We start from the raw sequence: 144,179 nt of genomic DNA on the forward strand, positions 1-144,179 counted from the left end.
CCGGGCAGGATCATCTGTGTAAAGACCAAAGGTCCAAAGCCTATAGACTGAAGTGCACAGCCAGGAATAACCTGCCACAAGAGGGGTTCTCCAGCAGATAACTGTAAAGACTAGATGAAAATGCTCATATTCTGAAATAAAAATTCAATTAGGACCCTAACAAAAGACAAAGTCCCGTATAGGGTACGGCACAGCACCTAGAAGTTCACGCAGCTGCGCAGCGTACAAAGGGCACGAACTCCTGCAGAGCAGAGAGCAGAGCTTTCCAGCCACCCTGCTAGCAACGGCATCCTCTGCCAAGTTAAAGTATCTAATGCATTTTTCAGACTGACCTTATAACATTCATCGGAGCGCTGTGGCTTTGAGGAAAAACACAGGCGAATCACAAGGCTTTCAGTTAAACCGTGAGAATAGAGAGCAGCAACCATTCGAAGAACCCCGGCAGAAATACAGGCTGGGAGGACGCTTGAAAACAGTTTCAGTCTGAATCTATGCACTCTCAGCCAGGGCGTACAGCTGTGGACGTGGAAAAACTACAAATAGTACGAGTGACCTGCCCGTAACACTCTCTATTTTTGGTATTCCAATTACATGGGGCATCTAAGTAGTAAAATTAAGGGAAAACATTTGGTACAGCTTGCAAGGGATTGTCAACGTAAGTCAGTTCAGCTGGCGCAGATATTCTGCCTTAAAAGTAAGTGTGGCAGAGGTGACCGTAAGCAGGCTGAAGGTCTCTGTAAAGTGTGCAGGGCCAGAACAGCCAGCCAAAATAAATCTGGCCTCTCTCTGCAAGTATTCTTCCTCAAATACCTTCCTTTAGAGTAACCTTTTATTTTAAGCAAAATACATAAACAAAAGAAAATAACGTCCGTGTTTTACTATTGTATGCATGAATACAAAGTACCCGTTACAATCATCACCAAAATAAATTAGTGTACCGGTTTGAAACGGTGGGAAACTCCAGTTTTCCTTTCATTCAGATGGAGAACATTTTACAGTATGACATTCCTCTGGGATAATATACATTTTCATGGATTCAGATAAAAGTTACCATATATTTTTTCACATCAAGGTTGCATGCATTAAACTTAGTACCATGGGAAACAGAAAAAGAGCCTGATGAAACGAACAACGCCATTTCCAATGGCTCTTGCAAGAGCCCCTTAAAACAAGACCTTTCCACAGGCTTCTGAAAACAAAATAGCAGATATTTGTGCAAAGAATCTATTTTCATATTTGAATGACCGTAGCCTCTTTAGGCTAGCAACTGTGCAGCATTTTCCCAGTGAGCAGTTTACAGCTGAATTAGAAGACAGAGAACCCAGCTAAGAAAACACTCCCCTGTCCCCCTTTTTCCTCTTTTTTTTTCTTTTTTTTCTTTTTTTTTCTTTTCTTTTCTTTTTTTTTTTTTTTAACCACAGAGCAAAGTAAAAGAAGTTTTGTTTAACAGACTGGAGCAATCTGAAAAATCAGAGCTCAGGTTGCGTACGTGTCAGCTTTTCCATCGCCGATACTGTTTCCTTCAGCTATTCTGCATTTATTTTTAAAAGGTCATTAAGCAAGATACAAAAGGTGAAGTGCAATGTTACAGATTTATAACCCGCCTGAGCACTTGTTAGACAAAGGGTCAATGCTGCCTTGAACACAAAAGCTTAGGTAAAGTAGGCGTCTGCTTTCTACCCTGAAACATCAAAGCCCAGCAGTCAAAGGAAGCAAGACCAAACCCAGCTAAGAGTGAAATATATTAGGAGGGAATATTCACATCTGTGTCCTATCGCTCACCTTCCTTTAATCAGCTCTTAATGTATTTTATTTATTCACTTGAACTCTACCCTTCTTCACACTCAACCTGCCTGTTGCTGTGTTGGACTGCCTGCCACTCACATGAAAGAGAAGGCAGCTTTAAAATATAGCTAGCATTTTTGTCCCAGTTAAATCCAATCAGTTAAACAACACTCCAAGCTGCTTATCCCTACGGATTTGGTGAATCATTCTTCAGGTCACTCTTAATTCTTGCTACTTCAAACTGCTGCTAGTTTGCCTCGTGTCTCGTTAGCAGTCAAATCTCTGGATTATGCTAAAAGCAACGTTTAATGACCTCTTTCATTGAGTCACCATTTGAAAATATCATATACAGTGAAGGCAATCATATTCTAGCTTATATATCATTCATAATCATTTAAAGAACCATAATTAGAGGGAAAGGTAAGAAATTTAAACACCCATGTGACATCTTTGTTCACATCTCATGGTCAAATCGGTCCTCTGATATCCTGCCAACTTGTTATCAAAGCGCTTCCACTAAAATTCTCTTTGTTACAAGTTAAATGCTGGGGCTGCCTATGCTCAAAGAGGCTGCGGGCCCAAAGATTTATTCCCTTGCGTGTGTCTTTTAAACAGGAACATTTTTATAATCAAAGCTGAAGATAAAAAGGCAAGACCACACGGCAAGCAAACATTTACAATTCACTTGCTCGTGAGCAAGGTCATAAACATGAGCGTGCGCTAACGGTCAGCGTGCATCATTTGGGTCTTCCTGTGTGGAATCCTTTCCTGCCCCTTGAAGAAGCAGGCTGATACAATGTGAACGGTTTTGATTGAAATGCCTCCAAAGAGTTTTATTCCATATCAAAAGGAAAACATCATCTAACAAAAATTTATCTAACTTTCTGTTCTGTTTGCCGGTGGATCACAAACGAAAACCTCCAGCATCTAGGTGAAGCAATGAGCCATGATTTAAATTGCTGCACGGACATCCGAACATCAGAGCTTGAAAACGCAGCCAGTTCTACCCTTGTGCGTTTGGAAACGAGCTCAAATCATCGGAGAGTTCAGGCTGGAAGGGCCCTCAGAGGTCTCAGAGCAGGGTCGGGGTGCAGTCAGCCCAGAGAGATGAGGGTTTTATCCAGGACGGTCTTGGAAACCTCCAGGGACAGAAACCAGCAGCTGCTGTGTCAGCCTGTCCCGCTGCTGCACCGCCCTCTTGGTGAGCAAGTTTCTCCTTGCCTCAGGTCAGAACCGCTCTTCCTTAACTGGCCGTTGCCCCCGTCCCCCCGCTTGCAGCGCCGAGGAGGCTGGCTGCGTCTTTGCAGTTACCTCCTCGCCTGCCTTGACCTGGAGGGGCCGGGGCAGCGGCCGCTGTGCTCTAGATGTGGCCCGAGGGGTGCTGAGCAGAGGGATAATCACTTCCCTCAATCTACCGGTTCAGCTCATGCTAACGAGGCTCCGGGTGCTCTGCACCTTCCTTGCTGGCAGGACACGCTGCCGGCCCCTGCCAAGCTTGCTGTCCTCATCTTTAGTTTACTTTGAGGTTGCATCGCGTCGGTACGTGGCCATCCGGTCCCCGTTGCTGAGCTCTTCCTCCCTACCCGGAGCAAGCCTTCACGCACAAACCTGGGTGTTTGTCCTCCCCGTGGTACGCTCCTGCGCGGCACTGGGACCGAGCGCGGTGCGCGGGGACAATTGTCAAAATGTCCGTGGAGAGCTTTGGAGGAGGGATCTGCCTGACGATGTAAGGGCCAGATCTCTGTAATCACACTGTTCCTTGCATTGTCTCGTTACTCCAAACATCGTAATACAAACATCATTTGTAAGGCTTTCTTAATTTGCCACTGGTGGTGTTGGATCCTGTTTCTGGCTCTGAAGCAGCAGCTTTCCTTTGTTGTTACCCAGTTCGTAACTAACGTGCACTCTTCGGTTTTCCTGCAGTTTCTCGTTGGGAGGCCAAGGTTTATTTATTATACGTATAAATATTTTCTCCATCAAAATGCTGCATTAAGTGAAGAGATAATTCTTAAGTCGCAAACCATCTCAGCCATTGTATGCTAAACATAAAGAAGGTTTAGGTGAATACTGTGCTTTCTATATCATATTTCCGCAAATTTTAAACAAGATTACCCACGTACCCAGAGGTACCGAAATACGTGGCCAAACTGCTCTCTGTGTTAAGACTGAGTTAAGCCTCTTGCTTCAAACTATTTCTTTGACACCAAATGTAGCCAGCACATAATCCACCACCTTTCCAATTTATTTGTCAGTTTAGTTCCTTTCCCCTACCGCAGTGTGACCAAAAACCTCTCAAACGGATGGTGTAAAGACAGTATCAGTTACAAGATGTATTGAGGAAATCAAAAGCTATAGTAGAGTCAATATGAAGCAGATACGTACGTGCAGACAAGATCTGAAAGTCCAGGTAAGATGACCTGGCTATGACAAATACTGACAAACCAAACTAATAAGAAGGTATTTCAGAAAAGAAAACATCTTCATTTAATTTTTTTTTTTTTTTTTTTTTAAAAATCAACTGTATCTGCAAGCATTAGGGCATGCCCAAGGTCAGTGACGACACTGCTTGGAGCAGAAGGCTGGACTGCATCAATTCTTGAAGTTCTTTCCAACCTGAATTATTTTATGATTGAATAGTTCTATGCAAAATTATACCCATGCTATTATTTCATTTGTATTAAGCCTACATTACACTCTGTGGAAAAGGCAGATGGTGTAAAACAATCCCGATCCCTTCAGTTTGAGCAAGAGGGAAATGTACCTGTGTCGTTCACGGGAGAAAATGCAATCTGCCTTGGTAAGGGCCCCACCAGCCGCCCGTGCTTCCCGCTTTCTGGAAAAGGGAGAAGAGCGTTATTTCAGCACATTACACAGAACTGAGGAACAGCTTACTGAGAAACGCTGAGAGCAGATTGGATATACCATTTCCAAAATCGGGAAAACACAGTTGTCATGCACAAGAGCTCTATGAGCTAACTCATTTGTACTTTGCACCCAATAAAAACCTAATGCTGAAAAAAATTTCAGCAGTACTTACGATAAATAATATTGCTGAACCGAGTACAAGGCGTCCGATATTTTCAGCGATCAGACAAACACTTTAACAAAGGCTGTGAGGCATCTGCCGCTATATTTATTTTTTTTGCAGGAGACGGAGCTACGTGAACTCCGATAAACAAAAGCAGCATGCGACCCACCTAGGGACATCTGTTTGCTCTGCTGTCGTGACTTTTAAATACAGCGTTAAAAGCTAGAAGGCGAGGTTCAGTAAGTCAGGTAACGTGGGACAGGAGGTTCAGCTGCCTCAGCTCTGTTTTTAGAATTTTATATTGACGTGACTGGCTGGAACCAGCACCGAGGTGATGGTTTGTATCCAAAGACTGAGGAGAACATCAGAATCCAAGTTTTCTCGACAACTGCTCTTAGGGATCACACGCGGCGCTGCTAGCTGGACAAAAAACACACGTCGTTCCTTGAAACCGTGTGATCCCTTCGTCTGGCCGCGAACGCTGACAGCAAAGTAACGGCTTCGGTGGAAGCCTACGCGGTGGAAATCAGGCTGGAAACATGCAGTAGGATGGCAGCTTCAAATCCACCCAAAGGAAGCATTTAACTGTTGGAGATCTGTCTGGAATGAGCCTAAATACCAATTAAAGTTGTATTTTGCCATTATTTTTCCTCGTTTGTTTTCTGCGCTGTTGCAGTTCAGCCCCAGCAGCTGAGCACCGTGCGGCCGCTCGCTCGCTCCTGGTGGGATGGGGAGGAGAATGGGAAGAAAAAGGTAAATCTGGTGGGTTGGGGTAAGGACGGTTTACGGGGGCAGCGAAGGGAGAGGGAAATAACAACAGGACGAATAACAGAACACACAAAGCGGGTGATACACCATGCAATTTGCTCACTGCCCACAGCCCCATGCCCAGCCTGTCCCCAAGCAGCGACCCCCTCCCCGGCCAGCCCCCGCTTTATGTACTGAGCATGACGTCACACGGGATGGAATAGCGCTTTGGCTGGTTTGGGTCAGCTGCCCTGGCTGGGTCTCGCCCAGCTCCTTGTGAAAATTAACTCTATGCCAGCCGAAAACCAGGACATACGTTAACAACTAACGGTGAGAGCCTGCTGGATGTGCTTTGGGACAGACGGATGTTCTTTTCATACTTGTCTATTTACCTTTTTTTAGTCTTAAAATGAGTATCCACACATGCTTTTGTCGTCTCTGCACTTCTCACAGACTTGAATAAACACAGGAAAGCAGCTCAGGTTGGTTTTATCCCCGATGCGTGTTCCGGGGGCACCACCGCCGCGCCGCCACGCGAGGTGCAAATGGTGCCGGCAAGCGAGCGCACTAAAGCACAGCGATGGATGGCAGGCCAACAAATTACTAGAAATCTGCCCGGTGGTTTTCAGTCTTGAAGTCACTTTTTGTGAAACGTAAATAAAAGACTAAACTCGATCTTTCAACTACGCCTCTAGCTGAACGATAGCGAGCGGATGACATGTCCTACGGCCACCGCCGCGTCCTGCTCAGTCATCTTTCCTCAGAGCCTCCTGGTTTTGTTTGCCCAGACAAAAGGACTAAACGGCAAAAACTAGGAAAACGGATAAAGCTTGTCTCAATGACAAACATTATTCAAACCCCAAATAACCGGGATCCTGAGCTTGCGAGTCTATGTGATAAAACAGGAGGATGACACCCGTCTGGTTTAGTGTCTTTATGAGCTACTGAGACTCGTGAAGTGAGCAACCACCAGCGAGAGCAGCATTGCTAGATCCTACAAATACACTCAGGGAATTTTGATTCTATTAAATCCATAGGCATCCTTAATATATTTTCTAGTTTGTGGCTGATTTTGCTAAAGGGACCTTATCAAACATTGCTTTTAATTTTCACAGACAGGAAATCTTTTACAAATGAACAAGGAAGTTGGAGGCTTGTCCCAAACAAAAGGCACAATCTTCCAAGCTTCTGTCAGGTTTTTATTTTCCTGAAACGATAAATCAGCAAGCATGGATGACTGCATTTTACTAACTTCTTGCTTCAATTTACTGGACCTACGGGGAAAAAACGTAACAAAAGCTGCAATTAATACATACGCTGCTCCTCCGGGCCCTCGGCCAGCTGGGGCAGCTGTGACCGCAGTCCGTGCACTTTCTCAGGACACTTAGTGGCCCCCATCGGTAGATGACCGATAAATCTATGGTATAGAGAAAAGCAGCGACACAGTCTCCTGTGCCAGCCACGGGGAGTGCAGGGAACAGAAGAATACCCTGCGGGCAAAACCAGCAACTCCAGAACAGATGCAAGCAACAGGATGAAGATGAAAAATCCTTTTGGAGTTGGACCGTGAAGATTTAAGGGGAAGCAGCGGTGGTCAACTCCTTTTGGTAGCAGGGCATTTGCAGGAGTTGATGCGTCCGTGCTTCCCGTCACGCTGGGGGAAGTAAGGTTTTTGCATAAGAAGGTACTTTCCCTGCTGTGTCTTTCCCTCTGCCAGGAAAAAGACCAAAAGCCATTCAGTTGATGGACTTTACTCAAGGTTTACGAGGAAGGCCACCTCACCACCTTCAAGGGTAGGCCATGTATTTTTAGCGCTTCAGACGCACACAGGGGTACGTGGGCAAAATCCCAGCACAGCTCATCTCAGAACGGCTCCCATCTGAGCAAACGGGCTCTGCTCATCCCAGACAGCCCTCGTCTGAGGTTTGTACGGTTTTGATCGGGGCAGTAAAAGGCATTGAGCAGCAGAAAATGGCTGCACTTCTTTGGCAGCGATATGATCCCTTCATTTATTTAATAGCCCTTGCTGCGCTTCTGAATCGGTAAAAGCTTTACTACTGAAAACAGCACGTATGAACATCTTTGGTAATTAGAATTTTTAATTTTTTTAAATGGCGCTTTCAATACCAAAAAGCCTTAACAGAGGAAATTCATGATAGGAACAACTATATATCATAGTCTTTGATTCAAATTAAATTTTCAGTATTAAAAATGCACAAATGGTTCAAACCACACCGTGGAATTACCACACTTGTGAAGAACGGCCACATGCTCTTGAAATTTATCTTGTGAATGCTCTTGAAATTTATCCCCAAGCAGTAAAGACGACTGCATCGAGCAAGTGTCATCATTTAATGCTGCACAAATGCTCCAATTGCAGCTGATAAATATAGCAAGAGATGGCTTCATCTCCAGTGACACCAGCTTCTCTGGCATCATCCTTGGTGATACTGATGCGTGCAAATCCTTGGTTAAATATCCATTTAGTGTCTTCAAGGGCCATAAAATAAGAACAATAGTTCATTTCCAGCTAAATGTAATCACGGTGTTTTTGGAAACATTCAAAACCAAACAACCCCAAACGATACACGACTCCTGATAGACCGGCTTACTGTGGACTTTGGTCCAGTTGCCAACTCAACCAGATTTACTTCCTTTTTGGAAAACAGCGTGATTGTAATTGTAGTCTCATATAGTCAGTGTCTGCTCAGAGGAAATGTCTCAACCCTATATACAATCAAGAAGAAAATACGTGAGCAAACACCCATAGATGTAGAAGCAGCAGCAGGAACATACCAGTATACCAGGACTGTACAGAACGTACCTTCAGGTCCTCATTTCAAAGGCACTGCTTCCGAGAGCAAAACCTGCACGTACGTAAGGGAGCATTTCACTTTTGAAATGGATTATTTTCTAAAAAAAAGTGGCATTACTATTAACAGCAATCCTGAACAAGGGATTCAACTGAGAAAATGTCAGACTAAATAACAGAAGACTTTCAGATGAAAGCATAGTTCAGGTACGCTCTGCTTATCAGAGCTATTGGCGTTAATGAACCAACCACCAGATTCACCTTCTGAAGCTTTACTTTACTTCTAAACAGCTATCTATCTGAAAGCACACGTGCCCAAGCAATAGCAAGATCAATTTTGACCTCCTAACTCCTGCGTTTGTCTCAGAGCTGTTACCCCTCCAGTGACTAAGTGAAAGATTTTTGCCTCTGACTTTCCGCTGTGTTTGCCTTAAGTCTTGCATCAACTAAAACCTAGCCGTAGGATACATCTAAAATACCCCGGCAAACACTAAAGCAATATCAGTAAGTGTGTGTGTCATGAATGGAAAAGATTCTAGAAGAAATCTCATACTCAACTCTGAGGAAAAAGCCCAGTATTTTCTCAAATATTCTTTCTTCCCTTTCTTTTTAAATTCCGGTGTTATGATCTGACACACGCAGGGAGAGCTTCCTCTAGCAGTAACATTGCAAATGAGCCACATCTCCAGTGGAATTTACCTTGCTAAACTCAGTTTGCATACTGTGCAAAATTTTCCCAAGGACTTTTTGCCATTAGCATTAACCTCACAGTTATTTGGATTCACAACGAAGCGTATCTTCCTAAAAACCACCATTGTTAGCCTCTGTTTATATGAAACTCCATCTTATTTCTGCGGCCGGTACCAGAAAGTGGGCTTAAAATAGCTTCAAGTTTTTCTTCTTAAAGAAAAGAAACTTACTGGCACATTTGCCACAACTTGTAAAGGAAAATAAAGTGTATGAACGCATCACCCTCTGCATTGACCGCAGCCGTAATACAGGGAGCTGTTACAATACGTGAACCGAGACATACTTCCAACATTTAGGTGGAGCAGATGACCTCCTTTTTTCCAGCCCAAGATACTCTGTGATTTTACAGACTTAGCAGGTTACAAAACAACATCCGAGGAAACGATGACCGCCTGAGCTACAGCGTGTGACTCTTCCTTTAGCTACAAAGGAAAGAATTTCCTTTGCTGCAAAATGCAGCAGTTTCATTCTCCACCTATGCAAGCTGCTATCTGGAGACAACCAGGCACCTACGCTGAAGCAGTACAGACATATTATTTCTTAGCTTGTTATTATAAGCTATATTTATTTTTTAACTTGCATCTTTCCTTTTGCTTCTCTGTCTTTTGTATGAATCATATGTTGAGAGCGCTGTTTCTAGCTGATGGAAACAGGTCATTCTGCTTGACTTAAAATACCTATTTTAAGTGTCTATAATATATTGATTATACCAGAACAATTAAACAAACGCTTGTGTGCAGAATTACTAAGTGTCATTTACGACAGCTTCTATTAGAACATGAAAAAAATTTAACTTCAGAAATTGTTCCACCTGGCAAGGCGAACCCCTGCACTAACAAGCGATATGCAGGAGATGCCCACTGCAGATCAACTTTGGTTTATTCTCTCATTTTAACAGGTTAAAAATAAGGTTTTTTTCGTGAGATCGCATTATGAAGTGCAAATTCAGGCTTCTGCTGGCAGAATGGACAAGGCGGGCAGCGCTGCCGCCGCCTGGCTGTGAGCACCATTGCACTGCCCCAGCTCCAGCTGAAAGCAAAAATTCAGCACATGCCATGAAAAGATTTGTCTCATAACTTCCTATATCAAACCCTCCAATGATGGAAATCGTTGCATGATTTTCCTATAATCCCCTTCTTTGTGGAACATTTTGAAGTAAATCCTTTTTTTACCTATTCTTCTGTTAAACTCAAAATGAGTCTGATTTACCACAGCATGAGAACCTGGAAACAAATTATTACATCTCAAATTTTAATTTTCCAAGTACACATACAAAAATTAAGCAATTAAATATTTAAAAAGTTTAAATTTTTTCCTCACTTTAATAACCTGAAGAAGGATCCTCGAGGGCAGGTAAGAAGGATCCCATGTGCAACCACTCTGCTAAGTCATCACTGATCTCATGTCAGATCTCTCAAAACAACACCACGGAAAACCGTGAGAACCGCTGAATTCATGTGGTTCAGTGCACCAGCTCTTCAGATTTATTTGTAAGAAGGAAAAGTCCCACTCTCTCTCATGTACACAGGCACACATTTTAAATAGGATTAAATGGACTAATTCTAAAAAACGGAACAGAATGTTCTTAAAAGGAAAATTTAAATAACTTAAAACCAAAAAAACTTACAAGAGCTGAAATCTCTCGGTGCTTAGAACTAAGTGCTGGACAGACTGCAAAGACTTGCTGTATGTTTACTCACACCTTCCCACCTTTTGGGTTGACAAATCCATTTAAGCTTAATGAAAACAGTACAGAAACTTCAAAGTAGGAAAACATTAAAAATTATCTGACAAGAAGTGACACTTCATCTGCATCCACAGTATTTAATTTGTTTGAATAATATAGTAACAGATAAACAGGTTCACTCCATATACAATTACCGATACCTTTGTTTTTTAATACAGCTCATATTCCAGTACATCAATACTATTTTATTTACAAGGTATTTATGTACATTAACATCTTTCTAAAGTCAGTGCATTGTCAATAAGTTTTATACAATAATTTACAAAGTGAACATAGTTAACAGTTAACTTAATAAATTTACTACTAATTCATGAATTAATTTAATTTAAAAAATTAATTACAACCAATGTAACAAACACAGAAGATCAAATAACATTAGTAGATTGTGCTACCTGCTTAAATAAAACATTTTAAAGTAAATCAGTTGAAAATCTTTCACTTTTCATGGAGTTTGCGTAGGGAGGAGTAGACAAGTGAGTATTGAAAAAGCTTCTAACCTAGAAAGTCACAAGTCATGTTTGCTTTTCTTCAGTCTCAATGTTTAGACACTTTAAAGATAAAAGACCATATAGGATAGGGAGCAACACTTTACAAGTAAGACAGTACTTGTTTTGGAGCCGATCTGCTGTCCTCAGAGAGGCACGGCCTCCAACAACGGCAGGGAGGCTTTTGCCCAAGTAAAGACAGCAAGCCCAGCTGACAGAATTTCTTAAATGGATAAAACAGATCTTTCTGGAAATTATAAACTTACTGGTAGGTTTGGCATTCTTGTAAAACACATTAAAGTGAATCCAAACATTTATTTCAGAGATCAATCATGTAAGCATTGATTTTGTTAGTGAAGCTACAAAATCTAGAGAATTTGGAAGATGACATATGACAAATGACAAAATTAGTAAGCTCAGACTCAGCTGAAAAACAAAAGGCCAAAAGAGTGAAACTTTTATCTTCATTCAGATATGCAAACAATTTAACACCGAAAATGTTTAAAGAAATGCCAACTCAAAAAATAACCATCTTTTTTTCCAGTCTCTGCTAAGACTCAGTTATGCTTTCCTTCATGCAATAAGCCCGTTGACTTAAAAGAGCATGTTGCAAGGGCACGGAAAGCAATTCTGGCTTAATTGCAAGTATATGCATAACCTGTTGCAAAAAAAAAAAAAAAAAATTTAAAAAGGCAACCAAATTTTGAAAAAAAGATACTCCATTAAATTATGAAACCGGTTAAAAAAAAAAACCATCCATGAATGCTACGATAGCTACCTGACAGCCACAGCTTCTTATTTGTTTGAAATACACAGTGGATAATTCACAGCCATTCACTCCAGAGCCCTTACAACAACAAAAACAAACTATGTTTTTGAATTTAATTATATGATTTTTTTAAAAGTGCAAATTTAAAAAGCAACACCTGTCATGAAACATAAGCTCAAGCATCTTTCCTTCCAAAAGCTGGGAACATTTTGTGCAATGTGCACATTCTAAGACACCATGCGTGTAATCACAACCGCTCTCTTCAACCTGAAGTTTCTTCTTGAGGCACCTCAAAAGTTTGAGATAGCACTCTTCAGGCAGAAAAGCCATTCCTGAAACATGTTGATCTGCACAGCCAACACGTGGAGAAAACACAATTATAATAAACCAGTCAAGTGTAGAAATTAATCTCTTCTCGAATTATGATTTGGTTGTGCTCCCAACATACAGAAAGAAAGCAACTGACACACATTAGTGGTGGCAAAACTGGAAACTTCTTCTACTCTTGATGATAATTCTTTAAATTTGTGCACTTTTCATTCTCTTGCTTTCCCTGTTTTGCCAATAAAATGCAATACAACTGCAGGAAAAAGGAGGTAGCAATATCATGTTGTCCAAAGACAACACTACAATTTTTTTTCCCCATTATCTTAAACCTAAAGAGAGCCTTAGGGGTTTGTTAGAACAGTTGGTAAACACTACACTACTTTGTTTAGCTCTTATTTGGACTATTTAATTTAGCTCTTATTTGGTCCTAGTCGGCTTTTCTCAAACCATTTTATTTAAAGGCCAATGGCAGTCTCAGCCTGATGTCTAACACCAGAAATGTTTAGAGCATGTAGTGAGATAACAGAACAAAACAATACTATCTTTATATTAACTGCTATTTAATTAGGGTTTTCTTTTTGTGCTTTCAGATCACAGGATACAATAACTACACTTAAGTTATCTGTTTCAATAACGTTTTTGCCAAATGTACGTTTCAGGACGTTATCCCTCACATTCTCAAAACGTGGAAGATATCTGCTTACTGTAAAACACAGTACTTCTTATAATCTGACTCAAAATCTTCATCCATGCTGCTTGTGTCTGCCATCTTTTTGCCGTCTATCTTTGGCAGAAATTGTGCATAGTCTACCCCCTGCTGCTCGTAGAAAAGAATGTAGGCAGAGTCGGTATCGATTTCATCAGGATGCAATTCCTGCAAAAGCAAAAAACGTCATCTGAAACATGCAGTGAGACAATGGTCTTACTCTCACTGAACTCGAAATACACACAATTGCCCTACAAACAGTATTTTTAACTGGCTGTTTAGAAGAATCCCATTTTCTGTCTCCCTTACTATAGTTATCAAGCTCCATTACTTACTTGGAAAGTATGACAAATTTTGTAGTGATAAATGCAAATACTTAGAAATGTCAGAACTTAATTATTCAGTAATTGAATACAAAACTGCTAGCATCATGAAAAAATATTCTTAGACTTCCATTTTTAGTCATTTTTCCATCTTTGTACAAAATAAGCGTCTTTCCTTAACCATGGTAGCAGCTGATGAACAGATGTTAAATTGAAAAAACAATACGTCTGGTACAATTTCAGTTAGCAGCTTTAATATTTATCTAATGCAACTTTTAAGATTCTCATGATTTCAAAGAACAGTACTCACAAGATGTAAGTTTCTTGGGCTTTAGGTAACCAAGACAAAAATTATTTGCTACAAAAATAAATGATTTACCTTACAGCTACTGTCGTTGTAGCAGTACCACTTGTTGTTCGGGTTTTTGGCATAAGTGACATAATGACCCCCTCCCATAATTCCTGAATGGCACTGAAGAACACAAAGAAGAAAATAAATTCTGGATCAAACATCAAATCTCAGAATTCATAGAATAAATGATTCACAAATTCACGATCTTTAAGTGAGTGACAATGGTTCACAACAATCTATATATCTGGAGCTGACTAAGCTCACGTACTCAAGCAGAAAAAACATTATGCAGATATACTTTTCAGTTGTACTCAGTTTTATGGCAAATCTATTTTGCTGACAATGGCTCTACTTGGTTCTCCTTCTCAACAGATCCCTACTTTTTGTAATGAAAACAATAGAGTAAATGCATTTAGTCAAGACAATGCCACGTAAAGATAGTTTACTTGCACAAAATGTCAACTTACCGAAATTGCATATAGATTGTAAATAGGGTTAACACACACTTCTTCTCTTTGGTCATCTGTAATATCGTCCTCACTGTGGTTATCAATTTGACCGTTGATAGTGCCATTACTATATGCATTCTGCTCACAGATGTATCCGTTGGCTAGAGTCATCTCATTGTCCTGAGCAGTATATAGTTCACTCTGGCTCCCACCCAAAATTTGCCCTCTAGTAAGAGCATCACCTTGATCAGAAGTAAATCTCTGTTCCTGGTCAGTACCGTTCTCTTTACTTGCATCCAAATTTTCTTTGCTACTTGACAGCTTGTTTTTACCCAGTTGTGGTAGCCGCAGACGCCCTTTACCTCTTCCTAAAGTCCTCGGGCTACTGTTGGGGCTACTGTTTTTACTTGAGGGACAGCTGGTTCCACTTTTCCTCCCCAAAGATGGAGATGCTAAAACAGAAAGTGTGGACTACTAAGATAAGTAAACACACAGTCTAGATTTATTTTTTTTTAAAGTGGTTTTTTTTAATAACCAAACATTAAACCCCACTGTTTCACTGCAACTAATGAGTAGTATATATAAGTAAAACTAACTTTGTGCACACATGTACACCTATAAGCCGAAATTTAATTCTTTTATGCAGGAGCACATTCCTCACTCTTAATCCATCCCACGTACACCAGCACCCAGTGCCAATATCTGTTGTCACCTAGTAACATTTTTTCTTTTTATAGTACAGCTTCACTAAGCTTACCAGGGCAAACAACATCAGAAACAAGTGTTTCAAAGCAAATGTAGTGCTTTGGCCAAAGAAACATTAAAATTTTGTTCCTAATATAATTTTTCCCCCCTCCAAATATCAGTATTGACTGGCATTTTCCATAATTATTACCTACCTTTGATATTATTCAAGACAGTAGTGTTAAGGGAGGATGGACTTCTGTTCAGTACGTCTCCTTCTCCTGGTGTGGAAGTGATCTGCTGATCTATTTTTCTAGACTCCCCTTGGAGAGTCCGTGGCTCCGGAAGGCTGTCGACCTGAAGCGTTAGCTGCTTTCTTTGAAAATGACTTGGATCCCTTTGTACCAAAAAGGCACTTGGGTCAAAATTTTCTCTGGGAAATTTAACAATTTTCTGAGATTTAATCCAGCGGCCATTTACAAACTGAAATCTTTTCAAGTGAATGATCTAAGAAGAAACATGTTAGAGAAAATTAAAGGAGGACAATTACATTGCAGTGAGTAATTTCACTGTTTAAAAATAATTTTCCCCAAAACATATACATTTTATCATATGCTAATAAAAACCAGTAACAATGCTGTAATGTGACAATTTGGATTTTGGGATCAAGCTGGTAAAATATGGAACTAATATTTTCATGGGGAAATGATGGAAAAGGTTGCTTAGATTCAGTGATCAGCACTGTGTGTTTTGAATAACCAGCCAAATTCAAAAAGGAACAAACGCAGGTGTTATACAACTAGACAAAAGATCTGTTATTGGAAAGACTGCCTAAGCGTGAATTCTATGTCAGAACAGATAACACCGAATACAAAACGCCACCATTTCCTGCAATGTATCAGGTAAAAAGATTCAAAAAAAGGATTTGAGGTTTGTTTTGTTTGTCTGCATTACAGAAATGCATTGAACAAACTAGGTAAATGCCCCTCCTGAGACTGCGAACAAAAGCAAATCTTATTCAGAACAAGGAGACATACCTAGCAATTCAAATTTGTGATCAATGTACTTTGGTTTTGTTGCTGTAGAGGAAAATTACACAAGATCATACCAAAATAGGGGGAAGTCTCCAAAGATCCAGTTTTTTGGTGGCCAAACAATGGGTCTTGCATTTGGAACAGTAGTACATCTCATCCTCCCCCAGTTCTTCCTCACTGGTGAAGGCTCTAAGACAACTATCCAGATTGATGGGCTCTGCTTGAGCTCGTCGGCTTTGTTCAACACTTTCATGTTCTTCTACAATCTAAAGCAAGATAAAACTGTATCTAACTTGGAAACATATACAAACTGCTCAGAGGAAGGCTCTATTCACAGTATCATACAAATACCATACAGTTTAGGATTAAAGATAAAAACTAGGTATACTAAATTTTAGCAGATAATTTTTTTCAATTATGAAGAGGCAGACATATAATAATGCACTGTCCTTATTCTTGGGTTCTGCTCTCAAAATTATCCATAAAGTGCAAGTTTATAGATTCAACTTACAAGTTGGAACAGCTATTCTACATTAACTTGGCTATAGTCTTACCTTTAGATGTGTATTGTTGACCCAATGAGGAAACAGATTTACCCACATGCATAACTGTTTATAGCACTGATGTGCTTAGAGAAATGTATCAAATTAACATATTTTGTAATATTTCTGGAGGCCAGATCAAAAGCAACTCACAACAGACAGAAAATACACTGCTGTGGTTTCTTAAAAGCTTCCCATCCATGGTATGGTCACGTAAGAGTCTAACATGAAGATACGAATTTATCCAGAACATCCTGTTCAATGGTTGCTGACTTTATTTTAAGGTTACATAGACAAAATAAGCATCAATTGAAAAAAAAAAATAAAAATTGGTGAAATGGGTTGCGCTTCAGAGCTATTAACAAACACCAAAGGGTTTGCATTGAAACTTTACCCGTTCTTGCGATGTCTGATAGCGCAGATGAAGTGCTGTTGGATCCCAGTCTACAGCAATGTAAGCATTCCCAACACAAGCTCTATCTTCTGTGCACTCAATTTTACAGCCACGGCAAAATCTAAATCAGTAAGTTAGATGTGGTAAGTAAACTGTCCAATAACTAAGTTTTACATTACTTCACACTCCAATTCTGCTCCTTATTTTGTAACATATACACCCCCAAAATTTCTGTCCTTGCCTTTCAGTGTAAAGGAGAGGCATTTTTATAAAACAATAATGAGTGTCAGTTTGCTATTTTACTGCAAAACTTTAATAGAGATGAGAAATTGAAGCAGTTGGGTGAGCTCGACTATCTATAATAGCATATAATGCTGACCAAGCCTACCTACAACACCAAAAAACTACAATACGCTGTGTCCACAAGTATTTTACAACATGATAGCTAATGTAGTTTATTTATCTAGCTGTAAGAGACTTTTTTTTTTTTTTTTTTTTTTTAAATGAATATAAGGTCTGAATACCTTCCAGCAAGTTTGAAATTTTCATTAGCATTTGTTTAGGGAAAATTCCAAGCGTGCTTCCAGGGTGAATTTCTTATTGCCCATTTTAGTTCTTACTCTTCAAATGGCACAGGAACTACCCAGGGTAGATGACGTATATCTAGAAGTTTGGTTTTGTATGAAACCCCCACAAATCATCCAAATATGTACACGTCTGTGTCTGCATATAGACACACATATACACTGAATACTGTAAGGGGCTAAGAGGTTTTTGATATTGTCGTGTCTGTCTCCTAATTTAAAGTTTCCATGTCAGCAGAGCTTTCAGCTCTCCAAGTCATAAAAGATACCCTACAATGAAAATCTTCCATGTGAGGGCTTTGGTTAAATTAAGATTCTAGATTCTTATTGTTTGATATTACCTCTGAAGTCTTAAACTTATGAAAGCCCCATTACCATAAATTACACTTTTGCTGGAGCAATTCCTTTCCTTAAATCTAAAAAAGGAGAAGTTACCTGTACCATGGACACCAAGCACAAGAATTTCCATCCTTCTGAACTACCCTTAGGGTGAATGGATACTGATATCCCATGCTATCATCACTGAAACAGAAGAGAACACAACATGAAACATAAGCACTTGTTCAGACTGCCAATTACTTTCCGTCACTATACTGGCCATGTTTACTTTAAAAAACCCCACCCACCTCCCCTTCAAAATTACTATCTTGATCTAATCTAAATTATAAAACAAGACTGGCCTTTACATCGCCTAAATTTGTCAGATATAATGAATTATCAATCACCGGATGAGAACAAACCAACCAATTTGCGTAAAGTCAACCTTTAAGTGCAGCTAGAAGATATACTACGTTTAAGTGTATTAAAAAGGATTAAAATTATTTTTAATTATCAACATTATTAAATTGCAGGACCCAAAATGACTTACTGTGAAATAACCCACTAAAGGGACTCTGCAGGCAAAAAGCATCTGGGGTAAAAGCGCACACAATTGTTCCTAAAGTTGTCGACATTTAAAGCTTAATTATACATTAAAAAGCGTATGTTCATTCAGCAGAGGTATTATGAGAAGTCAAAGCTGATAAAGGTGAAGAATGAATTTAGTTTTAAATCTTGTGAGTCTACACCACTGTATTACGTAATTCAAGCCAAAGATTGAGATGGCAAACTCACCAGTCTTGTGCATGATTACTAGCTTCCTGAGGCGGGAGAGGGCTAGCGAGCCTGGAAACCTGAATCCACACTGCATCATACAGGTCTTTTTTCCGGGTATGAACTGTACAAGGAACAATTAGTGGCATTCCAAAGAGACTAGGACGATTCTTCTGAGATGAAAGAAAATATAATTCTGTCCGCATCTGTGTATGTGAAATAAAAGAATGACTCAGATGTAAGTATGCATTAACTCACATTATTATAATTACTAGGATGCTGACCTTGTAACTTATTTCAGGCTTTAGCAAGCAAAATAAACTATTACTTCTGTTTAAAGTACTCCATTTCTGCAATTTTTTCCAATATGGAATATTGTAAATTTTGAACATCGATTTGAAAGTGCCTGAAAACTTTTCTGTATTTTATGATATTATGGCACTGTTATTTAGGCATTAGACCACATCAACACAAATCCGTATTTTAACTACGTACAATATTTTATATTTCATACGATGCGTATTTCTTTCTTCTCCCACCACATGGTAATATTGTAATGCAGACATGCACCTAATGATGGTAATGATAATGTCCCAAAATGACCCCTACACTAGGCAAGCTCATGTTTGCTAGAGAAAGAAAACCTTTACATCTAAAGGAGGCACTACAGACTCATACACAACTTATTCTAAGCAGACAAACTAACCTTCAGGCTACATCTCCCATTTATAAGAAAGATTTAACACATTGACTTAATGACACTGGTTTTATACAATTAACCCTTTCCATCAATAAGATTGCTGATAATGCCAACTGTGGATTCCTGGAATTGCTTCCACAAACAACCTTTACTGGTTTTTAAGCTGTACAACTAGCAGCGTGTAATGGCTCAGAAGCATTATACCAATCACCTACGAGATTCTGGAAAATGTGAATCAAGATAACAGTGGTTAGCGGCCACTACTTGAGGGAGTAAAGCAAAAAAGGCTCATACAACCACACAGTAAAGAGGGAAGTTATATGGCCTCCTGGTCCATACCCACCAGGCTCTAAACATCAACAGACTCTAAAGTATGGACGCAGTGCACACAGAACGGTGGCTCTGAGGTGCTCAGTCGTCCAGCTTTGACATTTAGAGTTCAACTTAACTGCAGATGCTTTTAGGAAGAGTAGTACATGCTAACAGAATGACCCAGGAATGTACTATGTATCTTCACTCTGTTTCCATGTGAGAAATAAGGCTTCTCCTCATAACAGGAAAGAAACGCACTTCTAGTAGCTCTGCTAATTATAATTTTTTCTGCTCAAAGAGGCTGGAACATTTAATCCGAGAGTTAGCGAGTGCCCAAGTATGCATCTCAGCATTAAAGAACTGGGAAGCATGCCAGTACTAAGGAAAGAAAAATACACCAACATTAGACATGTCAATTTAAATTTACGAGAGTTGTGTTCCTGTAGAACTTGGCACTCACTTAAGAGGGAAAGGTATTCATGCTCCCTCTTCTTAAAAAATAAAGATTAATTTATCATATGGACATTAAAAAAATCCTTGCTGACTCTCAAAGTGTGTTACACCAACAATTTGTAACAAATGCAAAATCTACTAACCATTTTTCTGTGGACAGCGATTATATACCCTGTACACGGACTATCAGAAAGCAGGGGCACATGACCGTTGAGAGTCCAGTTGGCAAGGTTACGCTCTGTTCCACATGGCACTACAGTATTTGGCATTCCGTTTGGAATTAGGGTTGGTTTAGGAAGGTCCCCGTTCATCATTATGTTGGGTGTTCCATTAGCTGATGGCCCAGTTGAGACATCTGTAGATAGATAATTATTACATTTTCAATTATCTACCGTAACTAGAACTCTTCACAAGATTTTTATCCTTTCTGTTCTGTTCAATGCATTTCATGAAATACCTTCTACTCTCCTTAAGACCAACATCTGACCTTTTATTTGCCTACAAATTTGCAAGATCAGAGCATGCAAGAGCAAAGAATAAGAGGTGTTTACAACCCACATGTGAAACCACAAACAATAAAATCAAAACTGAACACCAGGCTTCCAATTTTTCACGTGTCCTGTCTTAGACCCAGTCCACAAGTAATAAAATATTTTGCCTGTTTCTTGTGTCTTTAACTAGAATAGCTATATAGTGATCTTCAGACTGCTATCCTGGGCATGATCCTGAGACTGCTCACAGCTTCTTTGTGAATCAGAACTCTAACTTATTTGCCTTTTCTTCAATCCTCACTGTTTACTTCTTACTAAGAAGCAAGGTTTTCTCCCGAATTTCTCCAGTATTTAAGCACTGTGCATTTTAAATGAACAGAAAAATAAATGTTTTCTTTTACCTGTCTGCACAGGACTTGATGCTGATGTAGGGGATCCTGGAATAGGTATTTCAAACGCACACAAAAAGCCACTCACTGATAATCGGACTTTCTGGTTGTCTTGAGGAAAGTTCTTCAGTAAAAAAGGGAAAGTTAGTCAGACACGTATACTTCTATCTGTGACTCTGAACATGTTTTGTTCTCTTGAAAAGTGTATCTACCACCTCATCTCTCCCCTCCCACCTGCTTTCTTACACCTTTCTAGAAGGAAAAAAGGACGCCAACAAGCACACCCCTTTGCATATGTCTGCAGCAAGACCAGAAAGAGTTATCAATGGTTCTCTAAACAGACTGAGAGCACCTAGTTTCAAGCAGTTTTAATCCTATTCAATGACAGGAAAAAAAAATTATATATACACACACACACTATATAGAACTAAGCCAGTCATTACTTATGCCTCCAATGTCTTGACAGCGTTTAAACTCATCACAGCACTCTAACTTGAGATTTATTACGTCAAGATGATTGTATCCTTTTTTTCCTAAAAATATCATTAGTAATCAATTCAATTAAACTTCTACAAGCTTCTACATCACTATTAATTTTGTTTACAAGTGGTTTATTTTGGCTCAGTTTACTTTAAGTCTATTTAAAGCAAGACAAATTACAGTTTAAAAATGAAATAAAAGTTCATATAGAGATATAACTAAGCTGACTTTTTTATCACACTTTTAGTTAAAATTATTTCACAGTTTTGTAAGCAAAGCTTAATGTCAAAAAGAGTGAAGAAGTATTCTGGTATACATAAATAAACAAAACTACCAAAAGTATGTTGTAGCAATGATTAATATTTTTTTCTTCTTACCTTTATATTGGAGCTATGCACTTCCGCAAGTAGAATCTGTTCTGGTTTTAGCCCACAGAGTCCACTTAACTGTATTTTCAAACCTGTGTATTTTTCATCCATGTTCAATCTCAGGCCATACCGAACAGGAGTAGTACCATCTAATTTAATTACTTTAAAGGGGAAAAGAAACACTGGTCAGCAAACCAGAGAAGTTTTAATGAGAATAATACATTAGATCTACTTACTTACTTAGAAAGTATTTTTTCCCCTTACTTTAAGATATAATTATTTTTTTCTTATCAGTCAATTTTCAAGGTCTCCAGACAAATGTCAGAAAACCCCTTGCTACATAGGCAGTAGAAAATGGTTTCCAAATTTGTTTCACTTGTTATCATCTTTCCTTTTGCCTCTTTTCCAACAAATACATGGGTTCTTTGTAGTATAGTTCATGACCCATGAAGTATTTTTTGTTTGTACACTCCCCTCAGTCCTCCTTTTTCACTCCAGGCAGATTTAGAACAACCTCCACCACACAAATTTTCAGTGAACAGAAGGAAAGTTCTCAAAAATCTCCATTTTACACATTTCTGTTTCTCTTTAGTCAAGACTGAAAATGGGACATCTATGCTCAATTTTTAAAGGTTTTATTTTAGTTTAACTCTATTCCAATAAAACTTCTTGTACTCTATTATATTAAAATGGTTATACGATTTTTAAGCGTAAGTGCTAACACAAACAACATTTGGATGTTTTAAAGCTGTTCTACATATACAATTTTTATTTTAGCAATGACAAGTTTATAGGGAGTTAAACACTACTACTCACCTGTAATTTCTAGATGCATGTAGCTATCCATTGGCAAAGGCAAGGATAAAAAATTAAAAGGGTCAAACCTAACACTTATATGTCCGCAAGTTTTACATTTTACTTGTGACTTCAGCTGCCCATGAAATAAATCTACAACAATGGATCTGTTTCTTCTCAGATGGTTTTCCCAGGCCTAAAATAAAGTACAAAAAACCAATAAAAAGTTAGAAAATGAAGACTACTTACTTGAACTACAGGAAGGAGGATATGCTGGAAGACTTCCAAAGTTTCATTGACCTATGGAAGTTAAATTATTTCCATAGAAGTTGTTTACCAATTTCTAACACATAGGAAGTATTTAGTTTCAACACAAGTAAAGAAAAGTTATTTCAAGTAACACAATAATCCAAGTATGGCATCATTTAAAGTACTTCTGAAAGGATCATCAGGTGTCTTGAAAAATTTTGATACTGCATAATTCTGAGGAGCTGTTCAAAATGATTGTGAAGTATCATCTTTATACCTTTATTATAATACTTAAAACTCATTTTCAGTTCAAAGGTGAAATTGACTTCTTAAATCACGGATTTAACAAGTTCCCAAAGATGGTACAGTCCTGAGGGAGTATTGCCACAGTCTCATCAAGAACTTGGCAGCTTAGTACTATAAGGAAAAAACCAACAACAACCACCACCCAGCAAACAAACAAACCCCAAACCCAAAAACTTGAACCCATACCTCTGCTGCTACTTCCCAGTCTGGTCGACCATCACTGTCTTTCAATTCAACATATGGCTTATCATGAACTCTGTTCAAATCCTCATGAAGACCATCCAAAAGAAAAGCCAGAAGCTCCTGTGAGTCTTGCTGTTGAAAGCCATTAAATCTTGGAGCATACTTTGCTATTGTCCACTATAAAAAAAAGTCAGAAATTTATTTAACATCATGTAACAGAAGTCGTAACAATAAATCAAAATATTGTAGCCAAGACGCATGCTGTCAATGAGCACAAATTAATTGCCAAGAGTTAAAGGTAAGCCCCTATGCCTTCAGAAAAAAAGACCATTTACAGGCAAATGCTTAATCTTTTGCCCTACAAGGGCTATAAAAGCCACATCTCATACCACAAACTAATTCATATCAGGTAACTCCTTTGACCTTACAGCCACTGAGCCATGATTATATTCCACAGAGAGCTGCTCAAGTCCTGAGCACCAGGACTGATGCACCCTGGCTGTCTCCAGACGTGCATCCTGCCCCTGGCACAGCCCCTTCCTGAACACCTCCCCTATGTTCCTTACAGACAAGAAAGCTAATTCTGTGATCAGTTTGGAGTAACATACGTGATGACTGACTGCCCAGGATGTGGTCTAATACATGAAATACATGTCCAAGTTTCCTGCCCTTTCTCTAGGGGAGATACTGATTTGAGTTCCAGAATCATTGCAATACAGACAACATCAGGAAAAAGTGCATTAAAACATTCCTGCTATCCAAAGAAATTCTTGCTTTCTACCTTTAAATAGCACCCATCACAGACTTACCCGCAGCTTTAACGGTGCTATATTCTTCTGAGTTCCACTCCACAACTCCTGAACCAAATCCCCATAGCACTTGGCCATGTGGCCTTTCATTCCTATTGGATTCGTCCTAGAAATCATAAAGTAATAAATACCACACTAAACTTTACACAAAGTTCAAGCATGGTGATAAACAAGGAAGCGCAAACGCTTCTTGCGGAACGGTTTTAACTCTCTCGGCAACAAAAGAGGTTATACTTTCACGTATCTAATCTAGGATCTACTTTACAGCTGATGGTTGATAACACTGAACTTAAAAAGATTTATTAATGCTGTCAACTTCTTCTGAAAGCTGAAACTCATTTTAAAGAAACATTACAGCATCTAAAATGCCTATGGTCTCAAATAGGAAATTACCTGTTCAGTTCATAAAGATGTCTTCCTGAGATGAAATACCGTGTTAGAGGTTGTGTATTACTGACACACTGGATACTGGAGTTCATGAAACATGTGTTACCCAGATTGCTTAATCCAGTAGCACCCTTTTCAGTAGGAACTGAGAAAAAGGAAACATAATTATACCAGCTGTGCAGATGTGAAAAATTCAGAATGGTGTATCAGTAAAGTTAAGAATATGACCTTTTCACTGTAACCACTTGAATTTAACCTGCTCCCAATTACGAGATTACAGCTGTCATAGATGCAACAGAGGACCAGTCTGTTCAACATATCTGCTCTCTCTACTTAGGCTAACAGGAAGTGAGCTATTTTGTTGGATCTGATCCACCACGGACATCAGTACAAGCCATACAAACTGTTTTCAAGTAAATAATTACGGTACTGAAATTTTTGGATTCATTTGTCATAAAATCCAGAATTTGCTAGGTACCATTTGCTACTGCTGCATCTGAACCTCTACAAATTTATCTATCTATGCATCGAATCCTCCCACATTTCCAGCCTAGAAACTAGCCTTCCAAGTTACTAGAACAGACAGAACAAGCAAAGCAGCACAGGCATAAAAGACCTCTTTCAATGTTAAGAGCACTTATATTAAAAAGAACTCTTTCAACATAATATAGCCTCTTGGATTTTTCTTCTCATCATAATTCAATTACTATGGTGAAACACTTACCTTTATGTCTGTCTATTTTACTGCTGTTTGCTATAAAAGACATCTCTTCTGGCCAGCTCATGTCTTTGTTTCGAACTAGAGAGAGATACAGTATTAGGATTTATAAAAATTGTCTGTTACTTACTCCGGAGAGCTTATACAGTTGAAGAGGTTTAATTAAAATTTTCTAATATTGAATTGAGATTAGAAAATTGCTTATTTTTAGATATTATTTTTGCTAGTTTTCATTTCAACGTTTCCAACCATTATTGGAAATCATTCTAATACTGGCATCATTCCAACCATGCCAGTAACACCTTTGGGAAGCAGCTTTGAGATTTCTTTCCTGTTGGTTAACAAATTTTACAGTGCTTATTCTAACACTTAATAAGGATCCCCCAGATTTTAACAAATCTGTTCACTTCATGAGCAATCACTAATATTTGTCATTGTTACGAACCAACAAAAGATTCAAGTATATTTCAAAACAGGGACAAATTACATGTGTTTCAAGATAAAGCGGGACAAAAAACTGCAAGCTTTCCTAACCTAGCTTTACCACCACCTCCCCTTGATTAAATATGAGCTGAGCCAAGTGGCAAAAAGGATGAGTCCATCTAGCACATCAATCCAAGGTGCAATATAAAGTATGCTAAATGAAACGGGTACAGCAACAATGCGGGTGCAACACCCAGGTTTCTATATAGCCTCTGTGATGCAAGGACAACAGTAGAGTGGATTAAGTATGTATGCTTCTGTTTCTCATATAAAAAATTAGCCAAAAAGGTCAAACTAGTTGAAAACTCAGCTGATCCATGCACCATGATACCTTTGACAAAGGTTTAGTGTATTTGTGACTGCTTTTGTTCAGTCTCTGGTACTTTTGTTATTACTGTAGGGGCAGTGGCTTATTTGAAGCTTTAGTATTTCTTTCAATGCATACATATATAGAGACCGACATCTATTTACATATGCTCTTCTTTCTCACAAGATTTCCAAAAATAAAATGTTTGGGCAGTAGGCCTATATATTTGCATAGTTTGGGCAATTACAGAAATGGGTACTATACACAATTTATTAACCGTATATATAGTCATATAAAACTATTTGGGTTTAGTGTGTGAACCAATTACAGGCCCTTTTTATACCTTCTATTACTAAATGCTGCTCATCTTGGATTTTAAGATATTCCAATCTGTGATCTTCATCATCCAGCAAAGTAAGATAGTTCTGCAGAGGAAAAAATACTTCATATAGTTATTATTTCTAGATTTGAAATTCTCTGATATTTTAATCTCGAAGTAACGAAATTAAACCAGCATATTTGAAAGAGATCCTGGATGGCTGCTGGCCTGTGCGCCAACAGAAGCCTACAGCATCATGCATGACAATGAAAGAATATATTTTTATTTCCATTCAAAACAGCTTCTATGAAAAATCCTATCAAGCCTTTTAATAGGTCAACCAATTGCCAATTTTTAGATACATCACAGGATAATTTAATGTTTATCAGGCTACTAAGAAAACAGAAGATAAGTTTTCTAGGTCATTAACACCAAAATCTAAATTTCACTGCTTGAAGTGCACAAAAAAACTCTAGAAAATAAGTGGCAAGGGTCTCCCAACCCAGGTGGTTAAATTGCAAAGGAAACTTACATCCACTTTTTCTTTTCCTGTGCACATGTATTTAATAGTTTCTAGAAAAGACTAAGATATACAATATCCAACAGCTGATTAAAAAAAAAAAGGAAAAAAGACCGTCATTACCTCACTGTTGTATAACCAGAGGCGCATATCTTCTTCTTTTATACGTAGCCTCTGGGAGAGATATTCATGTATCTCTTTAATTGTTTGCATTCGACTAAAGCAGCCAGTGTAAGCCAACACTCTTTTTAAAGGAGCATTTGGTGAAGGTACATTCCCTGGATTCATAATCATAAGAAAAGGGTAAAAGACAATGTATATACCCATAGGCCAACCGAAATCAGATCAATAACAACTAATACACTATATATACTATACGCATTATCGTGAAGAAGTAGCACACAGTTCTACTTATGGATAAAATAATGAGTTTGACTGAAAGTTGTTACTAACCCTTTGGGACAACAAATTTGCTATCCCAAAGCAGATAAATTTACCTCCCTTCTTACCAAAATCTATTAGAAAATTGATCCCCTACGATTCTCATAGGAAATAAAAATAGCCCAGTCTTTTAAAACTTATTTTAAAATATTTTTTTAAAGAGTATCAGAGACAATGGTAATTTTCAAAATAAAGGGCTTCAAAATTTCATGAGAATTTTCTTGTTGAGAGAACATTGTAAGTAAAAAATAACATAAAAATATCAGTCTGACTATTCTTGGAAGTAGCATGACTTTGCTTCAGCTCTTCTATGGAGATGAATGCTGATCTGCGAAGATGAAATCAGCCTGGCAGTTTCACAATAATAGTATTCTTAATAACTAAATTCCTCAAAACATATTCTGTGAAGATGCCTAGGATTTTCACCAGAATTTCTCAATCTCATGTTTGCAACACTAATTAATTCCATCAGTTGAGACTGTTGCTTTTTTCTATAATATGAGCTCATCTTTAAATAAAACATTTGCACAAGAGATGAGGCCAACTTCACATGCTTTATTGTTTGAGCTTCTTTAAACTGAGGAAGTTCCCCACTCCTCACAGAGACAGGTCTGTAACGCAGTCATGAAAAGCTTTTATTATTGAGCCAAACCCAACTGGGCAACTGCAGTACTTAACCAGAGAAGTGACATTGTTCTACTTTCCCTGTCAAAAGATTAAAATAAAATAAATAGTACCATATGAAAAGATGCAGTATCACATGCAATTTTACAAGGGAGTAAAACTATACTGTAATCATCTTATAAGTCAGCAAAGCATCAGTTTTGCTTCACTATACCAAGCAAAGTACTCATTTTTTAAAAAAGAAAATGAAAAAGCATTTTCTGAGATTAGGGATCTGAGGATTAGTTGTAAGATTACAGCAAGAAAGCATATTTGAAAACTCAAAAAAGATTAATAACTGATTGGACAAATAAATTAGTGCAGAGCAAAATAATTCCAAATCAAGATCAAATTTGGCACATCAGAAGATTCTCTTTATTTGAATTTGGGCATTTTAGGATGTCCAACAAAGTAGTTTCCATTTTATTAGGTCAAGTAGGAGAAATGAATTTGGGTAGCAGGCAGTTTCTGTAGCGGAACTTGATCAAGCAGGCAGCCACTATCTACATGTTAAGTTTGAGATTCTACCAAAGCAGTGAAACATTGAGCATCTGCATGAGGTTTTTAAATACAGGCTAACACTAGTAAGGCTAAAGGATTTAATTTTCAGTAGTCAGGTGAGCCCATAATCTGAACATATGTTACTGTGGATGCATATGTATATCTGTGTGTATCCAAACGCACATACATGAGACCATCAGGTATTTTTCAAACCTACTGCGCAAGGGGAGTATGTGACTCTGCATACAAATTGGTGACTGAAAACAAATCCTGCAACGCTTTTCAGCTGAAATGTGAATCTGCAACTTAAAGATTATTCTTGTAGCCCATTACTTATACAATCTTTTGGTGAGCATTACCACCACAATTACGGCCCATATATTTTAGTTGATGTTTACAGTTTCTACTGAATTGTCTCTCCGAACTGCATCAAGTAATGGTCTCCATATTCCTTTAATCCAATCCCTTTCTAAAAAGTATTAAATAATTTTGGGCTATAAAGCCTAGCTGCCCAAGTAACTCAGAACCAGTTGAATTTATTATACCACAGTGCTATCAGATACACCCACCCCAACACACAGATGCATGTATTCTATGGCTACAAAATTATCTACCAACAGGATTAATTAGATCTGCCCTTCTTAGCTGTTCCGCTTGTGCAGCGCTCGTTTCTCTCTTCGAACTCACCAATCCATTCGCAGTAACTATGCGACTTAACTGACTCCACTGAAAATGCTCCCTCATGCCTCTTCCTTTCAAAAGAAGATAGGAGGAAAGCCTTTAAATCTTTACCGAATGCTGATTGTGCCTTACAGTTGATTAGCTGGTGTACAAGCACAGTGGCAGCAAGCTTCTACAGCTGCGGGTCTCGCTTTCTTAGAAACTGCACACGTGTATTCTTGCTGCATTCTTAAGTTACCTCTAGGTAAATGCTGAGGAAACATTCTCAGGCTCATCATACCCATATTCACCCAGATGTTTGACTGCTGTGTTCGAGTGGCAGGCTGCTGTCTCAGGAAGAGCAGATAGCGAGGGAATAACTCTAGTTCAGGCACATTTGTTTTGCTGTTTTTGATCACCTGGTAAAGACGTTTAAAACACATTTTAGAGACTATTGTTCCAAACGTGTGGGAAATCCCATTAGGAACAGGAACTAATGATTAAAGCAGATGGTTAAAAAAATAAACTATGTTTTACTAGGAGACAAGAAATCCTCTGAACTTCTTATGGGGCAAATATCCACAGGAATAACAATTTACTGATTTCTAAGCACTTTTGAAGCTTATTAGTTGCAGATTGTCAAAAACAAGCACCTTATTTAGTGGAGCACTGCTTCCTGTACAACACTGTGGAAAGAACATTTTTATAATTCCTGAAATATATGTGAATTTACAATGAACCTCATTAATTCTACTCAGCATATACTTCAATATAAAAGTTTCACAGCTGTTGAAAAAAAGCTCACACATGCTGAATAAGACATTTATTCTGAACTTTTTGAACTATAGGATTGAATTAAAACCTTCATATTGTAAGAACAGACTGAAATTCACTTTTTTTGCATTTCGATATGTTGACAGAAAAAGATGAAATTACCCCAGAACACAACTTGCAGCTTTTCAGTCACCATTTCTACAAAGATTTTGCTACCTAGATCCGCCCAAACATAGACATACATAAACGGCGAGAATGTTCACTATTTTTGTCACCATGTGAGGCAGGAGAAAACACTCAGCTTAAGTTGTGAGAAGCAGTATAATGCACTGAAGTGCCATGGTATTAACCTTCAGTTACAACAAAAACAATGGTGATGACATTTTCTGGAAAGAAACAGCATAATGGTCCCTACTGCGGGGTGGGAGACCGGGACTGTAAGTGCCTGTAACGTGGTTGCAAATAATCAAATGGCCTTCAAGAATTCAAGTGTTCAGATAACTACGTGTCAAAATATTCCTTAATTACGGACTGAAAAGCTGAAGTTTCTAGATACATTATTTCCATTTTTTTGCAGTCAAGATACCCAAACTAAGATTTTATCGCTCTGAACAGAAGTCTTTTCTAATGACCTTACTGCAGTTTGTGCTGTGTATAAAGAGATGTGGCCTTTTCCAGAGCATGAAAGGTGTTTGTTTCCATGGAGAACGTGTGGGAGGAGGGTAACAGAAGCCAGTGATTTTTCACCGTAAAATAATTGCCAGAACTACAGCTAACAGACCAAATTGTCAAAAATCATTGACAGCTAATTCTCTCCCATTTGTGACACCAACCATCTAATCTCTATTGCTATCACAAAAAAAAAAAAAAAAAATAAATCTCCTCACTTCCTTTTTTGAAGTGTAGCTCCTGTAAGAGACTACCTGACACAGAATAAATCAACCGCTATATGGAATAAATATACTCAATAGAAATTAAAGAAAATTTCCAATGCCTCTAAGTGAACAGAGCAAATTACTTCAATTTTTCTTGCCTCTAACATCAGCCTACTTTTTTATAAATTCAATATTAATAATTCAAGGCATGCCAGCTTTAGCTCCAAATGATTATGACCTGTTAATCGTTTTGTAATATTACACACAGAAAAACAGAGAGATAGCTCAATAAATTGTGAGTAAATTATATGATTTAACAATGACTATTGCTATATAATTACTGCCTCTTTTCAGAAATACTGATGCTGTTTTAACTGTAACGAGAAAAAAAAATCTCATTGGGATAACACAGACTAATTATTAGTCCACTTAGTCAACTCCATTTAATATACACCACTTTCACATTTGAAAATTATATTCTGCAATACATTCTGCATTGTGCCCAAAATTAATTAATACAGCTTTAATATAGAAAATACTAGTGTTAGTTACAGAAAGTGAATTTCAGTTCTTCAAGGTTTTTTTTAACAAAACTTTTATGCAAACAAGTACAAATATCACCTTACCTTTGACAGGCTCTTTCTAATGAGCTAATTTCATTACAAGGTTTTAAGTGACTATGGGCAACTAGATAATTGTTGACATAAAACCACAGCATTACCAATTTGCAAATACATTTTTATTACACAATGGAGACACCTTAATTGTTTGTAAAACTATTCCACAATTTTATTGTGATTCATTGGGTTTTCTGCTCACTGTCAAATGTAAGAAATATAAAAATTCACTACATATGAATTATTTGCTGACAAATGAGTATTCTGTAAGTTTGGAGGAACATTACTGATTTTGTGCTGAAGAATGAGAGTGATCATCACTTGCCTCACCAGTAAGATTTTTAGTTACTCATTAGAAAAAATAAAGGCAATTGTCATAATACTAGAAGAAGAATGACACAAAAGAACGTATTTTGAATATGTGATCTGCTCAAAACAACAATCAGTATTCACACAGCCATGAAACATAATACTTAGCATCTACATCTTGAGGAAGTGTTTATGATAAATGCTTTCTAGAAAAACGTTCGACTAGAAGTTGAACAACTTAACCAGTCTGTGCAGTACTCAAACGCTGATATGCTCATAGGCAAATTCTTTTTAGGAATACCTACTCCTGATGCTTTTTAGATCTTCACCAAATCTTGCGCATCGTGTTTTCTATGACACTGAACTTGAAGGACAGCAATTGCTACCTTCCCCTTGCTTCATGGAATTATGAGAGAAGAAATGCATTTTCAAAGCTGCAGGTGTCCCAGTTTTAATTTTATTGGTTTTGCAGACCAGCTGAAAATTTATCTCAGCTTTTAAAGATAAGCGTTTTGATGACAAGTCTTTTAATCTGATCTCAAGTTTACTTTTGTCTGCTTTAACAATCATGATCAGCTGAGTGGCACTTCTGCCCTGTTGCACTATCTCCTGGGGTTTGTGCTGCAAACCTCCTGGTAAATATCCACAACTTTCTATCCATGCCCATTTCTGAGACTTCTTTTTCCCAGCTTGTCATTTAGACTATCCATTTTGAATGAAGTGGGACATGACCATAAAAGATTACCTTGTGCAACTGGTAGAAGCTTGGACACATTAGGCTGTTTATATTATCTCGGTGGTTATGGCAAAGTGTTTATAAATCACAACTTACCGGCCTGGGCAAGGACAGATTTGCTCCATACCAATGGTAAAGTGCTCTCCAAACTGGTTCTGGTACCATTATGTAGTCCTTTCCTTCAATCAACTGTGGAGATCGCTTTAATCTTCCACCCTCCATTGTTAATGATGCAGCCTTTAAAGAAAAAGGGTTTTTGTCAAATCTCAAGTGGAAAAAACCAGTATACAGCTACAACAATTTTAGTTCATGAACACAGAACACTTTAATTATTAAAAAAACTTTCAAGTAGCAATTAGCAACTGCTTTTCATACTGAAAGATGGTATTTAAGTGTAACAATAATTAAGGCTCAAGTTTCACTACTTACTATTTCTCTAAAAGGCTGTTCAATATAAAATTTATATTACATTTCTCTAAGTCACCTACTCCAACAACTTCAGATACTGCATAAAGAAACCCAATCTATACTCATCATTGATGGTCTGTGTTTTACATTTTGCTTGCATGAATACTGGAAAAACCGTTGGGTTTGTTTTACTATTTAATTAACTATTTTCTGGTTTGATTCAATAGCAATAAACTCTTATATTTAGATTGAAAACAGTGAAGAAAAGTGTTTAATTATTAAAATATTTTACAGATAATGCTGAAAGTTGTGTTTGCATAAATGCCTTTTTCATTTGTAAGTTTTGTGAAGCTGTTTAAGAACATTTTGAATATTTCTCTTCTCACAAAACACTTAACACTAGCCTCAGAAACACAACACGATTTCTTCCTCTTGCTATTAAGAAACCTAAACTTTGTTATATGACAAAACAGTCATATAACATATAGAATTCAACCACCAGCTGAAAAAAACCAACACACAAAAAGGTGTGATGAAAATATGCTAAAAAGATACTTTTCCTTTATACACATGACCCAGATGCATTTACCTTCACTGGTTCTTGTGTTACCAGGGGTTGGTTATCAATAGCTCCTGGTTTCTGAGGATTAAGTTGTAGCAAAGTATTCCCATTGGTTCCAAGGAAACACTGGTTATTATTGTCCGAAGTGTTATGCTGCCTAGCAAAACATACATCAGTCCCCGGTGTGCCAGGGTAAAGAGTATCTGTAACAGAATACAAGAAAAAAACCAAACCTCTCTATTTCAGTTCATGAGTCTGTAACATACATAAATCCATTACACTGTTGTATCCTTTTTTTTATTTTAAAAAAGGCTGTTGAAGTTTGCTATCCTTCATATGTCAGAAGAACACGCATCTCTTCCAAACTAGAGTCACAAATACTCTAGTACTCTCAGCAAAGGTAAAGAAGTGGATATATGAGATCCAAATACCAAAGCAGATACTTGCACAAATACTGGTTTGAAAACAGCCTAACTAGGTTTGCGTGAGCAAATGTGTTTGGCATTTGCTCGTTGTCTGGAGGTTTGAATATCAAACTCTTGAAAATCTTACATAAAAAACCTCAACATTTATGAAATAATGCCTTATTTTCTTTTTTCTTCTTGAAACAGCACATATTTTTATTCTTATAGAACCTCCTTTTGTTATGCAGAACACTAAATCTAAATTTCAGGTTAGAAAAAAGAAAGAACCTTTAATTTCAAACTTGTCTCCCCTTCTGCCCTTCCTCCATTCCCCAACCCCCAAAATCACCACAGTACTTTATCTACTTTAAATTGAAGTCACAATTTTAAGATACAGATTTTAAAATACCAGATGCAACATTCAACTGTCTTACAAGGAAAAAAACATCATCTCAAATTCTCACAAGAACTGACTGAAAATCATCACTAAAATCTTTTCTTCCTTCACAAAGAAGGCTCCTAGAATCTGCACAAACTCACTGAAATCACATGCCCTGTAAAACTCTAAGTAGGTTTTTCCTAATTTTTTTCCCACTTCTTTCTTCTTTGTAGTATCTGAGGTCATGTCACTGCAAGACATAGGACAATACCAACTAGGTATGAGCTACAAACAACTTCATGTGAAGGAGAGGGGGGGGAAAAATGCACTCAGAAAATAAACGATAGGACAAAAACTATCTTGGAAACACTTCTGGAAACTAATCATAGCATAAAAGATGAATTGCTGTTTAAACAAGACTGTTTCTTGTTTATCCACCACAGACTAAAACATCCCAGCAATTCACAGACATCCACATGTAGGCCACTTCTGCAATCTAAACTGTGTTATCTTTTTGCCTGGAGGAATCCATGCAGTATCTAGTTTTCTCAAAACCTGTTCTACATTAAACCTCCAAGGAAATAAGTGTTATGCTTACTGCTGCTAGTAGACTCTGAGGCTTCTGATGCAGTAGAAATATTATCTGAAAACTTTTCTTCTGTTGCACTGAAGTAATTAAGACCTCCCATTTTGTCTTCTCCCTGTTCTGAAGTATTGGCTGCAGCAGCTACGAGTGAATTCTTACCTCCACTCAAGACAGATGAAGGCTCTATCACAACAGGGTTTGCATCCTAAAATGGGTAGGCAAGTAGAAAAGTTAATTACAAGCCAATACCAAAGACATTTAGCATCAACCAAATCAAATCACCAACATTCACAGCTGTGTGACCACTTTTGCATATCACAATGAGCTTTATAGAAAAAAACCCATCACTTTCTAGATCTACTGATGAAAAATCTGGTGAAACGAACAGCCAAAAATTGTTAAACCGATCGAATAAACTCTTCTGCACAATATATCAATTGTGAAATACCAGAACTATTTTCTTTATCTAGATACATAAAAAGACAATAATTTTAGACAGCTATAATGACAGACTATAAATATTTGAAGATCTGTCCTGGTTAAATTTCACACGGTTAAATGAGAAGGGCAAACACACCAACAAAAAAAACATTCTTTCCTCAAACCTGCAACATTTTAGTCTTCCCCAGCTTTGTTTTGAAACAAAGGTCCTTTGTTTCCTTTGGAGAAACAGCATTGCAAAGGTAATCTGTCTCACTCTTAGGCAAGATAAAGGTGGGGAAAAAAATTGTCATCCCCCAAAAGCACAACTTGCCAGTCCACTACAGACAAGATGTCAGAAGAATCCTACCCAATTTAGAGCACCAGTCACATTAAGAAACATCAACAAATGAGAAAAGAGAAGAAAAAGGGAATTAACTGAGCCTTAGAGAAGAAAAAGAAAATCCCAACCATGAACGTCACCGTAACAACACTGGAAAAAGTGGTTTACGTTGTCCGCTATTTATCACATCACTAAACATAGTATCTTGTCAAATAACAAAATTGTGCAGTAAAGCTAAAAGTGTAAGACTAAAAAGTATGTTGGAATTACAGTAATCATTTATAGAGTTTCCCAGAAATTCTGAGTGTTCTATTTGCTCAAGAGGTAGACAGGGTGACTAATGGCACTGTGCTGTTATGCAAAGGATTAGGCATGAAATCCTGTGCACATCTGAGTACTTCTACTATAGTAAGGATCACATTTACCAGGATTTCAGGCATTTAAGCCATCATTTGTCCTATTCATTGTGCACAAAGAATAACTGTAATTACATGGTTAATGCATACATTGCAGTTTTCGGAGTATTTTTAGTTACTTGTATTTATAAAACTCCTCAAATACTTGTATGGTTGCTTATCACTATATAGAACTCTTTTGAGAAATAGTTTATTTCACTTGTTTAACCTGCAGAGAATATTTCTCTCCACCTAAATTAAATTTTATTAATTTTATTAAAGATGATTTTTTTTGCAAAATTCATAGCAATGCTTTAACTTGAATATTTTAGTTGGAAGGTATTAGAGAGCACCCTGTAGAGAGCACCCTGTAACTATAAGGTTTTAGCAGGATCCTTTGATCACCATCAGGTACTGGACTACTTTTCATCATTGCCTATAAATCAAATTATACCAATTCCCTCCTTTATTTGTCCAGAAAATGCACAGTGTGTATTTGTGACCCAGGCAAAGTCAAAACCAAACCAGGTAGCTTTATTATCAGATGGATCAAAAGACTTACGAGAAGTACTATTGTGAGAGTATGTTTTTATTAAAAAAATATTTTGACACATAAGAATGATGACACAAAGTACAGAAAGAGGTGACAGTTTAATGAAATTATAGTGAAAAGCTCACCACGCGACAATGATTCAGCAAAACAATTATTTTCCACTAGGAGACAGGAGATGCTTAATTTCAAGCATTATTGGTTAAGCAGTCATTTGCTCCACACTCTCTTTTCATCAACACATTCACTAATACAAAGAAATCACTTATTCAGTATACATTGTTCTTATACTTACGTATTTGACATAGTCTTTCCACTGGTGCCACCACGGCATGGCAATAAGAAACCAGTTGTGCCCTGGCTGAAGGCCATACCTGCTTTCTCTTTCTAACCAGCCTCTGCACATAAAGAATGAACAACATGAAGTATTCACTGAAACAGGAGAAATCACAGTCCTCCTTCTGAAAATATTACAAGGGGATTCTGAAACCCATTTAAGACTCTGAGCAAAAAAACACACCTAATAATCTGTCCTTCCTCTTCCGGAGTGGCAGGTCGTAGCCCCAAAACTATATGACACACCTGGAAAAAGAAAGTAATTCTTAATAAGAACTATACCACTATGAAACAAGCATTAGGTAAATGAAAGGAAAGAACAACTCTAATGGGACTCTTCAGAAAATTCTTTTTAATTATGTAGCAAGGTTACCTAAAATTGAACAAATCACTAAAAAAAGAAGTATTTTGATCGATGAGATTCACAACCTGTTTCCACTGTTAAGATAAAAATACCAAGAATGTCAAATGCCCCAAGACAAATTAAGGTGGACAGAAAATGCATTTTCATTATTTTCTTGTCTGAAGCACACACTATGAAAGTAGCTGACATGGATCGGATATACAAAAAGTTAAGAAGTCTATATGTACTGGAGAGAGGGGATGAGGAATCAGGAGAATGAAAGCTGCTGGAAGAGGATAAGCTAAATATAAAAAAAAACCAAAACAAAAAAACCCAAACCAAACAAATGGCAAGGGGAAAAATGGGGAGAAGTGGTTATATAAGGGACTGAAAGGAGAACAAGCACATGAAGAGACCGAGGAAGAAGTTTAAAGCAGTCTAAACAACCTGTCACCACCAAAAACGCTCTCAAAATTGTAGAACATTCTCTGAATAGCTGATGCCTTTTTTTTTTTTTTTTTTTTTTAAACAAACACAGAAGAAAAAGCCATCATCCCCTAGATGGCTGCTCTGTTTGGGTCGGGTTTGATTCTGAGCACAAGACAGCAGTCTCAGATGGATCATCTTTTACTCCTCTCTTCCCAGTACAACCATCCTGGACTGGGCTGGTTTCCCCCAGGAGCTCCCTCCCTCCTTCCCCAGCCACAGGGCAGTACCAGGGAGTGGATGAGCAGAGGGAACAGGCTGCAGCCTCTTTGTTTCCCCGCGCAGGGAGGAGGGTCAGCTGTCTCCTCTCCCAGACGGTTTTCAAATTGGTTGCTACTCATAACATGATTTATAGTCTTTTCCTTATGTCTCTTTTGAGACTATCAATTTGCATCTCAGCTGGAGACTTCTAATGACTGGTGAGATATCTTATTTAAATTTATATTACAGTGTGAGAGACCATTTCACATTCTGAATAAAACAAAGGCCATTAGCTGCTGGGAAGCAACAGATTTTCCACCACACACAACACAGCTGGCTCTGATGATTCTTTTTAAACTCATGTAACACTGTACTAGAATCAGATTCTTCATATAAACTAAGCCTGCTGCAAACAAACCAATTTGTTGACAAGCTTTCCAAGGCTCTCCACTCAGACTCCTTAGCTTTTCTGTCTGCAGATGAGACACACAAGCTCATGACAGTTCAAATAAATGCCCAGACAAATCAATGGCAGACTCTGTCCTGCACGAGTATGCTGTTGAGCCTGCAGCATGAGATGAGGGCACCTCGTATGATAAAGCTATCAAAGGAAAGAAAAAAAAAATCTAAAATGAAAATGGAGCCACTCTGTCAGGAGAAAAAATATTGTAAACGAGACCTCCAATGAGCAATGTAACAATGGTGATGTGTAATCACCATTAAGACAAATGTATTAAATGGTCATTCATTCTACCTCAATATTGCATAGATATTTGTTAGTTCATCAATATTAAGTTATGAGAGGATAACGGATGCTAGACAGTCCAAAAATAAATACAGCCCTTCTCAAGAAGGTTGCAATGTAAGCAAAACCTGATGCAATTAGAGATAAAAAGAATTTGCAGAACTTTCTGACTTTATTGTTTTCAGCTGTGGTGCAGCTGATGGCCTCAGAGTACTCTCACTCAGCCACCCTGAAGCTCTTGGAAAAGTATAGTTCAAAATACAATTTATAAGGTAGTCTAGGGTCACAAACAGGAGAATCAGTAGTACACTGTTCAAGTAGCCCCTCACAATTATTTAACTTTTTTAAAACCACACAGCTTCTCTCTGATGAAATATTTTTCTGCTACAGTCTGACTCTGTAACTGACTAAGCTTCACTGGTAAGATGAGAACGGAGCCCACTGGTTCTCCCTGGCCCTCCCTGGAAGAAGCGAGACTGTCATCCAGAGCTGGAGGTGAATACTAAATTAGGGCAAATGTTCAAAGTTTCATTAGGATTATTATTTAAACTCAAAGTATCAACCTCAACGGGTATAGAACAAACTGCAGTGAATGAAAATACTCTTAGGGGGTTATTTTCTGCACAAAGTGAGCCAGCACTAAAATATGATTAGTTTAAGGATTTATAAAAATCCAATTCAAGCTCAATTAAAAACAAATTCAGTACACACTTAATCCTCAGCTTCTGCACACAACAGTGATACTGCATCATTGCTTTCAAGGACTGCTTCATTAAGAAAGCAATGAAAGGTTCCTTAGACGGCCTTAAAAGAAAATGTAAAGGGAAAGGGGCTGTAAAGAGTTTGCAATACCTTCTTCTCACTTATTGTGTCCCTTTCTTGGCAAACATTTGCAAGAACAACTGTTTAAGAACACAGCCTTTTTCCAATGGAAAATATAACTGCTGATACACTTGAAGTTTCTTTTCATTTTATAAACAGTACACTACATTCACTTTAACAAATTATGCTTTAGGTATTGCCTTACACTGAAAAGAATAATAATCAAATAGAGAATCATTCCACAAGTGCAAAACCACGTAACTTACTGCAATAGACAAAAATAAACATATTGGCACAAATGCTGATGCTGCGCTTTGTGGCCAATTCAAAAAGCCATGATGAGTTAATTACCATAATTTTCATGTTTAGATTTCCTCTAAACATACCTGAAAAAGTAGATTTAAAAATTCATTTGCAAGTGCACTCTTCACACTCCATATCTGGTAGTCCTCTAGAGTGAGGTGTCCAAGCTTAAATGGAGGAGAAAGAAAAGGGGAGGAAAAAACATCAAACAACTAACCTATTTCTATTAAAATGCTCATTAAATGTGTCACACAAGGAATGACAAAGCCAGTGATTTGATAAAAATTAGCATCTATCACTCTGATAACAAAACTTGATCCAATGAAAGAAGAAAAATCCAGTTTTAGCATAACATATGTAATCTAGAGAACCAAAAAGCTTTGAGAGTACAAAGGACGAACCACGCACAGCACGTAACCTTTGCTACTGCTCTCCATCATGCAGATTTAGTATTCATGCTCAACTGCAGTAGTCATACCTTCTCAAACCATGAAACCAGCAGAAGCAGTATGTGACTGATCAGGGCAATCACTTTGTAGGAAACAAAACACTAAGAGGATCTAAGACTTCGATCCTCCAAATAAGCTCCGCACATATAGATACCTGCATCCATTCAGAAACCTACCACCTTCCTCCGTGGGTTGGAAAAAACTATTCCGGATCATCAAGTCCTTACGATCTTACCTTACAACACAAGTCCTATTAATTCTTAATCACTTGCAAAATTACAGTAGCAAAACACTGACCAATGTCAGAGGACCTTCAGATTTTCAGCAATTCAGGGACAGGATCAATTGGAATGGTTTATATTGTAATATAATTCATAGCCATTTTTACAGCAGTGGCAATTACTCCGCCTCTTCTTACAGACTATTTTCTGCAGAGTTCACACAGGTCAAAGCTAACACACGAAAAGAGGTTAAGTAATTTATGTAATTATTGCACCATCAGCTCTTTCTAGCACTACATTCATGATGCAACTGCAAAAGACATTCTGAAGACTTAGTCTTCTTTTTTAACTCTTTGTGGAAACGAGACTGCTATACAATTGCTTATAAACTACCCTTTTTAAAAAAGCAAACAATAAAAAGCTCAAAGGATAAAAGAAAAAGCTCACTGAAGCCATATTTTCTACTGCTTTGGTAACGATAGAATTATAATGAAATATTTGCCCACCACTTTGCTGGAGTACAAGCAGGCAAGACAAATATTCAAAACAAGTAATTAAGCATTTCTAGACATTCTTTATAGTTTTTCTTAAATTATTTACAGTCTCCACTCTTCCTAATTAGTGAAACAAAGGATGAAATAATGGAAGTAACTTCCCCTGTATTGTTTGCAGATGATAGTGCCTAACTCAAAAAAACAAGAACATAAAAGATTTACACACAGCTAACTATAAAGCACAACATAAACTACTAAGACTTTTTGCTGTGTGTCACGACAGTCATGACAGATGCCTCCATAGTTTCACAGATACTTAGCTCTGAAACAGCATCATCGTATATAGTTCACTGGTTGTGTAAAATATTATTGCAAAGTAGTTTGATAATGATAAATTACTACCAAATTAATACAGTTCTGTTCTAGCAGAGGAGGATAATGTGTCTTTATATAGCATAAAATATAAGATACACTAATGCACTACCCTTTTTTCATAAGATCATTTTTAACACGAAACAAGAAAGCAGTCTCTCTAAAACAAAAGTCAAGCATCAGATTTAAAACTGGTATTAATTATGCATAGCAAAGCCTTGCGAACAGTATATGCTTCAAATTAATTTCATCTGGTTATGTATTTTTGGTTCAGTTTCAAATATAAAAATGGCTTATAAAATTCAAACATGTTCTTTCTCTCACAGAACAATGTGGAAAATTTTAATGGAAAACTGACATTTCTTGAAAGAGATGCTTTTATTGACGCATCTCTGCCTTAAAGAAAGCACAAGATTTTCCTTTCTTTCTTACAAATAAACTGAAGATACTAGGGTATAAAAATGGCAAGGATAGAAAAGCAAATTCCTACCTTTGTGGTATCATGCATATTCAAAATATCTTCTACAATTTCAGACAAATCCATGTCCAGTTCCTTAACAAACAGAAGGATTAGAAACCAGAGTTAAATTCTCACAGCACACTCTGGAGCTGCATGTGTTCAGAATCAAAATATAACTGTATGAAACTCTGATGATACCTCTATGTAATCTGCAACTAAGTGCTTCCAGACAGTTGTACTTTTGTACCTAAGGTTTCTTTCCATGAAACAGCAGCCGTTATAGTCAAATCATTCTGCTTTGGTTAACAGCAGGTCAAAGTTATGCAAGGTAAGTTACATCCAGTTATCAATACCACTCAGCTACGGTAGTTCCAAGAAGCTTGTATTTCACTGAAACCATGTTCAAACAACATTCACATTCCTACTTGTGAAGGATGACTTTAAGAAACAGAAGCAAATGAACAAATATAACTTACAGGTATTTTATCAGTACGGTTATCTTTCCAGACCTCTAAAAGTGCAACCACCATTTCTTTAAGTTCAGTGTGAGACAACACGCCATCCCGGTCAATGTCAAAAACCTTGAAGCAAACTGAGGAAAAAGGAAATTACTTTTCTATGTTAGAACTACTCAACAACTTTTTCTTTTTTCTTGCAGAATGTAAGTCTGCAGAGTCACAAGAACATGATTTAGTGCTGACAGTTTTGATGAGGCAGGATGCATGTGCGGTAGTGAGGAAACGGAGCAGCTGTGTTTAATAAACTGGAATCTAGATTCCTGCAATTCTGTGCTGTGTTTTCTGATGTGACACAGAAAGGAACATATGTGCATCCAGATATTTCCAGTGAATGATGGCTTTTGAGTTGCAGCAATATGGCTTTGGAAAAATATGGAACAAAGGTATTTCAAAACACAAGAACCTTGCAGAGGGCCACCTTAAAATGGGACAGTAAACAAGCCAGAACAAGCTATTTACCACAAGGCAATCAAATAGGACATTCATTTAATGTTATATATAATGAATAAATAAGGGTTCAATTAATTCAAAACAAATAACTTTTTTTTTATCCCATAATTTTTTTTCTTGTAACAATGAGATTTTGAGATATATACTTCTGTATTATAATGCAGAACACTACAAAAAAACTTCTGAAATATATTTTTATTCCAAACACATTGATAATTTATATGAAGCAACGGATAAGTTATAAATTATACAGAACTAGGTTTAATCATCTTTTATAAAAGGAAGCCTTGATATTTAAAATTACTTTCATTTTTTAACTTCTAAAGTCTCTCACCTTTCACGGACACACACCTGTTCAGTGGAAAAAAAATTCTAAAAAGGTCGAAACAACTAAACTTCACTGTTCAAACTGAAAAACTTCTCTAAAATTAATAGTTAACATTTTGCATACTTACACTTCTGTCTTTCTGCCAAGGGTCCCCTGCAACATGCTGAGAGCCCACAGGAAATTTCTTTAAAATCTATGTGATTGTCTCGGTTTTCATCAAAAGCATTAAACAAACCTGCAAACCACAAAAGCATCTCCTGTTACAGCATCTGGCTGAAACAGCTGACAGTCATACTTACCATTTACATGAAGGGTTAATGGTTAACATTTGCAAGGAGAAGTACAAACACTTATAACTAATTCTTCCTAAGTGTAGTGAAGATAATTAAGCACTACTAAGGCCATTTTAAAGGTGAATTAGATCACTCATGTATGGCTGGACAAAGCCGGGGGCAGGGTGGGGAGGGAATCAAGAGTTCATAGAATCATAGAATGGTTTGGGTTGGAAGGGACCTTAAAGATCACCTGGTTCCACCCCCCCCCTGCTGCGGGCAGGGACACTCTCCACTAGACCACATTGCCCAAAGCCCCATCCAACCTGGTCTTAAACACTTCCAGGGATGGGGCCTCCACAACCTCTCTGGGCAACCTGTGCCAGTGCCTCACCACTCTAACAGTAAAGAATTTCTTTCTAACATCTAATCTACATCGACCCTCCTTCAGCTTAAACCCATTCCCCCTTGTCCTGTCACTACACTCCCTGATAAACAGTCCCTCCCCATCTTTCCTGTAGGCCCCTTCAGGTACTGATAAGCCGCAATTAGATCTCCCCAGAGCCGCCTTTTCTCCAGGCTGAACCACCCCAACTCTCTCAGCCTATCCTCAGAGCAGAGGTGCTCCATCCCTCCGATCAGTTCTGACCATCAGCCTTATCGTCACGCCTTCCTTGTAATGACTGATTTATAGAGTGTACATCTAAACCAGTGTGGTCAGGACAAGTCTTTTCACAAAAGCTCAAGGACCAAAAGAGTAGAGGTACTCAGATGCCAAATGCTTTGGCTTTTCCAAAGTGCCTGATGGAAGAAAATCACTGAATACCAAAGTGAGTTAGGAGTTTTAGTTATCAGCCTTCAAAGGATTGAAGAGTTTTACTCATTCAGAACTCTTTTTTATCGCATAAAATTATTTTTTTTTAGCGACGACTCAGTTGCACTATCCACAGAAGACATATAGAATGACCAGAAACCACTCATGTTTCCCCATAGCAGCTGTGTAAATTGATATCACTAAGTAGATAAAACACACTTATGAGCAAAAGGATGTGGGGATATATCCCTACTGAACTGAACATAAGTTCTTGTGTTTTAACCGCTTGCATCCACTGCAGATGAATTTCCCATTTTCTACTTACTGCTGCCACTTGTCAGTAAAGCTGACCATTTGGTGATATAAAATTGTCACTCTAGGACTGCAGACAAAAACTAGCATGCAAGTTGAACGTTACTTAATGCCCTTATACTGTAAATGACAATTAGACAAGTGCAACCTCCAGTTGTTACCAGAGTGGCTTCAACTTGAAAGACCTGCTTGGTTGTTAATCTATCTGCATTGCAATGTACAAATCTCCTGACCAAGTCTTCTGAACAAAATCTTCCTTAACTTACACTATTAGGGACGACCCTTTCACTGACTGCATGATACAACTTCTGACTTGCATGCCGAATTGTCATTTCACAGATGAAACTCACATTTGTCAGTTTAAAAATGGTCTTCTGTTTTACATTGTTCAGGGACAGCAGTATATTTTATCACCACAGAATCTTAAGGAACCCAATGAAAAATCTGAAGCAACTACAGGGCAAATTATACAGTTTGACATATTTCCTGACAACTAGAAGAATGCCACACACTTCCTTCGTCATTTCAGATTTCCCGACAAATAGAGATTTCTCAGGCATCTTTTCTCATTTTCAAACACTCAGAGCTGAGTGGAATGAATCTCTGTAATTTAAGCTTAAAATGCATTTTAAAATAGGCCCACTTTTTAAGCCATAAAATTCGTATGGCAGTAGACCATCAGGTACTCAACACCACAGCAACATCACTTCCTTGCACGTTTGATCGAAGTTCCATACCTTCACTCAGAGATGGATGAATAGGAGGGGAAACTAAAGGGGCAAATGTTTCTAAATCAAAGCGTCCAGTTCTTGATTGAGCTTTTAGCAGCCAGTACCGTTTTTCGAGATCGATGATGTCGGATTCTTCCACTGTATAATCAACAAAAATAAAAGAAAGACCATATTAAAATTCAGCACCAAATAAAAATGCAGCATTATTTTGTCAGAAAGAGAAATGATGTTAACTTTTTTATGCCTGACTCCTGCATATAAAAGTTAAAAATATGAGCAGTAAAGAAATAAAGGTCCGATTTTACCTTCTTTATCTACAGAATCATCTTACCTATTCACCATCTAGGAGTTCAACATCAATAATAGATCATCACCAGTGTTTAGAAATACATACAGAAATAAACTTTTCCCACTGCTGAAGGCTCCAGCAGTCCCTTCATTTTCACATATTTCTTCTTGGTGAATTGAACAGGGAGATAATATGTGCAATATCTTATTCTTCCAAGGTATCGCGTATTTAAATCCTCTAAAAGGATGTGAAGTAGCTTTTGAAAAAAATCCCAGAACTTTTGTGGAAAAAAATAATTTAGTGCTTGACAGCTCTTGAAAAATTCCTATTTTAATTTTTTTTCTTTCTTATACAGTAATAAGAATAACTTTTAATGTGACATTTAAACACTGTATCTCAGCATTAATTTTTTCCAAATATAAAATAGTTTGTTTCACTTTATTATTTATACTGTAGATGCATTTAGAAACCCAGTCAGCATTGGGGAGCAATTATACAAACCTGGAAGACACTTCATATGGAGGAATTTATAAGCTAATTTAAAGAGGAGGAAAAAACCAAAGCCCTGAACCCAAAAATGAGTAAAACAAGGTGCTAGGCAAGGATGAATAAAAATAGCCAGAGGAAGAACTTGTGTTTTCTTTCAAAACACTATACACAAATGCCAATCTCCTTACATTTTATTCTTGAAGTTAAATACATATATGAAAATATTTGGTTTCTGGTCAAAAATACTTTTAACCTTTTTACATATGTAAGTGTGTCACAACACTGCTTTAGGTCAGTGCAAATTAATTGGTTCTCAAATAGATATGTAATGACAAAGCTGTCTATATTAAGAACTACTATGTGTGATCCCATTCCCAGATGGTTCTGAGCCTTTAAATCCATGCCAGCTTTCTAATAGGTTTAACTTGAGCTATTTGGCCTGGTTTAGTCCGCAGAAACAATAATAATCCTGTAAGGCTTAAGAACAGAAGAGACCTCAAAAAAGTTATATGTCAAATTGAAATTGTATTGATTTCTTTTCCCATTTCTATCATTAGGAGTAGCAATTTAATCAGAATAGTAACTTAGGTAACCTACAATAAGCATGAACTAGTTGTAACTACCCAGCAGGCACATCATAATGCATCACTAACTACACAATACCTTACCCTCATTCAGATTAATATATAAAGTAGAGTTACAGGAGTGGAAAGAGTTTGCATCTTCCTGTAAAACATTTTTAGACAGTCTAACTAGAAAAGTAAAATCCGTGAAAACGCATGCTCCTTTTCCTCTGCACATTCAGTACAATCACTAGACAAGACTACATACTGCATGCACAACACCCACGCCAAGGCTGCAGTTCTAACTACGCTAACGTAACTTCAGGCTGAACAGAGAAAGTTTACCTTCCCCCTTAACCCCAGGCACACGCTGCAGCATCCTCACTTGCATCACCTATTGTGCATTTACACTGTAAGTGAGATAAGAGAACTGATCCAGAAGAAAAACTAAACTGATTTCCTTTCTCCTCTCCCCCTCCTTCCTAAATGGATCAATTCCCTTATCTGGCTTACCATGCCCTGGCTCTTGGTGGTGGTGTAATCAGAGAATCACAGAACGGTTTGGGTGGGAAGGGACCTTTACAGCTCATCTGGTCCAACCTCCTGCACTGAGCAGGGACATCTTCAACTAGATCAGGTTGACCAGAACCCCCTCCAACCTGACTTTGAATGTTTCCTGGGATGGGGCATCTACCACCTCTGTGGACAACCTGTGCCAGTGTTTCCCCACTCTCATTGTAAACAATTTCTTCCTTATATCTAGACTGAAGTCTTCTAGTTTAAAACCATTACCCCTTGTCCTATCACTACAGGCCCTACTAAAATGTCCCCAATGCATATGGAAGCAGTAATCTAAACATATAAAGGAATATTATTCTACTAGAAATCAAGGAAGAGAAGTAGTTATTTCTTTGAAGATCAGAATGCAGAAATATCGTAGGTGCTTAGGACTGCCAGAGATGTAAGCAGCTTCGTGATCTTAAGAAGAACAGTCAAGTGATGTAGAACTGTAGCTGGTACACTCCAAGAAATACAGGGATGTATTCATGCTTTAACAATGTACCTGCCACACAATGGTCAGTGTACCAACAGATGAGAGAAAATCAACCAAATAAAATACATTTTCCTTCAATCTTCTTGCCTCTACAGGTATCAGGGAGCTAGAGTACTGATAAGAAAGAGCTCGCTAGACATGACATTAGGACTAGAATACCGGTACTCTGCAGGAAATACAAGAACAAGTATATTCATGGAGTTTCAAGAACAGGAAAAAACGAGAAGTAAAACAACAAATGAAAGATAAAAGCCACTTTATGAGACAGAACCTTAAGTACATTAAGAGAATCACAGTACTATTATACTACCTAAACAGCTACACATAAAGGGCAAGTTTGTACCGTCATTTAGAAGAATTGCACATACACATTATTGCTCTCATTAGCAAATACAAAAGCATTATGCTAACTCTCTTGAGCACAAGCATGTAAATCAGTTTGTTTCCTTTTAATCTACCTTTGTGACAAGGAAGAATAACAAATGTGCTAGCTGCACTTCGCTCTTGAAATGAGGCAACACTAAGTATATCCAAAAACCATAAGGAAGCACACATTGTCTTTACTGAAGAGTAAATCTGCAGAAACCTGCTTTCACTGGAAGATGCATTATTTATCTTCAGTAATTAAGGACTGAAAGATTGTTTTATTTTGCCAGGGAACCTTTCTCACATATCTGTAGCAGAAGCTAGTTGCACTCCATTTTTTAAAATTGCAGTTCACAGATAATTTCTACAGTTCTAAATTCATTGCTTTATTATTTTAATCTCAGAAAAGAAAGGTTATCAGAAAGCATCTTAGCTGCATTTCTGTCGAGTAGTGGTTGAAATTACACGGTCATTTAAAAGACAAAGAATTTTCAAATAATCATCTTCAAAAGAGTAGCTGATAAGTATTAGCGTAAGTGCTACACTGACATTATAGCCAAGTCAGGTCCAGTGTACTGACCTTCTGCAGAAGAGCCAAACATTTCAGAAAGTAAAACTGACAATTTAGTAAATAACATTCTTTGTACTGATTAGACTTACGCAACTTGGGTTGAATACAAGTAAAAATGTGACAAAAGAATATTTCTTATTCATAGTAACAATGGATTGTAGCCCACTGCAATAGTTTCACTTACATAAAATACAGAAAGATTTATTGGATTACAGCATACGTGAAAGTCTAACTCTGCAGTCGAAAAGCCAGACGTAATTTGATTTCTCCCGAGTGACTTTTTGCACATAATCTTGTAAATCAGTCTCAAGATATGTAGTGCACCATCTATTCCTCCACAAATGTAAACTAAAAGAAATCTCTTGCAGTTTATGATATATACATAGAACCATATTTGTTACTGAAGTTTAAATGAAGCATGATAAAAGCAGACTGCACTTATCCAAACATACTAATGTGTATGAAAAAAAGCACCATTTCTAAAGAGGTTTTATATAGATAAAGGATTTTACCTTTTCAAAGTATATTTTTTTTTTCTAATGCCTGTTCCAATCACATCAGAAAGTGTGAACTGGGCTTTCATTCAGTAGTTCAAATTTTAAATAACTTACAATTATTTTTTAAAAAAATGTATCTTATATATACGATATAGTGCAAAACATCAGAGCAGAATGGCTTTCTAGGCCAAGTAAGTATTCATTTTTGTCAACTGAATTCATGATACAATTATTTGAGAAGACATAGAGATATTACGCACCTGTGAAATTTAACCGTATACTACCAATTTACTACCATATGCTATTTTATGTCTCCCTCATCACTTGTCCATTAAAAATATGAAAAACTTTCAGATCTGTAAAATTATGAATAGTGTTTCTTAGTCCAATTCTGTAAGAATTAGACATGTATAATCAGAGGAACGATAATGTCAAGCACACCTCAAACTACAGTCTTCATATTGTAAAGGAAGAACAGGTAAGCATTTTCAGCAAAAATATGCGTCTGAGAAACTGTAAATCTATTAAAAATGAGTTAATTTAAAACCAGCTGCCACACCAGGATTGACAGTCAGGTTGCATGACAGTGATAAACACTAAAAAGAAGCATCCTTCACTTTAATGTCATTTCCATGAAATGTATGCCCTTCTTAAATATTACCTAGGTAGCAAGCCAACCATAATCTTCCGTCTTAGAAAAAAATTTAAAAACATGTTTTCATTTCAGGTACTATTTATTGTAATACTTTATACGACTGGAATTAAATATGTATTTCAATATATTTTAAAACTTTCATTTTTACCCACCTATTGGTACAATCCTCTCTGGTTCACAGCAGTAGAAGCATACCATATTCCCACCATTTTAACTGAAACTTGGTTTTACCATTTACAATGATATCCTCCATGCAAAACCCAGTCCCCAGTCGCAGAGAGAGCTCTTCATCGTGCAACAGATGAGTCAGAACCAGAGACTGAATGACTGAACACCAAACAGTATTTCTGACTAAAAACACTTGTTTGTTGCTCTCAAATGAACACACGGAAGGCTCTGGGACCTGGGCAGAGAGAGCTGCTTCACAGGACATAAAATAGCCTGGGAACTAAGAGGATAACTAAGTGGGAAGACGCAGATTAAGTGACACTGAGGCTTTTTCTTATTGGCCTAGTCTGCTGTAATACTTTCATCTCCCCCCCCCCCCCCCCAATTAAAAGATGGATACATAGAGAAGGGAATACTGTAATTTCAACCAAGATCTTTGTGTGCGTCAGACATGACTATCCAGATGTTTATCTAGCAGAATATAGATTGTCAGTGCTTTAGGACAGGAACGCATACAGAAGAGGTATTAAACCCTACAGTTCCTCTCAAAGCACAAGTGTTTACACATTTGGAAAAAAATAGCACAGAGTGAAATATGCTCTTAAAGACACCTTAATAAATCCAAAATCTTCAGAATTGTCTTCTAGTGGCTTTCCATGTGTCGTTAAGAGATGGTGTTTCAAGAGCAGGTGCCACCACTGAAGTGGGCAACATCCAGACAGCCTTTTAATGTGAGCAAAGTTAAATGATCACTTCATTTCATTTCCCTTTTACAGACTCACATCTTCATCTTACCATAAAGCCCTACAGGTTTATAAACCCATGTCTGCCAGAAGAGGTTATTGCCACAACATTCAGTTTCAATTTTATACTGTTTGAAAAACTCACTCTTCCATTTCAACCATGCTGTCTGGTTATCCAGGGCTTCTCTCATGTATTATGTTATATTAGCAATAACCGGATGTTCCAAAATGTAATTATTACACTGACTATACACTGTCTTACTGCATCTCAGTATGTAAAAGCTGTCAGAAAAAGCAGGAGCATTTTGACAAATTTTTCTGAGGACAGAAGAAAGTCTCTTCAATGCAAAGGAGAGTTTGGATGCTATTTAATAACAACTCATTGACAACTCGGTGACACAAGAACTGGCTAACAAAGAAATACAAATTACATGGTCTGGCAGTTTGAAACGTGTACCCCTTCTGATAAATGGGACTGAAAACCTGAGTATATGAGCCCATCACATGGCACTGAGACACACCAAAACTACATAGCCACATAAAAGGAATCACCACCTACATTGCAGCAGCAGCAGTATTTCCAGCCAAATGGAGTCAGTACAACAGCAGGTAGCACCCAAGTCTGAGATGGAACATGGGATGGAGCACCTGGTCTGAAATAGGCCTGAACTGGGCTTATTTTACTTTGACAAAAAGGTCAAGAAGAAACAGAGGAGTCACTTGTGTTTGTACGGAATGGTAAAAAGGAAGGAGAGCAGAGACTCTGAAACCAAGCACAACGCTGACAGAAAATTAAGACATAAACTGTCCATGAATATATGTAGAAGATGCACTGGAATAATTTCCCCCAACCAGAATAAAAAAAAAAAAATCCCAAAACAATAAGCCTCAGGATCTTATGAAAGGAATGATACAGTGATCCCCAGGGTCTGCACTCGGTGGGACAGGAGACCCTTCCCACGTCTCATGTTCTGTCCGTCGGTCTGCCAAACGAAGCCGCAGAAAGCTGTACTCTGCAGGCAGGATGGAGTCAGTCCTGGTCTGATACTTACACGAGTGCCAACCAGCCACGGGAGGCAACTAAATAACATTCTCCAGTAGCCGGGAATTGTGGTATTACTGAATGACTGCAGTTGGACTTAAGAGTACCAGAGCAGATTAGGTGTTTAATTTGTAATTATTAAGGATGTATAATGATTTGGGGGAATACTACCCTACAGAGAATTTTAGTGTCAGTAGTAGTCATCCCTGACAGGATTTATCTTTGATTTACATGCTCCACTACAGTGCTATTCAATATGATTGTTTAAAAAAAAAAAAAAATTTTTTAAAAAAAAAGGTATCCAATCATACTATGAAACTGCAAAATTCCAAACTACTGCTAGTTGATCAGTACTCAGGTGTAGGAGAGACTCATATCCCTGAAACTACTTTTTGGGAACAAAGGTCCAAGAGAAACTTAAGTTATTTTGGTAGCTTTCAAATGAAATTAATTCATATTTATGATTCAAGTGAAATGGAATAAAATTTGATTAAAAGCAGCAAGTGTGTGCAACTTCCTGTAACTTTAAAATTTCATATCTAATTATGTGTTGAGAAATACAATTAAAGTCATCTGCACACCAAAATAAGTGTTATTTACAAATGAAAAATTAGAATTCCTTTGTTTCCCTGATAGCTTGGCTCATTAAGCAAATTTCAATGGAGCCACTGATGCTTTGCAATAAAGTGTTTCCTCTCTGTTTCTAAATCAATGTTAACAACTTTCACTATTTTTATCACTGCAGTTTTTCAGGTCTCTGATGTATTATTGAAGCTGTTTAATGGGAAGCATGCTGTGGGAGGAGGTGAGGCTTGGTAGGAGGGTCTGAAGCTTGAGCCAGGAGAGGGCGTGCTGCGACCCGGCCGGAGGCCAGCAGCCAGGGGAGAAATTCCTAATTGGTCCAGCAACTTTCACAAATTAGATTTCATTTTACAGTAGAAATTTTAAAACCTTTCACTCTTTCACTATATTCTGCTAACAGTGTTTGCCTAGGTTTACTAAACATTATTTCAGCTACTTGTTCTCCCAAAAGGCAACCATTATCCTAGGTAAAAGTATTAAAAACTAGCCTTCATTAGAGAAAAGGAACTGTAATAACAGCTCTGTTTTACACATTCAGCTGTGTTAAGAATACTTCTATACTAAATTTCTTATTCTTTAGATTGACCTGATTAGACTGCAATTATTAAGCTTAAACAAAACAGCAAGGTCCCACGTATTCATACTTTACTGCAATTATGTCCAAGTGCTCAAGCACTTACATTTTCCTTACTTTTGCATCTGTTGTATGAGATTCCTATACTGTCTCAAATCACAAGGGAAATCATCGGATACATCATAAAGAAAGTATTTGTCCAGACCTGGGGGAGGCTGGTTAGTTCACCAGCAGGTTCACTAGCAGGTTAGTTCACCAGTTCACCTTCCCACTATCTTCAATTCCTGTCAGTTTTCCATATGCGTCATTTGAAAGACACCAGGCTGTAGACATCCTAACGCAGCACAAGTGCTTTCTAGTTTTCTTATTACAACATTTAAGTGGAGAATAACAAAAATACAGTAAAATTTAATTTTAACTAGAGGTCCAAACATAACTGTCATATCAGCTTTCCAAACTTGGTTATAGTACACTGAGCCCATGAACAGTATGTAGTTTGAAACATTTTACTGATTCAAAAATACACGTAAGCTACATAGTTTTCTGGATTACAATGAAAAGCTTGACCCCAGATCTGACATGCACTTGAAGATTCAATAATCACTTCAAACACTCTCAAATATTTTATTTTGTTTCAGGTTTTTAATCCTAACAATGGAAAACTTAATTTTTCACTCAGTTCTACCTTCATTACACTCAGCCAATGGCTTATAAAAGTAAGCTGTCAATAAAGAAAACACCACCAACTACTAGAAAACACTGAATTTCTCAGTAGTCCGATGCAATGTATAGCAACAGAAATTATTATTTTTTTTCCCCAGAAGTTAAGTTTGTTTCCCCTGAGAACACAAGTTGTATTGAAACACCCAGCAGAGACCCAAAACTCTGCAAACATATTTAATGAGGCTTTAAGAATTGGTAACTTCTCCAACAGAACATGAAGAAGCCATATGAAGTAGTGCAGGTAAAAGAGCAACCACGCGTGCATGTTTCCTAGAAAAGCAAGAAGACTAAACACTTCCTTCTGTAATTTGGTTTACGGTACCAGGTGCCACAATACACAGGAGTGTTATGACATTATCATAAGCCAACTTGATAGAGATTAATTAAATACAGGAATATTACTTGAACTTCTAACCTTACAATACGAAGAATTACAAGATACAGCTAAGAGGCAGAGTGAACAGATTTCAGGACTGAGTTTCAAAGATGATGGCTACGCTGAGGTAGGATCACTGAGTCGCTACGAAAATTGAAACAGTTGCTTCATGAAGGAGTCAGTATACATAAGAGCAATTAAGCAAGATTTGAGACTGTACAGTTGAAGATGTCAAAGAGGTAACTGGAAGTTGGAGGGGACAATAGTCATTCAAAGGAAAAGCAACCGCGCTCCTGCAGAAGGTGTGCTCAGGAAAGGACTGTGAGGCTGAAATGGCAGCAGAGACACAGCGATTAGTTGATAGATGCTGGCAATAAAAAGGCTCAAATGTAAACTGAGGTACTTGAGGCAATTTCATTTGCTAGAGACTGATTAAGTAACTAGGATTCTGTTAAGACAAAGGTTGAGAAATTTGGGATGAGAAGATGAAAATACTCTCTCTACAAAATGAAAAAAAAAGTAACTACTATAGTAGAAACAAATACAACATGGAACTAGCTGAACAATTTTTTTCCAAGAATTGGAACAGATTTTGCTCCCATTCATTTTTTTGTAATATGCTTCTCATCCAGTCTCCTTAATTTTGTTTTGAACTATAGCACTTCAGTCTTAATTTCTCTAATTCTTTGTTTAAAACTGAAAAAAAATCTCTTAGCCTGTAAGTTGATGAAAGAAAGACTTCCTTCTTGATACCAGAACATAGGTGTGGGTTGGCTAAAGTAGAATATTATGCTCTTCGGTCTAAAGATCATTTCTTTCTTGAATCATTTATTTTGCACATCTGAAATAGCTGGGAATATAGCTGAGTGCCTGGCTGCAGATGGCAACAGCATCAGGTATATCAAAAACAAGATGTGAGAACAACATTAAATGTGAAATGAAATCTATTTAAACAGTAGCTGTTAATTTTTTTTAATTATAAACCTCAGTTTCAGTATAAATAAAATTTACACAAAAAGCCTAGTAAAAACTGTTCAGAAAAAGTTTCAACTTCAAAGCATGAAAAAAATGAAGTAAGCTCTGAGGTAACATCCAGAGGTCTGGGGTAAAGCCTTCTTTGAACACTCAGGGCAAAGGAGACTTGACAAGCTTGGAAGCACAGCAGATCTCAATTTGATACAGCTTGCAAGATTTTTCCCAAGGTTGAAGTCTAGAAAATTCAGAGAGGGTGGGGTTTTTTTCAGCATACCTCTTCTCTACCTTGTCTATTAGACCTCAGAGTCTTTAGTGGTCTTCTGTAACCTCAATGTCTACTGCAGTCTCTCATGCAATGCAAATAAATTACCTGTCTTTCAACTTCTAATTTTACTATGCATTTTCATTTCAGATAGTCAAAACAGAATTTTAATGCTCATATATAAAACCAAGAGGAAAAAACTGTATGTTGCTTTATTCAAATAACCCACCCATTAAAGAGATTAAATGCCATGCTGACACCAAGAAAGAAAATCTACGAGAGCACATAAAACACAATGAGATTGCTCAACTCACTGACATCTCAATGGTGAACACCCGGCTCCTAGGGATACCAAAGCCCCGTAGATGCTTTACTGTAATGTACGCTTACATTATACTTGCGCATCAAGTATAATTTATCAGCCTTTTGTTTTTACATTTCATTTAAAAAACAGCTGCTCCTTCTTTTACATTAATATAGACATAAGCAAGCATTTGTTCTTTGGAGAGTATTCCTAAATGCAAATCCTGAGGAGGCTTCCTTTTAGTTAATTTAGTTTCCTGACTACATCACATGCCAGGAATATTACTTATTTTACTGCAGAAAGCAAATTAAAAAGTAATACTTATTTTTGAAACAAGCATTATTTTCAGAACTGTCTCAACAGGTTTATGATCCGCTATATCTGAAAGACCACATATAAAACCAGATTTAATGTCAAATCACTTTAGATAAATGTGTTTGTCAAAGAGAAGATATTTTCCTTCTTATGTTTTTTTAATTTGTTTGGTAGCAAATTACAACGCTTCTTATAGTAGTAATCTCAGTGTTGTTATCTCTTAAAAATAATGACCCACGCTGTCCTTGTACATAAGAACGTTTTACATGTCATAGCACAAAAAGCAGAGGACAAATTAGCATGGAGAAGAAATGTATCTTCCTGAACTGAACTGCACGTATCTCACTGGAGTAGGGAGATTTAATGAACAACTATGGCAAGGCAACAATTTATGTCTGTGAACTCTGAAAGAGTTTTAAAAACCGCACATAATAACAAGCATGATTTACTTACGGTGTGTGACTCCAGCAAGGGTTTGATAGAAGGTAGGGGTATCACTGTCATCAGTGAGCGTCACATACACACCTCCAGACAGCAGCCAACGGGAAAACGTGAAAGCATCTTTGTTGTGCAATAGCCAAACCCTGAACTTCTCATAGTTTACCTTTTCACCCTGAGAGAAAAATAAGAAAATGTGAGCTGTTTTTCTCTGCTTTCTCATCACCAGTAAACAGGAACCATCCAGCTGTATGAACAAGAATTGGGACAATCTCCTATAAAAATAAATACTAAAATAATTTTGTTCTTTGGAGCCATGCCTGTTTTTCAAATTCATTCTGAAATACAGCACTGGGAGGGAAATTAGACTCCTCAGCATGCTCTGCATTTCAACCACCTACTCAATGTGGCCTTTGGAAAGTCACTTACTCTGAACCTCAAGTTAAAGGGATTAGAAGAAAAATGGTTACTTACAACTCAAAGTAGCAGAGATTATTTTTATGAATTTAAATTTATTGTGACAGATAAAAGCTCCTCTGTGCCAAAAAACAGGTGCTCTAAAATCATAAACATTCTGTTATATCTGCACAAATATACAAATACTTACCACAGAAAAATTAGATTTGTGAATAACTAATAGAATGATTAATCACTGCAGTAGCATATCAACTTTTTGCCTCTATTGACCAAAACCCACTTTGGAGCATACATGTAAACATGACATTCACAGTATCTCCTCACTCAGTCTCTCTTGCTGGATGTCTCGTGGAACTGCCTGGTCAGGAATACATAAAGCCCAAAGATTCACAGAGTTTTAAATGCTGGAGAGGCTGTTTAAACCATTTAGTTGAATGGTTTCCAAGCTGTGGCCTTGAAACCACAGGGATCAGCAGACTAATTTCTACAGGACCTACAAAACTAAAATAAAAGCAAACCTATTATCAGTACACAAACTCGTTATATGGAGATCCTAATCTCCATGGGAAATAAACGGGGGTCTGCAAAGTGGAAGAAGTTTCAAGCCATTGATTATTTAAAGTTCCCTAATATCACAGACCATTAAACTTCACTGAATTACACCTCCACAGAATCCAGCAATTTGCATTTCGCCACGGAATACCTGCAACTGCCAACTGCAGAAAATTGAAAATCCACTACTTCCTTTGCCAGGTTGCTCAAATGGTTAATCATCATCACTGCTAAAACATTTGCTTCATATTTCAATTGTAATGGACTATTTCAGGTTCCAGATACTCATTCTTTTTATGCCTCTTTTTCCTAAAGTGTGTTGCGTTTTTCTCCAACAAATGCATGCAGAAATATCCCAATACTTACAGCTACTATCATAGACTTACGCATGGTCATAATTCAAGGAAGTCAAGATGCTACATTGCTATTCCATCACCAGTTTAATCTGTAGATACCCAGACGACTGACTGACAGCATGGTCCTAACCTCCTTCTTACCAACACTGTTTCTGATCCTTCATCCCTTCTCTTTTGTGACCGCAATCACATTAGTGCAGTCATGTGGCAAAACAGATCTAGCTGAAAAGTAACCTGCAGGATTAGGAGCTACAGAAAAAAAGGCTTACTTCTCAGCCAGATCAGTTTGCCAATCCAGTTCATCAAGGGATCCCATAAATACCTGAGCCAGCACAAAGGTAGAAGACTGAATGACAGTCAGGAAAAAGGTAACTCAGCCACATGGACTTTGCAGGATTTAACCCATTATGGAACCACATGCTTAAGCAAAAAAATCGCTGCTGCCAAATTAACAGGAAAAAAAAACCAAAACCAAACAGCCCACAATTTTATTTTTTTTAAATTTCTCTAACAGTTTGGATCAGAGACAAGATCATTTTCATACTACCTGTCCCACTCTACTTTCCCTCTGCTTTTTGCAGCACTTTCTGTAAATGCAGCAAGAGCTGTGTCACACTTCACTAAGACTCTGTATTGTTCCAATTAATTAGAGGAAGGACAAGGAAGAAGAGGGACAGGAAAACTTTGGATGGAGGAAAAAGCATTTGAAGCAAATAAAAATTACAGCTGAGGCATGATGGAACTTGAGCAACTAGAGCAATACAGGTATCACTGAATTTGTTTCCTGTACTTCAGAAACAAGAGTGAGGACAACTCAGATATGTTTTAAAGCTTATATTTCTAGATGAATACATGCAATAATTCTGAAGAATAGAAGTACCTATAAACATCATCCTTGAAAGCATAAACTCATCGGCCATACGGCAGGAAGGAAGGCCCACAGCAGGAACATTAAACTTTCTCACTCTCCAGCAATGACCTAGCATGATTAACAGGCCAGTAAATCCTGCTGAGTGGGTTATTACACTATTTTCATTTTAAAAGAAAAATCAATATACGGCATTTTCTTGAACAGGAAAATGGTATGAAGCCAGATTGATACTTCTCTTCCTGCAAGTCTTCATAAAGTATTTCTGGATTTCTTGGACAGTGTGCAATTAACTTTTAGGGTATAATTCATCACACCATATTGATGGGAAATTATAAATAGGGAATACTGAAGTGGGTCAGGTCCAGAAACTGGACTGCAGTATACATATGATTTATGATTCCAGCCAAGAATGAAGAATGTAATCATTGCCTACAAAGCCAAGATGATACCCTGCCAGATTAAATGAGTCTGCCTCAGCCAATGCCCATAACCAAAGTTATCTTTAATACAGTACAATAAAATTTAAGGTAATTAAGTAATCTGATATCCACAAATAAAGCTTATAGTCAATCATTTTTTCAGTGCAATGTATAATGACGACAAGATTTTGCTGATCTCCAGTCCTCTGATAACAAATGAAGCAATCAAAGCACAAAAAATCTGACAATTTATCAGGATGACTAGTGCCAAAGAAGGTTCTGAAACTATTTAAAAGTAACAATAGCCTGTTTTAGAGGAAGACTTTAGCAAGCTTCATAAAGATTACATCTCTCAAACCACCTAAAGCATAAATAAATGTTGTAGCTCCTGGCAGGCACAGTGAGACAAAAGTAATACTATAAAACTATTATTTTTAAATCCAGGATGCAGATTTTCTTTCCCCTCTCAGATCTGTGTTCTAGATTTCTTCCCTGACTGCAACAAAATGTCCACACTAACAAATAAATTTCCACTAGCACTATTAGTATTTAAATTTACTTGATAACATGATTACCCTTGGGAAGTGGTATCTTTCAAACTAGCACAGTAAGTAAAGCAGCACAGAGAATGTTTACATTTTATACCAAGCTGCTATTCACATCAATACAAATTACATGTAATATTACAACATAAAAAACTACGAGCTTTTACCCAAATTAAACAAGACCAATTTGTTCCCATACGTGCAGGAGCATGTGTACGTCAGAGAAAAACAAAATGACCCAATGCAATTTTCACGTTTTTGTAAAGGCAATAGGATAAAATCTGTAATAAATACCTCAGAGAAACATTTCTTGAGTGACTCTGGGACTTTCCCATCAACAACATGCAGCATCTTCTCCATCTCTTCACGGACAACATAACTCCCAGACTCATTAGAAAAGAGACTGAAAATGTCTGAGAAAGTAGAGATATGTTTAAGCAACTACGTAGTTATATTTTTCAAATAGTTAAGTTTACAACTGACTGAGAATGCCAAAGGCTGTGCAACAACTAAAGGATTGAAAACTTAGGTTGATTCAATTTCAATATAGCTCAACAAGGTTTAGGTCAAGAAGTATCTCCTTTTTCTTTTACCACTGTCCACTAATCAAAAAGAAAATAAATACTATCAAGTCAGATTAACAAGGAAGACAAAACAACAGAAGTCAGTAGGCAGATGCTTTCATTTGTTTTGAAAAATATCGATGCCATCCTCCTTCCTCTGCCCACATACAGTGATCAACAGTCCTTCTGTAGGATCCTAACATTTACATTCATGATGACTTATACAATATTTATTTTTGGTGAATATAAAAAAACAAAAATGCACTGAATTTCAAAATATACAGCTAAAAAGTCTGAAAAAATACTATCTTTACTGGCAAATGCATGCCCTGGTTACATATAAAAATAGGGACTTTTATGTTTATTTTTATGTTTGTTTGTTTTATGTTTGCTTTACATAAGTGTATTTTACACTCACTCTCCACTATCCTGTTGTTACTGTTCTAAGTTACATTACTTACATTTTGCTTTCTCTTCCTCTCTGCCTCTTGTAAGTAGAACTAATCCAACTATCAAGTTATTGAAGTGCAGCCCTTTGGATATTCCTCCAAATGAACAGTAGATAACCTAGAGGAATAAAACAGAGAAGTGAACCAAAAAATTAACAAGGAGAACAGAGATGTCAGAACTAAAAGCAAAACCTACACTGAGCCTCCGTCTTATGTGGTTTTTAGGCTAGTCACCCCACATTCAGCTAAACGCACTTCTAATATTAATTCTGTTACACTTTCGTAGCTCTATAAAATAGCCTTTCCAGGGTCTTTTATTTAGTGAAACGCAGGTACTTTTCTTGAACAACAATAAAATTAGACTCCTCCAAAGACAACAGCTTCTTGCCTGCTCACTGGTGCTATTTCCCCAGACTACTTTATCAAGGCAATGAAGATGAAATCTCCTCCAGACTAGGCTTTGATAGTCTCAAAGCCATCAAGAGGTTGTTGGAGCATCAAGTGTTTCATTGTCCCAATCACAGCAAATACACTTCCAGTAAGCCATCAAAAACTACTGGTTCGAAAAGATGTGACACACACACACACAAAAATCCCAACCTGCCATCAACTACACTTTAACTAAACACAACTGTAGCTAGAATGACCATTCCAGTTTAGTACCTTGCTCTAACAACAGTACTTTATTCTTTTTTCCAATAGAAAGCACTAGAAATTAAGACAATTAAGAAATTCAGACGTTACTCAAAGATCCACACAGAGCAGCCACCAAGAACAACGCAGTCAACAGAAGGGCTGAGGCATTTACCTTTCACATGAAAGGTCTGTACGCTGCAGCTTAACTTACTCAACAGCATGTTAACAGTGATTCAACACTGATATATGAGATACGAAGGAAGTAAGTCATTTTAGGACAAATAGCAACTACTTTTAGTAAACAAGAACTACCAACTCACTCATTGCAATATATGACTTCACCTTGCCTCTAATAACACAGAGCACAAATGAAAATACATATGCTCTACTGCTCTTCAAACATAGGCTCCTCCTGTAATCACAAAATGGTTTGGGGTGGCAAGGATCTTGAAGATCATCTAGTTCCAACCCCCTTGCCATGGGCAGGGACACGTAATCCCAAATCTATTCTTACAAGCACCAGTACTTTATTGGTATGATGAGACAGAAATCTGCATTAGGTATTAAAATTTAAAGCAGTCAGAATTTATAAATTATTCTTACAGGGAAGAATTATTTCAGTGTTTCTGTGTTTTAATTTGATTTTCCTATAGGTATCACACTGAGCATTTAACCATAAAGAGAAAGTATTAAGTCTCACTGATGGGGTACTATCACTGTGAAAGACCAGAACAGAGTGATTTGTCACTGATCATGGTTTGTATAGCAGACTGATTTGCTGAACTTGTTTTTTAAATATAACTTTTTCAGAGGGAAAGATAAAGGAAAAGAAACCAGCTTCTATTAAGAAAATTGTTGTGCACATTTTAAATAGTATTTTCTTTGCTTGCATCTGAATTACTTTCTAAATAAACAATCTCAAAACTGGGATGTGTACACAGTTATGTACTGCTTTTTCATTCTCCTCCAGTAAAACGTAGCATATATTCTTTATATGACAATTCAACCAAATTGCAATAGCTGACTTCAGAGGTCAGCAGAGCTTCAGAATTACTGTGGACAGATTCACTATTTTGTGTATTACCCACGAAGCAGAGTGAATCATTAGTAAACCATAGGACGAAACACATAGATCTTAACTGCAACACCTGTATCCCTTCCCCCTGCCTTTTGATTGTTCTTAAACATATGAACTACAACCAGACACAATTCTATACAGCTAAAGCAACACCTTTTTTTTTTTTTTTTTTTGACCTCCTAAGCTCTGTTTGTTTGGTTGGTTTTTTTCCCTTTGAAACTACAGATGCTTGCATAATGAATTTTAGCCTTTTTTGCAAGCCTACCAAACAAGCTATGACACCCTGGAGACACAGACAAAAATCCAGAATTAAAACACTTTTAATTTTTTTTAAAAACTTCCACCATAACCATCAAGAAACATTTACACTCACCATTGATTAGAAAACAACAGTGAGAGATGGTACGTGCAATTAGAGTGACATTTGCCTTCTAGACTATCAGCAGTTCTGGAAAAAACACGTCACTAACATGATCTTAATTGTGTGACATCCTGTGAATCTACCCACCAAGTTACAGCTTTAAAAACATCAAAACAATCTACTTTTAGACCATCATAAAACAAAATCACTACAGGGGTGTACAAATTCTCATATTAATTAGGACTTCACTTTTGAAGTGTAAAAGTTGTAGCACGAAATCTACCACTGTATGATGACCTCCCACAAACAGCAGAATTAGGATCATAAACCTACTAGATGAATCCAGTGAACGCTCCAGTATAATAAATTTATCTTTGAAAAAACAGGAATAATTCTAAACCAGATTTAAAAAAAATAAATCAAAACTACATTTAAGTATGATTAGAATTCTGCCTGTCTCTTTGAGACACATACAGCCTACAGTTAATTTTTATTTTTTTTAAAAGTACTTTTCATCTTCTGTCTCTCTTAACACTCTAGTTTCATTGCTGGTTTAATCCAGCGCAAGCCGTTCCTCTGTCCCCAGCAACTCATTCCCACCCACGCTCCGACACCTATGCCAAAGCAAGCATTCATGCAGCAGGACTATGAATGAAATCAGGGAACCAACTTGGGTTTAAATGAACCATTTTTGTTATCAGGTTTCACTAATCCAGCTCAAAGTGGGTGACCTCAGGGTGAGAATAAGTAGCCAGGATTAAGCTGACTATGAAACTGGTACAAAATAACTACATAAATGACATTTCAAATATTAGAAGAAAACTTCCATACACTACAAGAACCACACAGGACATTCTGTGTAATCAAGCGCCGTCTATTCAAAGTCCCTTCAGAGAAGTCAGAGAGCACAACATTACAATGAAGTGTAATAAGAGGGAAACCATGTCTCAACAGGCTGAAATCCCTTTGCAAAATGTGAGTGCCATGTCTCCCAAAATAAGACCAAAAAAAATCACCATCTCACTGGCCGAGGTCTTTATGCCAGGAGATTGTTTACCAAAGAGCTGACAAGCGTCAATATTTGTTACTCTAACTGTAAGCTAACAAATCAGCAAAGTACTTCAAAAGAATTTGCACCTTTTACACTAATAAAGCAAAATGTGACAAAATTTGTTGCCAAAAAGATTTATTTAACTTAAAACAAATAGCTGAACACTGGAAACAGACATCAGAGAAAATAAAATCTTCCTACACTGTTACAAAGAACAGCTTTTGAGGTCATCTGCTGACCACTATTTGTTATTAACAAAAGAAAATTTACCTTCCTTAGTAGTTCAATCACTTAGAATAATGTGTCATAATAAATTACTTCTAAATCACAACGTGACAGTAACCTGTCACTTTTCAGAGACAGTTCTGAGTAAAGATGGAAACAAACTGACAGCAGTTAGAGGAAACCTCTGTAAATAGATGCAATAAGATCACTGTGAGGCTTTTTCTTGTTTAAAGAAAGGGACAAGAAATCAGCTGAAAATTCCCAAAGTATATATTATATGCCTACTGACTTCCACATCTGCAGAAGCTGGCACATGTCTCCTTTGAGTGTCTTCAGAATAATGGCGTGGGGCTCAAAAATGAGCTTCAGAAACACCTAATAACAAAGCTCAGACAGATCTGTGTTTCCTCAAGTACCTCAGCCTAGATGAGCTGGGAATCTAGAAGAGTTCACATGGGTGAGTGGAACCAGAAGAAAGTTACTGGAACCAAAAGCTTTCTTTCTATCCCCTCTTCTCCCTCCAGTAACACCAGTCACAATGCTGCAGCCAGCATCCTCAAGCAGAAGGAAAGGATGGAAGAGGCGGGTTGAATACCAGCACTGTGGATGAGTCACTGCTCTTACTATCTCAGGCGTGGTTTCCATCTCGACTAAGAATGAAGCCAGGACAGGGAGGGACCAAACCAGCCACGGGCCTGTCAAGCACACTGGATAGATCTGGCTAATCCACTCAGTGCTGTAGTAGCAAAAAGAAGAAAAGGAAATGCCTATGACAGACCAGCGATGTTAGATTTACAGCAGTAACTGCCCTGTATGCTTTGTGTATAACAAGGTGTGGAAACTCTACCACTGTTGCCTTTCCAGCAATAAGAAGCAGACTAGCAGAATTCATTTGCAGAACAAGTTCTAGACCACCTCCAAAGTAGTACTGGGCAACAAGGTAGTAAAAAATTCTGAATTTTTATTCGCCTCTCTACTATCACAGTTATTACCAGACATAACGTTGAAGCAGACTCCCTGAAGACTCTTACCTCAACATAGTTCTGTGTGTTACCTGTGGTAAATACGCTCCTTGTCCACCCATCAAGCTACCACTTTCATTGCTTTTCACTTAGGACTATTAAAAGATGTCTGAAGGCAAGTAAATGTACATGAGGCTGATAACATACAAGGATCTAATTCTACAGAAAACATTATGTAGAACCTGCAGTTTCATTATACCATAAGACATAGCGCTACCTAAATATATTAACTTCCCATAGGGTACTCAGATCATCCTCTTCTATTACTAAAGTTTAATCCATTTACAAATGCTTGAAGGGCTAAATTATTAGAACTAAATTTGTGCTCTATTTGGACACAATGATTGTATATGCTTCATGGCCAATGTCATGGCAGAGATTTGAATTCCACACTTTCTACTTGCAATCATTCTGATTTCACAAGATGCCTTCAAGGCTACATTGCATACATAAGCAATTTACCTTTATATTACATTGGAATCTTTACCTTTATATTACATTGGAATCATTACCTTTTTTTTTTTTTTTAAAGAAGCAGTTAGCTCTGTTGAACACTATAGTTTAAGTCTTAATATAACCATTTGTGATCCAAACAAACCCCACCAAGAGCACAAAAAGAAAGAGAATTCTTACATTTCATATTAACAGAACTTCTAAGACAAAAAATATAGTTATGAATAAACAAAAGATAAATCCCTGGTTTTTTTTCACAAATTTTAATAAAACACGATCTTTTCTTTATACTTTATTCTTCTCCATCACTCAAATATAACCTTTCTGTGCTTTTAGACTTTTTAAGAACAGCTATTCTATAAATTATCTCGAATAAAGCTGTCTCCTCTCTTCACCCATCTGAAAGCATTCTTCTAATTCGTACCCATTTCTGAGTTTTTCCACTCACTTCTGTTGAACTGTGTACATCTCAGTTATGGTATCAGTTGCATGTCACAGATCACATTTATATAATAACACATTGACTGTTCATGATATAAACACAGAAAAGGAATTCTACGGATAACGTCCAAGGTATTAGTATTGAACGTACGTCATTACAACCATCGGCAGCTGGCATTACTTTGATTTTGCTGCTTAATCATTCTTTGGGAAGTTTATAAACACTGAATGGTTATATAATAATATATAACAGAGTTAGTTTGCATTTCTAAGGAAGGAGCCCCACAATTTTTTAACTGTGTTATTTGGAAAACTTCTTCTAATAAGATGCACTGTCAAAATATGACGCGATTTTGTATTTTCCAAAATTACTTAATATTGTTGCAGCTTTACTTAAAATAGCCACACCCAGACACTATCATAGCAATTTAAATTTCAGAATGTAAAATTTAGGGTAATTATATGGTGCACAGTCATATTTTTTTATAAATTTTAAGTCTGACATGTTGATCCCCTCCCTTATCCCACTGGGGGTGGGGGTGAGCGAATGGCTGTGTGGTTGTTTTAGCTGCCTGCTGGGTTAAACCACAACAAGAGATAATCATCACCAAAACTCCGTCTTTAAGAACAGATTTTTTAAAAATAAAGTAGAAGGTAGCCAGCAGACATTTGAAAACCTGGGGTTTCTATTTGTGACCATAAGTTTACTTCATCCAAATCAGTAATTTATTCCTTAATACTGGCATAAGAGGGATAAAAACGTACATGTTAACTCATGATGTAAAATTCTCAACATTTTATATTATTTCATACTAATTGTACATGGTGTAGGATACGTTTTGTGTTTAATCTTATGGGCTACTAACAGTCAAAGCATCCAGACAACATATACAGAAATTAATACTGAAGACATGCTTTAAGCTATGGGCAAATCATACACTTTCTTTTGATTTGATAGCACTAACACACATTGCAATTTTTCCTGTTAAGCGCTTGAATACCCACATAAAAATCAAACTGTCAACTGCATTACAGAAGCAAGTAATATCCTCCTCTTTGTCAACACTTAGGAAAAATAGGAAAAATAACAGAGAAAAGATTAAACTTAGGAAAAAGTAACACTCTACCACAGTGTTAAACCTTTTGCAATACACACTTCACTACTCACATTATCTAAATAAAACTGGAAGACGTACGCTGCCTGTGAGGTCAATAACACTGAAGATACCAGAAATACAAGCTGTGATTAGAAATGACATGGAGCAAGATATCATTTGAAATGTCTGGCTAATCTTTTTCTTCTCTATCAACTATATTTTAATTTCTCTCTCAAGACAGAGGCAATGCTATGAAAGAAAACAATTTCTTAAACATGAATGTGTGCAGGATGGTATTACTATTTTTTTAGATATATACACACTTACAATATTTATATCCATGTAGCACATTTTGATTCTGGCTATTTTTCAGTTCATTTATACATTTCTTATACATAAAATAATTTTAAGAGTTTATAAAGATTAATCTGCACTTTAGAAAACAAAGTAAGAGCCAAAGGAATCTCAGAAAAGAACAGCAGCAAGCGCATCTCTAGAGTAAATAAAATCGTCTCTTATTATGGCTACATGTAGCGTTAAAACTTCCCAGTCTTTTACTTCCCCAGATCTACATCTGGATATTCAGGTTTACTTCCAAGTCATCTACCACCTAATAGTTTGGTTGGAATCAGCAGCTCAGTCAAGTACACACCAGTGACAACCCATGATCCAACTCTGGAACATTCTCTTCAGATAGAGAACGTACATTGTGATACTGTATGAAAAATGGAAAGAAATTAAATTAACTTGTGTATCTGTATAGGCAGATTTGTGCATGCACATCTATAGATGTAAGTTATCAACTGCATATGCCTCCCCAGAAAAACAGCAAGTTCATAGATTACCTCAGCAACTTTTGGAGGGACTCCATCACCAAGAACTTCCCTGATGAAGCACTGTTGAGTCATATAATATGACAGTCCACAAGTTCTCTTGAAAGCATCTTTCAGTCGCTTTAGCTCTATGTCTGTAACTGTGTTGAGTGAGAAGAGAGGAGAAAAAAAAAAGATTTGGTCAGTAAAGATGTTGCAGAAATGTAATAGTTTAAGGACTCTCAAAATCCTATACATCTTACGTTTAATGTTACAATAAAAAGATAGGAAGAAATTAAATGCATGATTTCACCTAAATAGTGGGAAAATCTGAGTACTAGGAAATGAGATCTAATAATCTAATCTTCCCCAAAAAAGTAAAGTAGATCTAAAGTTTACATCAATGATTACAACAGTTCACTGCCTAAGTTTTCTCTGACTACAATAGCATATTATAATTTGTTCCAAATTAAGCACCATTATTGTCACACAAAAGGAAAATAAGTTAACTTTACGGTTGGTTTTACACTGCATGTAAGCAGAGAAATGATCTGTAACCAACAGTGGTGAATATTGTTAAGAGCAGCTCCAGCAGCATGCTTCAAGCATTTTCATCTAGCAACCAGTCTGTTTTTCTGTATAACAAAAAACCCAAAAAAATTTAATCACCACTTACATGCTCATAAGACAGTACAGTGAAGCATGAATTTAACAGGAATACTACAGTTAAATTTGGACTAAATGTAATTCTTCGCCTAAGATATTCTTGCACAGTCAAAATCTGATTGCCAGCTAAAGCCTGTGCAAACTTGTTCGCAATCTGCAAACGTGAAGAGTTTCATGACATCCCGTTTATACTTGCACATGAGCTTCCTGAAAAGCAGTCCCAGCTTTCCAATTTTACAGGCATAAAGCAACTTTCTAACAAAGTGTCTAAAAAGTGCAGTATCTCACTGAACAAAACAAGTACTTTGTCAAAAATCAAGTTGCAGAGAGTAACATACCATGACCTGATCACGCATAAGTTACCATGTAGTGCAGAAAGAGCTATTTACCATGTAGAAGCCAAAACAAATGATGCTGTACATGATAGCTATTTCACTGTATTTATAGTAAGGCATTTTCCTTACCCTGATATAACAAGTCAGACAGAAACAACACTGACACGGCCAAAAGCCTGTCAAGCTTTTTGTCAGCCAAAATAAAACAGAACGCTTGAGAGCTTAATCCAGCACTCTCTCTAAAACTTCTACATTACAATTAATTCATTCATCAAAGGAAAAATCACTCCTTAAAAGTAAATCACATTGAAACATTCCTCCCTAATTTTAATCCTAGTCAACATTGAAACAGCCTAGTGACTTCATTTAACAATTGTGTGTAGAACCAGAAATTGGATCATGTTTCTTTTCAAATTTTATTATAGATTCTGGGTACTTTTGACGGGGGGGGATCAAAGGATCTAAGAAATAAACGTAAAGCATGAGGCATAGAGCACTGGCGCTAGCAATTAACATGGATTTGGCCAAAGACATACTCAAACTGTCATCATCACATACCTTGTTTTAATAAAACAAGCATACTTTAATTAAATGGCAGAAGAATGTTGGTATAATACTGTTACCTGGCTTATATGGTGTTTAAATTTCACTATTTCATATTAACATCTGTCCATAGAGTCATTTTCTTTCTTTATGTCTTTACATGTGATGCTTTAATGAATGCTCAAACACTGTTATGCACACCAGTTTAAGGGTTTTTTTCCAAGATTTTCCCTAGCTAACTGGAAACAGACTCTCAGATGCAATATTTACAACCCGAAGCGACATTCTCCACACTCCCCAGCTCTTCTGAATTACAGCAACAGGAAGCAAAATAAAGATTCTGCAAAGAAACCCAACCTCATGCCCCAGCCCTTCCTCCAAACATGTGCAAGAACTTAACAGAAGTGCTTCACATCAGAGGGATGCTTCACCTCCACACCTCTTAAGCAAACTTTCAGCCAACAGCAACAACTCCCCACCACATGTTTAATGAGTAAAAGCTTGGGATTGCTAAGGGGACATAAAAAAGGGAAGCTACTGGCTTCATTATTTTGGCCAGATAAAGCAAACAACCTAAATCCTAGACAAAATCTAGCAACAGTTCTTTGATGAAAATATTTAAATGTATTTTTTTGTTATATGCATGAGCATGCACACACTCTTAATAAAAATAGACTCGGCATTCTGGTTTTTTCTCCCCCTCAGTTAATTTTTTTTTAACTCCTCATCAGTTAATCCAATCTAGTTTGTTGTCTTTTGGTAAAAAAGTTTATACACAAACAAAGCATTTACTAACCAGATGCTTACAGCTTCACACGCATCATAACGGACTTTCAAGTAACCTAATTATTGCTTACTGCAATAATTGAAACACGCACAACGTATACAGCCACCTAATATAGCATTGTTTCATTACCAACATTTTCAGGTTTAGCTTCCTGGCTGCATAGAAAATTGAAATAATTTTCATTAAAAAATATGAAGGAAATATCTTTTTTTCCAGCATTCATTTCTAACTACAGATTTTGTGTCCCTTGTTCCAGTTCGTTAAAGTTTCTCCCCAGCACAGCAGCACGGTGGGGAGGAGCGAAGGAGGCTCCGTGTGAACTCAGCTGCACACCGGCAGGGCGCTGTGGTCCTGCTGCACCAACAATCCCCGCTGTTTCTGGGCAGAGCAGTTTCCCACAACTCTAGTTACCTTCCAGCTGCTGACACCACTGGGCCCACTTACTGCAAAAGCACTTCTCAATAGGAACACAAATATAATCTTGCTGAGTTATACTTGTGCGGTATTTTCTTGCTAGGATTAATTAAAAGAAATACAACAGCCCATAGCCATGTAAAACTTTCTATTACTGCTTTCAGAGTAAATTTTATTAATCCAATAAATGCAAACTGACTATATGTAATAGGCTAGAATATCAAGTTATTTTAGTCAGTCAAGTATTTCCATAATCATAAAATTTACTGGGCATTCCTTTACGAGATTTACCTGTATTAACAGAAATTAAAGCAATTTGTAACCTGACAACCTTAACTGCAGACCATAGTAGTACTCCAGAGATATTTTATGTATCACCTTATATCCCTAAGCACAGGAAACAAGCTGCATGATTCTAGGAGTCACCAAACTGCAACCACCTCTCCTGCAACAGAACTGCATAGAGCAGTATTTCTTTTGCTAAACTCTGATGCAATGCAGAGCAGTGAATTAATTTAACCTTGGCAGAGCTGCCATTTTGCAGTTTCACAGGACAGAGAAGGCCTCTACTCTAAGCAAATACATCTCACTGTATCACAAGTTAAGACAACAAGCACAACACTGAAACTTAGGCCAGCTACATCTCGGAGGTACACACTACACCTGAGAGCACTGCAGGCAGCAGTTATTGGTACTTCCTCGAGCACCTATGACTGCCAAGAGTGTACTTCAGGCAGTATTCAGGAAAATCCCATACATACATATGTACCATGAAACATAGAAGTGACTAGTGAAGGAGGGGTTGCCGAGGAGAAGATTGTGAAGAAAACTAGTCAACTAACACTACTAACGCCTTCAAAAAGAACTGTCAGTATAGCATTTAATAGTAGATAAACTGATACTGCTAGTCCATGTTACATTTCAAAAAGCAAGTTATTAGTGCTAGAGACCATGTAATATTATTGTTGTTTTTCTGCAGAAAGTACAAAACAGGTCATGGAAGTACAAGAATGGTAATTACTTCCCATTCCTTCCCCAGGACACATTAAAATGACAGATGCTGGCCATTTAAAATCATCTGCAAAGCTTTGTAAAAATAAGTTCATTATACATTTAGATCCAGGCACATGAAAGTACTACTGAAATGAGCAGAGTATAAATCAAAGATATTATCAATGTTCACTATGACTCTGGAAGACAAATAAAATATTTGAATACAAAATCCCAACACCAAAGTACCAATTATTCAACATAGTGATAGAACATGACGGCATGTTGAAAGGAAATAAAACTAGGTCTTAAATTATGAAAGTAACATTTGCAGAAGCAATACATCTATTACTATAACAATATTAAAAATTAGAACACTTACATACCCATAAGCTACCTTTTCTCTCTCCATTCCACAAGTCCTATGCAAGAAGCATCACAGGCCATGAAGGTATTTTTAATCCCACCTTTAGACTTAATGTAGTTAACAACCCCGTTTCCTACACCGACTTAAGTTCCTTCATTAAGTATACTCACTTTTTCCAAAGGCACAGTCTTACCAGACACTTTCAGCAGACAGTTGTCTACAAACATCTAAGAAAAGACCATTCACAAGCTGCTTTCATTAGACAGACAGACGCTATGCTATCGGATACACTGTTGCTGCATTCATAACCTGACAGTGAAAAACAGAACACGTAAGACTTCCCAAAATAAGTTTATAGTAGTCAACACAGCAAAAGCCATCTCCACATTGCTCCTACCAGTAACAGGTGGCACAGCCTCAATCTTATGGCTGAGAAAGCAATGCAATTGGAACTGCACACCTAATTCTGTACACTTCAAGACTATAGAAGCTAACTACCTATTGTGAGATTCTAACTCAAAATAATAAAAATGAGCTTCAGTAATTAGATACCGTATTCTAATTCTTAAAAATGTATCTGCCTACTTCCAAAACCCACTACTGAAACAAACGGTCTTTTCTACAAAATGAGAAGTCACAGACTGACATTCTGTACAGGTAACTTTACTAATACAGACTTCCTCAATGCCACCTTAGCTGGACGGCTTCCAATAAAGTTAAAGACAGTTTAACAGAAGATTAGTGCTGCATCCAACTCTCCAGGGAATATTCAAGCTCCAGTTTGTTTAATAAAGTTTAAATGAAACCATGCAACCTCAGCTAAAAATGTCATCGCAACTTACAGTAATTTTAACCAACCTTCAGTTCATCCCAACTGCTGAGGATATTTTTAGCTTAATAGTGTTACTTAAACTTAATGCTGTTTATATGGATTTAAGACTCCACATTTTTTTTAAATTAACATCTGTCCAGGTAATGATTTGTGTGGTGCCTTCCAAAACAGTCCCATGCTGGAAACCACCGTCTCTGCACTGCTTTCACTCCACGTATTAATCACCAAGTCATCCTGGAATTTTCCATTTAGAATAAAACTGTATCTGAAGCTCAAACAATGCAAGCCTAGATGCCCAACTCTAGACTTAAACCTTATTTTGCCACCCACATAAATCTGATCTGAATTTCAGAGGGGTTCCCCACTAGCTGCATCACTGATCTAAATGGGAGCTGCAGGGAATCTGTCTCAGAAAAAAATATGCTACATTTATGTAGAAGCCTAATGTTAGATACCCACACTCGGGACATTACCTATAATGTTCTATTTGAAAAAGGAAGGCAAGGAACACAGCTGAAGTTACTACCCTCCTCAAAACTAAGAGGAGTTTGTAAAAACAAACTTATCTGAAGCATTTACTGTCTAGTACTCAAATTCTGTAATATTTACATGTGCTCAATCAACTGCTTTCAAATTTTAAGTCTGTTTTGTACAAAAACTGTAGCCCAAGTAGTGTACATAAAACCATAATTTACGTATCACACAGTTTCTCTTCAAGCAGCAGATACTATTCTTTTTGCTTACCCATTCTGTAACATTAAGATGTACATCTTTAGATGTACCTCAAGTTCTGTTTAACTAAACTAAGCTGGAGGAAATAAACCCTTGCAGCGGAGCTTTGGCAACTTTTGCAGATAATATTCTCTATTCATATTAGAAACTTTTTTCTTTTGACATCCTGTAGCACTAATCCCACCCCCACCTTCTTGTCTTTATCTCAGAAAGTTTTAAAATGCATTTGAGTAATATGGCTCAACGTACAGCACAACCTCTGCCACTTCAAGACAAAGGTCGTACCAAAAAGCACAGGCAACTTTATACACAAATACTTGTGCAAAACTCAGCAAGCTGGGAAGAAAATACCTGTCTCGGCAAAAGTTACTCTGCTGTTACGAGCCTGCTAGTGAAATTTATTAAGAGTCATCATAAATATATGACTACATAACTAAATACACCTAATATTGACACTTTTGCTTCACACTTCCAATCTTGGAAAAAGAGATAGAAGAAAATGGTTACATCAAAGCCAATTCCTCGCTAATCAAAGTACCTACATTGCATACTCTATCATACTTCCTTATAGATGCCGAAACCAGGACAACAAACTAACGAATCTAAGCTTTGTACAAATTACCTCAATAGTACGTTTTATTCAAATATTGTAAGAAAACACTTAGAATTTTTTTTATTTTTTTTTTTTTAAATTATGCAATACTAGGAACACCATTGAGGCCAAGAACATAAGAACTGCCATGCACCACAGTCTCTGCCATGCACCAGTAACTAACTTGCACCTAAAGCAAGAACCAACAGAGTAACTTATCTTCTCATCTTTCAGCATATGGCTGCTCTCCAACGCCCTTGCAAATAAGTTTAAAGATTTACAGATGAAGAGAAGCAACATCAAAATTTACGAGCAAGCACTGCTGCTTAAGTTGCAACAGTTCACACGTGAATGTTAAGCATTGTAAGAACCAAATATTCATTTTGAAGGGAGCTTGTCTAAAGGTTAAAAGAAGTCGTTAGTCAGGCACAATGGATTTATCACAGCTTATGGAAGATAATTACTATATAGCTTGCCTATGACATGCAACAAGAGTGAGCACAGTAAGTACATTTTAAATTCCTATCTCGAATTTATCAGGAAAGTCAAACCAGCCACAAAAAATACCTTCCTTTACAATGCTTCTTCCCCTACCCTTCAAAATCCAAGCACAATTATGTAAAATACTGTGGTGATACAGAATGAGATACAAAATGCAGCTTTCAAAAGCATACAGCTGTCTGTCGCAGTAAAGGATAAGAATAAAAGCACAGCACTTGAACTCTTCCAATACTGCCCGAGACGTTCAGGCAAGAGACACTTAACCTCTCTGTGTCTTAGTTGTCTCAACACTTAAATGAAGATAAATACTAGTCTACATCAGACAGATGTTTGATAAATGAGCTAAGATCCTCTGTAAAAGTATTATAAGCTACTACTAAAGAGCTGCTTTGATCAGTGAAAAGGACAGAATCTCAATAGTGTAACTGAGGGTAGGTGGAGTTAATCTGCCATGGCTACTACAGACTGACAGCCGCTTAATATAATTATAACAAACTGACACAGAAACAACATGTGTATCTGTTTTCTTTCCTTTCATCTTATTAGAGTAAAAAAGTATTTTTATTAGAGTAAAAGTAGTGACTCCTGAAAACAAATTGATGATTTGGTAACCTCTATTTACAGCGGAATCACAAAAGTCACATGCAAATCGTAACTTCCATTAGCATGAGCAGCAATAATAGCACTAAAAAGCTGATAAAATCTTTATGTTTCAAAAGCCTAAAATATTTCATTTGGCTACATGAAAAGAAATTATTTATTTTAGTTTACAGGTGACCAGTTTAAAAAAAAAAAAGCAGCACCAAATCAAGGCAGAAGACCTTGACATGTATTGACAATGCTCAAAATCAGAGCAGGAAACAAATTACTTCATAGGCAGGAAGGAAAAAAAACCTGGCTAAGATAAAAAGTTCAGTTAAGGTGAAGGGTCAAGAAACTTTGAGCTCAAGAAACATCTGACTAAACTATCTTAGAATATATCTAGTAGGGCTAGTACTTTTTCCCAGAATTGTAAGCATCAAAATGCCCACAATAATCTACAAACACACACACACTCAAAATCTGAATTTCCAATGTCACTACTGGATGAAAAACAGCTTGCTATGTCAGTCCCTTAAAAAAAACAAAACAAAAAAACCCCAGCCCTGCAGATGTCAAGTATACAGATCACGCAATAATTTGCAACCATCAGCACAACACTGCATTTATTTTTTACTAAAAATAACCAAACTTGAATCTTAATAAAACAGACAACTTGATCATCCTTCAGCCAGCAAGCAAAACTCACCTACATCAAGCTCCTCCTGACTTTCCGCTCAGGTTTTAATAATTCTACTATTTTGATTTTTAAGTGACAATTTTTCAGGTTTGATATCAAACTCACAGGGCATATAATTCTCTAACCAGACAATTATCTTCCCTGTAATCACTTGCTCAATATTTCCCTCAGGAATCTTCATCCCAGTTATACATGGAAATTTTATTACTTTTTTCATTAGTCTTTATTGTGACTTAATGGCTGTGGTTATGAAGTTGTCAAGAACCAAAGCAATTACTAAAAAGCATCAAAGAGGTAAAATCTGTAAGTGAACGTGAAGTATGTTTGGGAACAACCCCAAATAGGAAGAACAAACTGCAAAATACAATACAATTGAGATAAATGAACCAGCTATGACTAAAAATACAACCTCCACACCCACCTGTTCCTGCCAAAAAGGAATCCACTTGAGAGTATTTTGGGAGGAAACAGAGACAAAAAAAATCCTGCCTCCCCCCTAATGAAAAAAATTAATCCACTCTTAAGGAATCTCTCATAAAGAGAGTATCAAAAATGACACCATTCAAATTAAACAGAGCATCTCACTAAAGACTTAATAGTCTCAACATGACATTTACCAATAACAGGAATTTACCAGTAACAGCAACACAGTTTTGGTAGTTTAAAAAAAAAAAAAATCAAATCATTCAATCCATTTGTATTTTTTTTCCTCCTACCTATTCTTTGTTTTTTGGTAGTAGTGGCTCATCTTGGGATAAAGCTTTTCTTGGTTCTATCAGACCTAGCCATAATGCATATCAAAGGTTTAACATCTTGTGCGAGGAGAGCAGAAGATTTAGTTATTACAATAGGATTTGCCAATTTTCTGTAACATGAATACTTAGCATTTATGTGACGCTTTTAATCTTCAAAGAGCTTACTTCTCACAGTTACCATCCTCAAAAAGAATGCCATTAAGTATTATTAGCCTGTTTTATCCATCTGTAAAGTATCTCCATCAGGGCACACACTGTCACATTGCTATTTGGATTATGTTTGCTTCAAGCAAAGCTAATCAGCACAGGTTCTGTGACAGCCCTCCTCGTAAGACTAGTGTGGAGAGGAATTGCTACATAATAGCCCCAACAGCGAAATAATCCTCCCACAATCTGAGCACTTAAATCTTAGCGGCGATATTTTATATCCTCAGAATTAAAGGAGCCTAGTTTTATATGCTTACCAGTCCAACCCTGTGAGCCGCAGAGGAAACCTGAAAGAACCTGAAAATTCAGAAACCTCTGCAGATGACTAAAATAACTTTTACCATACATACAACCACAAATTTAAGTGCAGAAGACTGCAATATTAGGAAGCAAAGTAATTACTGTTACCAATTAAAGAACTGGTAAACTCATTCTCAGTGACCAAACAAAGCTATTTCTAGCCCTGATTAATCACCTTTCCCAGCCACAGGGCCTTGCAGAGCACTTATCGCTTCTTCCAAGATGAGGTGCTGTTACTGCTCTAGATGCTCTGAATAAATTACTGCAGACCCGGGAGAAGCGAGAAGACTCAGCTAGCTGACCAGCACAGCCAGGCATGGAAACAGTACAGAAAAGGAAAGGAGGCAGAAATACAAGTTTTAAATGGTTTTCAACACAGAGCATAAGCCATCTTGTAGCTACAGCAAGAACTCTGAACTCCCCTCCAAAAGACAGAAGCATGGACAAAAACGAATCAGGAGTTTGGGAAGCCCTAAAAGTAAGCAACCCTGCCTGGGATGCCTACCGTCACCTGAGCGTAGTCATCGATCTTTGACCAATTTCTAAACTCTTCATTCCTCATTTTTTATTTCCTTTTCCACTACTATTTTCTTCTGATGCTTCTTCATAGTTTATGTAGTTTGTATATGACTTCCCAGGATGATGTGCTTAGCTCTCAGTCTTTTCAGTATTAGAATGGATATTTAGTCGGTTTAGATTAGAAACAAAACTGTGTGCCTCTGAGCTGTCCCTTCAGTGTTCCTGCCAAATACACTGAAAGTTTGTATTGTCACAGGTGAGCAGCACAACTTCTGTCACAATTCAGAAAAGCTGCTTCTACTTTATTACCACCATGAAAATCATCTAGACATTTATGCTTGTTAAGATACACAAAACGACATTATATAACTCATTTCCAAGAAATAAACAGCCTATTAAAATAAAAGGGAAAGGCAAATGCCAACTATGTAAATGCGAACACCACATAAGGATCTTGCTAAAATACACTGTAATATAAAATATTTCATATCCTGTCTGTCTCCCAACGGTGTCAAAGATACTAAATGCAGCTATACTACGAATTGTTCTCTAATTAAAAAAATATAGTCTAAACCTGACAGTTAAACAGAATCTGCAACTTCTGCATAGGAAGGCAGTGTTTCCTATAGCCTTTACTGAGGACAAAAGGCAAGGAGTTCTAATTTGCAATTGCTGGTATAGTTTTGATCAAGTATTTACTCAAGTGTTAGTCTCTGGCAGCTAGAAGAGCTAACTCTAGTTAAATGTAGTACTTAAATACTATGACAAGAGTAATAAAAGATTCAGATAATATTTATACACCGGTAAATCTTAATTTCTACAGTTAGAAGAAAAAGATTACTCACTTGGAAGTCAAGTGTTTTGGCACAAACACATTACACACATGTATGTATACATACAGCTGATGAACAATAAACGGCTCTGTATTTTGAGCCTTCCTATTCTCAACTCTTAGGGATACATCTGTGTAAAATATAATCTCAAATTCAGATGCAAAGCGAACTATTTTAGTGTCAGGTCATAAATTTACTTCTTCTGTTACACTGTTACAAACACACGATAACAAGTTTGCTACGCAATCTGTGAATGGCTGAAAAATAAAAGCAGAATCACAAATAGAGACACTAGCCTACATAGGCAAGAAATAAAATAAAAACTAACATGTGGTTAGTTCTGGGACCCTATTACAGGTTTGGTAGAACACCAAGATCTGAAATGGAGATGGTTTTTAACAGACAATAGCAAACAATTAGCGTCACTATTTCCCAACTCCATTTCCACTGCTGCATCTCCTGTTAAGAGAATTCTCCATAAACATCCATACTAGTTTTAAGTGCTCTATTACAAAATTTATCTCTAAAATTATTCATCATTAGATGTACAGTATTCCTAAGGTCCTCCATTCAAAAGAATGAAACATTGTATTTAGATACACGATGTAACAGCTGTATGAGAAACCACCTTCCAGTAATTTTACTGCCACTGACCAGCTTAGATTGATGTGATCACTCAAATTTCAGAGTTTCATATAAACACACTGTCCAATGTTTCACAGAAAAGAAATATAGAAACAGAACAGGTATTGGAATGACTTAACAACAAAGAGCTACAATGCCCTGCATAGCATCAGCAATTGGAATCTCTCCTTGAATCCCTGAAGAGACTCATAAGACATCCCCAAGGACATTCCAGTCCCTATTAGAAGCAGTATATTTACATAGTAAGTTACGAACATTTTATATGAAGATATACTTATCAAATATTTTATATTCTGCTTTTTAATCTCTATTCTTCTAATATTCTGGCCTCTGCAGATATTTAGCCAGTGCTCTATATTAGAATTTGTGTATATTACAGTTCCTTCCTCCTTTAACCTATCTACATTGCAATCTACTAATTATTTAAAGAGCAAGATTACCTCACACAAGATATTTACACAACTATTCTTTAAGCACGGTGATTAGAAGACAACACTGAATGGCAGGTAACACAAAAAAAGTGGGGAATTTGTTAGTGGCAAAAAGATCGATCAGAATTCTTTAGGAAAAGAAAAATCATGTTGTTAGCTACAAGGCCGGAAAACAGGGACCAAAAAGTTCTGATATTACTTTTCCACTGATAACAACCTTCGTTAACATCCTCACAGAATACAGAGCAGGCTGTACTGACTGCACTAACTGCTGCTGATGGTGATTCTTCTTAAAGCAATGCTGCTTCAGCTATGCGAAATGCAAATCCACTTTTCTAATTTTTAAATTAAAATCCAAGATTTAACTGTATCACATTGTTAGGGAAAACGTGATGAAAATCAGCTTTACAAGACTAGGAAATTTCCAGTGCAGAATAAGATTTTGTTTCTGGATAACACCTAACCACTAGAAACACGGATTGAAAGGAAGTGGTTCTTCAGCCCAAAATAGATTCATGATGCCATATTCAAGATCATTTTTAGACCAAATTTAATCTGCAGAACTGAAGTTCTCATAATTACTATCCCAACACTTTCAGTTCTTTTTCTCTACATCCACAGACTTATTAAATCTGGCACTTCCTGTTCTGCTTACATTTCTGAGTTTCTTCCCCACTGTTTTCATTCAAAGTTTCAGAATTTTAAAAGAACAATTTTCCAAACTAATGCAGTAAGATTGATCATTTAAAAGAACTGTGAAAAAATCCAACTAAATCACTCTTAGGATCATTTGCAGAGTTCCACTGAGACCGTAGCATATACCTGCTAAAGTATTTAAGTTCATGACTTGCTGCCAAAGCAGTCTGCCACAGGACAAAACCTCAGCATTTCCATTATCACTATAAATTAAGATAAGGAATATCAATCAAAACACAAGAGAAATGTAAGCATACATTCTATACTAAGTACTTAATGTGAAATTAAATTGTACAAGTGAATGACAACTGAAAGACCAGCTAACAAAGACAGATACAATGCAAATAAAAACCATGACTTGTGAGGAAGAATTCAGAAGGGTTTATAGTAGGTTTTATTTTTAAAGGACGAAGAATACATTTTTATGCAGAATGCAATTATCTCTTATTTTGGCCTGGTGACATTGCCTCTCAAATTCTGGGTCCATTTCAGACTCCAAACTAAGTGAAACAGCTTCAAAGGATTTGGACATTAAATAAAAATAATCAGCAAAATAAATGTTATATAAGATACCAGAAAGTATAGCTTCGTTTGCCCTTCTGAGTTGACGGTTAGAAGCACATGTAGCGCTGACAGCTGACATGGCTGCCTCACTCCAGACCTGTTGCACACTGCTTTTCTCTGCGGCTCACGACGCGTGCCTACAGAGAACCTGACCAGAAGAAAAGTCAAATTCCTTTTTAAGGTACAGAATGTCTCACTGAGTCTTTAAAACCATTCTAGAAGTCAAAATTGAAGTGTATGGCAATGTGTAAAGCCAGACGATACTTCTGCCTATCTTCTCATTTTGCCCCAAGTTACCTATTATGCGTAAGGGGCTGTCCTCTTTGCGTCCACAGCATCCTTGTCCCAGAAACTCTGAATGGTTTGCAGTGCATTCCACCTTAATGCATTGGTATTTGTGCAGCTTATGAATGCCATTCCAGAAAAGAGACCCTTATTTTGCCCCAAATACACTGCATGGTAAGAACAATGAGTTGATAGCCTCATCAGCACATTTCCACGGGATTGGAGAGGCTTGTTGTGTGTTGTGATAGGCTAAAAGGCAAAGGGAGAGGAGGATTTAAACACCCTAGAGATCATGGCATGTCACTTGATATGCCAAATCACCCTACCTGTGGTAGCTAATCACTTTAGTGGAGGTAATGATTCAGGTAAGTAACTATTTCAGTGCTTTCACCACTTTTACATTAAGTAATGTATACAACAGGAAATAAAGCCTGGTCAATACAAACTGCCTTGATTACCATTTGTCCAAACCTTTTTCAGGCATATCCTATTTTGCTTCAAAACCAAATAAAATCCTTGTTGCAAATGTTAGTGTATTTTTAAAAGAAAGTAATTTTGCTAAACTATTAGATTATCTCACCAAGAAACTCACATCTCTATCTCCTAGAACTCCGCCACATGTCCATATTACGCTAAAATAATGAAGGAATTTTTTTTGTTGTCATTATGATGAATGACCTAATGGTCTACACAGAAAAATGCTGTGATTGATTATAACCTGCATCATTTTTTAAACAGATTTGGTGAACCACTACAGAAACTATGCAGACATATTTTGTTTCAAACCAAGATCTGAACCCAGCTTATACCCATTAAGAATCAGAAATCCATAACAGCTTTTACACCAGTTTAATAAAACTGCAGCTAAAAGAGATGCACTTTTTCCAAACATGTCCCCACCATAGTCCTTATAGGACTACGCCAACCCTGCTCAATTGTAAACACAAGCTTATAAAACCCCACTTCTCAGAGGTGTTAAAATTCATTACATAAAAAAGAAATGCTAAGTATTATTACACAGTTAAGCTGAAAACACTAAAGCTATACAGAGTCATCACTAACAAAAGTAAGATGTCCCTGAAGAAATCAGAAAAGAGACTGTGCATTAGGATTTTGCCACTCCTTAGGCAAGCATGGTATTTTTATTCCAGTAAGTGTTAGCAATAATATAGTATTCAAAGTTTTGTGAATTAGACCCTTTCAAACTCTTAGGCAGAATCAACATTAATGGATTTTTCTTCTACATTCATCTTTGCCCAAAGGCTTCATTGTCTTATTATGTAAATGACCTTTTCATATGAAAATTAAATGTTAAAGATGCTTTTTGTAATTATTCAATACTGCAAATATCACATGGATGTTCACAGTAATTCAGACTAAGTATAACTAAAAGAAAAAGCAACTGCTTCAAGCAATGTAACAAATTAAGAAATAATTTGGTTTTAAAATACTTAAAAATTGGAAGTCTTACTTAGAATTAATCTCCAGGACTTGCCTTCCTATACAGAAACTTAAACTAGGAAATCATCAGTTTTATTACAAACAATACTGAAGACTAGATTGTAAAATGCAGTTCTGAAAACACATGTGCAGAACTTGAAGACCTGCCTATATACCTTCAGCACACTTTCCATCTCACTGGATGTTCCTTGTAGAACTCAGCTAGCAGTCAACACCCAACTGGAGCTCACCTAAAGAGGGGTTGGGCAGTTCCAATCAATCGCTGCGTGCTCCCTAGTAGCCTCCACTGAACACAAAGCCCTGCATGTTATTCAGAATAATTCTGTAAGTTACCACCAAAGAGTTTAGCACTGCTAGCAACCCAGGGTGCAGTAACAAAGTGGCTAGCAAACACCACACTTATTACAAAGGAAAGGACTTATCAGTCAAGCACAGGCAGAAAACTCTCATGCTTCTACTCATTAAGAACACCACTTCATAGGTCCCCGTAAGTACCTTACTCTGTAAGGTTCCACGGTGAGACACCAAGCGTTTCTTGGTGCACTCCCAGTCCCTCAGTCAGCAGCAGTGAGACAACACGGCAGCTCCCAACCAAAGGAGGAACATAGCACCTGCCTGGCCCAGCAGGACTCAAGTGGATGCACAGCTCCCCACTGAGCAAATCTTTAAAATTAATAGACTCCTGCTAAATAACCCAGGAGGCCGTAAAAAACCCAACTGGGTAGCTCTGGTTTACAACAGTCCTTGAAATAACTTAGTCAGTGAACAGAAACAATTCTGGTATTCGAAAATGCAACACTTGTTCTACCCCTCCTCCATTTGTTTTCTGTATACTCGCTGTATGTTGAATTTCTTCTTGGAGCAAAAAAGAGCAGATTATTTTAAAAATAATTAGTAGTTAAGTCATACAGATGCCATGATAAGAGCTCAAGGACATACAACTCATTAGACCTACCCAGCACTCCCCATATACCAAATTATTTAGAATGAATGTATGAATTCACAACGTAACCAAAAATATACTCATTTTTCAGAAGGTATTCTGTCATTTCTAAAGTGACAGACATTAGTAACATCGTTTTTTTTTCAAATACAGAAAAATCATAATCAGTCCCATCACAAAGCAGCAGTTGTACAATAATCTTAATTTACAGAATTAAATAGACATATCATGCCTCACCTAAACACATAACTTGCTAATGCTATGTTCTTTTTTATTCTCACAAAGCTTGTCATCCCGTCACAGGCCCATTTTTTGAATGTGATTTCATTTTTTTGAGTACTAAAGAACTGAATGCCTTACTTATTTTATGAAATGAGACAGTAGGCTGGCTTCCCTTTGAGCAGAAGAAAGGGGGTGGGGGTTGTTTTACTCATTTCTCCCACAGTGTCAGCAGCCAGAAAGCCTGATACTATTACAGGTCAAGTACAACGGACTCAAGTAGCCCCCTCGGTTTTTTTTTTTTCCTTTCACATTTCATTAGAGATGCTTCATATCATTTTCAAAAGCTTCCTAGTTTCTATTTTTGTCTTATTTTATTTTCTCTGTAGGACACTGTCAGGTAGATTTAGGACCCTGATGTAAAGCCTTGTTTTTATGAAATATAACAAAACTCAAGATGAACAGAAATATTTCATAGAATCTGTCAGGCTGGAAAGCATCTCAGGAGGTCACCTAGTTCAACCTTGTGCTTGAAACTGGGACAGCACTAAACTCAGACCAGATTGCACAGGGCTTTGTCCAGGCAGGTCTTGTAAATCTCTAAGGATGAAAGTTCAACAACTTTCTCTGGGTATGTATATTAAAAAAAAAAAAAAAAAAGCACCTGCTGTTACAGGAGTAAAAACTAGAAACTGATTAGAAAGAGGTGACCATGAAAGTAACTAATTTCATTGATTAAAATACCAGAAATAAAGCAGAACAAGCAAGAGTTACATGAGCTATAAGATATATAGGCATATAATCTATAAAACAAATGTTTTGAGTACTCAATTTTAGTCTACATCAATGTTAGAAAATACATTATATAGACAATAGCCTGCACTTTTTGCTTATATCAAGATGTTTAACACTCAAAATGTGGATTTTTTCAGCTTATCCTTTAACTTCCAGCTACCATGGCTGGAATGATAATTATCTACTCACGCTCATTTGGCAGCTTTCCTAACCACTTTGATTCGAATCTCTAGTAACACGCTGACAGGTCAAAAATGTATCTAATATTATGAGACTGATATTATTTAGAGACACAATTCACCTGTTTAAGTGAGAAAACAGAGGACTCCCAACATGTACTGAATCGTATTTCAAGGTTTTGAGGGCTTTTTCTCTAAGATGTTCAACTGTTTCTCATTCATGAAATGCCTACATTCTTAAATCCTCTTTTATCAGACTTGCATCACTGTGTGCACATCCAACATCTGAGCACTTACTCCCCAAGTTACTGCCATGCTCGGTACAGCTGGACTTGGGAACCACTTAAAAATTACTAAAAAACCTACTAAAAGTTATGTAATCAGCTCCCTCAGAACCACAGCGCTCAGAAGCCTAAGCAGAAGGCAACATTTTCCTTTAATTCATAAGTTTTCAACTGGTATTTCGTAAAGAACTTCTAAAGACCGCAAAAGGCATCTCAGGAAAGGAAACTTACTGTTAGTTGACTTAAGTTCACTATACAAATGTTCCTCATTTCCAATAGGAAATAACTTGGGCAGTTATAAGTAAGAAGAGGCTGAAAACCACTGAGTACACTTCTCTAAACTTGGAACCTGAAGTAAAAGAAGAGAAAGTGGTCACTGCAACTTAGCAGATGAAGAGTTACAGATAAATAACCTCTCTTCTAGTAGTAGCCTCTTTTCATCAGTTCCTGGAAACTTAAGTAGAATTCCCCAAGTCACTTCTGCATTGTAGTACATACTCAGCAGAGACTACTGAGGTATCCTCCCAAAACAAGCATCAGAACTGAATGCCAAAGTTGTGAAATAATTACTGCTCCGTGAATTTGAGCGGCTACTTGCAGCTCTACAGATTTATAAACAGGAAGTGTGAAGCTATGCATTCATACCTGCTTTAATCATATGACAGAGCCCTAAAGCCACCAAATACTGGCTGACATAGCAAGTCTCGCCGTATAATCTAGACTGCCTCAACAGTGGCTCCTATTCATTCTGATAGCTTTAAAAAAAAAAAAAAAAGGAAAAAAAAAACAACCTAAGTCAGAGAGATCTAGGCATTTTCATTGCATGAATCTGAAAACTCAAAGCTCCTTAAACAGAAGTACACAGGTTTATACCCCCAGGAAACAACATATCCTGAAGAATATTCACCTACCTATAGTGCTCAAGAACTGTTTTTCAGAAATGAGAGAAAAGAAAGGAGGACAATTGCCTTCATGGGACACAGAAAGAAGAGAATAAACCACTAAGATGGTTCCCTGATCATTTTTCCTAAAAATGCATCTGGGATTTAAAAAGTTAATTTCATCATCCGGAATAATAAAAAGTAGTCTTCTATGGGCTCAAGGGCTGAGTTCACGGATTTTGCCACCAGGTTGAGATCAAGACAAGCTCAAATAGATGATTATATATTTGCACAAGTTTTCTAACATTCTTTTGTCAGATTTATTACATCTGTATGCTTGAGGATGTTAATGATCAGACACCAGATATATATGCCTTGATTTAAATAAAACAAATGTAGCTATTTTTCAAATTCAATCAAGACACAAAAGGTCATTAGCAAGATTTATCGTCTGCCCATCACATAACATGAGTCATTATTGGAAAGCATACTAACTAACCTTTTTGTGGATTAAAGTGGGTTTTCATTGCTTTAATGGGCTTGTTGTTTTCCAATTTGTAGCAACTTTGAGATACACAAACAGGAAAGAAAATTGTCTTCAGAAACTACTGTTTCATGACCTCTCCAGAGGCAAACCCTGTGAAATCGGCACACCTGCAAGTTTTGCCTCAATATTATCTGGTGTTTTAATTGCATGCACATTTTTGAAAGACAGCACTATTTTTGTTCTTTCTTTTTGCTCTTTTTCTCAGAGATCACAGTGCACAAAACAAAACACAATGAAACGGATCTATCACCAGCCACTCATTTCTCCAAACAGTATACTCACTGACCACACTGACGTTGGCAGCAGTTCCCCCTTCTTCCATCGGAGCATATATGCAACAAAAATTTTACCTTCTTTTAAGCAGAAAGAAAACACCACCTTCCTCTCTGGTGCAAGTTTGACAGATCCATGACTATTCACTGACATTTCTTTTAAGTGGTTACCTGACTGAATATTTAGCACACATAAGCTGAAAATGGCATGATCTGCTCTAAGTAGCATTCACAGAAACTTTGACTATAGATTCTATAATCTCATAATTTTCAAGTACCTCTACAAATTTAGGCGCAGTCTGCAATTATGTTCTGAAAGTTACTTAAGCAGAATACATTAACAGTCACTGGAAAATACAGCCCTTAGGGAGCTGAAATAAATTGGCCATCAATACCACACAGCCATCTCTTTCCTGGGGAATCCTTATTAAAATATTCTATACACAACACATCATAGCAGAGAAGCTGCTGTGCTGGAGCTAATACAATAGTAATAGAAAGTTCTTCCTTTTATAAAGTTTTATTGGCCCAAAGACAGGTCTTTAAGGAATCGGGAGTCAAGGCTGCCAGCAGAACAAGTAAAAGATGAGGCAGACTTTAGGGTGCTACCTCCTTGGCATAATGCAAGGCCTAACACGGGGCGATTCTCAGGAGGAGCAAGCAGCCCGACAGCCTGATGAACAGAACGGTAGTAGTGGAGTCAGAAGCTGGAGGCACATGTTGGAAAAGGCACCAAACCAAATGGGATACCAACTGAGTGAAGGAAGTCTGCCTGATTTGTGGCACTGCCCTAGGAGGAAAGTTGCTGTTGGACCTTAGGGCTAAGGAAAAAAAGCAACAAACTCGAGCTACATTACCAGTTTATGCCATCACAAACTTAGTTTGATAAAATAACCAATAATCTTATGTCCAGTTTGGAATGAAACACTTCTTTTACTTCACCTATAATGATCTGTCCATGAATTTCAGCCCCTTACAAAGAAGTCATCCTCAGAAGATCTGCAGGGTCAGGAAGAGCTCTCACCACAAGTTCAGAACCCATACCATTTCCACAGCAAAGTAGTGCCTCTGGCTACTATAAATAAGATGACTATAATTTGGCAATATTCATAACAAGAGAAAAGATGTCTAAAATAGCATCCCTTACTTTTCACTCCCAAACTACACAACCGGACATAGATTTTACAGGGCATGAGGGAAAAAGGGAGACTAACAAGTCTCAGCGTGACCTGCACTGGTGGACACAAGACAGCTCCATCATGCCCATCCACATGGCCATGTCATCCACAGCGCAGTCACTCAGCTGTCTGTGCCAAGGAGCAGAAAAAAAAGGAAAATTGCAGTACTATCTCATGCTCCAGGGTGAAAAAGGCCATTAACACTAGACTGCTCTCACATTTTCTTCTCCTTGAATAGAAGTTACATTTTAGCTACAGTTATTTATAGTGTGAGCGTTTAACCACAAAAACTCTCCTCACCTTCACAACCTTTGGTTACTCCCAAAATGGAATTGTAATAAATAAAGTTGCAGCCATTCACAACTTAGAAGTCAGCCTTTTTTTCTTGAGCTTACAGAACCAGCAGCACTCATTGCATTTTTCCAGATATTCTGAACAACTGAAATTAAAACTAGTGTCCCAAAAATACGATCACAACATTCTGAATGATGACTGCTTCTACAAATATAGTTAACCACTATTGATTACATATGAAGAACTCACAGTTGAAGAATTTGTACGATATCACCTAATATAAAACTTTCTCGGCATTTAACAATCAGGACACAACATTAGAGAAAGTAGATCTAATTGGACATAAGTATATTTGGCTTTCTTTTTTTTAACATTCATCCATTATAGCTGTTTGCTATTTGTGTCCACAGAAACGCCACAAGTACCAGCATGGTTCTGTGCAAGTAAGAATGGCCTAACAAATAATGTTTTGATAACTAGCCTGTTTTATACATACAATGATTCACTGGTTAAGTAAACAACATAGTTATTTAGCAAAACATCAATTTATATTAGAGAGCCTAAAACAACCTTTCTGTCCTCCTACAGAAAAACAGTATTAAATGCCTCATAGGGATAGAATAACACCAAAGAAAAATATTACATTCACCGTGCAAGAAATAATTTTAAATAACTCTTTTTAAAAAAATCAATCTTATTATTACATCCAGTAAACTTTTAATTATGAAACATCCAAATCAAGTTCTTAGATTTTGAAGTAGTGATGAGTTTAAATCTAACTTTAAAATTCGAAACATTTGTTTTTTCTTATTTATGAACTTTCAAATATACATCTTGACCAAATGAATGCATTTCCTACTAAAGAGCTTATTTCAAACACTTCCTGTTATATTCAACTTCACGCCTCTACCAAGCTACATTCGTAACTCCATCTCCTCTAAAAATACATACATCAATGCTTTTAAAGACTTCCTATACTTTCACTAGAAGTGAAATTCTTGAAGGCTGCTATGTTTAAAATCTGTAACGAAAGTGAGTTTGAATCACATATTTGTTTCTTCTGCTTGACAATATGTTGCTCCATTTCCTATTTGACATGGCATCCCTCAGAGGCTCCACTATAAAAAAATATTTTAAAATATTTAATAAAAATCCCATTTCACATTAATTTGTTTCCCCTTTAACTAACGCTCAATGTTTCCTCCCAGTTTCCCCCATCAATCGTTGCATGCGTGTCAGATGTAAGTAGAAATAAAAAGGGCAGCCATCTATTGCTGCAAGCTTATAAATTTTATCAATACTTTAAATATCAAACAGGTGAACTGCTTTAACAGTCGGTACTACATCACATGAATCCACAACAGACCAACAATTATAAAAAACTATCCTCCCTGCAAACCATTTACTGTTGAAAATTACTGTCCCTCTTTGTCCTTGGACATCAGTTCTAGAGCAAGGTAGCTGACAGGGTGTAGCTTGTCTGTCGCCTTGGAGCTCTGCAGCTGCAAGTATTCAGCATTTAGCTTGTTTATGTTTTCCCTTCGCTAGTTCCTCTTTAAATTCGCCAGGAGGAATCTAGAAACGGACTAAACCAGCAACATATATAATAAACCGTACAAGCTACATCCATCTTTCAACCTAGAGCTGCAGATACGTGCTCCCTATCGCGGGCGGCAGCAAGTAAACATGAGGAGCCAGTAGGTACGAGAAAGCCGTGAGCTGACAGATGAGGAGCCAGTAGGTACGAGAAAGCCGTGAGCTGACAGCGCGGGGAGAGCAGCAGCACGGCAAGTCCTGTCACACCGCAGGATTTCCCCACGCCGGTTCCCAGGGCAGCTAGGAGAGCCGGCAAGCGACAGGCAAAGGCAAGGCCGAGGGCTGCGAGACAGCGGGAGGGGTTGGCGGCATCAGCGCCCGCCGGGTGCCTCTGCCCCTCACCGCCCGCCCGCCCTCCCCCCCCTCGCCGCCGGCTGAGCGGGACGACACCGTCACGGCACCGCCGAGCGCTGCCAAGGCGTGGAGGCGGCGAGGAGAGGAGGTCCTCCCCGCGGCCGTTGCCCAGGCCCCATTACTGAGATAGGGGAGATAAATAAATAAATGGGGGGGGGGAGAAGAGGAAGGGGGCGGGGAAGGAGCCTGAGGTAAAAGAACGGCGCAAGTGCCTCCGCGCCGGGGTCTGTCATGGTGGTGCGAGGAGCCACCAGACGCCGTCTCACCGCGCCGCACGCTGACAGGGACAGAGCGGGGCCCCCTCCCGCTGCCACCCCCCCCGGCCCCGCAGGCCCGCCGCGCCCCCTCCCCGCCCGCCCGCCCGCGGCCTCCTCCCCCCCCCCCCCCCACTCCTCCGCCCTCACCCCTTCGCAGGGCCTCGTCGTAGCTGAGGAAGCCGATGCGGGACTCCTTGGCGCCCATGGTGCCCCTCAGTCCATGGCCTCCCCCGCCGGCCGGCTCGGCGCCGCGGAGCCCGGGCTGCGCCGCTAGCGACTCCGGAGCACAGGGCGCGGGCGGGGGGAGGCGGGGCGGGCCGGGGCGGCCGGGGGGAGGAGGCGGCCGCGCGCCCTCCCCACCGCCGGCTCCATGGCGGGTCACGTGATGAGCCCGCACGTCGCCTCACGTGACGGGGAGGGCGGTTACTGTCCGGCCCCACCGCCCGCTCCCTCCCCTCCCCCTTCGCGCCTCCTACTGGACGTTGCGCGCGCGCGCACACCTCCCTCGCTCCCCTCCCGCCACAGGGTAGCGCCCCGCGTCACGTGACGCGGCAGCACCCGCCCCCCCCCCCCCCCGCTGCCCGCCAAAGGCGCCGGCGCGCGCCGCTCCCCTCTTCCCTCAGCTGCTGCCGGGCAGGGGGCGGCTGATGCGAGCGGCGGGGCCCGTCCCTTGGGGGAGCCGGGAGTGGGACAGGGGCACAAGGCCGCGGGGCACTGGGCAAAACGGCCTCTCGGGCCCTCGGGCAGCGGCCCTGGGTTTGCACCCTGCGTGGCGGCCCTTCAGCCCCGCTCCGTACCTCACCGGGGACCGCGGCTATCCTCAGACCCCTCTAAGGAGAAGTACTGCAAGCATGAGGTGACAGGAGGAAGTTCCAGTTCCATGAAAATGTCTTTTCACTGTCTGAAACAGAAACACGGACTGAATTGTAAAAGGATCAAAAATACCTCCGTCCTTTGCTGTTCTTCAGCGTGTTTGGTTTTAGTATTCAGTCCAATACTTACACAGAATGGCTGGATTTCCCAAATGGCTTTGTTACAACATTAAACCTGGTAACATACCCTGGGTCGACTCTCCAGAAAATAAGTTTGAAAGAAAACACTGCTTTCCAAGGGCAGCTCGTTCCAAGGATTGCTCCTGCACAGAAACAGCCTGTGAAAACACCAGTTGCGAGTCATTCCCTGAATTACAGTTTCTGTACCACATCAGATCTTACCACATCAGAGCTGGAGAAAGGTCACGCTGAAGTTACCCTCTCACTGATGTAAGTTCACACGTAGGTATTTTTATAGCAAACATTCCAAACAAATTTCATATCTGCTATGCAAAGCCAGGAATGCCGCTTACAGAGAAGCTAGCTTGAAGGCCAAATTTCTCCTCATGTAACACCCCTCAAGCACAAAGACACTACAAATGAATTAAGCTTTGTAAATCCTCCTTACTTTTTTTTTCTGTCATCATCTGAATTGTTTATTATCTCAGGTTTGTGACACAGAATATAATTATTACACTCAAGCATAATATCTGCCACAAAGGATCCTTTGCCTCTCTGGAATATAGACTACAGGAGGTGAGGGGAGACCTTAGTGCTTTTTGAAAATATAAATGAAATTGTTGGGATCGTACTTCACCCACTTGTTACATATTTGTCTTTTAAAGACAAATCTCATATCCTCCTATTCCTATACAACCCTTTACATATCTCTTTTCAATATAGTCCCTCACCCAAGCAGTTTTCCATTGAGATACAATATAAACTCTTTAAAATATTTGAGGGAATGAATTCGACAAACATGGCAACATGTCAATCAAAAGCGTAAGTTGGCAATATCAGAAACAGCTGGAGAAGTCGGTTTATCTTTTGATTAAGTGAAGTATTTCAACCCCCAACGATGGCATTCATTGTGCCATGCTCCATTTGTGATGGATCACTTTTTTAAAGGTATGAACTCACAGCTGAGGAGACACGGTTTAATTCCTGACTTCACTGCGGCATTCCTGTGTGACCTTATGCCTCGTAATAATCTTTTAATGTTTTGCTTGCTCCTCTGAATTACAAAGATAGAGAGTCCCATTTTGCTTGGAACAAGCTGCACTGGGACACAGCCAGACCCCAACTGCAGAGCAGTTACAGAACGCAATTAGAGCAGGAAGCAACCACAATGACGGCGTAGGACAGCTTCACACCAATTTATTCTAGTTTTCATGCTGATTTCTCCATGACTATTTATCCTTGCCTCACCTCCCTTAAGTCTCTTACTTAATAATAAGCTATATTATTAAACAGCAACAACAAAACCCCAGGTAACACAGCACACCACAGAACTGACATTGCACTCCCAGGCCTGTGTCATCCAGACACGCAGGAGTGAAGAAGCCTGCTGGGACAACAATTCCCATCCAATACTACTGCAACCACCCCAGTTTATAACTGCTGCCCTGCATCTACCCAATTCCATGTTGCAACTTGAATGAGTTACTGACATACCTTTCTATATATTTGCAGAAACCTATCTACCTCTTTTCAGCTTTCAAAAAAACCTCGACAAATTAAGCTCTTGTATAGTTGCCCCTCCATAGTAGTACATCGTTCCACCAGTTCTTAGCGGACTCCCTCTAGGCCTGTTTCAGATCACTGTTTCAAGTATGGATAACTAGACTTTTATTCCATTTTCAACTGAGGCCTCACCAGCACTTTGCAAAACTATTCCATTTTTATCTGTTATGTCTTGACAGAACCTCTACTCATAGCATGTGCAAACCTTGTTCTCAGGCTGCAAAAATTATTAGACAGTGTAGGGCTTTTTATGACAACTGGTTCACTTGCTAAATCATAAAAGAATGAATGTCTAAAATTGTAATTACAAGTCAGATCCTACCACCAGCTTAAAGTATAGTCACAAACAGCTGACTTTGTATTTGATGCAGATGAGGAAGCAGAAACCTCCTAGTGAGGAGGTCTTTCCTCTAGAGGAAGGCAAAGAGGTTGGAATGATGATTAACAATTCGTATTTTAAAAAATGGTCTTTCCAAAATGGTTAAACATATGCATTACATTAAAGCTTGCAGTTTTTCACAGCTAGCTAAGTTGTTTAGACTTATACTGCATTTTTGTATGACATCTTTAAAAATCCAAACTAAAGTGACATCTCTTTTATGTCCCAGAGATAAAAGTGATGTCTAACAAGCAGCAGAATTTTGCTTGAAAAGTGCTTTAAAAATCATTTACTTGATCCATTGTATGCAGCATGGTTTGCACCAAATTTAATAACAAAGATATTCTAGATTGGAAAATCAGACTGGAGGCTTATGATGGCAGTGTCTTTGTTCAGATTAAATTAAGCATGTTCTCAAAGGCACTGAAGCAGGAACCTAGAGATAAGACATTGTATGCTAACCATGGATTAGATCTGCCAGAAAGTTTTTAATGAAGCCTTATTGGGGACCATAAGATTATAGATGTTGCTACTATTTAAATGTTATGTCAAAGGTAAATCAAATTAAGATACAATGAATTTAGATTTGTATTAGATGAATTGAGCTTCTCTCCTAGTGGAAAAGTGCTATATGTACAAATTTAACTGGCCACGTGTCCTTTTGATTGCTGTGATTTATTTAATTATTCACGAATCACAAATTAATTCATAAGCACTTAGAAAATATGTTTAAGTGTCTTTGCATTATTGTCAAGTATCTGTGGAAACACAGACATTTACTGCTGCACAGAAGCTGCAGGTGGCTTGCAGCAATGTTGCCTTCTTGGCAGAGCAGCTGTCAGTCACCAGGAGGGTGGCTGGCAGTCCACAAGGCTACCAGAAATGGGGGGGAAAAATAAAAATTTTAAAAAAAAATTAAAAATCAGGATGAAGTGGGCATCTGCTACAGAGAACATGTTTCAAGTTGCGTTGAGAGACCTGAACTCAAAACAGGTAGGACAAGTAATTGTGGAACTGCTGCAATGAATCAAAAACAATTCTGAAAAGAACAGTACAAGTCTCTAAGATTTCCCGATATAAAATTCACTAAAAGCAGGAACAAAAAATGCAAGTTCTAGGCCCTGCTGTATTATTTGCTTCTAAATCTCTGCCTCTCCCCAGTACCTGTCTCCCCACCCTGGGATATTATTAATTTTTTAAGGATCAGTTGATTTTTGCAAACTACTTCAAATATATAAACGTATTACGGTATTCTATGTAAATGCTGCACTCTTATTCTCCAGAATAGTTGCAATCTTGATGTTGAGGATGACATTAAAAAAAACCCAAGCCCACAAAACATTAGGCTCTAATATTTGTATTTAATTCGAGATTAGAAGGTAGGGCTGAAGGGGTTTCAGCACAAAGATGAAAAAGCATCTAGAGAGCTAAAACTAATGCCAAAACTGCCATAAGTGTTGTATAGAAACTGATGGCCGAACAGACCAAAAAAAAAAAAAAAACAAAAACCAAAATAGCACGAGGGGATGAGGAATTGATAGAATAATAGGAAAACTCATGTCAAAGGCCTAGGTCACACAGAGCAGAAGGAATCTCAAATTTTGTACTTCCACAGAATAGTAGCCCATAGCACCAAAGATTCTCTGACTCTCCATATCTCATAAATATTTCCCTATAATTATTACTTACTTGTAATATTTTTGTAAAGTAACTTTGTATTACTATTATTTGTATTATTTACAAAAAGGAGAATTCTGCTAAAACATGCTGTGGGATGGGTCATCTTTAGGAATTTCCATGTTAGGAACCCAGTAAGGGAGTTTTCTGGGTTTTTATTACTCCAGCAAGTAAACTTCTGGTAATAAAAATCAAATTTGTGACTAGGAAAATATGCGAGCATTGTGAATGCTCAAACAATCATTTAGGGCTTAAATTTTTATGTATCAAAGGTCAGCATTTCAGCCTGCCCTCTATTTAAGAAACCCTTCCTTGTCTGTCCTGATCTACTCCAAGCAACTGGAGGCAGGGAGGGGAAGTCTACTCCAGGCATTTAAACTTGACAAAACTTTTTTTTTTTTTAAAAAATACAAAAAACTCCAAACCTGAACAAAACCACTGTCCCACACTAGAAGCATGTAGAAAACTTTATTTTCTCCAATGGTCACACAGCAGAAACGTAAGAGTGAAATTTGTAATTGCATTTCATGGATTCTGGCCAGAAAAGCCCTACTCACTTCACTAGGATTTGTTCTTTCAAAGACATTCATGTGCTTTTGAAGAGCAGATCCCAAATTTTTAAGCTGAAGGAGGGTCGGTTTAGATTAGATGTTAGAAAGAAATTCTTTACTGTTAGAGTGGTGAGGCACTGGCACAGGTTGCCCAGAGAGGTGGTGGAGGCCCCATCCCTGGAAGTGTTTAAGGCCAGGCTGGATGAGGCTTTGGGCAACGTGGTCTAGTGGAGGGTGTCCCTGCCCGCAGCAGGGGGGTGGAACCAGATGATCTTTGAGGTCCCTTCCAACCCAAACCATTCTACGATTCTAAATCTCCAACACAGACACAGCTAACAGAACTATCTTCACCCCTCAGACTGGAAGGAAATTTGGTAAAGGACTGTAGGAGCCAATTATCATCTGTAATTTGCATTTATTGCCACCAATGAGGATTTGAGATGTGCTGTGTTAGGCACTGTACAAACACAAGACAACTTTTACCCCTTCCTGCTTCACAGAGAGTGCAGCAGAGCACATCTCAAAACATTTGAAAAGAGCAGAAGGTGAGAGAGATACCAAGGCACAATAAGAGTATTTGTTCACCCTAGGCCTGCAGTGTTCATGGCTAAATGGTTTCATATCATTCCAATTAGAATGAACTGATGAATGAGAAAAATACTTTGAATCATTATCTGCCAATCTAATTCTGATGTTATCAGAGGGAGAAGGCAAAATACAAAAGGCTTCCTGAAAGAACAACAGGACCACGTATGCAAATTGCAACTTTTATCACATTCCACATTTTCTAGGAAACAAGTGGTTTAGAACAGTAGTCAGAGGGTGACAGTCGCTACAGATTTATACAAACCGGGAGAAAAAAAGGAACAGATTCTTACCAGGACCATCTTACGTCACGTTGATATCATGAAACCTGTACTCCCACACTATTGCCAGCGTGAACTTTGTGGCAGGACATTGGAGGGGAAAAGGCCATGGTCAAAGCTGAATTTAAAAAAAACAAACCAAAACCAACAATGCCAAAAAACCCAAAAACATCCCCCCCGCCGCGAAACAGATGTAACAGAGAATTCAGTTGTAATAAGCTCACTGTAACTAGCAGCAGCAGATAAGAAAATGTCTTAACATTATCTTCTTTCTTAGGAAGCCCCACCCTGTATTTAATATTTTGTGTTTAGTTTTTAACCACAAATACTGCAAACCCAGTAATCATCCCCCTTGTTGCAGGGATGTGTTAATGAACGCGGTGCTCACCAGGGTTGCAGTGTGGTGTAGCCAGAGGACTCGCAGAGTGAGATGATGTGCATTTTTCCCCCCTTATTTTGAGTACGAAGGCACTTTTCTTCTCACATCTGCGCTATAGATCCCTGCTTCCCAGCACTCTCACAACTTGTTGAAGCAGTTGCTCTTCCCACCCGCCCTGACACTGCTGCCTGTGCCATAACAGCAAGGCCCTTTCCCCAAGCTGTCAATCGTCCCCTGCTACTTCCCAGCAGTAGCAGACACCTCATACCTTCCTCTCTTCTGATGAGTCAGTACTGCATAAGCAGGGAGAGAACAAGGCAGGAGAGAACAGTGTTCCTCTGCCCCAAAGGGCTGAGCTCTAGTGACATTACAGCGTGGAGGTGACAGCTACTGCTACGGAGGCAGTAGTGACAGGAGACCTACAATGCATACCCACATGTGGCAGACACCATACCTGTATACCAGGTTGTAGCAGATGTGGGAAGAAGGGTTTGGACAGCAGCTCCCAGTCCTCTCCAGGAAGAGAGACAGGAAGGGAAGTGGAATGATTCCCACAGGCCTTATTTGGGCTGTGGGCTCTGTTTAATTTTGCCACCCCTTTATAAGAGAATTAAATAATATTTTTGCTGAGCCACTTCCCTCTAGTTGTTTTTGTTCAGGGAGTTCATGAGAGGGTTAAGGCCACTCACAATTGCTACTCGTATTACTACTCAATACATAACACTATTAATAACATGAGCTGAAATTATCTACACAACCAAAGAAAATGAGGCATGTCACCCACATTCTTAGCTATTTTAAGATTTGTGGGTAAGCAATCCCCCACTTTTACTGCAATTGCCTTTGAAACACACAGAAGAAAACACCATAAGGCACCCTCCGCTCTTGATGTTCTCTTAAGTAAAGCTTCCCGGTGTGTGGAAGTGTGACACAATCACACTTGAAGCCCACAAAGAACAGTAAAAACCCTTTTTTTCCTGGCAGACTTTGCTGATGTTCCTCCAACCCAGCAGAAACAAGATGCCACAAGTAATGAAAATCACAAGGTAAGTGTAATGCATTAGAAACTATTATATCACGTCCTTCCCGGTTTTCTAGCAACCTGTTTGATTATGCCATATATGGGGGAAAGTGTGATAGAATTAATCGCCTGCTGGAGTGAACGCTAAAGGAACAGATGAGCTTTGGCAAAGCTATTGCTAGCATTGAAAAAGAAAAAATGTGACAAAATAAAAAAAAAAAAAAGCAGACCTAAATCCAGAAGCATGTCATTCAGAAAGTGAGCCATGCTATGATTTATCAACGTAACAAAAACCGATGGGAACATAGATCTCCCATTTCAAAGTGTTGTCTCTGTGTAGATTAAGAGTAGTATCTGTCATCAAGGAACAACGGGGAAAAAAAAATGATAAAAGCAATTCTGTACTCTCTTGTAGATAGAAAACCACTGTGTCATTGGAATGGAAATAAAGGATTTCTCTGCAGTTCCATCCTCAGCAGCAAAAAAAAGTGTTGTGTCAAGAGGAAGTGCAAATAATTAATAACAGAAGATCAAATTAGAGGAGTGGCCATGCAAGAAGCAACTGTTTACTCCGTTTCAGAACAGTCCAAATTGCATCGTAGAACGAGGATGCTTGCATCGCCCCCAGAGTGCAACAGCAAATCCGGTGCACAGCAGGCAGTGGCTTACCACTGTGGCACAACAGGGCAACTTTCCCTTTCAAAGAAAAGGACTTCTTTCTTCTCAGCTCAACAGCTGCTGCACACAGGGTCTCCAACATCTTAGCAGTTTGATTGTTGTATATAGAAAAAGCAATACCAAAGCATAAAACATGTAACAACTTCATGAATGTTTTGCCAGCAGCTGGTACAATGGAAAGCGCATCTCAAAGCAGCAGGACAGCGGAGTAAAACAAAAACCATGGAACCAGTACCGTCATGTCATTCGGCACATCCTTGCACTTCCCTTAATTCCGTTTCAGATCTTGAAGGGGAACGCCACAGCATCTTATATGCTAATTATGGTTTCACACGATTCAAACACTGAACAAACAGAGGACATCCCCAAATACAGAAACCTGCCAGCCTTCACGACCTTGCCAACAGACTGATGTCTCAGTTCAGTGCTTCCACAACACAGTAAAAGAACTCTGGACAACTGCATATACAAATGTGTATGCACAAACTACCACTGATCGTGATCCAAAAGTTACACCTCCCTGTTTGAGTTAAGGAGGCTCCAGACACCCTACAGACAGGGATTTAAAAAACCCCAAACAGACATTAAAATAACAGACCTCTATTTTATGGTGTGAAACAGCTAATGATAGTAATTAAGGATTTTAAACTTCTTTACCAAGTGGCATTATCTAAGATAGTATCACGCCTGTAATCTGTCCAGAGTCAATGAAGAACCGCTGATCAAGCCAACAAAGCAACAAAAAAAGTCCGACAGCTTGCCATCTGCTCAAACCACTACATCACACCCCATTCCCCTAAATACAGCAATAAGTCACAACAGGATGCAGATGACCAGATTATTGAGCTGTCACTTCAGCTGAACATGCAGCGGCTGTTGATGTGTTACAGTGGACTCTCAAAACCAAACATGAAATAGTGCTGCTGGACAGATAGCTCCTTCAACGTTATACCTTGCCATTTTAATGGATTGATTGCACTCACGCAGCAAGGTAAAGCATTAGGAGTTAATCAAAATTTTGCCTACTATATTAAGTATTTGCATGTGTTTTTGTTATATAAAGCATACGATGTTAAATGATCCATAAAAGCCTTTGGCACTCACTCTCCCCCTTTGGTTAAAAGCCCAGCTACTCCTAGAAGAACTTTTGGCCTAGAAGCTCCTTTAGTTACTATAATAAAAATTAGGCCTGGAATATTGAGTAGATTCTTGAGCAGATTCTTAGCAATAGAAGATAAGTTCAGAGTAGCTGGAGGTTGCCAAATTGTTGCAGCTGGAAAAAGAAAATTGGTACATTCAAGGAAGAAAGCAATTTGAAGTTGTTATAAAGCACTTGGACACCACAATGATGGGCAAGAGTTTCTCCCCTCATTTCTCTTATCACTTCCCGGCTGTTTCTTCCACTTTCAGGTAGTTTCAATTTATCCTTCCATTTTTACCCACAGTTAACTAACAGCTTTCTAGTCAAGATTCTGCTGGTTTTAGTGACGAGGTACCAGCTGTGCATCCCTGCAAGCTGGTGCATGTATGATCTTGAAATTTTCCATGTAGCCAGTCAAAAAATGCCTTTAAACAGTGTTTCCTCTCTCCTAGAGAGCATCTCAACTTTTAGCATTAGATATCTATCACTTTACAGCATCCAAAGCATTGTGCAAACATTAGCCAGTTAATACCCACAAAAATCATTCCCTTCCTAGCCTGTACCCTGTTATTGTCCAAGTAACAGTTCCTCCATTTCACTGAAGCCAGCCTAGGGAGTTCTTTTTTCTTGCTCCTCCGCAGGAATATTAAAACAGAATGAGAATGAAGATAGCTGTTAATTTTATGTCACAGCTAGGAAACTGAAGGTCTTCAGATCACACTTTCTCCTCAGTCTTTTAATTGCAAAATTATACTTCAAGATTTGACACAAGTTTCTCACCTCCCTATTTTCAAGCTACTAGCAAGCAAAACCAGACAAATAGCTACTTTTTTTGTTCCTAATCTGCAGAGCCTGCACAATGCTTTAATTTCAAATAGGTGAAATACTGCTAATTACTAGCATATTCTAACAGTCCTTGCGATTTTACAGAGAGCTATGTCAAACTAAACCAAATTATAGGTCAGAATGTGCCAGTCTTTTCATCATTATCACTAATTCCCTTTGTGGTTTATGCGCCCCCCCCCCCCCCCCCCCCCAACATGTGTCTTACCAGGTTCTTTGAGCCTCTGGCTAGCATTGCTCAGCCACTCCATAATTATTCATCACACCAGATCCAGCAACAAGATATTCGCAGCATGCTCTTCTCACTTTTTGTTTGAGCATTAGGTACAATAGCAGATAATAGAAAATTTAGATTTTGAGCCAAGAGAAATGGGAATTTGGGTAGAATCAGACGACTAATAGAATTTTTGCTAAAAAAAAAAGGGATAAAAAAAGATTCTTGAGCAGACATAATGCCTTCGTTTCTGGATAAGCACTAATCTAAACCCTAGAATACTCCCACTTTGAGGTATGATGCTTAGTAACCTGTTCCTAATTTCACATTAAATTTTAATTAAAATAATGGGAATATTCCCTAAATACATTAGATCGTGACTTCCCGTGATCCTCTTCCAGACCCCACACGTTTTTGCCTTTGCCACCAGACCTACATTAACTCAGCAGTGCTTTGACCAGTGCTCTCCCCAGACCCTTGCCTGGCATCCCCAAGTCGTTCGGCCCCACCATTCCCTGGAGCCACCCACAGCCTCTTGCCCTGCGATGAGACTCCACCTTCCAAGACAGAAACGCACACCCTGCATCTGCATAGCACCTAGCACAACAGGATCTTACCATCTAGAGCCCCAGCTGTGAATTATACAAACAATAAATCATTAAAACCATTTTTTTTCTGCAGATTAATGTTATATAAGTTGTCTGCCATAAAGTATAAACAGCATAAAATGCACCTCTCTGCATTCCAGCGTGTTGTAGAAGATCATAAAAGCACTTAATATATTATTTAAGCCAGTTAAGCTAGATAGCACAACTGCTGTAATTAGCAACAATTCTCCAAATCCCCATATGCCAGACAAAGGATCATGTTTAGCAATTCCAGGCTGGTAGGAGAGAATCAGAACATTGCAGAAATTAAATGGCATGAACCACCTTTTTTTTTTTCTTCTTTCTTCTGCCTATCTCAACAGAGCCTACGTTTCACTACGGCTACCGCACTGCACTATCAATACAAGAGACTGAAACCCATCACGTAAATAAGGCTGGCTTTTTTTGGTTTTATTATTTTAAGCATAACAGGGTGTTCAATGCTTTAAGAAAGAGAAATGAAGCCATTTCTCTTGATAGCTACATTCTGTAGGTTGGAGGGGAATTTCCTTGCCTTTTTTTTTTTTAATAAAACCAAAATAAATAAAAAAAAAATACCCCCCAAACCTGACTTCCTCTGGAAAATCCATGAACTGAAGTAAGTGTTAAGTGGAAATTTAAAAATACTCCCAAGCACTAGCCACTCTCCTTGCATACAGGATTGGGCATGGGGCAGTGTGATACGAGACACGGGTATAGCACTGGGAGAAAGGCAGGAAATGCAGGGTGGGTTGTGTATGAAAAGGGCATTAGTAACGACAGAGGGATGAGACGTGAATACTACCAGCAGACTGAACTTTGTTACCCCCTGCAACCATGGCACACATCATGTGCCCAGAAGCCTCATCACACTGCGTGCCAGCGGGCAGCCAGCCCGGCAGCACTGATTGCCCTAGGAACCGTAGCCATTCTGACACTCCTGTGCAAAGAACAAGATCAGTGGAGGTAGATATCAAAATCTAAAGGAGCAGGGAACGAAGAGGCAGATCTGAGAGCCTCTGCCATAAAGGGAGGCTTTGAAATTGAGGGTGCCATGAGTCAGAGAGGGGAGAGATCTGATGCAGACAGGCTTCTGGCTCTAAGCCCCAATTGCTCCAGCCAGTTGTTATTTTCCATCCTCTTCGTATGCACAGATACAACATGGCAATTTTTTTTTCCCCAGTGAGTTGTTCAGAGAAAAGCCTCAAGACTGGGAACAAAAAAAAAAAACAAACAAAAAACCCAGGACAGGAGAACCCCCTCTGGTAGCCTGACATTTCATTTCTCTACTGCAAAGACAGGAAAATCCCTTTTATTCTTCTACAGGTTTTATTAATTTATCATTTATTTTATTCCTCTCCATTGCAAAGAGAGGAAAAATCTCATGGAACGGCAGCTGTTTGCTGAGGAGGGCTTGCAGCACGCCCAGGGCAGAGCTGTGACCGTAGGGCACAGGGCACACACAGGAGATCTGCAAACTTCTCACTTCATCTCCCCAGCACCAAGCTGCACACAAGGAGGGTAGCACTCTGCTCTCTGAACCAGCAGGGGTTTTCCCAGGAGTTAATTTTCTTTATATCTGACTGAAAAAAAGCATCACCAAGTTCTGTAGAGCCTCCCTGAAGGCATCCTTGTCTTGATGGGCATTTCTCTACCAGGTTGTCTGTCTCCCTTGCTGCTTCAGACTGTTTTCTTCCATTTCTCTACCAGGTTGTCTGTCTCCCTTGCTGCTTCAGACTATTTTCTTCCATTTTGAGACTAGGAGAGCTCTTTCCCTGGCTCCTGGAGTAACTGGGGTTCCCACGTGGTTATGCCCACCTTTGTCCCTTGCCGTCAGTTTCAGGCCCTCTGTTCCCTCCGAAGCAATGCATAGTTCTCCCTCCTCTCCCTCATTTCTTTTTTTTGCTCCCTACCTCTACACTGTGGACTCTTATTTGGTTTATGTATTTGGTACCTCTCTACGCACATTGCTAATCCCATGCAAACCCCTGCCACATTCCCCAGGCAGAGCAGACCTTTTCATAGAATCATAGAATGGTTTGGGTTGGAGGAGACCTCAAAGATCATCTAGTTCCACCCCCCTGCTGCGGGCAGGGACACCCTCCACTAGACCACGTTGCCCAAAGCCTCATCCAACCTGGTCTTAAACACTTCCAGGGATGGGGCCTCCACCACCTCTCTGGGCAACCTGTGCCAGTGCCTCACCACTCTAACAGTAAAGAATTTCTTTCTAACATCTAATCTACATCGACCCTCCTTCAGCTTAAACCCATTCCCCCTTGTCCTGTCACTACACTCCCTGATAAACAGTCCCATCTTTCCTGTAGGCCCCCCTTCATGTACTGGTAAGCCGCAATTAGATCTCCCCAGAGCTGCCTTTTCTCCAGGCTGAACAATCCCAGCTCTCTCAGCCTGTCCTCACAGGAGAGGTGCTCCATCCCTCCGATCATCTTCGTGGCCTCCTCTGGACTCGCTCCAACAGCTCCATGTCTCTCCTGTACTGGGGCCCCCAGAGCTGGATGCAGTACTCCAGGTGGGGTCTCAGAAGAGTGGAGTAGAGGGGCAGCCCAGGATACAGTTGGCTTTCTGGGCTGCAAGCGCACACTGCCAGCTCATGTTGAGCTTCTCATCAATCAATACCCCCAAGTCCTTCTCCTCGGGGCTGCTTTTGGCATAGGCATACCAGTCTTATCGTTTTCCAGGCTTCTTCTATTTGTTACTAAGATGGTGGGCAAATTTGTTAGGAAGAGGGAAGTGAACTGTAGCTTGTATTACATGATCCAAAAGATTAACAAAAGAAGTTCAATTATTTTCAGTATTAAGAGATACTCAACTTGTTACAGATTTTATTCTATAAGCAGCAGTGAAGGGATGGGCTTATTAACATTTCATTAACAATGTCTTTTTCAATTTGCATAAAAATCTGAAAACTTAGAAGCACAGTAAGAAAGCAAGCAAGCCTTTAACTATCCTGTTTCTCACAGGCTGCAAGTTGCAAAGTATGGAGGAAGCTGATAATGCTCTTCAGTTCCTGAGGACTTCAAGCAGCTCAAAAACTAGTTCTATGACATTAGCAAACACCATTAATAAGCTCACTAACAGCTGGCTGAAAAGCTAAAGACAAATATCTACAGAACTGTTGAAGCATAAAATAATGTAGGAACACCTAAGATACATCTATCGACAAGGAGGTGCCCAGCACAGGAGATTAGTCACTAGGAGCTTTGGGCACTGTGGAAGATTGGGCTAGCTGTGTCTTCCGTATGGGAATACTGGAACACCCCTGATCAGATTTTGCAAGAAGTGGATAAAAGAGATGCAGATATATTTATGGCTTCTACACATCACTGGTCACAAATCATGTTTGGGTTCTTGACCACATTAGTTCAAACAAGTGATTGAATGAGCAACACCCAATACTTATCAAAAAGGAACTCCTATGGTATGTTAAGATGCCTGTAATAATGCCATGTAGAAACAATATTTAGACCCAAATTTTCTTTCCCTAGTACAAGATTTATTAATTTGAGCTGTATTTATTGGCATCCAACTGCAAGGAGAAGACAGGACTCCAATAGACTGTGAAAGTTTTCATCACCCTTAAGCACCAGGAAAGAAATTTCCAGATCAAATTAGCAAAGCCTCCACCCCTGCAGCATGAGCAGTTGCGCCATCAAATGAAGCATTCGCCACTCTCCTGGTAGGAATAGGTTACTGAAAAACATTCCTCATTACAATTCCTATTTAGTATTACATTGCGATACATCTGGCAATGCTGTTTGGTTTTTATGTTTAACTAAACCACGTGCACATGCAGTTGGTTTAAGTGTAATGTAAAATACCTATATATTTATCTGCGTTTATCAGCTCTCCTTCCCTGTGACCTACTAGTAAATAAATATTGCATCAGACGCCTGCGTATATTATATGCAACCTGACTCATCACATCACACATGATCTTCATGCTAAATCTGCCTAAAACAGCAAATAACAACCAGCAGCATAAACAGAGCATCTTCACAACTGTTTCTTTTTTGGCTACATGCCTATTCTTGCACTGGAAGAGGTGCTGTACTACAGAAGTTGGTTAATGTTTGCACTTCCACAGCTCTTGGAAGACTAAGACACTCAAATAGTAGAAATTAATAATCACAGAAGAGCTGTCAGGGGAAAACAAAAAGTTTTCCCTGAGGTGCACTGTTACAGTACAGTGTGTTTGACTGGCACTGAGCTCCCTTTCCTTCACAAGGAGAAATACGAGATGCATAATCTGTTTGTACTCATGACTTTTCCCCATCCAATTAGAACATAGTTTCAAAGGACTCCTGCTCGTAAGTAGGCAATATAATCTGATAGATTTACATAGACGTGGTCAGGATTATGCCATCTTCCAACACAACAGGCTTCAGAGTAGAAAGTAATGTTGTCTTCCAGAAGGGCGGAGGGAAGGGATACAACCAGATACTTCTGAGGACTCAAAGGCACGCCTCACACCTGATCTCACAGGAGTTGACTTGTCCACAAGACCTTACATGATGAACAAAATGAACTGAAGTCTGATGCAGAGCTACCAGAACAATTCAAGAGACAGGGAAGGTTTACTAGCTTCAAGTGGCCAGAGCACAGTTTTGAATGTTATTGTACAGTGAGAAAAGGCATTTTGCAGCCTCAGCTCTACCACTGTACTAAGTAATGCCAGAGAAGACTAAGATCACTGCTCCACTGCAAACCAGGTTAATGGACAACTAAACACAGCAAGATCCTCAGATGAATACAGGCCAGGGAAGTCCATCTATACCTCCTGCTTGTATGTTTATAGCTTTGGCTGAGCTCTGAGTGCAGCGTACACAGAAAGATAGAAGAACAAAGACTGGGATTTTCAAGGGGAACTCAAGGCCTTCTCCATCCTCTGAAACAGTGAACTGTACAAACAGTAAGCCAAGAGAGCCTCTCTGCGTTGTAGTCACATGCTCCATGGAAGCTGTAATCTCACAAGGACACAGATACGGCCATGCAAATATGGGTTATGCCTATGCTAACAATCGTCGTATGTCCCTAGGGCTCCTAAATGGCTTTTAATCTAGCTGCTAACGCATGTGAAAGTTTGTGCTGAAACAGGTTCATTTCTCTTGTGCTCTTGTTAGCCAGGAACACACTACCCTTCGATACCCTGACTTGAGAGGTGAGGACATAAGCTGGCAACTTCTTGGTTTAAACCTCTGGAGGTGAAAAGGAGAGGAGCTGCCTGCCACACTGGGGACAGATGTCACGATTCCAGGCAGCAAACACAGCAAGAGGGCAGTTGGTAACAGGCGTTGAGAAAAGAGCTGCATTTTCAACATCCCCTTCAACCAAACCACCTCTACCATAGTCCTCACAACAAGCAGGCTGAAGGTAGCATAGATAGGCTTATTCATGCTGTCACCATTGCTTTGCTCTGCATAGCTTACCTTGTGTTAATATATGATGTACTGTAAAATCCTTGTATAGGCTAAACAAGTTGTAACATACCTCAGATGATGAAAGGAAACCTAACTGCAAAGCATTAGAAGGTAATTGTCTCAGCATCTGCTTGGCACCAGCCTGTGCAAGGCTTCTGCGTCAGAGCTGACTGCAAAATTTCAGACAAGGGGGAGGCAGAAAGTAGACACAGGAGGGAAAATGCCACAAACATCTTAAGGGAAGGGCTTGTCCTAATGGATTTTTGTCATTATTGAATTCAAATCACAGGTCAAGGCCAAATTTCCCTAAGACAGTCTGAAAACAAGAACCTGTCTGTTTCAAGGCCCATCAATAGGTACTTTTTGAAGGCTATTACCTGCACCGGGCATTTGGCTCGGCGGGTGCTCAGCATCACCGGATTCACAGAGAAACGCTTGACCAAAAGCATCCAAACTTATGCCAAGCACAGTGCCAGTCCCTCCACACAGCCGTGCCCGGGGGGACCTCAGAAAGAGGGGGCCTTTGTGCAGCCCTTGAGATCGCTTCCGGTGCCAGAAGCGACCTGGCACAAGACCCCAGCCGAACCACAGCTGCAGCAAGGACACTAATGACACTAATTGTCCGAGGGACAAAACAATTGCACTTGTCTGACCAGTCAGGGCATGATGGGAGCCCGACACATTTTAATTGTGAAAGCATTTTGCCTTGAAGTAAGTTTCCTAAACAAAGTCCCTTTAACTCCAAGCCTTCCCAGACTTCTTCCTGGGAAGTACAGTTTAATCTTTCTAAAATGGAGAGCTTTAAAAGAGATGTTACCCAGGAGAGTGAGATCTCACTGCAGTTGTCTTTCACCACCATCTGTGAAGGAGACAACCCTGAATTTCCATTACACTGTGATGGGAATTGAGGTCTCAATTCCAACCAGCTCCCTGAGAAACACCTAGGGTGCAGCCTGAGGTCCCTTTTCCTGGTTGCACTTCTGTTCCCCATCACATAGGGCTGCCTCCATTGCGGACACCATCCCCAGCCCCATGTGAGCCAGGCTCAGTGTCCCCTGCCTCAGGGCCAGTGCTTCCCCACAGCACAGCTCTGCAGGTGCAGTGGGAGTTGCAGAAAAGCCCATCTTGAACTTGCTGGTATACAAGCCATATAGGAAAACTGTTGATTGCTCGCACCAGGAGCTGCGCCCACACTTGCAGATAGCCAAAGTGGCACAGAGCCACACATGCGACTCAGAGCTGCACTTTGCACCACCTTCAGAGGCCAAAATAATCTGGACTGATGCACAGTTACAGGTGCTGGACTCGCTGCAGGTGCAAGCCCAGTGCCAACCACGAGCCCCAGAGACTCCACCAAGCTCCCACAGGCACAAAGCAAAGCAAGGGACCTTTCCCTCCCATTGCCCACAGGAGCTGCTGACAGCGCTGAACATTGTGGCCACTACCAGCAAGGGGAAAAGCCAGGGTTTTCTGCCTGTTTCTTTAGAACCACAAATCAATGGCAAAACTGATGGGGAGAGGTGACTCTGCCCCAGAGAGCCACAGCATTGTGGGGCTGGAGGGCCCCAGCAGTCTCCATGGTTGGTAGAACTCAGAACCAGTGTCTGGGCACCCCGGTTGCCTTGGTCACCCCAGCACGTTTTGGTCCAAACACAGCTCTGCAGCAGTTTTCCCCTCCTACCTGGCACAAGTAGGACCTCAGGGAAGGGAGAGGGGGTTTGTGTCCCATGGAGGGGATAGGCTTTAAGGATGAAGTGGACGGAGCCAGGGCAAGGGACAGCAGCGTGGATGGCACAGTCAGCCAGGTGAGCATGGGCAAGGAGATCAGCATGTAGCGAGTGAAGCAAAGTCCAGCTTTGATTTCATCTCTGAAATGGGGTTTGGGATCAAATTTGCAGAGAAGTAATATTCCTATGGAGCACAGCATGTCAGAGAGGAAAGGACTTCTCTTCCTACACATTTCGGCATGTTTTAAAAGGCAACATAAACTTGTGTTTAAGGCAGTTATGTAAGCGTTCCTTTCCAAAGGATGAGTGGAGGAGTTACCTACACAAACGTTGACACAAGGAGAACAGCCATTGCCCTTTGTGAGAGAAAATATCCCCCTCCCCAGACCCAGGAGATGCAAGTGCAGTGGCTGAGGATTTTGTTTTGTTTTCAGTCTGGCTTTGCAGCAGGTCAGCCACGGTACCTTTGCCATCAATCAAACCTGCGGATGGAGCAGTGTGGCATTACAATGAGACTATTGTAACCACATATTTCCACTTAACAAGTGACTGCCAGCCCATATTTGATTAATGTCATTAGAAACGAGTGACCATTGTTTACTCTGTAATTTATTAGAGGTAGGATTTCCGAAAGGGACTTCAAGTAGGAACCTAATTCTTATGGACTTTAAATTATAATTGAATACTTAGCTTCATTAAGCACCTCTGAAAACCCAATCTGAAATGATTTGGCAGGAAGAGAAATGCTTCTGAGCCTTAGGACATGGTTTTTCCTTGGCAGGTTTTTAAAGGGAGGATGTAAGATTTGCACGAACTGGAAGACTAACCTATCGTTTTGGCAATTTGTAGACCACAGAGAAGGATCTGGCCGGCACAGCGAAGGAGGCAGCCTTTGTAACAGGCAGTGGGAGTGCTCCACCATGCAAGACTCCGCTCATCTGCTGTGCGGACGGCCTCGATCAGGACACCTTTAAAATTGTGAGATACTGAATAGATTTAGTAATAGAAAAAGTCAGTGGTATCTTAGGTTCTCAAGAGAGGGAGCAAATAAAACCCAGGAGTTTGGCAGAGGGGGCAAAAAAGCAGGACAAGACACTTCATTCTGTAGCTTTCTTCCATGTCCTAGGACTTTTTACCTCATCGTTTTCCAGTCATCCGGACATTGCACTTTTAGTTTAAAAAAACCAACAAAACAAACAAACCCCCACAAAACCACAAAAAACCAAACCAACCACAGAATAATCACATTTCACATACATTGTTCAGTTTTTCAAAACAAGTCCTGCTGCATTATCATTTCATACGATGCCATGTGCTCCGTGGCTATGGTGGTTTGGGTCCTCTGCATCCCTTACACTACAGCCACAAAGCTCCATCTCATACCATCCTCCTCCACCACAGGATAGGACCTTCCCATTCCTGGTGCATCATAGTGTAACCACACACAGCCCCAGTCATGGCCCCATGCACATAACAGACAAAAAAAGACAGGCAAGTGAAGGGCATCCAGATGCAGCGTTTGCTCCTGCATCACGTGTGAAGGTTTGCAACACATCCCAGGTTTGGCCACAGGAAGAAGCAGTGTGAGAAAAGCAGTTCCCTTTCCCCCTCCCATGCAGAACAGCTGCTGTTCTGTAGCCTGAAATTTATACCTTTTGCCCTACAGTGCTAAAAAGGAATTCCCAGTCTTGGAAAAACCCCAATTCCCTTTCCACATCACCTTCGACGTGCTTTGCCTGCGGTGTAACCAACCTTGGGTCATGCAGGAACGACTCCTGCAGAGTGCTGGGAGTGCCTGACAGAGGTCCTGCTGAAGTCCTCTGTCAGCTCTCCCATGTCCACACAGAGACACCCACCAAAACACAACGCTCCTTCAGTGCTTTCCCAGCCAGCTATTTAATCAGTTTATTTAGTGAAAAGGAATGCCTGAGGCCCAAATTTAAAGTGTTGAACACTTATGCCAACACTTTTTTCTTTACAGTGCAAGGAACTTTTGAGACCCTTTAAGAAGTCACTTAGGAAACTGCATTTGCCGCAGCACCTCCCCACAGAGAAAAAACTGAAGTACACAAAGGAAAGTTTGACCATAATTGGGGATCGCATCGATCTGTTTCTCCAGCGGTATTGCAGAGCCCCGGAAGTCAAGCACTGGCAGAAGTAAGAGTCTCCTCTTACCCGGCACCGGCGATGCTCCCAGCCTGACAGGCACCAGCCCCTGCTGCTCCCCGCAGGCATTTAGACACGTACTTTGGCTTTACATTTCCAGGCACTGGCAATGAGATTGGGTGTCAACAGGAGACTTGTATAGCTCTAACTGCTGAATGCTCACAGATTTTGCAGGTAACTTTAGCAGAGGCCGTGTGGCACTTACTCCTGCCCAGCACAAGGCCAATCTTGATGAGCTGTCCATCAGCAACATCCCTTTGCAAGTAAAGGGGCTCCTATGTGGCCACCTGAGTTAACAGACAGTCCTTCCCATGCTTAGGGAAGAATAATTCTTTACAGTTTATAAGCTTTAGGAAGGGGCGGGGGGGGGGAAGGTGGTAGTGGGGGAAAGTTGTGCAAGAGGTACCTAGAGGTTACACTCACCATACCAGAACTTGGGAGCAGAATGAGGAAAAGGATGAAGTTTGTACTCACATGCACACTCCACATGTCTTTCTTTTCCCAAGAATGTTCTGGCAGTTTGTCTCCCTCTTCTCGGAGACGGATGCAAAGCAACTGCAGAAGCTGTACAAGTACATCAAGAACAATCAAATGGATAAGTTTCTGGTAAGCAAACAGGAAAGTTAATACTCCACAAGGTGTTCCTGCTGCGCTAACATTAAGGGAATAACTATACCACATAGCTTACATGGGTTGATCCATGTCAAAGGAGAAACTTGCTACCAAGAAGGCTGTTTATCAAAAGGCCACGAATCCTGTAGATATTGCCAGTTCCTACTGTAACACGGGCACTGAGCTATTGCAGCTGCCAGCAGCTTTCCCTGGCCAGCTCTAGGAAACTGTGCTGGTGTCCCCAGCACTGCAGTTCACAATTTTCAGAGCTCTTTGCTGTTCTCAGGTTTCCAGTCATGCCTTACAGACCAAATCTGATCCCTAATTTTACCTGATTATGTAAGAGAAACTTTGAAAGAAGCAACTAGTTCAGGTAAAGCCTGTGTTTGCCCAGGCCGATTTCTGTGCCTGAGCAGCAGCTACACAAGGAAACTGTAATGAAGTTTCCCAAGAATACTGACTCCAAAGGGTTAACCCATTTAAGCACACTCACAGCCAACCATAAACATATCTCCTGAGCAAAGGCTGAGTACACCAGGAAGTTCAAAGGTCCACAAGAAACACATACTTTAAGGTGATTAAAAAGAAATTTAAAACAGATCGATAATTAAAAAAAAGTCAACTATTGTTTTGAGTAAATTAGAAAACTCTGGCAGGAAAGACCTTGTTGGGTAACCCAGACACTGCTGGCTTCGCATTAAAAAGGGAGCTGTGGTCATCTGATAGCTGGCAGTAATAAGGCCATAAATAAGTTTGAGGCCACAGGTAAACAGCTCTCTCTGGTTAGAGAGAAAGGGGGTAACCAGCCATGTGGGTTTTGCCTTTAGTTTATGGGGAAGCAAAACTGTTTATTTTTAAGGCTCTAAAAAGACATTCCAACAATGAGGCAATCAAATCTATTGTATAGGAAAAAAACCAAATACAAATTCCTGTTGCTGGCGTGAGATGCCCGAGATCAACTGGGAGATATTAAGAAAGCAACTGGCAGCTCAGGGAGGCAGGCAGCAACAGGCGTTCTTGCTCTCTTAAATGTGTGAGCGCTGCGGAGGGGGAAATTGAGCTCCATTTCCAGCATTGCCCTTCTCAGAGCCAAGCCCAGGACACGACCTCAGCTAAGGACAAGCCCCGCTGTCCCGCAGGGCACGTGGCTGAGCATAGCTCCCCGTTGCCACCTGAGAACATGTATTAAAAAGCAAATAATCTCCCCAAACACCTTCCCATCCTCATGCTTCCCTAAATAAAAACCTCAACCAAAACACACAATCATACACCTTCCTTTCCAAGGAAGGAAAAAAGAAAAGAAAAAAAACAAATGGTGAGTGATAAGCATTAGTCACGCTGCGTCGTGCACTATCAGGATGCACCGGCGTGTGCTGAGAAGCGTGCACCAACCTGCAGCCAGCAAGAGCCTGACGGCTGTGTGGTGCTGGGGACGAGCCTGCCTCCAAAAAGGCCGACAGAAGCAGCGACAAATTCTGCCGTTATGTAACGGTTGACAAATGCCTTTTGTTATGCAAGACAAGTGGGAGAAAAATAAGCATCTTTGCCCTTTGTGGGAAGGGAACAGCAGTCAGCTCCCTACTAGAGCATAAACAACAGGCTGTGGATCCGGGGGGGACCGGCGCGCTCCACACAACAGAAATAGATTATTTGGAAATGCCTCATTATTTAGATGAGTGAGCATAAAAATACAGAATCAATATGTAATTAGTAAGCGATTGAGGTTTTCAGCATGGTAATTTGATAATTTTGTGAGTTTTGTTAAAGGAGAGAGGGTAGCAAGCAGCTGTCCGCTAGCCTTGCTCACCAGTAATCTTAAAATTAGGGATCTACGTCCCCTTCCCTCACATTTGGGCTTTTAGGCTTTTTATTATTTAAAAAAAACCAACAACCCACATTTGAATTTAAACACTGGTCTCAACTCTGTTTTTAGGCTTACTGAAAATACCAGATCAGACCCACTTCTCAGTTTAAAGCTAGAACACAGCATCATTTTCCTTTGCAATCTGCTGGCTCCCATACAGTGCCGAAAGCTGTAGAAATCAGCCCCACGTCTCAGTCTGAGAGAGTAAAGAAATAATGCTTCTGGGCTGAGACTCTGGAAGATTATTTAAAAAAAAAAAAGTCACACAGCATGACCACTGGCATCACAAAAATTACTTTTATCTGGGATTGCCTAGATAGATGCACAGTGCAGGTGGCCGCTCTCCATCCAGCTCCATGGTTCCATCCCAGCACCTTTAGGAAGGCGAATGCAGGGACCCCCAGCCATCCTCCCGGTGCACAGAGTGCCATAAAGCGACAGTGACATCCAGTGGCAGCACACACCCGTCCACAGCATCCACCCGCGGCAGTGAGGCCGAGCAGCACCCACGTCCTATTACCACGCTTGAGCCTTGGTTCAAATGCAGCCAAACAGCACTGCTGGCTCCTGATCATCTCCCTGAAGTGCCTGAAAAATGACCCTTCTCACTAGTGTGCTGAGAAGGGTTCTTGCTTTAAAACACAGATTTTAGGTGCTGGGGTAGACTGGGCTGGGCAAGCAGGGCTGCACAAATAGGAGAGCTGGACATCCACACAGGGAAACAGACTGCACAGAAAACACAGCTTTGCTGAGAGCAGCGGGACTCGCTGCTGGGTGGGATGGAGCCTCAGAGCTCAACTGCATGGAACAAACGCATCGTCAGGCAAGGATTTGTGCAGACAGTACAGTCATTTCTCAGCTTACTGCTGCTGCCACCCGACAGGACCATGGTTAAGCAAGAGTTATTGCCCAAGCATGAGTCAATGCGTGCTGTTTGCTCATATAAATATCTTTAAAAGTGTTTTTGTTCTCTTTTTTTTTTTCATAAAGCAATTATGCTGTCCTTCAGAAAACCCAGATACAGTTCCAGAAATGGAAGACGGGAAACTGAAGCAGCTTTACATCAGTTGGGGTCTCTGCAAAGGTACAACAGACCTGCAGGAACACCCAGGTCAAAGAGACAGTCACCACCAACACACCTGCAGAGTCACCACCCAGCAGCAAGAATGACAGATGAGAGGTACTTGCATAGCAGCATCACACTGGCACCAAGCAGGAAAAGCATTTTCCTGCCATCTGCATGTGGGGTTTTGCAAAAGGATCAGCACATGATCAGCAGTGGAGCTAGGGGAGTTGGGCAGGTTAAACCGCTGTCTTAGAAGAGACATAGGAATATGAAAAACAGCAGCAAGAGAAGCTACTATAGCATAAGGCGGGAGTAAGGAAGAAGACATCCCTTTGTTAAGCCACATCAGTTGGTGTTAATTAGCGTGTCTTTACATAGCAATCTAGATGCTCAAAACATACTTGTGGTTTGCCTTTGGGCACACCCTAGTAAAGCCATGCATGCTTGTCTTCTGGAGCAAAAATGCAGACCAACCTGTAGCAGGCGTGTTTGCTAACCAGAGTCACTGGCAGCCTGTTTACTCCAGCCAGAACTCCGGCATACGCAAACCCCGAAGGAGGAATGAAAAAGGGACGTTAGAAGCAATTGCTGACGAGATCGGCTTTGCCACAAACAGGTGCCACAGTCTGCCTGCGGAAGGAGGATTTGTCCCACATAAGCCTATTTTCAAGCTGCTAAAATGCAATCACATGTCCTGTGGGAGTTCTCATGCACTAAACCATCTTGCTTTTCATCTCTCTTCTCCCCAGTCTATTTACCTCTGAAAAAGTCCAATCTGGTATGTAACAGCTCTGAGGGAGCACTTAAAATCCAAATTGATAAACTAAAAGTCAAAAAACAAGAGCTAGCTAGACAGCATGATCTGGAAGGCTGAGTAGGAGTCCCACACTAACCTGCTGGCTGTGCAGCTCCAGGCAATCCTCCTCCGCTTGTCTGCTCCCCTGTAAGAATGGGGATAATACCACCCAACCAATTCTCACGTAGATAAACGCACCAGAGACACAAAGTGCATCAAATACCAAAAATTAGTGCAATTGAAGCATAATGAACATAGCGAGGGTTTGGGATTGCTGGTTGCTTGAGAGCCTGGGTGGCAAGCTATCATGGGCAGCCTGGTGTTCCTATATATCCCTGGTGACAATGTATTTGTGGGATTGAACCGTATGCAGAATCCACCAAGTCAAGCCCCCAGAGAACAGCTTGGGTGTACCAGTGTCAGCTCCTGTAGCAGGTGCAGCTTCTCAGAGGAGTTATGCCTTCCATTTACTTTGTGTTTTTTTTGTTTTTAAGGTTCCCAGACAACTTCAGAGGTCAACAGAAAGACAGAAATTAATTAATACAGTATCATTACCTGAACAAAAAAGGGAATAAAGACAGGTCTCTATGGTTTCCCGAAACCACAAAATACTGAAATACTTCCAGCGTCATAGCAACAAGCTTCGACCCAAGCAAAATGAAAATTATGCTATTTTAAGCCATGTGATCTTATTTATTATCCTGGAGTTTCCTAACAGCTGTGCACCAGCATCGAGACTTGATTAAGGATCTGTAAGTATCAGACCTACCTTTACTACCTCATTCTTTTTGTATAAACCCCAATAATGGAAGAACGGCACTTGTGAGGAAGCAGGCAGCTGCTCCTTTCCTTGCTATGGCAGAAACCCTCTTCTGACAAGAGTAGGATCCGTTCCCCACTCATTTCTACTCAAACATACGCACACACGCAAACCCTCCACATGGTCAGCAGCCGTACAGACTGAGGAGGAGGGAATGAAAGAGGAAGGAAAGAGATCGGTGTATGGAGCGTATTCTGGTAAAAGTTTCATAACTTGTACAAATACAGTTGCCATTTCTAACTGTTCTAGGCAAGTAATGGCCATGAGCCCGTACACGCATCAGTGTTCTGGGCAGATGTGGCAGCTGCCGTCTGTTGGTCCAGACTAGGATGGCTGTAGTCCTGTTCAACTGCTGCTGCAGGAAGAGACTCATCTGAGAGCTAACACTTCAGGACAGAAACAGCAAGAAAATTGTAACAAAACTGGCAGGTTTGGGCTTTAGGGTTGGTTATATTTGGTTTATGCTGGACTCCAGGTTTTAAGAAAACATCAGTAGGTTGGCATGGAAATCTTTCAGTCTGACCAGTAAAAAACCCCCAAGGATCCTTCCTTCCTACATGCTAAAAATCAGATGGTTGGGTAGGGGGCTTAGTTATTGGCTTTAGATCTGAACCCAAGCAAGAAAAATCCCTCCTAGATCCCTTCGGAAGGGCAGATAACACAGGCCATTTTTAGAATCAAGACAACAGATTTCCTTTTTAAATGGCATCTTGGATCACATCCACAGACCTTGGCAAGAGACTAAAGTCCCTGGCTGAGCTGCCCACGGAGGCACCGCTGCCAAGTGTACACAGAAAATTGTTCGTGAGAGGTTGTGAAGGAGAACATCGCGTGTTGCCTTCACCAAGCAACACATTTGGCTGCTCTCGCTGGGTTTCATTGCGTATAAGAGTGGACATGCAGTTACTGGGGGATCCCAACCACTTTTGTGGTGTGGGCCTGGTTCAGCAGCAGAACATGAGTAATTTTCTTAGAATAACAGAGTATTTCTTTCAGCCAAAGGTTTAGAGCTTTCTCCATAGCAAACACTGTATAAAACCACGTGTAGTATCACATGCAACTGTATCAGAAAAATACTGTATGCCCTCAAAATGTCACACTTGTTTAAGATGAAACTGAACAAGATTAAAGCCTGCTCGAGACTTGGATTATTCTACAATTCTTCCAGTAGGACTTGAGGTGACTTAGAAGTGACAGGAAAGCTCTCAAGGAAAACTGAGCTCTGCCAGAAATAACCTCAGAGTTTCCGGACCAGATGACGTGAGCAAAGAAAGGCAAGGGAAAAGATTTCACCTTCAGAGGTGAAGAGAAAACCTTTGGTATGAACTCCAGGATGCACCAGTGCCACTCATGCAGTATTGCATGGATTGCTTTTTCCCGCTGTTCCTTTTTGGAAGTGGGCAGGCAGTGGTGCTGCCACAGGAGATTTGCACAACTGCACGGCTTGTAGCACTCAATGCACGTTTCCTAACTCAGGCTGTTTGCTCTTTTCAGTTTAAATGGAGCATCAGGGAATTCATGGAAGAGTTGCACAACCTTGGCTTTGGCTCTTAAGGAAAACAAGATTTTCATGCATTTTATAGAGTGTCAATGTGTAATGTAGAACCAAAGAAAAAAAGAAAAAGAGACAAAAAAACATTTACCCCCCCCAAACCACAAATCTGAAGAGATGCAAGCAGTGGCTGCTAATGACAGTTAAGTTCAGGACAGTAACATGCACATTTTGTGCCACAGAAAGCAGAAACTTTGTTCAGTGGGAAACAAAAGATGTCAGGAATAAGCAGAACTTGTACTGCCTGCAGCAGTGATGCCTCATGGCAGCTGGTCACCCTGGGACGGACATCCCTAGGACAGAAGCTGTCCCTGCCAGTCAGAAAGAGCTCCCCATGCTTCAGAAAGTCCAAGGGAGCATTTGTCTTAACGCTTAAGAACCCCAAATCACCCACAAACAACCCCCCAGCAGCTTGCCTCAGGCCAGTTTTAGGGGAATTGTGGTCACATTTCGTCAGCAAGAGGAACAGCGTGATCCTTGCTGATGTCAGGAGAAGAAAGTCATTACCGGGAGGCAGCGTTTACCCAGCTTGATTTGTTAACTCCCCAAAAATCAGCAATACCGCCTCATACCTCTGTTTTCAACAGCAGGTTACCTTTCCCTGGGCAGGAACAGTTTGTGGGTGGTGGTCGTTGTTAATTCTTCCTTCACACCAGCTGAAGCTAACGGACTTTTTACTAAGTCTCTGGTTGTTGGTTCGTGCTTGGTAGTTTGGCTCCAGCACTCCCAAAACATCCCTGGGGAAAAGAGAAAGAATTGAGAAAGTTGCAGGAACACACGCAGACACCCAGGGACTTGCATCTTTCACCCATTTAAACTGGTACGGATACGACACGTGGGGCTACACGACCACAAAGGGCACTGCCACAGCCCTGAAGACTTCAGCCTCACCGCCTCCGGAGTCATTCTTGTTTTACAAGGGGTGACCCTGGCACCAACACCTTACCTGGGTTCCTCAGGGTGCAGCACCTTTCAGTTACACTCTGACTTCCAACAGCCGGACCGGTGCTTGAAGGCGTTTTTCCTTTGACAACTGAAATCGCAGACCTGTGAAACGAGGAGACACCTCTGCCTGAGCCCAGCACACCACAGGAGGGTTATAGGTCATTTACAGGCAAACTGGAGACAAATGACTCAAAAATGAGCACCTCTCCTGTGAGGACAGGCTGAGAGAGCTGGGATTGTTCAGCCTGGAGAAAAGGCAGCTCTGGGGAGATCTAATTGCGGCTTACCAGTACCTGAAGGGGCCTACAGGAAAGATGGGGAGGGACTGTTCATCAGGGAGTGTAGTGACAGGACAAGGGGTAATGGGTTTAAGCTGAAGGAGGGTCGGTTTAGATTAGATGTTAGAAAGAAATTCTTTACTGTTAGAGTGGTGAGGCACTGGCACAGGTTGCCCAGAGAGGTGGTGGAGGCCCCATCCCTGGAAGTGTTTAAGGCCAGGCTGGATGAGGCTTTGGGCAACGTGGTCTAGTGGAGGGTGTCCCTGCCCGCAGCAGGGGGGTGGAACCAGATGATCTTTAAGGTCCCTTCCAACCCAAACCATTCTATGATTCTAAACCTGACACTTTAAAAATAAAAGCTCCTAGAAATGCTGACTTCCAACCTTTCCTGTGCTCAGGCAGCCTCAGGAGACACTTTTACGCTTGCATGAGAGACTTTGTGTTCCCACAGCTCCTTTAGGGGAAAAGAGACCAACCCGCAGGAAAGGACCCATGTCTGACAGCTGAGGGCTCCCACTTCACAGGTAACCCACAGGCTCAGTCAATCACCACCACAGCTCACAGCCACCATCTGTAGCTATTTGCCTGTAAAGGCCAGTATCAACATCCTCACTTTGTACCCAACAAGAGCATCCGAGCATTAAGGATTTCAGCAAGTGCCCAGGTGAACAGGGAGCAACTGGCATGTGTAGCGTACCAAAGGTAAAATTCTTCAGAAGTGCCATTAAGAACCAGAAACAACTTCACAGTGCCATTTGCTTTCTCCTGGAAACGCTCTCGGCCTGCGCCATCCCAGTGAAACCTGGGAGCTTGGGATAAAAAGGGTTTCCCTGGATCCAGACACCACTACAAGACACAAGAACCATCACCCCACCCGACGTCTTGTTACAGACCTGCTCCACTGTCCAGAAGAAACTTGTCCATACCCATCTGCTCCCGAAGGCAGGGAAGAGAAACCTGCCTGCTCCTCCTGCCGAGGCCCCGCCGGGTGGTTGGGACACGGTCCCCTTCCAGCAGCTTTTACATAGCTGGAGATCGGAGGGAGCCACACAGCTAGTCACCAGCAGCGAGCTTTTAGGGACATTTCCAGAGAAATCTGCATAAATGGTCAACTGAATTATTAACTAGACAAGAGGGGAAAAAAACCAGAACCGAAGTGAACTACAGCACCTCTGCCCATGCACACGCTCTGTTATTAGTGAGTACACGCCTGGAAATTGAGGCTGGTCCATGGAAACAACCAAATCAGCCTCCTCATTGCAACTCAAGACATTTCAGCTTAAAATTGGTGGTGGGTTCACACTGCTGCTGAGCGCAACCTCCTCCCTCGGAAAGGGAAGGACATTCTTCCTCCTGGGTGTGTGCAGGGCTGGTTTTGGTTTTGTTTTGAAATCTCATTAGTCAACTACCAAGAGCCAAAGGTATTCTCGCACTCAGACATCACCACGCTGACACAGTATGGTCTGAATTACTGAACTATAAATACCACTTCATCCATTTTGGGAGTGCATTGTCTAAAGATTCTCATTTAAATAAACAGAAGAGAAAAACTAAAGCCATCAAAACCTATAGCCCATTTTCAGTAAGTGCTTCTGGATTTTAATTCAACTGTTGGAGTATCAGAAGATCCTAGGTGAAAAGGCAACTGCATTTACAACTCAATATACAGTAAAAACTATCAAAACACAGAACGATGGGGCCAGCTGTGCTGTAAGCACCCCCAAAACTGTATGATCAGAGATTTCAAAGCTATACAATCAGACATTTATGGAAACCAGACCATCTTGCTCAGAGAAAATTAGTCAGCCTTGTACAGCTTCTTCCAGTAATAATGGCAGCAATGGTATCAGAAGTTATCCGGCCAATATTTATTCTGAAATTAACTGGATAAACCTGACACACTTGCAGACTGAACGCATGACCTGCTCTCCCTATGGTTAATTAATTACACTACCAGCAACACAGACTGTCCTCACATCCCAGGGGCCGCACCGCAGTGAGCAGAGGAGGTGCAAGCTGACAACGCAGGGAAGCACCTCGCTCCACAGGGAAGCGCCTCGCTCCACAGAGGTCTGCGGTTCCCTTCCACCCCCACGAAGCCGGCCCAACACCTGCCAGGGCTGGACGCACCACAATAAAGGTAACCTTGGCAAAACAGCTCAGAGGACACGACGAACACAGACCCGCTGCAAGCTGGCCTCAGCGTTCAGATCAACTCAACTTCTGGCCTTGCTGATAAAACTTACTGATAGAAAGCAGATCCAGCCAAATACCGACTTTTATACACATTATGATAAAGCGGGGTGAGGGGGAGCAAGAGGGCCGGCATTTATCGAAAGCAAAAGTTTTAACCGAATTCAATGCAGATACTTCGAAATGCGGGAACACTATATTTATTAGGTCAATATTTCATTTTAGCAATACAATTACAGAATATCACAATGCTGGTTACAAACAGAGTATGGTTTGATGGTTACAAATCATGTCGGGCACTGCAGTCTGTGAGAAGTAGGATACGAAACGTTAGTCTTGACATGATAAGTAGGGTGGTCTTCAAAGTCTAGTAATGATCAAGATACTCTCATATAAACAAATGTGGCACTACAGGTAGAGATTCTGGGTTAGAGGTGGGGTTTGTACAAGTAGTTCGATTTATACAGTTATACAGTTCAAGCAACATCTTTTTTAAAATGCTATTAAATTAAAATCCCCTGTAGTTCAATAAAGTATAAAAATAGTACTGAACCTGGTAATATTCAATAAAATGTAGAGTTCATTCACATCATTAAGTAGTAAAGAAATTGTAAAGTTGTAGTTACCATGGCAACATCGCTTCCCATAAAGGAATATACATAAAAGAAAAAAGTTACACATATGGTACCTGCGACAATTATTTAGCGATCCAACACTGAACTTGTGCACCACAAACCAAGTTTCTAAATATCTCTATATATTTATATAGTATATATCTTTTTCATCTTAAAATTTACTTTTGAAAAAAAAAAATGTGCACTTCAACGAACTCACTAAGGCCACTCATGCTATAGATACCTAGGATTGCAACAAAATAGTGTTAAACAAGACCCTAGAGCACGCACCTTTATATCACCAAAGGGAAACCTGTTTCACTGCCTAAAACATTCCTGAGATTTAGGGACAAAAGCATTACCAGTGCTGCCAATTTTCATATTTCGTTTAGTTTATTTCTGGGTACAGGAAACTTCTTCCCCACTTCTCACCGACATCCTCCAAGGCGGAGAAACATCACGTGCAACAGGCCAGGCATGCCACGCACGGAAATGCCCACAACAAAGAGTCAGATTTGCAACTAACACTCGGCCAGTGATTTTCTTATTACAAGACATATGGGAAAAAAAAAGGGAAACAACGGCCTTTAGATAAAATAAGGTTTCTGCACAGGCAGAGGGAAGGATCTCGGTTTACTGACCGATCATGGCAACACCTCCCCCGTGCTGCTTGCCGCTAGCCTGCGAAGTCAGATCCCATCCCTATCGATCAAGTAAAGTTTTTGTCAATAGCTTCAATCATGTTTTAGGCACGATGCATTTTCCTTTCTGTACTCTACCAATACGTAGGACTGTAAAAAAGGAAATCAAGTTAAATGTGCATTTTCTGTACCATGAGAAGCAGCGCAATGGCACCATTAGCAAATTTCAGACTGCAGCACATTTAAAGAAAAACTTCATTTTTAAAGTTACAAAAGAACATTGTTGTCCCAATAAGTTAGAATTCAACAACAAAAACCCTTCAAAATTACTTAACAAAAACTGTGTGCAAAAAAGAAAAAAAGTCTTAAACGATAGGTATCATTACAGAGCAAAGAGTGTACGTGAAGACTGGGATACCGAGGCAGACACTTATTGGTGGCAATTAATATCATGCAATAGAAGTGATCAGACAACTGTTTGGGGCCAAATAGTCGCTAGTTGTTTTACTTCAAGTAGCTGAGGGATATATATTATTTATTTTCAAATATCTTTCTGCAACTTCTGTCAGCTCTGAAAGTCTTTGTGGACTTTTCCCCTTCCATAAAGCCATCCGGAACAGCCCTAGCCCCAAGAACAGCAGAGGAATCCTGGCAGCACCTTCCTCCCTCTTTACAAACTGCAGTGTTCAAATAAAACAGGACATATAAGTTACCAATTCAGACTACTTCAGGCTGCAAATAAGTTATCAAGGGTTTCATTTAAACAGTTAAGATAATTTTCCTTAAAGGTGACACCTGTCCTCACCACTTGCCTCCCATTCCTCTAGCGTGATTCAATTACTTACCTCCAAGAGAAACTCTGGAGACACGTTTCACTGGATTTCCACTCAGAGGTCTCCCCCTTTAATGCCAGCACCAAACAGCACTGCTCAGCGAGCCGCAGGTGCACCGTGCCTCTATAAAACGCCAAGAATTAACTTTATCTACATTTTGTAGCTGGCTACTTAAGTGACAGGGGGCACGAGCCCCTCCAAGGTGCAGAGCAATCATCCAGCCCCCATATATACATTCAGACGCATATGGAAAACTCGCCCTGGGGCTCGCCAGGAGGAGACGTCCCCAGTTCTGCCTCCAAGGGCAGGGAGGGAGGCGCAGGGGTCCTGTCGGCAAGTTCTGCACCAGAAAACCGCACGGTATGGAGAACATAGGGGATCACCCCCTCTGCCTGGTGCAGAAGTCACAAAATACTGAAGTAGTGCTGCAAGATCTACTCCTGCCACACTGCTACGGGGGGGACAAGGCATTTACCTTCCTCTGAAGTCGTCCAGTTGGACTCCTACTTCCTCAAAAATACCAAACCAGCAGCTGTAACAGCAGAGACAGTAATTAACAACTAATGACACAACATTGCAAACAGTCTCCACGTGCCAATACAGACATCTTCTCTTCCAAGAACTCAGTTCAGGAGATACAGAACCAAAAACTAGAAAGGTCAGTTTTATCTTCTTACATGGAGAGTAAGTATTACACCTGCAGCAAGGACAGCAGTGGGTGAAGGCTCCAAGCTGTGGCACGCAGAGCGGGCAACAGCATTTTGTAGGCAGCTGAAGCTGTTCTGCAAACTGCCCGTGTTTAACAACTTCAGCAGCCAGGCACAGCTACCCTTCTCCGGAATTAATGTGCCTTGGTGCGACTGGAGTTGCAGAGATGCTATAAGGAGAAGTGCAGCCCAAGAGCCAAGCCAGGACTGAATTCAGCCGCATGGAAGACGCACTAGTAGTCCTACAAAGATCACTGCAACCTCTCTTGGCCAACGTCTGTTATCAAAGAGAATTCTGGGTGACTTCTAGGACCTTCACTCCTTGCAGACAAGCCAGTGCACCAAAGCATGCAACGTGTGGGTGAAGTAGCTTTAGGAAAGAAAGTACATCCACCCAGGAAGATCTGAGACTAAAGCTACCCATTAAACACACTGAACTAGTGCATTTGGTTATCAGACAGAAGCACAACACCTCCCTAACCTGCCGCACGCTGGAAACTCTCCTCCTGGTTGCCATAACTCGAAGGCAAACCATGAAACACATCCACAAACCAGAGCTGCAGTAACAGCAGCAGTTCACGTAGACCAGTTGTGCTGCTACCAGTCCAATAACGCTCCTCAGCCCAATCCAACCTGTGAGATCTTCGATATTCCTTAGCCAAAAGCAGGAAACTGAGACCCAAGACTGGAAACCCCGAGCAAAGAAAGGGTCTCCAGACAGTGACAGTGTAAGTCCATGTACCCAGTCTGCAGCCTTTAAATCCTTCGGCAGTACAGAAGTCACACAGCTTCTTTAGGACAACGGTAAGCACACCTTCCCTGCCCAAGTCCTGACTAGCATTACATACTTCATTTAATTTTAAGTAGTTTTAATAGGACTAAAGAAATTGCTAAGAACTTTATAATTCACCAGTGCCCTACTGTATGGGCAGTCAGAGATAAAAATGTTTTGCCTTGTAGATAGCTGAATTTATTTCTAGTACCTAAAGCAGTCATAAACAAAAATTGCTGTAAGTAAATTGGATTTTAAATCCCGGCATAATTTTAAGTTGGATCTTCATCGAACAGCCATTGAAGATATATTGCAGTCTAAGTCTTAATACCACAGGGGGTTTTTATGCAAATACTTCTTTTCACATCAGTGAAGATATTCCAAGTATGCAATCATTAAATGTGCAATTACATAACTGCATTTTAAAGTTGGTATTATTCAGCCTTTCCCACAAAAATATACTTGAAGGCACCAGTATATGAACTATTGGCCTGTAAAATTTCAGTTCTTAAGAGCCACGAAGCTCAAAGTTGTGTCTGAAATTTCTATTCCTTCTCTGCACTCTTTCTTGAGGACCAACAAGCAGCTTTCCTGTCCCAACCTCCACAAATTAAAAACCAGACCCCAAACAAAATATCCAGCCCGAGTCCTGCAGGAACCGAGCGTGGAGGGACCTTCACAGCACAGTTAAACCCCTGAAAATAAGGGGGCAAGAGAGAAAACCCAAACCAGACAGAATCCTAACTCCAGGGGCACCGCTTGTGCCACTAAGAACTGAGGTAACAGCAGTGAGTTGTTTCTAGTTTGCTATGTTACACAGACTTTCAAATGAGTACTACCTCAATATTAAAAAAAAGAACAAAACCCACCCCAAAACCAACACCCAAACCAAAAAAAAACCACACAACCAAGCAGCCCCAACAGAAGAAAAATTAAGACAAGCTAGTGAGATAGGCATTATTACAGGATCTTTACAGCTGACTTCTGCTTTTTAAATTAATATAAAGGAATCAGTTTCTGGTTGTACTATTGTTTAATGTAGAAATGAAGCATCACAAAAAAGACCTGTTGTGCTTTTTGGCATTTTGCGCTGACCCCTGCAAACTGTACAATAAGTTGTGTTCTCCAGAAACAGAAAATGAACTGGATTGTAATACAAAACTATTAACTGGTATAAACAAGTTACTGCCTCAATTATTAGAGTAAGCCCATTCAAAAAGGAAAAAAAAAAAAAAAAAGATGGCTGCAGCAAATAGTTAAGCATTTCTAGTTTTTGCCTGTGGCATTGACATTAATATTTGTATAAGCTTACTAGCTAAAGACATGCCATCGCAACTGCTAAAGAACGTTCACTTCCTAGTTTTGTATCTATTACATGAATATAATTTTGCACTGATCATACATCTAAATGAAATAATCCTACTGTAAAAGTGAATGCAGGGGCAGAAATATTAAATTAAAGCCACTGGTCCAAAAACTGTTTCTAGCAGGCTGGTCCACTTTTGATTTTCCTGGTCCTGTTCAGAAGATTAGCACTCTTGGTTGGTACCAAAAAAATCTACGATTGCTGGTCTACTGGATCTTCTATCGCTTACAGATGAACACTGGTCCAGTTCAGGATATTAAAAACAACATACGGTGGTTACTCGCTTAACAACCTATTGTGGTTCACGAGGAGTATGTTGCTCTCCAGAGTGGTTCTTTGCCACTTTTCTTCATAAGGCAGCAGCCAAGGCTAGGGCCTTCTCCCTTTTCTTGGTATTTAGGATTAACTTTGCTACAATGCATACAGCAGAAAGGCCTTTCTCATATAACTTCTTATAGTACAGCATTTATTCTTTCTATACATCAGAAGAAAACTCTTGATGAAACCTTCCGTTCATAATAAGAATGCAACTCTTTTGAACTCAAACAGTTTTATTTAATGTTTTCTTGCAGACTTTCTGCAAAGTAGCTTCTTTTGAGAGGAGAAAGAAGGGGTTTTCAGGAATACCACGTTAAAAATGTGAGCCGAACTAAACATGCCATACACATGCTGATAAGAATTTAACACACATTCATCCGTATGGGCACTCTTCAGTAGACTGGACCAGTGTTTCAATGCAAATTCCAGCCCCCAGAGAACTACATGGTTTAGATTTCACAGTATGACTTTTCCCCCTGTAACCTGGGGGAAAAAACCTTAACTGGTTAATTGACCAAGTTCTTAGCTACTCTGTCCATCAATGTTCTGAGACATCAGAAAAGACTGGACCACTTCTTCAGTGGACTGAGGGCTGGTGCTTACGTCCTCCAGAGCATCTGTAACGGAGAACTGCCGATCCCGCAACCGGTTCCAATTGGCCAAAATATTGTGGTATTCAAAAACCTTCTCGTAATTGCCAATGGAATTGTACAGTTTAATGAGACCTCTGTAATCATATTCAAGTCCACTGTATCCTTCACCAAAAAGCTTTTTTCCTAAAGAAATCCAAAAGAAAACAAAATTAGAAAGGTAATCCACCCATATGCTGCATCTTATTTCACACATAAGTTTTACCAACAACACGGACCTGTTTGTTACGGCAAATCAAGAACACAAGCAACATGCAAGCTTCCTGGCTGATGGTTTGATTCTACCTACCTGTTCCTTTAAGGGTATTGTAACTTGTCCTCAGGGGCTCTACTATCTGATCATTAATTGCGCCATAGCTCTACGTGCATAAAAATCTACCAGTCATAAAGAAGGCAGTCATTTTGTGTCTCAATTTCACCCAAACTCAATTTAAACACAGTGAAGCTGTTTTTCAGTTTTCTACCTTAAAACCACAAATTTTTTATAACACACTGTACATGACAACTGCATGACGTAAGAGCGTCTGTCTCAAAATTGAGCTGCAGCATGTCCCAAAGATGCCTTTGATTTGGAATTGTAAGTTCACTGCAAATGATAACAGGCAAGAAAAATATTTAATGAAAGTATAGTTAGGCTGACAGGCACAATAGTTTTCCATTTCTTTCAAAATTTAACTACATTCTGCCCTTAAGTTCTGTAGCCTAAAGACTAACACCCAAGCTTTTAATTAATCAGTTTCCAGATGCTTCCAAGAGTGACATCTGATGGAGCACTGAAAATGATACAGTTCCAGAACTCAGCCCCTGGGAAAACATTTAAAAACCCCAAACAATATTATATTTAGATTAAAAACACATACAACAAACATCTTGCATTTCATTAAGTTCTTTACTAAAAACTTTAATATGCTTTTTACTGTTGTTTCCTGTAGTATTAGATCTGCTATAAAGCCACATGTTGTAAGAATCACCTACCAATTGCTATGGATCTCAGATAAAGCTTTTCAGCATTTTCATACTGATTCATATCGTAGTTATAGAGAGAAGCTAGATGACCCACTGACAGGGCAACTTCATAATCTTCTTGACCCAGAAGCTGCTCCTTGATCTGAATTGCCTTGATGTGCATTTCTTCTGCTTCCTGTGAGGATCAAATTCACACAGGTCAGTCAGACACCACTCGCCATGCCGTAAAGAGAGGGAAAAGAAAAGGTTTAAAGAAATGTAACAATGTCGTGGCTAAACAGTCTGTAGTATTTCATAAAAGGCAAAAAAAGTAAGAAAGTCAAAACCAAATCAAGTTCTCCAAAGTCTTAGTTAAGCGTATCAGCAAACAGTATCACTTTTTCTGTGGGCAAAATTTGCTGTCACCCTGTCTCTGAAGGCTTCCTGCACCTTCATGGATTATTTTTGCACAAAGCTTTGGAGAGATGAATTATAAAGTACAAGTTTTCAATCATAAAGCTACCAACTGAGGTTATGAATTGTGGACATAGAAAATCATCATTTCTTGTGACAGATTTACAGATGCCTTGCACATTTTAAGGCAAGACTTTACATCAATATAATCTCACCTTAAACTTTCTCATGGACTGATACAGTCTTCCAAGGTTGCCATAGTGTTTTGCTGTTTGTACATTAAACTCCCCGAAGGCTTTTTTAGCTAACTGGAGTGAGGATAGATGTAAGTCGTGAGCTTCCTGAAGTAACCTCTGCTCAGTTTCCTTGTTGTGACAGTCTATTGCAATCTCCTCCAGGATAAGTGCTGAGTATAGGAGAAAAAAACAACGTTACTGTGTTCCAGAGAGATGTTAACTGTGGGTAGCAGAAAGCCATCTGCCAAGATGTCTAAACAGTTTGTAATAAACACAAATCCTGATTTCAAATGGGTATGACAGATATCAAGCCCCCAACATATATTTGTATATTCTGTATTTTTACTTCCTCCTCCTCCAAGTTCTCCAGCTAAGTTTTAAAAGAAGTTTTTTTGTATTTTGTATTTTACAAGCATGTTGACAGAGAACACTGAGTGACCTCCGTTGGAAAAAGACAACTCAAGTTACATCACCTGTTAGGGAACAGGACAAATGTATCTCAATGACTGATCTCAAACTGCAGTTAAGGGCTCTACCTTTAACTCTCTTTGAAGACGCCAAGAGAAGATGGTCTTCTGGGAGAATATGAGTTATAATGCCAATAGCACGTTCTGCATGGAATCTGAAAGAGTTAAAAAATTCAAGATAAATATATTTAAGTTAGCAGTTGACTGATAAATTATCACAAACAAGAAAAAGATGCATTTAAATTCTAATTGGAAAGTCTGCATCATTTAAGAAGATTTTTCTCCGAGAGTATTAAATTTGCTGCCAGTACCTCAAACAATTGTACTCACAATGCATTGTCGAATTTTCCCGAGCTGTACTGGTGAACATATGAAGAGTAAGCCAAGTCTTCATGAGCTGTAGCTACATGTATGTTTTTACCTCCAAATACTGACTGCCGGATATCAAGAGCTGTCTGAAAGAGTTCCAAGAATACAGTTTCATCGATTAATGCAGAAAAAACCCAAATGAATCTTCTTCATTGTTAAAAAGGCAGGGGGCGGAGGTCTACTGGCTCTGAAATTCTGTAGGCCTATACCTACATACTTGAAGCGGTAAATATATAAAAACCACTTCAGAGTCAGGGGAAAACAAGAAAGCAAAACCCCATAGTTGGGGGTGGTTGTTTTGTTTTTTAAAGAACAAGCATTGCCATAATTAAATCAACTATCTCTACGAATTAACTGGCTGAGTTTCAGTAGAAACATTTGAGAGATTATGAAGTTGAAGTCAGACATTTAGTGCTGCCGCATACCTGATAGATGGCAACAGATTGGCATATATTGTCTACGTTGAGCAGGTAAAATCCATAGTCTAGTAGAGTATCAGAATATTTGGGATGCTTGGCTCCAAAATGCTCCCTGTAGAGATATACTTATATTATAAATTGAGGCAAGTTGAGCATAATTTTAAAAGGGGTTTTTTTTTTTTGAATGCTACTTACCGGGCAAGGTATACTGCATGTTTTATCAGCTGTTCAGCCTTCTTAAATTCACGTTTTACAACACAAGCCTAAACAGGTTGAAATGAAGCATATGAAAAGGTGTATACTCAGAACTCATCTCCTCCAGGTACTGGCCCAACTGCTAACCGCGATTGTTAATTTCAAAATACCAACATGGTTACTAAAGGACTTTTCAGTTATTTAAGAAAAGGTTCGCTGATAAATTAATAAACTTCTATTTTGTTCTGCCACAAAGGCCGAACTAAAGGGCTAGTACTGTACCTCGCCTAGAACAAACATGGCCTTTTTATGGAATACTCTTGGGGTAACTGTCATGGTGTTCATTAGAACAGCTGCAACTCAGTTTCAGAAAGAAGGAAAACCACCAAAACCCCTACAGGTCTGGGACTGAGGCAGACCAACTAAGCATGAACAAGCTGCAAGGCTCACAAAAAGAACCTGGTTAGCCAAGTATTCCAGAGGTAGTCCCTATCCTCACCCATTCTTGGAGGTAATTTAGTTGCAAAAGAAACGTGGAAGATTTTAAATTCACCTTTGAAGCCTGTCGTAAAACATCCACTACTACTTTTACAGGCAGGCCCACCGTGATCTCCTTCATAGCTTCTATACACCATTTATAAGCCTGTTGAACAGAGAGGTACCAACATAATGAAGCTGGAACTTTACTACATTGCAACATTAAGAAAAACGTTACTTGACTCTGAAAAATAAACTGGTGATTTACATCACAAAATCTTAAAAATTCTATTTAATTGCTTATCCGTAATGAAACTTGTTCAGCTATGTCTTAAAAGACAGACTTAAAAAGCACTCTTAAGGTTAATACTGAATGCGTAAGTATTTTATACAAGTCTAAGGTATGTACTATTACTATGACTTTTACAGACAAAAAAGGGTATTTTATAATCTTAAAGTAATCCTCACAACTCCTATTGTGTAGAACAGCTTCTTGGTCAGTGTACTTCAGCGCTAAAGGAAAACCACAGTTTTAACAGCGGTTACATTTAAGTTGCAGGTTTTTATAAAACAGGTGCAAAGAATTGTTACCTATGTTCTGCTATTCATTTTTACCTATTAAAATAAGCTTTTTAGAATACTTCATTTACAGATAGGTAGTACGTATTGCATATCTATCACAGAGTATTTCTTAATGTTGGTCAAAGTACTAAAGAGCTTGTAGCCTAACTCAGAACAATACACAGAAAGAAAAACTGATAAATCAAGTATTCTTCTGTACTGTCACACAGGTACCAAAAGAGATCAGGAACTCGAGCTAGAAAGATAACGTGAATAATGAGCCAGTCATGGAACATCCTCGCAGGTTTCATACCCAGTTTCCTGAAAAACACAAAGCAAAAATCCCACTCACCTCATCATAGTGGCTCTTGGCAAAGAGCAGTGCGCACAGCTCCCCATAGAGCGCTGCTTTGTTTGCTTGCTGACCGTGTTTTGCAAGTTTGTCCATGTAAGACTGAGCGAGTTTGAACGTTTCTTCTCCCAAGTGATATTTACAGTTCCCGTTTCGAACATGCAGCAACCTTTGGAAGATGTAAAGAGATCTGCTAAATGGTGTCTGAATAAACCCTTTCAATATACAGCAGTACCGTGGGTCTGCAGTTTGGCATTATACTACAATAGAACTGGACTGTCATCCCAACAAAACTGCATTGTCTGAATTGAGTAACACAGAAGAACTATTTACAGAATATTGTTTCAGTACACTACGCTTTGTCTCTTGCATGGCAAGAGCTTTTACTGTTAGAGATGTCAAATGATTTTACATATTGATGCAGTTTTACATATCCAATGCTTGAACCATTTTGGTGTGGTGGCTTTGTTTTTTTTCATAAAATCCATTCTCCTCTTGACAAAATTTCATTTCCAAACCTCTGTAATATACAGTATTAAATCCCTTCTACTTCCTTTCCAAAGCATGATAAACTGCAACAGACACTGAATAAGCACAGACATAGCTAGTTTTCACGCATCGTTGCCCTTTTCCCTCAAAGCTTACGTAGCACGGTGCTTCAGAAGTGGCACTTCTTGTTTTGGGGGGTGTCTTCACAAGAAATTCAATCACATCCTTTTGACATGATATCCAGCACTGATGTAACACCACCAGAAACGACGACTTTGTCAGCCCAGTTGGCAACAACTCTACAGCCCCTCTCCCCCCACCTTGCTCCTCTCCTAACTCGCTGCCCTTCCATCTGAAGGATTAACAGAAGCTTCACAAAACGACAGCCAGAGGCAGACAATAAACCACAGCACTATTGAAACATACTCTTGTTCCTCTAGAGAAGTAACAAATTTCAGCTTCTGGCATCTATTTAAAACAAAAGTAAAGAAGATTTTTTCTAAGTGTAAACTGATGCTTATTTACTTTAAAGAGATACATTTAGAAATGTGTGCATTATCATATTCCAAGCCTAAAGGGCAGAATTGTATCCCTACCCATTGCAGGCTAAGAAGAGACAGCTGTTCCGTCTCTATTGCCAATGCCAGCCATTTAGCACACATGAAATTTTGGTAAATTAACCTCCACTGCCCCTCCTGGAAATCTGTTATTAGACAATGAGTAACAGGGATTGAAAACCATCAGGCAAGCCTCTGCAAATCAGGAAGAGAAATGCACAACATGAAGCAAAGCAAAATGTAATGCTGTATTGCAAAGAGGCTAAAACTCTGAAAACATGAGCTAATGTACAGGTACAGCATTTTCTATCTTTTATGATATGTTTTGACAGCTCTTCCAATAAACTGTTAAGGGGGGAGAAAAGAACAGTGAGGGTTTGATCAAATGTTTCTCTTCTCTAAGCCTGTTTTGTGTTACCCTTTACCCTGAGTAGAGATTCCTAAGTTGCTGTAGCCATGCCTCCCCACCATGGCAAAGAAACACATCTGAGCTGGCCCTGCAAAGTCAGCCGCCTCCTCTACTTTCCTATTGAAATGTATCATTAAACTCAAACGCTAAAGGAAATAAAGTTCACATTTTCACAAGAGAGTGGCTGGTAAGCGCACAGCAGATGTGTATTAGCCACGCAAAGAGAAGATCAAAAGAAAAAGACTTCAAAATAAACCCAAAACCCTGAAACAAGCTATGTAAACAGCCCCGAGCTTTCCAATGAGAAACACAGCAACATGGCTCAAAAACAGAAAGAAAAAAGCAACGACCACATTTTTCCTTAAATAAGATCCAAGAACTAAATATGATGTAGAAGTGCATTGTCTTCTTCGTCACAGGCAGCAGAAAACTATCTAACATTCAACCACGAGACAGGAATTTTAAAGAAACTAGAGAGAAAAACAAAGCCATTACAGCTTCCTGAAGAGGGAAACTATTTTGCCTACACCATTCACTTGGGAGCTGCTCTGCAACATCAAAACTACGAAGCCCAAATCCCATGTAATGGTATAAGTCAGTAGGGATAGTTCTGCAATTTAGATAAGTGCCTGCGAAAGATAACATCCAGTATCTGGATGCTTCAGTGATAGTGTCTAAAAAAAACCCAAATTGACCAAAACCCAAGCTAAACCTAACCCAATCCTCTAGGATAAATGGCGTTTACGTGATCCAGTTTTGAGTAACAAAAAATCCTTTATTAAGCCAAAGGAATTTTAGAAGATAAAGTCAAGAGGCAGAATAAATGCCTTAGGACATTTATGCTAATAGCTATGAATCTTCTTTGATGTCTGCAGTAACAGCTTTGGGGGAATAACTTGCCCCCCACTCAAATAAAATCATTCTCTAACAGCATACAAACATTGTGTTTACTATGTTACACAGCAGCTTAGGAAGTATAAAAACATCAGGAAAAAAATACCGAAGAATCAGCAAAATGTGAAACAGTGAAATGGGAGAACCATGTATTTGTAGTATGTGTTTGTGCCTTATTGTCTAACATATCATGAGAACAGCAAACCAAAAGGAGCATACCACATGTAAGAAAGTAGTATACAACCTTGTCGAAATTTCATATCTTCAAATTTTCTCAAGTTTCTCCATGTAATTTACTACTGCTAGTACAAAGAACATCAAATTATGTCTAAATAACACAAAACTAATTCTTTTAAACTGTATACTACTAATAATGCAATGTATTAAACTCCCAGAGGTTAGACTTTCTAGCTTTTAGAATAAGAGCAGCCACTTTTTTTTTTTGAGTGCCATATTTTCAAAAGCTGGACTTGAATTTTGTTCTCTTAAAACTCCACCCAACTCCAGTGCAAGCACAGCAGTAAGAACAAGATATTCTACAGTAGGGATTAATGGTAACAACAAAAAGGTTATCTTCCTGCCTCATGACTTCAAATCTGCATATAATTACTGCTCTCCCCCACAAAAAGGATTTTAGGTTTTACATACTGAGCACTTCTGAAAGCGTTTCAAATTCTTTCTGTTTGACACATTTCCAAACAAGCTATGCTGCTATTTGATTGTTTGGGAGATGCCTGACCACAAAGCAGTGTCTCCTCATTCACAGTGCTGCCCAGAGGGACTCAATATTACGTGCAGGCCATCAGCATTCATTGCAAGAACAACGACTGTCTCTACCCAAACAGAATTAACACCTCCAGTTCAGAAGAGTTCATTGTAACCTAGGATGTTTTTTCTAGCACAAAATGAAAATCTTTCCACAGCCGTGTGGGCTGCATGCTGTTGTCCAACAGAGTTACCTTTTTCCCTTTCTTTACCATCTTTTCTTCTACTTGGAGAAGGGGAGGAAGTTTATTTTTAAATCAACTTCTCCAGGTTGCCAAACAGCCTGATAAAACTAGGAAACATTTTTTAGATTAATTAGGAGGCAAAGGACCAAGTACTGACAGTGGTACTATACGATTCCCCAGTCCTAAGAAGGTGTGTATGTGTGCCCAGGCTTCTCCTGGCATCACCTTACTTCGGGAATGAAAGCCCACAGCAGCTGGCAGGGCAGAACAAGGCAGAGCAGCCACCATTGCCATGGCCCTCTGGTTGGCACATAAAATAAGCCGCTACTGGCAAAGCCTATTTACTCTTCATATTTGTCCAACCATAAACAAGATGCAGGGTTTTTTTGGAGCAGTTTTCCAATACAAGTTTTGCCCTATATTCAGATAAATACAGTACATGCTTTGTTGTTCATTACAGCAGCTAAAAAAAATTAATCCTGCATTAACTATGCTCACTAGCACACAGGTATTCAAGTGCATACCTGTAGCACACAAAAGAGGTCAGTCGCGGTGTTACCAACAAAAACATCCTGGCTACTTACTGCAGACTGCGTCAGTATACCACACATCTAGATACACAGACTAAGAGCGGGGCAGCTAAACGCTAAAGTGATAATCTTCGATGCTTCTGTGAATGGAACGTGAACCTCAACAGACTGCACTACAGGCCTTGAGAAACAAGACAGGTACAAAACCCAAATGTCTCCTAGAAGCAAAAATTCTTTTTCTAATGTTTAAGCTGTGGCTGAAGGTGTCCACAGGAATTGGACATCTGAACATTTACCTAATCACATAGTTAAGTAGCTCAGCATGCAGGAAGGGAACTCACTGGATCTGGAATCAGGAAAGATATGTTTTCCTTTTATTTCTGGTCATCTGTGTTTACATAATTTGTGTTTGGATTTGGTAAATTCCTGTAGTAAATATAACTTCAGCAAACACCAACACGTAACATTCCTCCATGTGCAAAAACACTTTAAAAAACCACGGTGCCGAACCACTCTCACTGCCCAGCACCTGCTACCTATCAGGTATGACATAGAAAAGGCAAAACCTGGGTTTTTTTCCATTGAACTGTGCTGCCAGTTTGCAAGGGATCAGTGTAAAACAAGCACCTTCCGATTGTCAGCTCTAGCCAGGAAGGTATTATAGTGCAGCAGAATACTAAAGGGACCATCTAAGCTTGATGGCTCCGAGGCAGTTGCTAACATATTAATGCGTATTTCACAGTAAGACATATAGGAATGAAAGGTGAGCTCACCTTACACAACATTCTACAGCACGAAACCAATGAAGGATTTCATCATGAAGGGTGCATAACTGAAGGCAGGAAAGAAATACCTTCTCAGCATCACTGTACCAGCCTGCATCTGAGAGGAACCCCCCTGGAAAAAAAATCAAGAACAAACAGAAATTTGAACAAACCAACCCTTTTTCTCCTAAAAAGGTGTTTTGCTAAGTCTTATAAGATGACCGCTTATTTCACAGAACTGCATACTACATATGAGAATCCTGTCAAGGTTAAACCCTCCAATCCTGAATTGAAGAGGATGAAATACAAGAGTAGAAGAATTCTCCTTCAGTTTAGGATGACTTTTTGATATTATAAAGTTTTCCTACAGTTTTCTGTCAAGAAATACTTACCAACACTAAATTTATGCAAAGTCTTAACATTAAACATCACATCTGCAAACAAATTTTAAATCTAAAACATTTGAAATAGCAAAAATAAGCCTATATATTCTTAGATATTAAAAACCAATATATTTTTCTTAAGACATCAAGTAGTTTTCTAAAAATTACATTCCAAAACACACGCATGTTCTTTAAAAAGAAATCACAGACATTAACATGAAAAAATTAGCATTAGCTTAACTAAAGCTTGCATGAAGAAGACTATCATACTTTAAACAGCCTATCATCACCAGTTACCTAAAACAAAACCAATCTGGATTGCTTTTTCTTTTACAGCAGAATCTGATTCTGCTATGTAGGAGCACCGTCTACTGAAAGAATAGGCCAGTACAGAAGCAACTTTTACTCCATGGTCCATCAAAGCCTGAAAACAGTGATGAAGCAGATGTCTGAAACAAAAGAAAACAGAATTTGATTACACATGAAGTTTTTAAAACACTGCAGTCAGTTGGCTCTTCAGTGCCATGAATTCAAAAGAGTAGTGATTCAGAAAAATAACTCCAACCCTCTCTCAAACCAAACCCAGATGAATACAAGCGTAATTGTCAATCTCAAGGCTAATGGATTACAGTTGTTGGATTATCCAACAAATAAAGTGAGTGTACACAAAGTTCTTTACAAGGACACCCTCCAGTGTAAGCAAAACACAAGCTACCCAACACAGTATTAAAACTGGAAAACAACATTTTCAGCTAAAACTTAGAGAGGGAGGAAGCCTCAAATCCACCCTTACCCCACAACTCCCACAGAAATTGCAGATAAATGAGCAGTGAGGAACCATTAGCACCACACACATGCAAACAATGGGAGGGAGGGATGTCTGAAGACTCAAAGCTTATTCTGGTTACAAAGCATGTGATCTAAAAAAGTCAGGTTCTGAGCATAACACCACAAATTGGAATAGTTATGACAGGAAAACTCTCGAAACTGGGGCAATCCTACCTATCAGCTTGATAACCCTTCACTTAGGTTTTGCTACAACAGCAAGAAACAGGTATTTGAACTGCCACTGCTCTGGGACCGACTGGGCATTGATCAGTTGGAGTTTTTGCATCATTTGTTCTTCTTGTTTGTGCTTCCCCCTCCTTCTCTCTTTGTTGTTTTTCCTCTTTTTTAATGATTAAATTGTCTTTATGAAAGTCATGAGTTTTCATACTTTTACCCTTCCAATTCTCTCCCCCATCCCACTGGGTGGGTGAGCGAGCAGCTGCGTGGTGTTTAGCTGCCTACAGGGTTAAACCATGGCCTATCAATAACAAACACAGCACTTTGGGGACCAAGTACCACAGATGACTTGGTACATTTACACAGAAGTTCTGATTGTATCAAAAAATAAAGCAAAGAGAGAGACTTTGTAACTGAAAAGTTCATCTGTAAATCTAAGGAAATATTCTTATGGTTATTAGACAGGCTAGGAAGACCAAGAAAGTTAGAGATCTCTTCCAAATTCAAAACCTAGATCAAGAGGTGAGAGCTGAAACAGGAATTATCAATATATTAAGATACTTACCTTTTATCTAAAGCTCGTAGCACCTTGGCAAAAACTTCTAGTTCACAAAATTCACTACCCAGCTGGCATAAGCGGCCCTGTTGGTAAAGCTGAAAGAAAAATACAAATAAACTTTAGAACTTAAGACACAGTTCTTCTGGGAAATTAGCTTAATAGTAAAGATGACTTAGGATGAAATCTAGACTTCAAAGTATTGAAACACAGCAGACTAAATACTCCATTATCTCCACACATGAACACAACTTTAGCATGTGCACTCAGTTTTTAAACACTATGAGAGCTCCATAGGTGGTTTCAAGCTGTTTTTATCTACAAATGTATTTTCAATTACTTACTATGTCCACCTGCATCATAAAACACCTAAGCTAAAAAGCCAAGACAAAAAAAACCTCCTGAAGTTAGCAAAAAATACAATTAGTAGCCTGATACTAAATGCTTTGAAAACATTTTTTAAATGACACAGAATCTAGCATACACCAGTGCAAATAGATTTTATATTATATATAAATATATATAAACAACCCCCAAACCCACAAGTTTTGCAAGGGGTGACTCACTAGTATCCCGAGCTAAAGACAGGCATGAGCCTTGACCCCATTAATACCTGAGCTTACACAAATAACTCCTGCATGACTAAATGGCAAGTGCACAAAACCAGATTCCCTTGAGTTTTATCAAAAGCAATGGCTAGTTTTAGGTCCAAACTGATTTGTGTCTGCAGATAAGCAAATAAGTCAGTTGACTTGCTCATAAAAAACAAACCATGGAGACACTTCTTTATGCAATGCATAGTTAAGTTGCAGAGCTTTCTGCCACATTATGCTATAAATGCTAAGAATTTACGTAGGTACAAAAGCGACTGCACAAATATATGGCAGAAAAATCTACCGCGGGCTATTAATTCCTGGTATCTTGAAGCCCCTGAACCACAAATGAGTGAAAGCAGGGTCTGTAACCCAAGCAAGCATCACTACACACTTGCCATAGTCCTATGTACCATCACCAGCCTCCGCTAGAGGCGCAGCACTGGATCACACAGGACTGTTGCAGTACAACCATTTGTTATTTTAGGTGTTCTAGAAAAAGCACACACACTTTATTAAAAAAAAAGAAGAGAAATCTTTTCATGAGGCAGTAATTCCACGTGGAAACAGGGAGAAACCAGGAGCTCACGTCTCTCGGGCACTTCTCTCTAGAAGCTGCATCTTTCACCACAGGTCATCCAAGTCCCATTTTTCTTCTTTTGTGGTATCTGCACTATGTGATGATCAGAAAACTACTGTTTATCCGTAGACACAAACCACTTGAGTTTCATGCCATCACGAGCACACAGGTGAAGCACTGCTACGTCACACTCTTAAGACTTATTCAGAAAACCCTAATTTTTAGTCCATATGTTAAGACATTCAAACACACACTACCCAAGATGGCTATATCCATACCTACTGCAAGGCCCTCTGTGCTATCTAAGCAGATTTTACAGCTATGAGGAACTGTGACATGAGTGCAGCTACCCTTAAGATGTATGCAAAAGTAAGACCAAGAGAACACATTAGAGATGCTCAACTGCAAACATAGATTTAATGAAAATGTTAATATTCCTCTCAGTTTTTATAATTCCTGAAAAAAACCCCTTTATTGATAAGCATCTTGTGACTGGTTTACCTTTTTTCTCCACAAACACTGGAAGCACATTAATTAATATTCAAAACATAGCACGCAAGAACATCTCTGAGCCAAAAATTTAGTTTTAGTCAACTCTTCTTATAAAAGCATGACACCGATTCCACAGCACGACGAGTTTGTTATTTTAACAACAGAACCAAAAAAAAACTTCAAAAATACTTTGACCTAATAACGTCAATTGCCAGAAATGAATGTTTTCCTTTTAGTCATCTATTTCACTGGGGGAGGGGGGAAAAAAAAAAAAAAGAAGAAAAGGAAGTCTTTCAAAAAACAAGTTTGCATGCAAAGTTACTCCTCAGATAAAACAGTGCAGTGTCCCTGTACTTCAAAGGGATCAGAGTTTCTTCTGAAGCTATATTCTCTCTGGCAGTGAAAGAACATCCAGTCTGGTGTATTTAAAAACTGCAGTCATGGTTAAGTGTTCTCATTTTCTTCAACACAGCTGTCTAACGCTACCTGTTCTAGAAAATCTAAACCTTATTTTCCACAATTAAAAAAAACCCAAAAACCACTGAATCTTGCCTAGTATTCCATGCCCAAAACTGAAGGTGGATATCTTATTAATAATTGATAGATCATTTCCAGAAGAAACTAAGACACATACCCAAGCTATTGTACCATTATTTAAGACAATCAAAAGTACTATTGCATGTTCAACATTTAGGCTTTCAATCAAACATGTTATCATTTCTCCTTATCACCTTTCAGTGTTAATTACAAGTTCCAGAGATTATTCTGATACTAGTTTACCAAATACTAACTGTAGTAAGACTGTAAGAAGAATAATTTATGAAGTTACACGAACACATGTTGTAACATGCCCACTGTTACATGCGATTCTTAAATTCCTACTGAATAAGCGCCCTGGTTGGGAGGGAGAGAGAGGGAAGGTCCCAAACTACATCCTCAATTTTGATAAGTAAGTTGTTTCAGGTGCACGTGAAGTTTGGCTTATGGCCCAAAGGTCCAAGCCTGCTATCTGCACATCTTTCATTCCAATTCAAAGGTAAACACTTGCACCATTTTGGCATGCAAAAAACCCAACCTATTTTCACTGGTATAACCAGAAATACAGTATCCTTGACACATTTACCACACTATTCACCCCTTCCCTCGACACACTGGCAAACATCTTTAAGGAACTAACTCAGCTTGAAGTCTCTTGAAACTGTTGTTGCTGTTACAGCAATATTTTCAAACAAAATTTGACATGGAAATAGTGGTTATACGTCAAACTGTGAAGCAATTCCAGGAGATTCAGTAACGCTCATTTGTTCATTGAGAAGCAGTTGCAAGCACTGAAGAAATGGTTCTCTTGTTAAAGCTCCAGAGACAAAATTCCTGACCACAAGCCTTGCTACATAACACAAAAAACCAAAACAAAATAGTGATTCAACAAAAACATGCCCTGACAAGAATGGCAGAGGTTTGGACTTCTGAAAAACTATTCTTTTCTTAAGAAAGAAATGTCTTTTAGACACAAACTTAACCTATTTGAAGCTTATTAGAGATTCATTTTTCTTTAACTACAGAAAAAAATAATAAAAGCCTACAATGTGACTTCCAACTTCATCAGCTCACACTGACACATTAGTTCTGGCACTGAAGACAGGAAACAAGATACAAGTTTAATATATAGGCACATTATTACACCATGCACAATCAACCTGTTTTGCATAGCTGTGAGAAAAATCACCGTGATCCTCCTTCAAGATCTAAGGCTTAATATTTAACTCCTAACACATCAAAAGCTGCACAGAGCTGTGTCCCCAATTAAACATATTAATAACATTAACTTGTAACTTATCTATTATTGTATCATGCACATGTAATTCTATCAAAATTTTGTCAGATTTCTCTCTCTGGATAGATTAAGCTGAGGTCTAATTGCTTCCTAGCAAACCCCTGAAAATAAAGACAAAGATATGTTAAACTGCTAGCAAAAGCAAAGCCGTAGCACAAAAGAAAAAGCTATACAATATTTCTATCACCAGCATTCTGGGCCATTTCACTGTGTACAAGCACAAGAGAAAAAAAATTGTTCTAAACCTAATGAAAAAATAATAAAAAAAAAAGATCATTTTTTTAAAGCAGCTGGAGATTAATTCTAACCAGTTGTAAAAGGACCCTCGAGAAGAGGAACTGTAGCATACGCAGTTTGAAAAATATGCTCCTATTGCTCCAGTTTGGAAGAGGACTGAAAAATTAATATGGATGTTTCAGTAAGAATTAAAGATGGAAGGAATTCCAAGGAACTCCCCAGTATGGTTAGTAATGTCTAATAATGTAATGTGGAATATCATGCCAAATTTAGGAAGGACTGCACGCTTCAACAGACATCAGTATTTAGGAAAAAAGTTTGGCTGTAATCACAATCTTCCTTCCCTACTTAACAAGGAAGGAAAAAAGTTTCCTGAGAGTCAACAGTGCACTGAATCAATCTGTTGACAAATGACTCATTATAAACGGGGTGGGGGGGAAACAGCCTTAGAAAATAATCAGAAATTTAGGTAAATTCGATTCTTTTAAATCAATTTCAAAACCATCTACTAAACTTCTGGACAAGCACTAGTTCTATTGGATATTATTTAAGGCATAAAAAAAATAAGCAAACTTTGCAGCTCTTCTTTGAAAATATACTGTCAATTATGAGGCTGATCTTCATGAACCTCAATCAAATAAATAACCAAGAAAAAAACCCCAACTTTATTCAATAAGCCTAACTTCAGAGACAACTTTTAGAGCTTACTGCTTTCACACACCAGCACTTCTCCACATCTTCCCACTCACTCCTCTTTTGGTACCATATCAGCAAAGCTTTTTGTTTCACATCTACACAGAGTCCAGCGATAGGGATACAAAGCCTGAGCCTTACAGTCACACACACGTACGATTCTCCAGAGCAGTAAGGGGGGAAACCCAGTTTGTTTTGATGTTAAATCACTACAAAGAAAATTAAGTGGGAATAGGAATTACAGTTTCAGCAGGAGCTGAACATGTCTGTTCATAATGTGACCTCAGGATCTGAATTATGATTTCTAGTGTCTGAGACTCAACAACACGGATACTGAAAAAATAGGGAAGCTAGAGCATATTACGATTAGAAAACATGCTCCATAGTTAGAGGTTCAAAAAAAAAAAAAAACCCAAACAAAATACAAACTGAGTTAGAAGAATGGCAACCAAAGGCAAGAAGTTTCAAACCAGTACAGACATGACGAGGAAAGATGGTTCAGTTCTAGTTAAATTTAGACTACAGAAATAAGACGCATGTTAAAATAAAGAGTAATAATAATTGGAAAAAACCTCATGAAGTGATGATTCTCCTCCACTGTGAGGCTTTAATTTAAAAAGGAGGCGATACACAACTTAATTCAAGCAGCATTCGGTGAAGTCTGACTGCATGCGCCGCTCTGGAAGTCTAACCAGATGATCAAAATGGTAGTACGTGTGTGCATACATGCAGAAATCATAATCATTTCCCACATATACATTTAATTTCTGACTCCAAAAATACAGCAGCATGAATGTAAGTCTTTGTGAAGTCACACTGCTCGGTCACAGCAGAGGTTCTACGATACATGACCCATTTGCTCTGGGATTTTTTGCCTCTCATACACTGCTCATTTATAACCTTGTTTGTGCTCCTCTGGTCAGAAAACCTCAGAACTAAAGCAGTACAGCTACACTTCATTTCATGGGTAGTTTATCCTCTTCACTCTCAAATACCTGAGAGACTGAAGCCTTGGGACAAGTGAGTTTTATTCTAATCTTATAGAAATTATGTTTATTATCATTCTTCATCAGTAAAAACAGTCTCTACTGCAATGCAGAGAATGGACATTTATTACTTATTGTGAACAGTCAGCAAATTCTCGTTTATTATGATATCTCTCGTTAAATATGATACTGCAGCAACACTCATTAGAGAAGCTGGAGCTATCAGGATCTAAACTCAAACTCCAGTATTTTGATTCACATCAAGGTAGGAGCACTTCAGAAATTTTACCTACCACTTCAAAGAGAAAGCATGATTATAACCTTCTGGATTTTGTCTAAAAAATTTAATGCAAAACAAGTTAGTAGAGTGCAATTACTAAAGGTTACAGGTCTGCACTAAAACAAATTAATGTCATCTCCAGTTGTTCTTGTGGTTAATGATCTCATCAGAAAACATTCAAAGAACATTGGACCCAAATGATTTTCAAGAAAAACCCATGTAAAAAAAGAAAAAAAACCACACAATCCAGAAAGAGACCTTCCAAAAGGAAAATAAACATTGGGTGAAGCTCCTCATTAGCCAATACAAGTCCTAGATCAGCCTGCTAGTGCGTAACTGCAACAAATACCTATGATGGAGAATGCTAAAACTAATGAAGCGGTATCTCTTCAAAAGCACCATGAGAACCAAAGAAATGACACAATTATGCATAATAGAATATAAAGCTGAGGCACGGGGGAAAGAACTGAATTCTATGTAAGACACTGACTGAACAGTCATGGGACTAGATAGTTCAAGATTGTTTCTGCTGACAGAAACTAGATTCTTCGCATGAACTCCCTTCCTCAAAACACTATCCTCTCCCCAACAAACCACAAAAATATAATAATTTGATTTTTTTTTTTTTTTTTTAGGACTTACCATTTATTCCAGTTGTCACCTACTTTTTAATACGGAATTTTGGTATTTACAAATGCTGCCAGGCATGTCCTATTTGAACTGAGATGCAGCACATTTCTTTCTTTGGCTTCTAAAAGCTAGCCACCCTCTTTCTCCTCCCCTCCAAAAAAAACCCAAGAAAGAGAATCTAACTAGTTTTACTAGGAAACAACACAACCAGGATATACGTAAACCTGGCAAAGACACAAAGGAAACAAAATACGTTAACTGTGCAGATTTCCCCCCCCCCCCAGATGCAGGTGTTACAAGCAACAATACTAGTTATTAAACTCTTCAAAATACAGCCGTGATTAATAAGACATTTTAATATTTTTTTAGCACAAATGTAGACTTGAAAATTTCCAGGATATCTTTACCAGTATTCTGCTCTGTCTCTATTATTTTTCTAATAGTTGCAAGGAAAAGTCAAATGCCTTTTGAAAAACATTATAATAAAAAAATCCAGAAACACCTGGCTGGACCGGTACAGGTTTGTTGTTTTACTACAATCATGATTATTTGATACTGCCTTTTT

The 144,179-nt window shown here is 39.2% G+C and overlaps 3 protein-coding genes and 1 long non-coding RNA gene across 9 annotated transcripts in view; 2 read left to right on the forward strand and 2 right to left on the reverse strand.

Moving 5' to 3' along the window:
• Nucleotides 1-10,920: 10,920 nt before the first annotated feature.
• Nucleotides 10,921-110,883, reverse strand: USP32 (ubiquitin specific peptidase 32). 6 transcript variants are annotated; one of them, XM_075771139.1, is made up of 35 exons: nt 90,174-90,408; nt 84,879-84,996; nt 67,527-67,654; nt 60,330-60,435; nt 59,600-59,718; nt 56,161-56,320; nt 45,166-45,297; nt 43,158-43,265; nt 42,211-42,326; nt 41,765-41,827; nt 39,822-39,905; nt 37,023-37,084; nt 36,798-36,900; nt 34,807-34,999; nt 33,453-33,628; nt 32,552-32,692; nt 29,446-29,563; nt 27,003-27,157; nt 26,384-26,465; nt 25,257-25,331; nt 24,539-24,677; nt 24,146-24,251; nt 23,340-23,513; nt 22,620-22,794; nt 21,813-21,964; nt 20,968-21,079; nt 20,219-20,430; nt 18,632-18,816; nt 17,954-18,040; nt 16,935-17,055; nt 16,073-16,264; nt 15,180-15,471; nt 14,299-14,732; nt 13,859-13,951; nt 10,921-13,324 (listed from the first exon to the last, which is right to left on the reverse strand). In XM_075771139.1, the coding sequence occupies exons 3-35, from the start codon at nt 67,587-67,589 to the stop codon at nt 13,151-13,153; spliced, it is 4,704 nt and encodes a 1,567-aa protein (XP_075627254.1). In that variant the 5' UTR covers nt 67,590-67,654; nt 84,879-84,996; nt 90,174-90,408; the 3' UTR covers nt 10,921-13,150. The 6 variants fall into 6 exon arrangements, with proteins under 6 accessions (XP_075627254.1, XP_075627252.1, XP_075627251.1 ...); XM_075771137.1 differs by having other exon boundaries at nt 29,404-29,563; XM_075771136.1 differs by lacking the exons at nt 84,879-84,996; nt 90,174-90,408 and adding an exon at nt 110,765-110,883 and having other exon boundaries at nt 29,404-29,563.
• On the forward strand, nt 91,186-98,201 carry LOC142604553 (uncharacterized). Its single transcript, XR_012838421.1, has 3 exons — nt 91,186-91,288; nt 97,418-97,479; nt 97,870-98,201. It is a non-coding gene; the product is annotated as an uncharacterized LOC142604553 (long non-coding RNA).
• Nucleotides 108,125-113,964, forward strand: CHCT1 (CHD1 helical C-terminal domain containing 1). The gene is made up of 5 exons (XM_075771928.1): nt 108,125-108,202; nt 108,974-109,102; nt 110,106-110,281; nt 110,797-110,896; nt 113,757-113,964. Exons 1-5 carry the CDS (start codon nt 108,125-108,127, stop codon nt 113,934-113,936), a joined length of 663 nt encoding a protein of 220 aa, XP_075628043.1. The 3' UTR covers nt 113,937-113,964.
• An 11,033-nt stretch (nt 113,965-124,997) lies between these two features.
• The window catches only part of APPBP2 (amyloid beta precursor protein binding protein 2), a 22,585-nt gene continuing 3,403 nt past the window's right edge, over nt 124,998-144,179 (reverse strand). Inside the window, exons 2-13 of the mRNA XM_075771164.1 lie at nt 137,299-137,387; nt 136,026-136,177; nt 135,355-135,478; nt 130,753-130,921; nt 129,916-130,005; nt 129,363-129,430; nt 129,174-129,279; nt 128,710-128,834; nt 128,449-128,534; nt 127,892-128,082; nt 127,293-127,458; nt 124,998-126,443 (exon numbers count right to left, since the gene is read on the reverse strand). Of these exons, the coding sequence (XP_075627279.1) occupies nt 126,190-126,443; nt 127,293-127,458; nt 127,892-128,082; nt 128,449-128,534; nt 128,710-128,834; nt 129,174-129,279; nt 129,363-129,430; nt 129,916-130,005; nt 130,753-130,921; nt 135,355-135,478; nt 136,026-136,177; nt 137,299-137,387 (1,620 nt within the window). The 3' untranslated portion in view covers nt 124,998-126,189. The remainder of the gene's footprint in view (nt 126,444-127,292; nt 127,459-127,891; nt 128,083-128,448; nt 128,535-128,709; nt 128,835-129,173; nt 129,280-129,362; nt 129,431-129,915; nt 130,006-130,752; nt 130,922-135,354; nt 135,479-136,025; nt 136,178-137,298; nt 137,388-144,179) is intronic.

The sequence above is a fragment of the Balearica regulorum genome, chromosome 19, assembly GCF_011004875.1.
Source record: "Balearica regulorum gibbericeps isolate bBalReg1 chromosome 19, bBalReg1.pri, whole genome shotgun sequence".
NCBI classification, from domain to species: domain Eukaryota; kingdom Metazoa; phylum Chordata; class Aves; order Gruiformes; family Gruidae; genus Balearica; species Balearica regulorum.

What these genes read in the sequence shown, in the direction of transcription:
- USP32 (XM_075771134.1), bottom strand. Translation starts at nt 90,231, where the DNA reads ATGGGCGCCAAGGAGTCCCGCATCGGCTTCCTCAGCTACGACGAGGCC. An exon ending in TTTTAAATCTACTTTTTCAG is followed by an intron (nt 37,085 to 39,821) that starts GTATGTTTAGAG and finishes TTCTTTTTCCAG; the next exon opens with GTGTGTCATATAGTTTTGGG. An exon ending in ATCAGACATCGCAAGAACGG is followed by an intron (nt 16,265 to 16,934) that starts GTAAAGTTTCAA and finishes ATCTTGCTTTAG; the next exon opens with ATTGTAGAAGAACATGAAAG.
- CHCT1 (XM_075771928.1), top strand. Translation starts at nt 108,125, where the DNA reads ATGGAGGGGATAGGCTTTAAGGATGAAGTGGACGGAGCCAGGGCAAGG. An exon ending in ATCAGGACACCTTTAAAATT is followed by an intron (nt 109,103 to 110,105) that starts GTGAGATACTGA and finishes TTTTCTTTACAG; the next exon opens with TGCAAGGAACTTTTGAGACC. An exon ending in GAAGTCAAGCACTGGCAGAA is followed by an intron (nt 110,282 to 110,796) that starts GTAAGAGTCTCC and finishes TCTTTTCCCAAG; the next exon opens with AATGTTCTGGCAGTTTGTCT.